At 40.1% G+C, this 137,524-nt stretch overlaps 12 protein-coding genes across 17 annotated transcripts in view; 5 read left to right on the top strand and 7 right to left on the bottom strand.

Moving 5' to 3' along the window:
• Positions 1-9,348: 9,348 nt before the first annotated feature.
• LOC111228992 (cysteine/serine-rich nuclear protein 2-like) lies at positions 9,349-16,385 on the bottom strand. The gene is made up of 5 exons (XM_022755126.1): positions 16,299-16,385; positions 13,673-13,884; positions 12,242-12,504; positions 11,855-12,157; positions 9,349-10,900 (listed from the first exon to the last, which is right to left on the bottom strand). The coding sequence occupies exons 2-5, from the start codon at positions 13,881-13,883 to the stop codon at positions 9,923-9,925; spliced, it is 1,755 nt and encodes a 584-aa protein (XP_022610847.1). The 5' UTR covers position 13,884; positions 16,299-16,385; the 3' UTR covers positions 9,349-9,922.
• Positions 16,386-23,625: 7,240 nt separating this feature from the next.
• On the top strand, positions 23,626-37,785 carry LOC111228774 (xin actin-binding repeat-containing protein 1-like). The gene is made up of 8 exons (XM_022754803.1): positions 23,626-23,664; positions 24,176-24,320; positions 24,609-24,663; positions 24,773-25,078; positions 25,606-25,684; positions 29,186-29,337; positions 29,559-29,600; positions 30,497-37,785. The coding sequence occupies exons 2-8, from the start codon at positions 24,196-24,198 to the stop codon at positions 37,433-37,435; spliced, it is 7,698 nt and encodes a 2,565-aa protein (XP_022610524.1). The 5' UTR covers positions 23,626-23,664; positions 24,176-24,195; the 3' UTR covers positions 37,436-37,785.
• Positions 37,786-38,852: 1,067 nt separating this feature from the next.
• LOC111228764 (histone acetyltransferase KAT6B-like) lies at positions 38,853-42,296 on the top strand (the record flags this gene model as incomplete). The annotated part of the gene is made up of 1 exon (XM_022754789.1): positions 38,853-42,296. A coding segment is annotated over one exon (2,961 nt), but the record flags the coding sequence as incomplete, so codon positions are not given.
• An 891-nt stretch (positions 42,297-43,187) lies between these two features.
• LOC111229148 (solute carrier family 22 member 13-like) lies at positions 43,188-48,152 on the bottom strand. Of its 3 annotated transcripts, XM_022755343.1 has the most exons (9): positions 47,773-48,152; positions 47,584-47,687; positions 46,706-46,860; positions 45,706-45,874; positions 45,510-45,630; positions 44,585-44,679; positions 43,869-44,275; positions 43,560-43,766; positions 43,188-43,460 (listed from the first exon to the last, which is right to left on the bottom strand). In XM_022755343.1, the coding sequence occupies exons 1-7, from the start codon at positions 48,145-48,147 to the stop codon at positions 44,047-44,049; spliced, it is 1,248 nt and encodes a 415-aa protein (XP_022611064.1). In that variant the 5' UTR covers positions 48,148-48,152; the 3' UTR covers positions 43,188-43,460; positions 43,560-43,766; positions 43,869-44,046. The 3 variants fall into 3 exon arrangements, with proteins under 3 accessions (XP_022611064.1, XP_022611066.1, XP_022611065.1); XM_022755345.1 differs by lacking the exon at positions 44,585-44,679 and having other exon boundaries at positions 43,869-43,977; XM_022755344.1 differs by lacking the exons at positions 43,188-43,460; positions 43,560-43,766; positions 44,585-44,679 and having other exon boundaries at positions 44,106-44,275.
• Positions 48,153-49,136: 984 nt separating this feature from the next.
• Positions 49,137-55,116, bottom strand: LOC111229147 (solute carrier family 22 member 13-like). The gene is made up of 10 exons (XM_022755342.1): positions 54,735-55,116; positions 54,532-54,635; positions 54,269-54,423; positions 52,967-53,135; positions 52,757-52,877; positions 52,235-52,329; positions 51,929-52,143; positions 51,012-51,120; positions 50,618-50,824; positions 49,137-50,419 (listed from the first exon to the last, which is right to left on the bottom strand). The coding sequence occupies exons 1-10, from the start codon at positions 55,107-55,109 to the stop codon at positions 50,350-50,352; spliced, it is 1,620 nt and encodes a 539-aa protein (XP_022611063.1). The 5' UTR covers positions 55,110-55,116; the 3' UTR covers positions 49,137-50,349.
• A 1,722-nt stretch (positions 55,117-56,838) lies between these two features.
• LOC111229160 (solute carrier family 22 member 13-like) lies at positions 56,839-62,117 on the bottom strand. Its single transcript, XM_022755368.1, has 10 exons — positions 61,704-62,117; positions 61,519-61,622; positions 61,276-61,430; positions 60,967-61,135; positions 60,572-60,692; positions 59,636-59,730; positions 59,340-59,554; positions 59,150-59,258; positions 58,844-59,050; positions 56,839-58,083 (listed from the first exon to the last, which is right to left on the bottom strand). The coding sequence occupies exons 1-10, from the start codon at positions 62,076-62,078 to the stop codon at positions 58,014-58,016; spliced, it is 1,620 nt and encodes a 539-aa protein (XP_022611089.1). The 5' UTR covers positions 62,079-62,117; the 3' UTR covers positions 56,839-58,013.
• Positions 62,118-64,276: 2,159 nt separating this feature from the next.
• LOC111228852 (serine/threonine-protein kinase OSR1-like) lies at positions 64,277-74,320 on the bottom strand. The gene is made up of 17 exons (XM_022754943.1): positions 74,135-74,320; positions 73,370-73,482; positions 71,950-72,058; positions 70,347-70,488; positions 69,476-69,531; positions 69,081-69,190; positions 68,841-68,942; positions 68,521-68,654; positions 68,338-68,386; positions 68,168-68,233; positions 67,819-67,941; positions 67,086-67,121; positions 66,770-66,919; positions 66,554-66,659; positions 66,384-66,452; positions 65,969-66,033; positions 64,277-65,862 (listed from the first exon to the last, which is right to left on the bottom strand). Exons 1-17 carry the CDS (start codon positions 74,202-74,204, stop codon positions 65,788-65,790), a joined length of 1,575 nt encoding a protein of 524 aa, XP_022610664.1. The 5' UTR covers positions 74,205-74,320; the 3' UTR covers positions 64,277-65,787.
• Positions 74,321-76,557: 2,237 nt separating this feature from the next.
• LOC111228795 (1-phosphatidylinositol 4,5-bisphosphate phosphodiesterase delta-1-like) lies at positions 76,558-85,488 on the top strand. 2 transcript variants are annotated; one of them, XM_022754860.1, is made up of 15 exons: positions 76,558-76,851; positions 78,365-78,523; positions 79,314-79,542; positions 79,721-79,850; positions 80,238-80,466; positions 81,403-81,604; positions 81,905-82,049; positions 82,148-82,300; positions 82,391-82,543; positions 82,649-82,805; positions 83,131-83,247; positions 83,373-83,551; positions 83,704-83,836; positions 84,407-84,556; positions 84,798-85,488. In XM_022754860.1, the coding sequence occupies exons 1-15, from the start codon at positions 76,818-76,820 to the stop codon at positions 84,887-84,889; spliced, it is 2,262 nt and encodes a 753-aa protein (XP_022610581.1). In that variant the 5' UTR covers positions 76,558-76,817; the 3' UTR covers positions 84,890-85,488. The 2 variants fall into 2 exon arrangements, with proteins under 2 accessions (XP_022610581.1, XP_022610580.1); XM_022754859.1 differs by lacking the exon at positions 76,558-76,851 and adding an exon at positions 77,682-78,069.
• Positions 85,489-87,822: 2,334 nt separating this feature from the next.
• Positions 87,823-102,866, bottom strand: LOC111228964 (CTD small phosphatase-like protein). 2 transcript variants are annotated; one of them, XM_022755096.1, is made up of 8 exons: positions 102,212-102,866; positions 94,355-94,512; positions 94,085-94,117; positions 92,915-93,016; positions 91,995-92,051; positions 91,442-91,534; positions 90,216-90,401; positions 87,823-89,910 (listed from the first exon to the last, which is right to left on the bottom strand). In XM_022755096.1, the coding sequence occupies exons 1-8, from the start codon at positions 102,285-102,287 to the stop codon at positions 89,785-89,787; spliced, it is 831 nt and encodes a 276-aa protein (XP_022610817.1). In that variant the 5' UTR covers positions 102,288-102,866; the 3' UTR covers positions 87,823-89,784. The 2 variants fall into 2 exon arrangements, with proteins under 2 accessions (XP_022610817.1, XP_022610818.1); XM_022755097.1 differs by lacking the exon at positions 94,085-94,117.
• Positions 102,867-103,896: 1,030 nt separating this feature from the next.
• On the top strand, positions 103,897-111,495 carry LOC111229022 (protein-cysteine N-palmitoyltransferase HHAT-like protein). Of its 2 annotated transcripts, XM_022755172.1 has the most exons (13): positions 103,897-104,038; positions 105,162-105,289; positions 106,714-106,781; positions 106,953-107,066; positions 107,526-107,546; positions 107,797-107,991; positions 108,951-109,160; positions 109,662-109,833; positions 110,093-110,237; positions 110,356-110,391; positions 110,495-110,696; positions 110,819-110,960; positions 111,323-111,495. In XM_022755172.1, exons 2-13 carry the CDS (start codon positions 105,184-105,186, stop codon positions 111,463-111,465), a joined length of 1,554 nt encoding a protein of 517 aa, XP_022610893.1. In that variant the 5' UTR covers positions 103,897-104,038; positions 105,162-105,183; the 3' UTR covers positions 111,466-111,495. The 2 variants fall into 2 exon arrangements, with proteins under 2 accessions (XP_022610893.1, XP_022610894.1); XM_022755173.1 differs by lacking the exon at positions 107,526-107,546.
• Positions 111,496-114,270: 2,775 nt separating this feature from the next.
• LOC111229008 (kelch-like protein 40a) lies at positions 114,271-119,813 on the top strand. Its single transcript, XM_022755156.1, has 6 exons — positions 114,271-115,704; positions 115,866-116,026; positions 116,436-116,543; positions 118,254-118,439; positions 118,653-118,802; positions 119,406-119,813. The coding sequence occupies exons 1-6, from the start codon at positions 114,580-114,582 to the stop codon at positions 119,515-119,517; spliced, it is 1,842 nt and encodes a 613-aa protein (XP_022610877.1). The 5' UTR covers positions 114,271-114,579; the 3' UTR covers positions 119,518-119,813.
• Positions 119,814-121,898: 2,085 nt separating this feature from the next.
• LOC111228877 (vasoactive intestinal polypeptide receptor-like) overlaps positions 121,899-137,524 on the bottom strand; it is a 16,932-nt gene continuing 1,306 nt past the window's right edge. Inside the window, exons 2-12 of the mRNA XM_022754981.1 lie at positions 137,488-137,524; positions 129,935-130,047; positions 129,717-129,814; positions 128,349-128,478; positions 126,043-126,196; positions 124,886-124,946; positions 123,449-123,515; positions 123,270-123,361; positions 122,932-123,061; positions 122,268-122,309; positions 121,899-122,090 (exon numbers count right to left, since the gene is read on the bottom strand). The exon at positions 137,488-137,524 is cut by the window's right edge and continues 77 nt beyond it. Of these exons, the coding sequence (XP_022610702.1) occupies positions 121,899-122,090; positions 122,268-122,309; positions 122,932-123,061; positions 123,270-123,361; positions 123,449-123,515; positions 124,886-124,946; positions 126,043-126,196; positions 128,349-128,478; positions 129,717-129,814; positions 129,935-130,047; positions 137,488-137,524 (1,116 nt within the window). The remainder of the gene's footprint in view (positions 122,091-122,267; positions 122,310-122,931; positions 123,062-123,269; positions 123,362-123,448; positions 123,516-124,885; positions 124,947-126,042; positions 126,197-128,348; positions 128,479-129,716; positions 129,815-129,934; positions 130,048-137,487) is intronic.

Here is a 137,524-nt window from a genome sequence, read left to right as displayed (position 1 = left end):
TTATGCCTTACTATACTGTGTTGTTTATATGAGTTTTTATGCTTTAATATACTATGACTTTTTATGCCTTACTATACTGTGTTGTTTTTATGAGTTTATATGCTTTAATATACTACGACTTTTTATGACTTTTTATGACTTACTATACTATGATGTTTGTATGACTTTTTATGCTTTATTGTACTATTATATTTTTATGACTTTTTATGCCTTACTATACTATGACTTTTTATGCCTTGCTATACTATGATGTTTTTATGACTTTTTTTTAACTTACTATACTATGACTTTTTATGCCTTAATATACTATGTTGTTTTTATGACTTTTTATGCCTCACGATACGATGTCATTTTTATGCCTTGCTATACTATGATGTTTTTATGACTTTTTATGCCTTATTATACTACATTTTTATGACTTTTTATGCCTTAATATACTATCCTTTTTTTATGACTTTTTATGCCTTACTATACATTTTTATGACTTTTTATGCCTTACTATTTTATGACATTTTTATGACTTTTTATGCCTTAATATACTATTTCGTCTTTATAACATTCAGTGCCTCACTATACTATGTTGTTTTTATGCCTTACAATAATATGAAATTGTTATTCCTTACTATACTATGATGTTGTCATGACTTTTTATGCCTTAATAGACTATGTTGTTTTTATGAATTTTGATGTCTATACAATGTCGTTTTCATGCCTTGTTATATTATGACTTTTTTATGACTTTTTATGCTTTATGATACTATGTCGTTTTTATGACTTTTTACACCTCTGACTACTTATGCCTTACTATTGTGGTGGAAATCTGAAAATAAAGAGTTGACACAATGACCAAGTTGTCTGTGTATTTTAATAAGAACAAAGGATCATTGTACTGTCACAACAGAGTGTGATGACAAAGAAGACTGATGTCAGACAAAGAAGGTACATGCACTTTATAAAGAAAGGATTTGGAGGAGGCTGAGTCAGGATGTGTGTGCACGATTCTGAGTAACACCAAAACTGTCAAACAGAAGCAGCTGCATCTTTAAGGACAAGAAACTCCTTAATTCGTACCAGACAGCACCAGATAAGAAGCACACGTGTGAGGACAGATTTAGGTCCTAAGTCATACAAAGCCAGGTCATACAAAGTAAAATATGTGATTTTTCTCTTACACTATACTATGACTATTTTAAAGATTTTTATGCTTTACTATACAATGTCGTATTAATGACTTTTTATGCCTTAATACACTTAATCGTTTTTATACCTTACTTTATTATGACACTTTTTTTTACTTTTTATGTCTTCATATACAATGTTATTTTTATGCCTTACTATAATATAACCTTGTTATACCTAGCTATACTATGACGTTTTTATGACTTTTTATGCCTTACTATACTATGACTATTTTATGACTTTTTATGCCTTAATATACTATGTTGTTTTTATGCGCTTTATGCCTTACTATACAATGTCATTTTTATGCCTTACTATACTATGACATTTTTAGGACTTTTTATGCCTTACTATACTATGTCGTTTTTACTACTTTTTATGCCTTAATAAACTGACGCTTTTATGCCATCCTATACTATGACTTTTTATGCCTTACTGTACTATGCCTTTTTTCTGCCATACTATACTATGACATTTTTAGGACTTTTTATGCCTTACTATACTATGTCGTTTTTACTACTTTTTATGCCTTAATAAACTGACGCTTTTATGCCATCCTATACTATGACTTTTTATGCCTTACTGTACTATGCCTTTTTTCTGCCATACTATACTATGACATTTTTAGGACTTTTTATGCCTTACTATACTATGTCGTTTTTACTACTTTTTATGCCTTAATAAACTGACGCTTTTATGCCATCCTATACTATGACTTTTTATGCCTTACTGTACTATGCCTTTTTTCTGCCATACTATACTATGACATTTTTAGGACTTTTTATGCCTTACTATACTATGTCGTTTTTACTACTTTTTATGCCTTAATAAACTGACGCTTTTATGCCATCCTATACTATGACTTTTTATGCCTTACTGTACTATGCCTTTTTTCTGCCATACTATACTATGACATTTTTAGGACTTTTTATGCCTTACTATACTATGTCGTTTTTACTACTTTTTATGCCTTAATAAACTGACGCTTTTATGCCATCCTATACTATGACTTTTTATGCCTTACTGTACTATGCCTTTTTTCTGCCATACTATACTATGACATTTTTAGGACTTTTTATGCCTTACTATACTATGTCGTTTTTACTACTTTTTATGCCTTAATAAACTGACGCTTTTATGCCATCCTATACTATGACTTTTTATGCCTTACTGTACTATGCCTTTTTTCTGCCATACTATACTATGACATTTTTAGGACTTTTTATGCCTTACTATACTATGTCGTTTTTACTACTTTTTATGCCTTAATAAACTGACGCTTTTATGCCATCCTATACTATGACTTTTTATGCCTTACTGTACTATGCCTTTTTTCTGCCATACTATACTATGACATTTTTAGGACTTTTTATGCCTTACTATACTATGTCGTTTTTACTACTTTTTATGCCTTAATAAACTGACGCTTTTATGCCATCCTATACTATGACTTTTTATGCCTTACTGTACTATGCCTTTTTTCTGCCATACTATACTATGACATTTTTAGGACTTTTTATGCCTTACTATACTATGTCGTTTTTACTACTTTTTATGCCTTAATAAACTGACGCTTTTATGCCATCCTATACTATGACTTTTTATGCCTTACTGTACTATGCCTTTTTTCTGCCATACTATACTATGACATTTTTAGGACTTTTTATGCCTTACTATACTATGTCGTTTTTACTACTTTTTATGCCTTAATAAACTGACGCTTTTATGCCATCCTATACTATGACTTTTTATGCCTTACTGTACTATGCCTTTTTTCTGCCATACTATACTATGACATTTTTAGGACTTTTTATGCCTTACTATACTATGTCGTTTTTACTACTTTTTATGCCTTAATAAACTGACGCTTTTATGCCATCCTATACTATGACTTTTTATGCCTTACTGTACTATGCCTTTTTTCTGCCATACTATACTATGACATTTTTAGGACTTTTTATGCCTTACTATACTATGTCGTTTTTATTACTTTTTATGCCTTAATAAACTGACGCTTTTATGCCATACTATACTATGACTTTTTATGCCTTACTATACTATGTCGTTTTTACTACTTTTTATGCCTTAATAAACTGACGCTTTTATGCCATCCTATACTATGACTTTTTATGCCTTACTGTACTATGCCTTTTTTCTGCCATACTATACTATGACATTTTTAGGACTTTTTATGCCTTACTATACTATGTCGTTTTTACTACTTTTTATGCCTTAATAAACTGACGCTTTTATGCCATCCTATACTATGACTTTTTATGCCTTACTGTACTATGCCTTTTTTCTGCCATACTATACTATGACATTTTTAGGACTTTTTATGCCTTACTATACTATGTCGTTTTTACTACTTTTTATGCCTTAATAAACTGACGCTTTTATGCCATCCTATACTATGACTTTTTATGCCTTACTGTACTATGCCTTTTTTCTGCCATACTATACTATGACATTTTTAGGACTTTTTATGCCTTACTATACTATGTCGTTTTTACTACTTTTTATGCCTTAATAAACTGACGCTTTTATGCCATCCTATACTATGACTTTTTATGCCTTACTGTACTATGCCTTTTTTCTGCCATACTATACTATGACATTTTTAGGACTTTTTATGCCTTACTATACTATGTCGTTTTTACTACTTTTTATGCCTTAATAAACTGACGCTTTTATGCCATCCTATACTATGACTTTTTATGCCTTACTGTACTATGCCTTTTTTCTGCCATACTATACTATGACATTTTTAGGACTTTTTATGCCTTACTATACTATGTCGTTTTTACTACTTTTTATGCCTTAATAAACTGACGCTTTTATGCCATCCTATACTATGACTTTTTATGCCTTACTGTACTATGCCTTTTTTCTGCCATACTATACTATGACATTTTTAGGACTTTTTATGCCTTACTATACTATGTCGTTTTTACTACTTTTTATGCCTTAATAAACTGACGCTTTTATGCCATCCTATACTATGACTTTTTATGCCTTACTGTACTATGCCTTTTTTCTGCCATACTATACTATGACATTTTTAGGACTTTTTATGCCTTACTATACTATGTCGTTTTTACTACTTTTTATGCCTTAATAAACTGACGCTTTTATGCCATCCTATACTATGACTTTTTATGCCTTACTGTACTATGCCTTTTTTCTGCCATACTATACTATGACATTTTTAGGACTTTTTATGCCTTACTATACTATGTCGTTTTTACTACTTTTTATGCCTTAATAAACTGACGCTTTTATGCCATCCTATACTATGACTTTTTATGCCTTACTGTACTATGCCTTTTTTCTGCCATACTATACTATGACATTTTTAGGACTTTTTATGCCTTACTATACTATGTCGTTTTTACTACTTTTTATGCCTTAATAAACTGACGCTTTTATGCCATCCTATACTATGACTTTTTATGCCTTACTGTACTATGCCTTTTTTCTGCCATACTATACTATGACATTTTTAGGACTTTTTATGCCTTACTATACTATGTCGTTTTTACTACTTTTTATGCCTTAATAAACTGACGCTTTTATGCCATCCTATACTATGACTTTTTATGCCTTACTGTACTATGCCTTTTTTCTGCCATACTATACTATGACATTTTTAGGACTTTTTATGCCTTACTATACTATGTCGTTTTTACTACTTTTTATGCCTTAATAAACTGACGCTTTTATGCCATCCTATACTATGACTTTTTATGCCTTACTGTACTATGCCTTTTTTCTGCCATACTATACTATGACATTTTTAGGACTTTTTATGCCTTACTATACTATGTCGTTTTTACTACTTTTTATGCCTTAATAAACTGACGCTTTTATGCCATCCTATACTATGACTTTTTATGCCTTACTGTACTATGCCTTTTTTCTGCCATACTATACTATGACATTTTTAGGACTTTTTATGCCTTACTATACTATGTCGTTTTTACTACTTTTTATGCCTTAATAAACTGACGCTTTTATGCCATCCTATACTATGACTTTTTATGCCTTACTGTACTATGCCTTTTTTCTGCCATACTATACTATGACATTTTTAGGACTTTTTATGCCTTACTATACTATGTCGTTTTTACTACTTTTTATGCCTTAATAAACTGACGCTTTTATGCCATCCTATACTATGACTTTTTATGCCTTACTGTACTATGCCTTTTTTCTGCCATACTATACTATGACATTTTTAGGACTTTTTATGCCTTACTATACTATGTCGTTTTTACTACTTTTTATGCCTTAATAAACTGACGCTTTTATGCCATCCTATACTATGACTTTTTATGCCTTACTGTACTATGCCTTTTTTCTGCCATACTATACTATGACATTTTTAGGACTTTTTATGCCTTACTATACTATGTCGTTTTTACTACTTTTTATGCCTTAATAAACTGACGCTTTTATGCCATCCTATACTATGACTTTTTATGCCTTACTGTACTATGCCTTTTTTCTGCCATACTATACTATGACATTTTTAGGACTTTTTATGCCTTACTATACTATGTCGTTTTTACTACTTTTTATGCCTTAATAAACTGACGCTTTTATGCCATCCTATACTATGACTTTTTATGCCTTACTGTACTATGCCTTTTTTCTGCCATACTATACTATGACATTTTTAGGACTTTTTATGCCTTACTATACTATGTCGTTTTTACTACTTTTTATGCCTTAATAAACTGACGCTTTTATGCCATCCTATACTATGACTTTTTATGCCTTACTGTACTATGCCTTTTTTCTGCCATACTATACTATGACATTTTTAGGACTTTTTATGCCTTACTATACTATGTCGTTTTTACTACTTTTTATGCCTTAATAAACTGACGCTTTTATGCCATCCTATACTATGACTTTTTATGCCTTACTGTACTATGCCTTTTTTCTGCCATACTATACTATGACATTTTTAGGACTTTTTATGCCTTACTATACTATGTCGTTTTTACTACTTTTTATGCCTTAATAAACTGACGCTTTTATGCCATCCTATACTATGACTTTTTATGCCTTACTGTACTATGCCTTTTTTCTGCCATACTATACTATGACATTTTTAGGACTTTTTATGCCTTACTATACTATGTCGTTTTTACTACTTTTTATGCCTTAATAAACTGACGCTTTTATGCCATCCTATACTATGACTTTTTATGCCTTACTGTACTATGCCTTTTTTCTGCCATACTATACTATGACATTTTTAGGACTTTTTATGCCTTACTATACTATGTCGTTTTTACTACTTTTTATGCCTTAATAAACTGACGCTTTTATGCCATCCTATACTATGACTTTTTATGCCTTACTGTACTATGCCTTTTTTCTGCCATACTATACTATGACATTTTTAGGACTTTTTATGCCTTACTATACTATGTCGTTTTTACTACTTTTTATGCCTTAATAAACTGACGCTTTTATGCCATCCTATACTATGACTTTTTATGCCTTACTGTACTATGCCTTTTTTCTGCCATACTATACTATGACATTTTTAGGACTTTTTATGCCTTACTATACTATGTCGTTTTTACTACTTTTTATGCCTTAATAAACTGACGCTTTTATGCCATCCTATACTATGACTTTTTATGCCTTACTGTACTATGCCTTTTTTCTGCCATACTATACTATGACATTTTTAGGACTTTTTATGCCTTACTATACTATGTCGTTTTTACTACTTTTTATGCCTTAATAAACTGACGCTTTTATGCCATCCTATACTATGACTTTTTATGCCTTACTGTACTATGCCTTTTTTCTGCCATACTATACTATGACATTTTTAGGACTTTTTATGCCTTACTATACTATGTCGTTTTTACTACTTTTTATGCCTTAATAAACTGACGCTTTTATGCCATCCTATACTATGACTTTTTATGCCTTACTGTACTATGCCTTTTTTCTGCCATACTATACTATGACATTTTTAGGACTTTTTATGCCTTACTATACTATGTCGTTTTTATACCTTACTATTGTATGTCATTTTTATGACTTTTTACGCCTTAATATGCTATGACTTTTTTATGACTTTTTATGCCATACTATACTATGACGTTTTTATGACTTTTCATGCCTTACTATACTATGTCGTTTTTATACCTTACTATTGTATGTCATTTTTATGACTTTTTACGCCTTAATATACTATGACTTTTTATGACTTTTTATGCCTTACTATGCTAGGACTTTTTTATGACGTTTTATGCCATACTATACTATGACGTTTTTATGACTTTTCAGGCCTTACTATACTATGACATTTTTATGCGCTTTATGCCTTACTATACTATGTCGTTTTTATACCTTACTATACTATGATGTTTTTTGCCATACTATACTATGACGTTTTTATGACTTTTCGTGCCTTACTATACTATGATGTTTTTATGACTTTTTATGCCTTACTATACTATGACGTTTTTAGGACTTTTCATGCCTTACTATACTATGACGTTTTTATGCGTTTCATGCCTTACTATACTATGTCGTTTTCATGCCTTATTATACTATGACGTTTTTTATGCCTTACTATACTATGACATTTTTATGACTTTTTATGCCTTACTATACTATGACTTTTTTATGCCATACTATACTATGACGTTTTTATGTATTTTTATTCCTTACTATACTATGACGTTTTTATGACTTTTTATGCCTTAATATACTATGTCGTTTTTATGCGTTTTATGCCTTTCTATACTTTTACGTTTTTATGCTTTTCATGCCTTATTATACTGTGACGCTTTCATGTCTTTTTATGCCTTACTATACTATGACATTTTTATGACTTTTTATGCCTTACTATACTATGACTTTTTTATGCCATACTATACTATGACATTTTTAGGACTTGTTATGCCTTACTATACTATATCGTTTTTATTACTTTTTATGCCTTAATATATTATGATGCTTTTATGCCATACTATACTATGTCGTTTTTATTACTTTTTATGCCTTAATATACTATGATGCTTTCATGCCATACTATACTATGACGTTTTTATGACTTTTCAGGCCTTACTATACTATGACATTTTTAGGACTTGTTATGCCTTACTATACTTTTACGTTTTTATGCCTTTGATGCTTTATTATACTGTGACACTTTTATGTCTTTTCAGGCCTTACTATACTATGACATTTTTAGGACTTGTTATGCCTTACTATACTTTTACGTTTTTATGCCTTTGATGCTTTATTATACTGTGACGCTTTCATGTCTTTTTATGCCTTACTATACTATGCTGTTTTTATGCCATATTATACTATGACACTTTTATGTCTTTTCATGCCTTACTATACTATGCTGTGTTTATGCCATATTATACTATGACACTTTTATGGCTTTTCATGCCTTACTATACTATGCTGTGTTTATGCCATATTATACTATGACACTTTTATGGCTTTTCATGCCTTACTATACTATGTTGTTTTTATACCTTACTATACTATGTCGTTTTTTATGAATNCTATGACTTTTTTATGACTTTTTTGCCTTACTATACTATGCTGTGTTTATGCCATATTATGCCATGTCGTTTTTTACTTTTTATGCCTTATGATAATGACTTTCCGTACTTTAATATACTATGCTTTTTATGACTTTTTATGCCTTTCTATAATATCACGCTTTCGTGACTTTAATTGCCTTACTATACTATGTTGTTGTTATTACTTTTCATGCCTTACTATTTTTTGTTTTCTTGACTTTTTATGCCTTACTATACAATGACCTTTTTATGCCTTACTATACTATGACTTTTTATGCCTAAATATACTATGATTTATTCATTAGGGGGCACGGTGGTGTAGCTGTTAAAACTTTCACTTCCCAGTGAGAAGGTTCTGGGTTTGAATCCCGTTTCCGGGGCCTTTCTCTGTAGCGTTTTCATGTCTTCCCTGTGCCAATGTGGGTTCTCTCCAAGTGCTCCGGCTTTTTCCCGCAGTCCAAAGACATTCACATTAGTTTTATTGGCGACTTCTAATGCCTTATGATACTATGACCTTTTATTGTGATGTCCTCTTTTCTTCACGACTCCTAAGAACCACTGATTGATACTAAATTACCACTCATCAAACAGATTTGATAACAATAAATAAAAATTCTTTCTTTTATTACTCCAATACGGACATTCTACACATACTGCATATTGAAGCATATAAGGGATAATCCACAATGAGCCAGGCAGTTATTAAAACTAATTCACAAAATGAAGGCTCTTACCATGAGTCAAAGTGGATTATCCTGCTTACACCACAGCCAGCTACCAGCAAAACATAGCTGCTTTTATTGATATCTTGGGGAAATATGGCCATGAAATATTAACATTACTCAAAATTATTCAAAGCCTCCATTGATCAGTTTCCAATATTCTCAGTGGCTGTGGTACAAGAAGAAATTAAATAACATGTCATTATATAGAGTCAAAAAATAAAATAAAAAAAACATAACATATATTAGATTACTCAGGTGTGGTTTCTCTGACATAAAGTCAAATAATTCTTAGGCGATAGAAAAAATATCCAGCTTGGAAAAATATTTCATCAATCATTCTTTGTACACTGAAATATTCTTACAAATATATAAAAGCAGTGCTCTTTACATGTAATTCTCTTATATGATATTATATATAGCGTTTTGTAATCCTTGAATCATCTATAAAAACTGATTATCTGTGACTGAATAACCCTGCTCTGGGCCCGGCTCAGTCAGGCCGATCAGAGACTCCAGGAGGTAGGTGCTCGACTCGTACTGTGGCAGGTTAACAGAGCTGAACAGCTGGAGATGGGAAAAGCTGTCTGGATGCCTGTGTCCTTTAAAAGAGCTGTGCAGTGGTCCAGAGGGGTAGTCGCTGTCGAAGAACTCCAGGTCGGAGTCAGAGGACAGACTCAGGTCCATGTACATGCCTGATGAATAGTCCACGGTAGGGGAGGGGGTGTTTGGGAAGTCCTCGAGCGAGTCGTTGTCAAAGAAGTCTCTGGCCTGGTTTGCATTCTCATCGAGATAATCTGTCAGCGAGGTCCTACTTATATTGTCTGTGAATGTGTTGGCTGTGGGTGGTCCCATACTGTCAGTAGTTGTGCTGTGTGTGGCAGAGTTGCCGCTGTGCTGTGTCGGCGGTTCTCCCATGTGCCTCAGTTGGCTACACATAGAGTAGTCATTATTTTCACAGATACTAAGAGAACAGGGCAACCCTCCGTCAACTTCATGGAGAGTCTGACTCCCAGTGAGGCATCCTCCTGCATCAGAGTCAGAGGAGGAGCAGGAGGACTCAGTCATGTCGCTGCTGCAGCTGTTCTCCTCCACTACTAACCGCTCTGGGATGAAATGGAAGGAAGGAGTGGCAGGCAGGGTGAGAGAAAGACCGTCTTCCTCCATGGTGAATGCAAACGGGCAGCTCTTGTCCTGTGTATTCTGAACTGCATGAGCCTCATCCTGGTCCTCATGGTCCTCTGGAAGCGCTGTCTGGTCCTCTCGGCTCACTGTTTCATCTTGCAGTTGTTTCTCCAGCTCGAGTCTCATGACGGTGTGGATGTAATGGGTCTGCACTCGTCTGGAGTCGAACTCAATACGTCCATGAGTGTTTCCACAACCGTCTTTAGTGCAGCCACATGGGAAGTTGGAGCGGTCAACCTATGTGTGTCAAAGAAAGAGAGAGTTGTGGGTACTCAAATACAACACAGCGTAATGACAACATGATCTCAAGTTAATCTCTGAAAGACAAATGCAGCTAAAATGTGTTTTGGCTGCTAAATCATAAGGTTAGATAATGTTAGGTAAGACAACAGTAACATTTGTTGTCTTAAAAAAAAAGTTCTATATTGGCTATTTATTACAGATATGTCATTTTGTTTTGTAAGAAAAAAACAAAAGCACTAAGTGGGGTGGGGTGGGTGATATGAATGAAATCTTCAATACAGTATATGCAATATTATACCACAACACAGATATATATTAAGAGAATCAATTGAGAAATTGTTGTAAAATAACAAAGTAAACGTAATGGATAAATGAAACACTAACAGTAGTTGTAACTTGGCCAAACTGACTTTGACAGTTCAATTGTATAAAAAAAAATATTGTGACATATGCTTTTATATAATCAATAGTGTTAAATAATATCCTGTTTCAAAATCAATTGAAATGGAACTTGATGGGTGGCGTCAATGAAGGGGATGTAGGCGTATGTGAGACAGAAGCACTGCTCTAATACACCCATATCCAATATGTCACAATAAAGTGACAGCTACCACAGTGTAAAGGTACAATAAAATCTGGATTGGACAATTGGACAGATTGATATTGTTTTACAGTAGATTATATATTGAATTCCACTAAGCACCGAGGATAACTACTACTTTCCTTTCTTCATTAAACAAGCCTTCAACATGTGACTGATACATGAGATGCTTAACTTGTAAATTGTAGTTAAAGGAGCTTTAACTACAATTTCACATTCAAATCTGTTCAACTTTCAGATGCAGAAAATGAAACATCAAACCTCCTCACTGTAAGATTTGCCTCAGTGACTTGTCATGGGCAAATCAAGTATATAATAAGCTTGTTATGTTGTGTTCAGTGTCATACCTGGCACTTGATGCCCGCCAGACTGCATGCACAGGTCTCTGGCTCACAGAAGCCTTGGCAGTCGCATCCACATGCCTCTCTGGAGAGACGCAGGGCGTGAAGCTGCCTCTTCTCCTCCCGGTCAATGCGCTTCACCCCCGCCGCCTGCAGGAGCGCTTGCCGCTGTTTGGAGCTGTACGGCGGAAGGAGGCCTCCATCCTTCAGCTCAGCATCACTGACGTGGATATCACTGTCGTCATCTGGGATTTGATCCACAGTGAACCTGTCTGCTTCTCGTTGGTCTATGGCCCCGCTGATGATGAGCTGGAATCAGAAGAACAGGTACAGTAAGAAGACTGCTGCATGGACAAACAATGCAAACTAATGTAAAAATTTAAGCGCACTTACTTTGTTTTTCAGTGCGTTGAACCTCTCTTCTCTCAGTCTTTCTCTGAGCTTCTCTCTGCGTCTTTGCCGTTGCTCCAGTGCATGCTCTGCCACTGTGTACCTTTGGAGGGTGCTGTGCCTCTGCACCATGCCCAGGGTGGCACCTCCACGTCTGGGCACGCTGGTGAAGCCCTGGCAGCGTGGGAAACTGAACACCGTCACCTGGTCGAAGCGCACATTGCTCTGTACGCCTCCAAGCCTGGGCCTCTTCAGAATGGACCGATCTGGTTGGGTTTGAAAGAGACACACAAAACATCAGAAAAAGTGAGGCACTGCCCGGTCCAGCTTTAGAGTGATCATCTGGTGCTTTAAAAAGTAAGAACATAACAATTACATTATCAGAAAACTAAAACATGTCATGATTACTTCTACTTTGCAGCGCTAAATGTTGTACAGTATTATTGTCCTTGCTGAAAGTCAGTGTAGGAAGCTTCACAAACAACTCTCAAGTCCTACTCTGAGGTACTGTGAGGGGGATTTCAGTCCTAAGTTAACTTTCAGCACAACCCTAGATGTGATTCTTAGATATTTGCTAAATACAGGCCCATAACTTTGACACAGGCTTTGGTTTCTGTAGGTCTCTGAATGGCCACTAGGGGACACACTGGGTGCTTCACTTGAGTGACTTTGGTCATTAGTTCAACATAAGCGAGGAGAGGAAATACCAAGACAGGGGTCTTCTGGACAGACCAACGGCAGAGAGAGAACAGAGGTGAACCAGGGTCTAACTGCTGGAGGTTTACCAGAATGTAATTAGACTCTTTCTGCCAGTTTAGTCGTTAGTATCCATCAGGTTACTGTTTGGTTTGACAGTTTGGCTTCAACAAATTGTCTTGACCTTCACACATAACTGAGGCTGAACTCTGGCTGCAGTAAACAACAGAGACCAGTTGACTAAGCTTTGTCTCAGCTGCTCTGTCCGTCTCAGCAGCTCCACACTGGGGCACTGTTTGAACCAGTTGTGAGACCTGGTAACAGACTCACATGAACAAGTGTAATACATGAGGTTTTACAGTGTGCAACAATAAACTGCAGAATATATTGTCATTGCAAGCCTTGTGTGCAGCTTTGTGATCCCTGGGGAAGGACATTTGATAAGACTTGTTTAAAGGGACCTTGAAATTCAAATTGATTCCACACTGTGCTATTGCTCAGGCAAATGAGCTTCCACACAACCGGACAGAAAGTCCAGAGGCGAGTCATTCTCGGTGCATTATCTAGAATGGCCCTAAGGTTAGCATTTTCATATCAGCAAGTTATAACAGTGCTGCTGCAGGGTGATAAGAGACACTCCTATAAAACACTGAAGGGAAAACGGACAGATAAGGAAGAGGTTTGCATTATTTGAAAGACAGGGAAAAGAAAACAGTGGTTGCTGGTTTGGAGACTCACTGGGTAAACTGGTGGGTGAAGAAAGGCTCCTATGGGTGAAATCCTGGTTGTCGGAGGAGCTGCTCTCACTGTCGGACTCCCACTCCGAGGAGGCGGGGGAGGAGAGGGAGGACGGAGGAGAGGAGGAGGAGTAGCGGGGATTGTCTTCTACCTCGGCAAACTTTCTCTTAAGGATGTCTCTCATTGTTTGGCTGTGGTGGTTGATATACATTCTGCATGAACACAAATACAAAAGGCACATTGGTTTAAATATTTATCAATGCACAGATCAACACTCTAAAGACGCAAAAACAAAAAAAAGAGTCAGTGTTGGCTTCGTCTTAACAGCATTTGAGCCTTCCTAACCCAGGAACATGAAATGAGACATTATATAAGTCAATGAATTAATAATGGAATAACAAGTGAGCAACACAGCAACGATGTTTCTGCTCTTGTTTGACAGACCCAATGTACACAGTCAAATAAAACATCTTTAGAAAGTGACAACTGCAGGAATGAGAGGATCTTTCCTGCTGAAAGCTGCTGCTCTGCTGGTTGAGTCAGTGTCAGGCAAAGAGTTTGTTTAGGCTAATCACATCTTTGATAGTGGTTATCCTAAAAGCTGAAGTGTGCAGATGTGGGCTGAAATCCAACTTTCGCTTACAACCAGCTGAGCACTTGAGAGAGAGTAAAAAAAAAAATCAGCAGCTCTTTTTTCCTTTCCCTGCAGAGTAATTAACATTCCACTGATGCCTCAAGTTTTTTGTGAAGAATACATGGAAACGGACCATCCAATGGCTGTATGCTAAGGGGTGGAGGGGGGGTGTAATAGTTCAAGTGCCTGTTATTTTTGGATGTGAACATGGAAAATAAATCCAAACATGAGTAATTTCAGGGTTACAAACCTTAGCAGGGCTGCTGAAAGCTACTAAGTAAAGGAGAGTATGTTGTAAAAGAGAGTGATGAAAGAAAAGAAAAGTTGTTATTAGACTAGTCCAACCTAGTGTGTTACACAAGTCAAGCCGTGTGTGTGTAGAAGCTGTTAATTCATTTTTTGAAACAATGGAGCCTGCTGCATGCAAGACCAACTGCTAACATTTGGTTTGAGGCTTCCTTGATTAAGTGGCTCGGTCACGTAAATGTCAGAAAATAGAGAAGATCACATCATAATTTCCCTAAAGCCCAAATGTGTTGTTTTGTCCAAGCAACAATCCAAAACATAAAGATATTCTGCTAATATCTGCTAACTTGAACTCTTCTTTCCCAACAATCAGAGCTATTTGACCTCAGGATGTTTAATCTCCATTATGATCCAATAGGCAACAGTACTACAAGCAGCTGACCAGGATTCAGAGTGACCTCCCCTCAAGTCCCAGAGAGGAAGGGAAGGGACCGTTCAGCCTGGCACGAGTCACTGAAAACAGCACAGCATGTGCATTTTCTAAAAGACAGAGTACACCAGGTAAAACAATGACATTGCTTCTGGTCAGAAAAAAGCAGAAGGAACCGCTGACTCAAAAAACAAGGGGTTTCTGATTGTCTGTATTAAGCAAATACTCAAAAACCAATGAGGCTGCGTGTGTGTGCGTGTGTGTGTGTGTGTGTGTGTGTGTGTGTGTGTGTGTGTGTGTGTGTGTGTGTGTGTGTGTGCACTCAGAGCAAAAAAACTTCCTGGATCCATCAGCAAATAAGAGGTGAAACAAGAGACAGCTTATTGTGCCATTCCACTGTTTACACAGTAGAAGCCTCTGCTCCATAGACAGCGAGGTGTAGAGGGATTTATCTGTACTGAAAACACATGTGCACGTCTGTTCAAAGTACCTAAAGTTAAAATGACAGTGTTTCTAATTAAATCAGCATTGCAGTATCTCCCTCTTGTCCCGATTATATCACATGTATTACATTTAATATCTGACAGAGTAAAAGACTTTACAGTACATGTAGGTATCCACTGAGACCACATCAATAATTTAAAGGTTCAAAGCAGAAGCAGCACAGGGTGCGTGTGCGCGTTCACGAGGAGCTATACTGCATAAATGTACAAAAGTAGTTCAGACTAAGCGTCTTTATAGTGACACTATTGGGAAAAACCTACTAAGACGCACAATAGGTTTACAGTAATTTCACTACTGTGTTCAGGCAACTCGCTTTAAATCCCTACAGGAATGTAACGTGGATGTCACACCGAGGTTTCATTGGAGATGAGTCGTTTCCTGTTTGGCATAATACCAGTCATTAGGCGGCTGACCTCTTAACCCCTCGTGGAGACACACGGCGACCACGTCAAGCTACAATGATAACACTGACTGACCCCGCCGCCCCCCCCCCCCTGTCTGCCAGCTTTCTGTACAGGCAGCTACAGTCTCATTTACAGCAGAGCAAACTTCCTCTGCCGCTAAAGTTTGTCTTAACATTGGTACTAATTTTCATAAAAGTATTAATGTGAAATATTAACAGTAACATTTTGAGTATTTGTCCAATAAATGCCTAAATTCCACAGTAATATAGGTAATTTTTTTTCTAGATAAACATATACTAAGTTATAACCATAAAAGATGATAAGGTGATTATATAAACTAATTACTAACAAACATTATACACCAACATAGGACCAGTACGGTGACTTTACGTTATTTAGTCTACTTACCACGAAGTAAAAGGCTGCATAATAACAACGAAGGCTGAAATTTACACGAAGTTATGGGTTTTGTCCACAGTCCAGCCAGCTGAGCATTGTGAGTCCCTCTGTGTTTATGTGAAGCTACACAGTAGTACTAGTGTGAACATGAGAGGACTGGCTGGGAGCTGCCAAAGAGTCAACGTGTAGAGGCAAGATAGTTCACCCCTCGGGAACCGCCACAGACGTCACACATGCGCCCAACGGTCGGTATAGCTAGCTATATAGCTAGCTATATTTCCTGAAGTTATTTATGTTGGAAAAAGTCAGACCTACGCTAGGTTGTTTGTATAAAAGATAGGCTACATTATAGTACAACTCATGAAAGAGCAACAACGTTTTTGACTGACATCAAAAGGCTATCATTAAACCTAGCTACAGGCAGTGACCACGGCATTGTCTGGTCAAATCATCCGAACCTCGTCCGGATCAAACAACCAAACTTAACACATTATAGCTTCAAAAATCAAACATATTATCAACTGCTATTTAAAATACCGTAGCTAACATCTGCCAATGACAAATGCTCTAGTTAGCTGGCTAATCTGCCCAAAGAAACCGCGAGTACTTGGGATGGGGCGGTGATTCATCTAGCTTCGCATCCTCTCTGCAGCTCCCCTGTCTGTCTTGACGCAGGCGGTGACACAATCAGAGGCAGGAGACGCTCATGACTGACGCCGCTGCCCACAGATTCCTGAGTACTGCGCTCACACTGCGTCGTTATAACAATGATGTGATGGTAAATAAATCACATGTAGAGTTCCAGCAGGTGATTATCATCAGAGGGTAATCAGGCTCCATTATAAACGTGTAAGGCCACATGTACTGGCATGGGAGGGGTTGTTTGTTTTATTGTTTGAGTGGCATGTAACTTGGGACATTTCATTTTTATCCAGTCAAACAAAATAAACTCTAGAGGGTGGACAAAATGATGAGAACACCCACTGTAAGATAGAATAAAATTCAGTGGTATTTCAATTTCAACATTAGCGGTTACATTTCACAATATATTCAGTTGTCTGCAGGTTTCCGGTTTTTATGGCCTTTCTTTGTTTCCATAGACTGTATGCTCTTTTCTGTCTGTGGAAATTGTCTTCAAACCTCTTCAAATGGTGACCAGACCTCCATTACAGGTGACACATACTCCTTGGTATTTATCTTACCGTAATATGACTCAGAGGTGTTCCTCAGTAATTATGATTTTATTCTGACACTCCTAAACTGCAGGAACTCCCTGAGGCGTAGAGGAGCTGTATATGGGCAGGATTATAGACTTTGGTATAAAGCCTTTGCCTCTCCTGCTCAAGGAAAAAATCCTCCTCCTTGCTTCCACGCTGTACTCCATTTCTTATAAACAGATGTTGTCATAAATTAAAGTTTGTCCATGCACACACTCATTTTGAAGTTTTTTTGAAGTCTACAGAGTGAGAAAAAGCAAAGTGAGAAAAAGCAAAGGGACGGGATTAACATTCCAGTGTCTCTGCTTTTAAAGATAATCATAGGCTACTCTGTGTCCCCGACTGGGAGGAAAATGAAGCTCTGCGCACACAGAGAGGCAGACAAACAGAGCATCAGATCAACAGATGGACAGACAGATGAACGGAGAGACAGACAAGTCCAAAATACTCTTGAGATTAAGCTTTGACCCCTGTGTTGATACACATCAGCGCATCAGTGAGGAGTCAAACAAAAACTGCACTAATACCGAAATACCTGTTGGTACAAATGCTCTGGCCGGAGGTAGCACTGCCTGTCCCGAACTCAGCGCTCAGTGGAAGTGTGTTACGAGGACTGTGACCCACTTTGACCCACTTTGGCACGGATCACTATAGTGCATGTGTGTTTCCTATTCCACTGATCCGGGTGGGTAGTAAACACCAGGGAGAGTGTACAGCAGGAAAGGAAAGAATTAATACACAGTAAACAGTACATAAATAAATAATTCATAATAATAATCTTTTATTTGAGGCTCAAACTTGGACTGCTTATAAATAAGTATAATGATCTTATTGAGAGTATTTCATGTGAGGTAGATTTTGCAGCTTGAGGGTACATTCAGTCTGTGTCTCGTCTCTGAGATCTCAGAGCGACTTACTCATAACACATGATCAAAGTGCTCCGTGAGGCTACGGGCTATTTATAGAACAATCACACTGCGTGGACAAAAATACATTTGTGCAATACAGTTGGAGTTTCCTGTTCCCTTTGCTGGCTGTTACCACGCACAGTGTGACTTTGTTGTGTGTAGTGTGTCCGGAGGTTGGTCCAGGACTCTGCCAGTCCACACTAACGGAGAAGGAGATGAGTCATGGATGGATCATTTATATTTCACTTGAAGAGCACTGCAATGGTCATTTTTAGTTTAGCACAATAATTCTCTCTTAATTTACTCTGTTTATTCACCGTATCAGTCTGACTGACCCACTTTCCCAACCTGATTCCTTTATATATTTTTTTCCAGTTTGAATTCCATTCACGTCACGCAAATAATAATGGAGAAACGACATATTGCGCCACAGTGCCCATTATGTCAGAGCTGCTTTCCGCAATGTTGTCACCCACTCATATTCTGTGTCTGACAGATGATCCTGTCTCACATCTGCCTCGCAACTGTCAGAGAACAGTGAGAGTAAACTATCGCTGCGCTTTCAGTCCAGAGTCCATGTTACACAACTTATGGTTAACCTACATTCTGGCAGACTCTCAGGTTGCTGCCACTGGCTTTTGTGGCCCCGTTTTCTCAGTCAAGCTGTGCCAGCAATGGCCCACATACAGCAATATACTGACAGAGTTTAACAAAGCTTCAGGCATGTGAAACTGTGCCCCAGTTTCTCCTTTCTTCCTGTGGATTCTATCTCAGGGATTTACCCCCCCCCCCTTTTAAAGACCTCTCTCAGTTTTCCTGGGCATGACAGGAAGTATCAGGTATTGTTGTTCCTTTCCAGTCAGGTAGTAATGTAAGGTGCCAACTGGAGCCACATGCTACCTGGGGATTGTGTTGTTTTCCTGATACATACTTCCTTGATGGATATGATAGATAGCAGTGACAGAAGAAGTACACATACTAAATTATTACCATCAAAATATACTTAAAAGTATAAGTAAAAGTATTTATTTTGCAGAATGGTTTCAGAACAATATATATGTATTATTGGATTGTGGTTATAGTTTCATAAATGTGCTGCAGCTGGTGTGTTAAAGGTGGATGGATCATGGATCATGGATCATTAAAGGTTTATGGTATCTAATAGAAACATCATAATTTATTTGAAATTTCATCTTGTATTATTAATCTGAATCTGTGCATAGATAGATAGATAGATAGATAGATAGATAGATAGATAGATAGATAGATAGATAGATAGATAGATAGATAGATAGATAGATAGATAGATAGATATGATTCACTTCCTCATGATATAAAGAAATGGAGAACTTAATCCTACGTCATGTTTGCCTCGTTCTCGCAGTCGTTGATGTCTTCCTCCACAGCCCCTCTCAGGGAGATGTCACATCAACACGTTTCCTCCTTCATCCTTCACACTGCCTCTGATGTCATATATTGACGGTCACCATGGTCACAAGGGTAAATAAAGCCCAGCCGATTCTATTTCAGAGGGTGGAAAGGCAGTGAATCATTATGTTTGTCTTCATCATTATCATTATCATCATCTTTGCATTCATCATTTTTTACGTCAGTGGTGTCAGCTTTCTTTTCTGATTGCAGGTTTACTCGTCTATTTAAATGATGATATCTATGTCTGAGGCAGTCACGTCAGGTTTCTAGTTTTAAATTGTTGAATGCTGGTTTTCTATAAATATTCAGGGTTTGACATTTAAGCCCTACGACGAGCTACAAGCAGATCACTTGCTTCATTAGATCATTGTAGGTAGTTTGATCAGTTTGATTGACTGTGCTGTAATATAAACACATAACCCCACAATACAGGTGTGTATCTCTCTGATACAAAAACAGGATACAGCTATTCAAACAGGCATATTAATGTTTTTTCTTTTTTCAAATTTCATACAGAATTCAGGTCTTTAGTTGTTTATCAGTGCAGGCAAACTCTTCACTCTCACGTTGTTTTTCCGATATCTAATGGTTAATCTTTGAACAAATGCCCTGCAACTATTATTGCATTGAAATTCTAATGTTACTGAATCCCTCATTGGTGCAAAAATATGTGATGTCCCCTTCCCTCCGTCCCAAATGAGATCCACTGCCAGTTGGCAGCACTGTGAGAAGAGTACAGATAAAACAGCACAGACAGCAATCTGGTAAAATACCCAAAAATGTTCGAACATTGGCAAAAAATGTTGTGTTCATGAAGGAACCCATTGTTCGTGGTTAAAAGCTCATATCAAAATAAGGTTTCCAGGGGCTTTAAACCGAACTGTGTGCCAAACCTATCAAAGAGATACCAATCTCACTTTCCCCACTGAGGAAATGCCATCAAATAAAGACTTTAGATAAAATTTCACGACAGTGACACCTTAAGTGATTATGTCAACTGCCATCCTTTTGTATTAATTCAGTGGGTGACACCAGAGAACTTCCAGTGACACCCTAATGGCAAGTCCTGGCCTTACGCCAGTTGTACATCTGACTAATCCTGGGCTTCGTCCAGGGGAAATATCGTATCTCTGTAGAAGAGCTTGTCAGGCTACAACAACCTGGAGTCCAAGGCGCTGCTCTCTGTGCAACATGTAGCCTGAAAAATTGATATGAAAGAGATCTATGCTATAATGGCAAGTAACCTGCATACAGTGTGCATGAACTGCAGTACTGTATAATTCAAATGCCTTCACTTAACTGCCTTGTCATTGCTAGAAACAGTAAGGCTCAAAGCTGCTACACTCATATTTTAAGGCAATGTACTGTAGATGTGCCATTTTATTAACTAATATAATTCTATTTTTTATATTTTCATAATATATGGACAATTATACCCATTAAATCCTTGTAAAACATCCTCCATGTGTGATCACTTTTACAGTATTCTTGCAAAAGCGAGTCAAGCTGCAGCCCAAAGAGCAAAGTAGGTTACACAACTACAGTTTTCAACAGAAGTGATCTTATCTGACTCTGCATGTGAGCAGTGCAAGCTGTAACAGCAAAGCAGCTGTGTGATTGGGTTTGACATTCCCCCTTCAACAATGAGCCTGTTGTCAACATCAGCCAGAGAGCTGTGGTGACCTTTCTTACAAACTCACAAACTGGCCTGTGTGATGCAATGTGGACTTAAAAGACATTTCCCCCTGAAGCAACATAGTAAAATGTATCAGTGGGCAGAGATGTATATCTGTTTATGTCTCTGCTTTGGCAGTTTTATTATGCATTCACAACTACAGACTAACAAAACTGTGAGTGTGCACAATGTGTGTTCCTGTTGTCATTGTGCCACTGATTGCGTTTGGCTGTCAGCCCTGCAGTGGGAGCTCCTGTGCTCTCTGAGCTCCAGCACAGTGTACTCTGCTGTTGGTGTTGGCTGTCACATGTGGCTCCATGTGAGGCTTTCACAGGAGCACGCAGCAGCAGCAGCAGCAGCAGGAGGAGGAAGGAGACCTGCTCTGTTCTCAGCTGTTCAGGCCAGTACTGACTGTTCTGTGGAGCCGTGTGGGTGAGACTGTCCGACTCCCCCGTCCCTCCCCTTCACACTCAATCCCTCACTGATTGCCTCTCTTCCATTGCAGCTGGCAAAACACATGCATTAAAGGGTGACGATACAACAGTAACAGATTTCTGAATCTGAAAGCAGTAATGTGTATTGTGATACTTTAAAGTTGCATTGCATGTATATGAACACATGCAATCCAACAATCCTTTGGTATTGCAAATAGCTGCCATATATACATGTGCGCTCACCTGATATATAACTATAACAGCATGTTCTGTCAACATGCTGGCAGCTATGATGCCCTTTGACCACATTTTTGTAGATGGGAGGAGGCGTGTTGCTCTGGTGCCATCTCCTGGCTCTTAAATGATATTGAGAAGAAAATCAATACTGTTTTTTCTTTTTACATGAGGGAATGAATGAACCATTTTCTCCACTGGAGGTCGACATGACAAAAGCTCATGAGAAACAATGTGAATGATGACAATGCCAATGTTTCTAAGAATTTTAAAAGGAGCTTTAATACAAAACATAAAAGTGGCAGCTAAGTCACCAGCAAAAAACAGCCTATAGAAACTGATAGCACTTGCATTAACTGATTTTTTTTTTTTTGGCCACTTGGGGACAGCAGAAACAATAAACACAACATTGATTACTTATCAGCATATAGTTTGATATGGCTAATTTGTTAGCAAATCGTCTATGTACACAGATACAGAGCAACAAGAACATTAATTTGGAGTCCGATTTGTGACTATTGCGCATTAAGACAGCTGCTACAGTCATCTAATGGTAAAAACTCACCCTAGAGTTGCTTTTTGTGAACTTAGGTGAGCTCTCAATTTTAATTTTAATTTCATTCTTTAATTGTCATTTTATCCTGAATTAAAGGAATTTTAATTGTCAGATTTTAGAGTGTAATATATGCATTGTAAAATGTTGTATGCTAGTGAATCTTCAAGACAGTTAATGGTTACCTCATGTTTCCTGTGTCAAAGAAAAGTAAAAAGTAAAATATAAAGTTCCCTTTGATTTATTGGTGTATAAACTTCATGTGGCAACAGTCTGGCAGAATTATAACTTCACTGTTTGAGCACTGACAGGCTGTAATCATCAACAGGAATGAGCGCCACATGCAGCATCAGCTTTTTCTGTCCCGTATCGGCAGAATAGAAGCAGCAACCTAACACATTATCGTCTAAGCACATTAAGGAATAATGGCATGTGAGGTGAATGAACGTGACTCCTGCTGCGGTAATAAAATGGCTATGGTAAGCATGTGAGGTGCAGATAAAATGCTGCTGCTCTGAGTTTTGGCATGAGATACAGTAACAGAGTATGCCAGGCATTTCAACACTGACATCTGACTGGACCAGCTGTCATTGTACACACAGGTCTGCTCTTTGGTTCCTCTGCATTTTCTTTTATCCCCCACACTGTCATCGCTGTCATTAGTACTTATATATAAAAACACAAAACAACATATTTAATATAATTTTTAAAAAAAATCTTGTGTAGTCTTGTGTTTTATTGATCTATCAGAGAAATTTATCAGAGGAAGTTAAGGGACCAAGTCCTCATGTCCGGAAGCCTCGAATCACAAGGTGTTAAAGGACTTTGGTCGCTGGAAATTACTGTGTCTTGTGAGAGATGCTCCTAAACCACAAGTCAGTCAGAAAGACAGATATGCACAGGTGACTTCTTCTTCTCTTCAGGTATGGAGCTGAATATTATTTTGATTTTGCAAAAACAGAACAGCATCAGCCTATTTGCAATGATAATATTGTAACTGTGTTATTATGTAACTTATTGATTTATTAACCCACATGAATTTATGGAATATGAGAATATACATTTCTATGTTCAAAATTTAAATCTTGTACCTTTTTTCTTCTTTGGACATGTCTTTTAGAAACAATATAACCATACATTTATTATACAGTAGCACACAGTGATACTGAGGTGTAGATATGGGTTTGCTGTTTGAGTGCAGAAGTTCAGAAACATTAACAGAGTCATATGACTGTCAGTGTGACAATCTGTTATTCAATAACTCAAATGAAGTTCAGCTGTATGCTTTCATTCTCGTATGAAAGATGATTGAATTAAGAGCTTAATTAACTTCATCTTTTCTCCCGTACATATAATAATTTGCAGTTGTGTGCTCTATGATCGGAGAACAGAAACATGTTTGCGATAAAGTGATTTAGCGCTTCCTTATCTTAGCTGCCATTAGAGGGACTACTATGGAGACATTTGGCCTGAGGAGGACTCAGTCCCTGAGGAGTCTCTCCGGGCTTCAGGAGAGGTCATGGGTCATGCCAGCTCCAAGCCGCTGGGACAGGAAGTCTGTGTCTCAGTTGGTGCAACAGTAAGTTCTACACAATATAAAACAATATGTGTGCACATTCATGATGTTTATATTTACCTTTACAAGCAAAGGTTGTTTGAGGTTTTCTTGCCTCATCCTGCCTCATGTTCGTTCATTTCACGTACACAGGGAGCTTCCCAGGACAGTCCTCTTCTGGTAGCCACATTAGTGCCTTGCTCTAGGACACATAGACAATTTCATTCACTTTTACTTCTCACAAATTCCCAAATGATGCTTGGGTTCAACCTACAAGGTTAATTGCTAATTCATCTTTCCAATAAATAACAGTTACCAAAGCTGCGCTGACTTAAGGAGTGTTGAAAAAGCGGAGCATAAACTCCAGGTAGTGCATCTTTTTCTTTTCTTTATTTCATCATGAGTGATAATACGTCATCTCTTAAAACAACAACACTGCCCAAAAACTCACTTGAAAATCAAACGCTGCCCTCCAGGTGTCAGAAAGCTGTGTGGACGGTCGATGGAGGAGGCCGGAGAGCAGGGAGAACGTGGCCCTCTGCGGATCAGGAAGAAGCTCTAATCTGTTCAGGAGTCGCTCCATGGACCTCCTCCCTCAGAAGGAGTCCTCAGGCACCAGAGCTCTGTGCGCCCTGTTTGAGTCCAAGGCCACCCTGCAGGAGAGCTTCCACAGCAGCCCTGGGCTCAACTTGAGGTCTGCTGCTGGCAGTAACACAAAGAGAGACTGCCCCCTGCAGGACTGGAGATGTCACAACACTCCATTAAAGGATACCACTATTCAGGTGTGTAAGACACACACATGAATGTTGTTTTATACACGAAAAAACACAGCGTATATCCCACATTTCACTGCACTGATGGTACTCAGTGATCTTTCACAGTAGCCAAGCAAGAGACAAACTAGCTACAGATAATATTAACAACATTACATAACGTAACATTGCTCAGCCAGATGCTTGCAAGACTTTAGCAATCGTGTTCTGCTGAAGTGTTAGACCTACATCTGAGCCTGATGCTGGTCCTGGTACTGAAGCAACCGTTTAGGTCCCAAACACAGTTAACAGGTAATGGGAACAGACAGTAACCACCTCCTGACAAAAACACATTGTCCTGAAATCTGAAGCATGCATCTTTAAAGGGGTAGTTCAAACCTTTAAGGAGTTAGATGATTAATAGCACTCCCAGCAGGTGGTTAGCTTAGGTCAGCATAAAGACTACAACCAGCCTGGCTCTGTCCATGAGAAACACTAAATCTGATGTAACTGACTAACTCTAACTCTTCATGACACTATATGTTGTTGATCCACAGGGGAGCTCCCCGGCAGGAGGAGGAAAGGCCATGAATGGGCCCCGAGAGTCTTACAACAGAACGTCCAGATACTCACACGGTGAGCAGTGGTGCTAAATTTCATGTTTATAGTCACTGAGATCTGATAGGGCAGGTGGGGTTAGTGCCAGGACTCCCTCAAAGCCATGAGCTAACCGCTGTAGTTTAGTGCCATATTTCATAATCAGTAGTGCTCACTATTGGAAACTTGTGAAATCAAACCCATCCAGCCATTTGATGTTTGTATTTCTGCCAGTTCTTTGTTTCTGATGGACTTCTGAGAAGTTGCACAGATATTCTGAGATATGAATGTTGATTTATTCGCCAGCATATGTCAAAAAACTGAGCATGAGCCTCCACCACACATCCAGTATATCAGATGAATCTGTTAAAACCCTGACAGAGATGGGTAAACAGTAATCACTGTGTTCTTTGGCGCTGGGAGTTGAAAGGAAACAGCTAAATAAAGACAAGGATGTAGCGGTGTAGATACATAACTATGTGTTTGGTACACATGCTTAAGATAGGAGTGAGGCCGTCACTGACGGCTCTGACCGTGACACAGACCTTGGCCCTCTGAGCTGTGCCTGTCTGCGTCGAGGAACTGATATCACTCCAGCATAGTGACGCTTTGACCCTGTGATGCGTCTGATACGAGTAAGACACAGGCAGGAATGTGAGTGGACATCTACAGTGTCTCCTATTGAGTTTCTGAGGCTTACTGACAACATTCATAGCATATTTTCCAAAAAGAAGGTTGAAAACTTTATGATATTTTTTAAAATAAATTATATTTCAAACACTAAAAATAAAGATCTTATGGTCTACAGCAGATTGCATGACAATTATGACGTTACTAATATGAAATTAGCAGCAGCAGTAGCTTTAGCAGACTCATCATTGTACTATCTTTACCAAAATAGGATTGTGTGTGTTCCTGTTTGTGTTTTGCCCACTGAACACCCACTGACACAGATACCGTCCCACCCAGTGCCCGTTATAGTGGGTGACAATGTAGCTATGGGAATGGGAGGTGGAGGGGTGCCCCAGTCCCTCAGTGACTAACAGAGGTGATTGACTCAGCCGAGCAGCAGCAGCAGCCGCCAGCCCACCCTCCCAAAATAGCCAAAGTCTTCCACTGGGGCAGCGGTCTCTGATAAAAATCAGCTGCCACCGAGGCCACAGGACTAGAAAGAGATCAGTCACAGAGAACTGAAAGGCAGAGAGGAGACAGGCTGTGTCACACATCACAGAGGCCTTGAGAGTCAGTTACCCGGCACAGCGGAGACACACAGGGAAGGGAGTGAGAGCGACGCCGGATGGTGTTTTAGTGAGTATCACGAGTGTTAACTGTGTGGAAATGGAGTAAAGTTTAGTGTTATAGTAGTACGCTTTAACCAATGTGATGTGATTCTTTAAATAAGCAGGATGAACGTGGAGTGGAGTAGATACTGTTTAATGTCGTCAAAATAAAATAAAATTTCAAAATGAATTAGATTAAAGAACCTAAGTCAACTAATGATTACTTTAATGATGAAATAATCATTTGGTCTGATACCCAAAGTGACCGAGGTGACGATATATGACAAAGTTATATGACATCCTGCCATTTACGATGCTGGAACCAGAAAATATTTGACATTTTTCACACGTTTTGCTTGAAAAATGACTGAAACGAATTGATTATAGACGTACTTGTCAATTTTTTTTTTTTTGTCAATTGACTAATGGATTAATCATATAATTGTAATACCTCTAAAATGATCTAAAAATTAAATTACTGACTTTGTCCAACACATGAATCAGAGATGATCCAGGTGCTTTCCATTCTGCCTGCATGTCCTTATGAGTGATGTGACGATATCGCTGGCATCTTCATTAAGTCTTAAGTGGTCTCAGCTTTCAGCCCCCGTCATAGACATGTCTGAAATGAGAGAGAGAACAGCACTACTCAGTTATTGGCTGTCCTTCTTTCCATCATCAGAAAATGTGACTAGTATGTAAGAAGCAGCCAATAGGTTATAAAAACAAGAAGAAAAGAATTATATATTGTCTGTTGGTGTGTGCTGTTTTGGGGGTGGGGGGGTGGGGGGGGGTGTGTGAGCTACCTTTTGGCATGCAGATTTTCATTACAGTCTGTGAATGTGGCTACAATCGGCAACAGCTGGTGGCGGCGAAGGTGGTGGTGGTGGTGAAGAACAAATACCATCTGCATTTCACCATCATTTGTACAGCTGCCAGCAGCCCAAAACACCCTCACATTACTGAGCCGCTAATAGCTCCTCTTCATTCCTGGAGAATTAACTCAGATCAAAGAGCTGTCAGAAAGCAAAAGTAAATGTCTTTGATTCACTTTTGATTTGGTGGCAACAGGATTTTTACCTATCCAGTCACCGGCTACTGATACTGTTGTGTGGTGAATGTATGGACGATCAGAGATGAAGTTGACCTCTCAGTTTGGACGCGCATGGCACCCGGTTGCCTCATTCTGTCTGCTCACCCATCTATGCAAAATGCTTTAAGTCCGGACTCGTGAGAGGCGCCAGTTTGTTGGTCCATCCTTTTGTCCTGTGAGGGCTTAGTGTGTGAAAAGGGGAGGTGTGCTCAAATCTGGCCATTAGTTACAGCTGGATGGCCTGTGCAACACACAGGGCTGTTGACCTCTACCCATATTGTTCACTGTGCTGTTGTTGTTGAAATACTCTCTGAATTTATCATTGCTACCATATTCTTGACTAATATAACTCCACACACATGTTTGTTTTAGCAGATTTTTACCACGGACATTTGCTTTAAAAAAAATAAATAAATAAATAAAAAATAAAAAAAGACTGACTTCATTGTAGTAGCAACGTTCAGCTGCAGGTTTAAAGCTGCGATCATTTCCATGTTTTTCACGGGGTCAGGCAGTCGCATTCCTTTGGTGAGGGGTTGATGGTTTGATGGCTCGCATAAACAATGTGCAAACAATCTGTGTCACTCCAGCTGAGCTAGCAGTTGCTGTTTTTTTTTTCTCTCTCTTCTTGGGCGTCATGGTCAGTCCATGGCATGCAGTTTGGTGTGCGTCCCAGGCAGACTGTGTGGGCCTATTTGTCTTGTCAGCCCCCCCCCCACCCCCCCCGGGATCAAAGCCTTCGTAAACTGATTTGTTTGTTACATTGTTTTCTGTTTAGCAGAATAAATCATACGTCCACCGAGCCGCTCAAAATCACTGTTAGCAATACTGAGGCCGTTGACATTGTTTCCACAAGTTAACAAGGAGCTACAACAGTGATAAGAAAGTTTCCAGCATCACTATAAATACACACACTATGAACATCACTATAAATACACACACCCACGCACACACAGTGTTATCATTAAACTTGTTGCTGACACTAGACACTGCTTTGTGCTTATTTTGGGACACAGTAATATCAGAGTCCTGCTTTCAATGTGTGTCAGTGAATCTACATGAGCAATCAAAATGTCATTTTACTGCAGTTATTGTTCTCTCATCTGGAAAACTATTTGTGATCTGGTGATATATTTTATCGGATTTACATTGCCTTTTCTATTACAGGTGATAAAATTAGTCCATCGCTGACTAAGGGGGTCTCCCCACCCACACTGCCCAGAGACAGGACATCGGCATCCTCCTCAGTGAGAGACAGATCGGCTCTCTATCTGTCAAGAGCAGCAGCTATCGACTCCACAGGAGGCTCAACACAGCCAGTGAGTTCCTGAAATGCCTCTCATTCCTCCCCACACACCGAGGTCAAGGGCTTCGGTGGGGAATGACCACTATGCTCTGCGACAATAGGAGCAACTCAACATTTTACACTTAATTTATTGCATTCTTTAAATGTATAGCACATGTGCAAATATATATACTGTATATATATATATATAAGTAATATAATATGATATATATTTCTGCTATTTCTGTTCAACAGGAATTCATTGGTACCACACCAACAAGATCCAAAAACAGTAAGGTACTGTATTGTTTTGTCTCCATCCCTTACAAAAGTGTGTGTGCTGTGGTAGTTTTACTTTGCTTGCATGACCAAAGACAGTTAACCTTTGACCTAGAACTCAAGAAGCAACATAGAAGTCACATAAAATGACATTTACATTTAGATAAAAGAAGTTCAGAACAACTTAGCTGCTTCATGTTCTCATACGTACAGTTACTCATGATATTCTGTATATAAATCTCACATTAAACGTCAGAAGATTACAGAAACAAACACATGAAGATGTCTTTTAAAACCTGAAAATGAAAATTTAAATGATTCCTATCATTATATTACATTCATCAGGTTGACCAACACCAAATAAATGCTGATGTTATTTTGTATCTTGTCTGTCTTTAAATAACAACGTGATAATGTGTCAGTGTTGTGTTTTCTGCCACCAAGTAACTTAAAAAATAACTTAATGCAGGTTTCAAATTAATGATTAAATGAGTCCAAACGTTTCCCTCAAAGTCCTTGTTTCTGTTGTCCCAGAGTCCAAATAGTAAAAAAAAAACATATTAACTCGCCAAATACTAAAAAATGGAACGATATGTACCATAAGATTTACATTTCCAGGTGTTTCTGTGGAGAAAAAAAAGAGAAGAAGAGGTTGAGCTTAAGTTATTAAAGTCACTACACTCTCAGTCTGGGTTGGGTGTCTGGTTGATGTCTGCCTACTAACAGCTATGAAGTGTTTTGTTAACCCCGGTGTGACGGACGATGGTTTGCGGTGAAAAACATCAAGCGAGCATAGAGAAAGGTAAAGTATGGCTTCACTGCATGCCGTTATATTATTCGCATGTACCTTTACTAATACTGTTTCTGACGACTGAATCCTAACAATATTACTCCCATCTGTTTTTCATTTCAAGATGGCTGACGCAGCCAGGAAAATCACAGTTTCACAATCCTCTCATGGTGAAGAAGACCTGCCTCTCCCTCCACCTCCTCCCGTACCACCTAGACCCCTGGACTATGAAGGCAGCCTCCCTTTGCCTCCACCCAAAGAAACCTTCTCCACGTTCTACCAGCAACGGCAGAAGAGTGAGCTGAAAAGGCTCTTTAAACACATCCACCCAGACCTACGGGCAAGTCTCGATGACGTCGTGGATGATGATATAATGAAAGCAGTGCAGTCAGAAAACACAGCAGACGCAGCGTATCAGGGTGAAGTGCAGTCCATGAGGTGGATTTTTGAGAACTGGACTCTGGACAATATTGGAGATCCTCACGCAACCAAGAAGCTGCTGGACGATGAGGAGTTAAAAGGTGGAGACGTCAGAGGCACGTCCTCTATGTTTGAGCACACCGACGGCACCCAGCAAATGTCTGCTAAAAGACAGACTTCTGTCAGAGGTGATGTGAGAACATCAACATGGCTGTTTGAGACTCAGCCCTTAGATTCTCTGAATGAATCAAAAAGAGAGGAGGGCGAACTGGTCGAGGCAGTGCTGAAAGAACCCATCCAGCCAGGAGACGTGAGAGGGACACGGCTGCTTTTTGAGTCTCAATCACTGAGCAACTTGGGCCGCTGCAACTCCGTAGAAGATCACAGCTTCCTGAAACTGAGATCTGAGCTCCAGGAGCAGAAAGGAGAAGTCCAGAAGACTGTGAAACTCTTCCAGGCAGAACCTTGCTGTGCCATCAGAGACAACAGCGGCAATATCCATGAAATCAAATCCATCTGCAGGGAAGAGATCAACAGCAACAACATCAGCACTGCCCGTTGGCTTTTCGAAACCCAACCTTTGGACTTGATTAATAAGGGAACTGACGGAGTGAAAATAATTCGGGGCATCTCACTGGAAGAGGGGCACAGAGGAGGAGTTGATCAAAAGAGGTGGATGTTTGAAACTCAGCCATTTGACACTATACAAGAGGTTGTGGGAGTGGACAAATTTGAAGGAACTGTGGCTGAATGTGAAGGAGAGGCTGACGTCGTCAACAAAAGGAAGTTTTTTGAGATGAAACCTCTGGAAGCGCTGAAAGGAGATTCAGCAGAAAAGCAGGAAATAATTGGAGGGGATGTCAAAACGTCTCTGTGGCTGTTTGAAACTCAGCCTATGGAGACTCTTAGTGATACCTATGAAGTTGGGCGTCTGAAGAAAATTACCCTCTCAGCTGACGAACAGGGAGAGGTAAAAGGCAGAAAGCAAATGTTTGAGAGCTGCAGTATTAAAAAGGACGTCTCATTCAAAGAACAAGAGATTGAAAAGGGTGACGTTAAGGGATTCAAACATCTCTTTGAAACAATTCCTTTGAGCAAACTTGCTCATTCTGACGAGGAGATTGTTGAGAAGGAAAATGCCATTACAGCAGGAAACGTAAAGGGTAACACAGCGATGTTTGAGACAACTCCTTTATATGCGATAAAAGACAGCTCTGGAAACCTCCATAAGGTCACAACAGTCAGCCGAGAAGAATTCATCAAAGGGAAGGTCCAAAACTATAAGTGGATGTTTGAGACCAAGCCTTTAGATGAGCTTGCAGAGGGAAAAGGAAATGTTGAGGTGATCAAAGGCATCACCAGACAGGAGGATACAATGGGAGATGTGAAGACGGCAAAGTGGCTCTTTGAAACCCAGACAATAGATGGGATCCATTCCAAGTTCAACAAGACAGAGCAAAACGCCTCTGCAGCAGAGGAGCCCAGTAAGGGTGACGTCAAGACTTGCAAATGGTTATTTGAGACGCAACCGATGGACATTTTGTATGACAAATCAGAAAAAGTGAAAGATAAAGAAGCCATCGACAACGCCGATGTCAAGTCCATTACTTGGCTTTTTGAATCACAGCCTCTCGACAGCATCAAAGATGGTGAGGAGTACAACTTGAAGCTCTGCAGTACCATACAGGACTCTGTCAAATCAGAGGTCGGTGTTCAAACAGTCAAACATCTTTTTGAAACAGAAACTTTGGATAGAATAAGAAAAGATACAAATTCAGAACAGGACATGAGATGTGTGAGCCAGGTCAACTTTCAGTCAGGAGATGTCTCACGAGTCAAAGAACTTTTTGAATCCCAGTCCCTCGATGAAATAGGATCCGAAATTGTGAGAACATCTGATGAACAGACCCAAGATGAACAAATTGAAAAAGGTTCGGTACATAAGTTTACTTGGATGTTTGAGAACTGCCCCATGAACCTGATCAATAAGGACAACGATGCAGACAGTCAGGGAGTGAGCGGTGCGGAGAGTGGTGACGTCCAGAACAAGAGGTTTGTATTTGAAACCTCCTCACTGGACAAAATCCAACACGAACCCCTCGAGCAGAAGTTGGTCGATGAGGAGCAGCCTGCGAGCAATGTAGACGTGAAATCAAGTACCATGATGTTTGAGTCCCTGCCGCTGTATGCCATCAGAGACAAAGAGGGGCAGTTTCACGAGGTGACAACTGTGAAAAAAGAGGAGGTAATGAGCGGTGACGTGAGAGGAGCAAGGTGGATGTTTGAAACTAAACCACTCGATGCTATCAAGGCAGAGAATGAGGTTTATGTGATCCGAGCTGTCACCCAAGAAGATGTCGAAAAAGGAGACGTCAAATCAGCCAGATGGAAGTTTGAGACGCAACCTTTGGACTCCCTCACCAGCCGGGAGGAGCCCTCCGTCAGGGTCATTGAAGACTTTGGGAGCAGCAGTGTGCAGCTCAATAAGCAGATATTTGAATCTGAGCAGAAGCAGAAGTTCGTGCGAATGGTTAGTGTCACTGATGTCCAGCAAGGGGATGTCAGGACCTCTACCTGGCTCTTTGAGAATCAAACGATGGATAGTCTGAGAGGGGAACCTCAGGAGCAAGGTGAAGTAAAAACAGTCCACAGGGAAGACAGCCAGAAAGGAGATGTGAAACGCTGCACCTGGCTGTTTGAATCTCAGCCGCTGGACAAAATCAAGGAGCCAGAGGATGCCTCAAACGAAGGTGTTGAGGAAGAGATACCAAAAGCTGATGTGAAGTGCACTACCTGGCTCTTTGAGACCACCCCATTGGACAAAATCACTGCCAACAGTGTTGCTGACACCCTGTCATATCTATACCAAATGTCTTTTGTTCACTCAAGTGGCATCATAATAGAGGCAAACGAGAGTAGTAATGTTAACATGGCTAAATATGTGCTCGAGGGCAATGACGGCGTGCAAATCCAGAACGAAGAGGTGGTTGGGGGTAACATCAGGAACATCATGTTACAGCTCTTACTGAAACCAACCCTAAAGCCCCAGGTTACTCTTCTCAGAGAGGTGGAGCAGGGCAAAGTGAACACCACAGTAGTAGAACTTCCAGTCTACCAGTCGGCCACAACAATCAACCTCGAGAAAGATCAAAGAATACAAAACATTGTCCAGATGATTGATGAATTGCTCGTTCAAGATAAGGTTTTGAAAAAAGGAATCATAATGCAAGAGACTGCAGGGGGACAAGCAGAGATGTCAGTTTATTCACTCATTTGTGACACAAAAATCGAGGGTCACATTATAGAGAGGGGAGATGTAAAGTCGACGATTGGAAATCTGTTAGCCACCGCCAATAGTCAGAGGACTGCAGCGTCGTGTAGAGTGGATGAAATTGAAAAGGGAAACGTGAACTTGTACAAAAGTTGCATTGAGAAAGGAGGTCTGCACAACCTGAAGAGTCTTCATACTGAGTTGTCAGGAGATGAAGCTGATGACAGTCTTCTTGCTAAAGAACAGACTGAAATAGTTCACGGGGATGTGAAAGAAGCAAAGAGAAGCCTCTGCCAGCAGAAAGACCAGGTAGAGCGAACCATTTCCGACGTTTTGCCAGGAGATGTACGAAATACCAAAAAGGTTTTTTCGTCAGAGTGCTCGTTCAGCATTGACACCTGTGTTCCAAAGGAGGAAATAATCCCCGGGGACGTCTCATCAGCAAAGCAACAACTTGCAGTAAAGCAACCTGTCATGGTAGAAAAAGAGGAGATTGTGGCTGGGGACATCAAGGCAACATTGCAGTCATTAGAACGAGCAAAGCAGCAGAGCATGTGCGTGGAGCGGGAGATCATTCAACCTGGAACTATCTATGACATGGATTTGTCAGCCCAGTGTCCTGACATAGAAGGAAGCCCAGCACAAAAAGAGGTTATTATATCCGGAGATGTCAAAGCAGCTAAAAAGTCCCTTGAAATGGCTAAGCAGCAAAGCATGAACATGGAGCGTGAAGTCATTGTTCCTGGAAAAATATACAACCTTAATGTGTCAGCACAAGAGGGAAGCTCATCAGCAGCGATGCAATCCACGTGTTCGTCTTCCACCGGATGCCAGCAAATCAGGACTTGTCCAAAGGTCAGTGATGCCGTGAAAGATCAGGGAAGCCATGTTTCCTTTGAGGCTTGTCAACAAAGAGCAGTTATAGTCAGTAATTGTGCAGCAGGATCACTGCCACCTTTTGAAAATTATGAGTGTAATGGCCAGACAACAGAAGATGAGACAGAAGAAGTTATCAGAGGAGATGTGAAGGCAGCTATTAGGTCTCTGCAGAGCGCAGCAACAGAACAGAAGCTCCTAGATAAAGAAGATATTGTTAGAGGTAATGTTCAGTTGGCTCTGCAATCTCTTGAGAAATCTAGTGTAAATGTATCCAAAGGAGACTATAAAGCTGCAATGATATACAGAAACTCAGGTAGGGCTTGTTCAGGGAGGAGCGAGACTGTTCACAAGCAGTGTGTTGTGGTGTCTGTGCCTCCATCTGACACAAAATTGTCTCCTTCAATTTCAGTAACCTGTGAAGGACAACCACCCATTACAACACAGAATTCAACACCCAACCCTGTAGCAAATGGAAACTCAAAATCATCCTGCTCTGAGACTGTAAATCCACCTCCACTCCCTCAAAAGACTAGTGAGAAACCGCGGGAGCAGAAGCCGGCTTTACCTCCAAAGCCACAATGGACGAAATCAGTAGTTGTGGAGGGGCCGAATATTCCACTTCCTCCTGCTCCTGAAGTTGCTTGCCCCATCGAAGACAATGGAAAAAGTGTAGGGATTCCTCCAAAACAAAACAAACAGTTTCCTATGCCCTTCACAGATAACCTACAAGCAAACAAAACCAATAAAGAAACCTTACATGAAACATACTACCAAAAATGTGTTGATGAAACGGTGCAAGATTCAAGTCAGTCAAAAGAACATTTACAGATGAACTCAAAGACCCAGGAAATTAAGAAGAAACAGAAAACAACACCACTTAAAAAATCAGAGTGCCAAGTAACGAACAACACTGTGGAAATGGAGAGAAATGTAATACAGAAAATCAATGCAGCTGAGGAGATTCAGATGTGTATGAAGAATTACGCAGAAGATGGACAACAAGAAATGAGCATGAGCTTGCAGGCTGCTCTACAGAACTTTGAAAGAAAGGAAAGTGAGTCTCTGGACAGAAGAGTCCCTTTGTTATCCAAAAAGGTAAAAGTAATAAATGATAGTGACAATAAATATACCAACAAAACCACAATTCAACAACACAAATCAAATCCTGAACCTGTCAAAAAACAACACAGCGAGACTGAAGTGCAGATGTCGGACACCAACAGTCGGATCGATGCCCGTCATTTACAGCAGAATGACCTCAATGGACAGCATCAAAAGGTTGAGGATAGAGTTGTTCTTAGAGAGAAGAAAGTAAAAGAGACAGAAGACGAGCGGCGGCAGAGGCTTTCTGTCCACAAGGAGGAGATCATGAAAGGAAATGTGAAGGCAGCCATGGAAATTTTTGAAAATTTGAGAAAACGAGAGGAACTCAAAGGAATCCTGTGTCAGGTCCAAGAGATAGAGGGAGAAACCAGCAGTGTTGACGTCAGCTCCTTGAAGACATTATACCAGAATGTCCCTGCTTGGATGGTTACACCAAGCAGAAATGCTAAGCAAAGTAAAACACAGGAAAAGAAAGTTGAAGTAGAGACACAGGACGATGATTTAGAAAGTATCTCCTCAGTTGAGACTGCGTTTGAAGATCTGGAGAAGGCAAGTAAAGAAATAATGAATCTGAAGGAAGAGACTTTAGCAAAACTTCTTGACATTGAAGAGGCAATTAAAAAGGCTTTGTACTCCGTCTCCAATCTAAAATCCGAGGCTGACATTGCAGGCTTGTCAGGACTCTTTGATGAATCTCTTGAATCTGAGCGAAACCTTCAACCCGCCAACAACATCAGGAAAATAAGTATCGTGTCAAGCAAAGCCAAATCAGGCCAAACCAAAGAGACGACTGACGTGAATCTGCAAACAGTTTCAGATTCATGTCCTTCCAGACAAGAAGTTCCCAGACAAGTGCCCCATAAGCCTCTCGTCAGACAGTCCTCTTCCCAGTCCTCCCCGTCATTCATCTCCATTCACTCAGCTGCCAGAAAACCTGCCGAACAACCAAAGTCGCCCATGTCAACATTTAAGCCAAAAGCGGAGTGTAGTTCTCAAAGTTGCCATGATGCAAATAGTGACCTGGGACAGGAGTCTGCTGCAGAGTCCTCAAAAAATGTGTACAGTCCTGCGCAACGCAAAGTCAGCGTGCTCGAGGTGAAAACTGTTCCAGAGAAACCTGCAGGAATAATCGGCACAAAGACTGTCAGTGAAACATACGAAGAGACTGATGGCTTTGGCAACGTATTTGTTTCCTCCATGACTTCGACATTTGTCACCAAACAATCCGACGCTAAATCATCTGCTCTGTTCGAAGTAGTTGGGAGTCCAACCAGATATGAAGTCATGACATCTCCATTAATGCGAAGATCTGGTCGCCCTTTTGAAGATAACGCCAAGGAGGAAGGGACGGTGTTTGTAACATTTAGTCAACCAAAGGAAAAGCACTAAATAAGCCACTTATCAGACGGTGCATTTCCCAGTCCTTTAATTTTAGGAAAGCAATTATTCCATTTGTATATTTATCACATTATGTTTCAATGAAAAGGTTTTGTTAGTCATAAAGCTGATGATCTAAAATCATAAAAAAAAATGTTGACTTTTAATTGAAAAAAAATGTGTCTTATAGATTTTATACTGTAACCACATGATAAAGTGTTAACTTCTTTTATTAAAGCTTAGCATATAGTTGATATTGTATGTTCTGTTGTGTAAATGGTGAAATAAATGAAAGTTGAAACGATGAGATTTTAAAAAGTGATTTCTATCCTCTACACCGGTGCCTCATTATTATTCCTCTACTAAACGATTATCGTGGATCAACCACATCAATAACCAGTGATTTCACCTATAAGTGTGTTACAGGCAGGTGAGCTCACAGTCACAGAATTTACTAAATGTTCATCCTCTCTTAAACATATTTTCAAAGTGTTTCTAGCAATAAGAATAAGTGAGTGTGCTGACAGGAATAGTTTAGGAAATCAGGTGCAGTATTTCCATAAATACATCTAGTCCCTTTACATCAGAAGATCGACACCAACGTCTGTCCACTAAATATAAGCCAGCAGCCGATTGGCTCAGTTTAGTACAAGGACTCGAAACAGAGGGAAACAGGAAGCCTGGCTCAGGCCAAAGATAAAAAAGAGACTTCCTCTCTCCTTTGCAGCTGATCCAGATTCACCGCCGCTAACCTGGAATTTAACACTGCCGCATTTATTTAGAAGTCGAAACAAGTACCTGCATTTTCAGTGCCCGTGGTACAATATAAGAACATTAGTGATATACTGGACAATGTGATGCTGAAGGAAAATTGCAAAAACAATATTGCTAAAAGCTATATTGTAGAAATGTAACTGTCTCCTACTGTGTACCACAACTTGGAAAACAAAGGAAAATCATAACAAACTCTCCTCTAATGCAGAAAGACAGGTCAAGGAATAAAAATATGAGAGAAAGGTCTTGTAATGTCAATGTCTCGTCAACATAAAATCCTGTTCACCTTAAACTGAATTTGTTTTCATCATCATAGTTCCAGTCACCTGCCAAGGAAATGTGTTCAGCCTGTTTGACACCTGTCTATCCAATGGAAAAAATGGTGGCCAATAAACTTATCCTGCACAACAACTGTTTCTGTTGTAAACACTGTCAGAAGAAGCTCAGGTGAGGTTTCTTCACAATATGACGAAATAATTCAAATCATCGTATTTATCCACTGATTATACGCTGATTTAATGTTGTATTAGCATTCGTGAGTTACAACATTGTAGTGGAGGATTTTATAATAATAATACACTGAAATGAGTCACCAAAACTGATCTAGTACAAATAACAAATCAAATGACAAATTCAACAATATCTGATTTAAAATTTTAAAAGTTTAATATCACAAAAAGACTTTGTTTTGTTGTATTTCAGCATTCACAACTATGCATCTCTTTACGGCGAGTTCTACTGCATTTCTCACTACCAGCAGCTTTTTAAAAGAAAAGGAAATTATGATGAGGGATTTGGGCACACGCAACATAAAGATCGCTGGCTTCAGAGAAATAAAGGAACAGATGAGCCAGACGTCTTGTCCACTCCCAAAACTACAAAACCCAAGTTAAACACCTCCGATGGCCCGAGAGAGTTCTCTGCTGGTGTGTTTGTTACGAAGTCATCTGTGAGAGAGCTGGGATGTGACAAAGCTGCTGATGTCAAGGGCAAACTGAAAATGAGCTGGCCACCAGAGAAGAAGAACACAGGTGTTAATTCATTGCCGAGGACACATGCACCAGCTCTGAAAAACAAGACACCTGGTATTGATAAAGCAGCTACTAACGCCATGAGTGTCACAGAGTATTGGAAAAGTGACAGGAACAAATCAAAGATCAACCACGCAGGAGAAATGAAAGATAAAGAGGTCAAGGATCAATCAAAGACAACAGGATTTAACTCTGATGAGTTACGTTCAAAGGAACCAAAACCGTGGAGTGATTCAACCAAAGCTGGAGGCGTCCGAGACACCATCTCTCCGAGGGTGCTCAGCTTTACTTCGCCCTCGGCAGAAAAGGGTTTTATTGTCACAAACCAAAAAAAAGAGCAGAAGAATGTGGCTCCCACCTCGAGAGCAAACTATAATCCGACAGTTAACAGGCGGGATGTATTTCCAAATAAAGCTAAAAAGTTTGTGCGGTTTTCTCCCAACGTTGACGTGGCTCAGTATGACGAGTCCTCTCAGCTGATCTTGGAGGTCTCAGATCAGTCTGAACACAATCAACTGAATAAATCCAAGGATATGAAAGATGAGAAAAATCATCTGACATCTGAGCTGAGTGAAAAACAGAGTGAAAGTGAGGTGAACCTTGAAATCCCTGAACATGAATGCCATGGAGAAACAACCAGCACGTCGAACCAAGAGCCTGATGTTGAAGTGAAGAGAAGTCAAGAGAGTCCTCAAGCCGATATCGCAATTCTGAATGGAGTTGCAGAGAAGGTTGAGGAATCACATGATACTCAAAGTCTCACTGAAACTTTCAATTCAACTCAAGATGTTACAGCACATCAAAAGCCACCTGATCAGTCGGACGTCGCTCCAGAAAACTCGGTCGATCCATGTGAATCACAGGATCCAAGTGCCCTGCACAGTTCTGCTGGACAAATGACCAAAGAAGAGGACGGCCATGAGAGCAATAAAAATCTAATTGAAAAGACGGACTCAACCAATGATCAAGAAAATGGTGGTAACCAGAAGAAACCCGTTGTGAGGACAAATTCTCTGAAGGGTTCTGCTAAACCGGCTGAAAAGACAAAGGCCAAACTGGGCTCCTGGTCCAAAGGAAAGAGTCCTTTGTCGAAGCTCTTCACATCAGGCGGGAATGAGAGAACGAACAAGGCTGAACCGAAAGATGCCAAGAAACCAGAAGCCAAACCTAGCGGCGGACTGTTAGGAAGACTGTTTCAGTCATCTTCAGAGAAGCCCGAGGATGTCACGAAGTTGGCTGCACAAGGTGAAAGACAAGAAGAAGAAAAGGACAAAACACACAATGACAATAAGACAGAGGAGGTAAAGGAAGCTATTACCGAAGAAATTGAAAAGGAAGACGACGTGCCTCAAGTCCCACCTGTGGAACAAGAGCATGTGAAGACAAATTCTGCCGACGCCAACACACCGGACAGTAACGAATATGGGGATATAAGCAAATCTACAGAGCAATCCAACCTGCTCAAAGGTTCAGCTAGTGGGACAGGTGAGGTTCATACGGCTCCAAATCCTACTGATGAGGAAGAACCAGATCTCCAGAGCAGTGAGACTGAAGGCCTGTCTGTCTCTGATCCTGGAATAGCTGAGTCCGCTGTCCAATCAGTGAACCGATCATCTGAGGAGTCAGTCGGTCCGTTAACAGCTGAGAGAAGTGGTGATGAAGTTTTGAGTGATCCATTTAATGGTGATATTTTCGGCGACAGTGTCAGCTCTGTCCCGACTGACACACTGTCCAGTCAGATGAACACTGACGAATCTGTTCAAAGGCCGGACGAATCGTTTGATGCACCAGACGAAGGAGGAAGAAACGTTGTGGATGGAGCGCTTTTTGATCTGAACCATGAACCTCCTCAAGATTCCTCCAGTCTTCTTGCTCCGTCTGAATCTCAGGGGATTTTTGGAAACGCACCTGGTGATGTATTTTCATCTTCTGTGAGCGACATGCCTTTGTCTGCAGGTGCGTCTTCCGAAAGTTTTACCCTGCTCGACTCCCAGCCAATATCAGCTGAGAATGAAGTAACGCTCAGCATGACAGATCAGCTGATTGCCCCGGACCCAGCACCTCTAAACCAAGATACGAGTCAAACCTCAGATCTTTTTGGTGCAAACAGCCAAACAAGTGAGCAGGGCACTGGCTTTGACATATTCAGCCTGAATGATGATCTGTTCACTCAGCCTCCTGCTGTTAGTGTGTCTGGTCTGGGCGATCTGGGAAATCAGGGAGAAGCTGAAGCTGTCACAACCCAGGCGTCTCCCTTCGCCGATGATACCTTTGGAGTCAGTGACATCTCCAACAGTGCAGATGTGTTTGCACTGCTACCAGGCAGCCCTGCCGCTTCTAATTCACTGAATGATTTACTCAGTTCAGATGCGTCCTCTGCTGCTGCTGCTGCTGCTCCTTCAGCTCAGATAGATCTCTTTGCTGACGACATCTTTGCATCAGGACCAAAGTTGCTGCCACTGTCTGACGCCGGTGATGCTGATTCATTTATGGACAATCTTTTAGTGTCTGGAAGCAACAACACAGAGCAAGCAGCACAAAATACTGTCACGAACAGCAGCTGGATGGACGATCTGCTCGGGTGATAGCAGGGCTGTGATTTCATGACATAATACACAAGGTTTGAATGTACAAGAATGAAAGGAATCGTATTAACATGGTTAAAAAGAGGAATTTGTAAGTGCATGGGCATCATAAACCACTACCAGATAATTAGTTAATAAAAACAGCCACTATTGTTTTCATTTGCAATTGCATTTTATTTGGAAATACTTGACAAACACAATCTGTAACATTAATGTAATTTAAAATTTTTGTGGTAAATGTGTCTTTACATTACAATGTTTATTACATGAACATGAAGAAAAGCAAAGGATGTAACTTTTGCTGAACGACTCTACATTTTAAACTCATTTTCAACTCATTTTCCGTCAATACAAAGGTAATAAACAGTAAGAATCAAGAGTAAATAGGTGTAATTTGATTGTGAAATGTCTAAATATAATCATATGAAAATTGCTTGCTTGAATGCATTGATCTGTAATAAAGTCACACCGTTAAAGTCCCACTCCACTGGGTGTTTTTGTTTATTGTTACTCTTGTATGTTCGACCTTTGCTGTGCAGAGGGATTTATGTGCACAGTTTGACACAAACAAGGATGTTTTCAAATTCATCTGCTAAAGGTGCTGAAAGTTTCTGTGCTCACATAAAATCTGAGAGTGAGGTGTATAGTTTGGAAATCAATCCTGGACCAGAAGCATTGTGTAAACATTGACAATGTGTCAACAAGTGACGTAGGAGACATTTTGGGTCGAGCAGTTTCACTTTTGAAATGAGAAATATTTGCATATTCATAGATTCTGGATCTTTTAACGAGGGAGGAGGCGTAGATGTTATTTCATGGGTTTATGGTACAGGTACTTGAATGTTCTTTAATGGAAAACCCACTTCAGACACATTTATTATTCCCAAAGTATTAGTTTAGCAAGAGAGCATTTTCTATATATCTTTCTGAGGCAATTTGTGGTTTTTACACTTCAGTTTTTGTACAGATTAAACAAACAAGATAAAATATGTTTATTAGTGACTTTTAAAGTACACTGTTACATTCTGACAGAGCTACGCTAGCTGTTTCCCCCTGTTTCCAGTCTTTGTGCTAAGCTAAACTAGCTTCATATTTACCATATGAACATAAGAGTGGTATTGATTTTTGCTTATTGCTTATTCTTAGTAGATTTTCTGGAAAAAGGCTATATGTATGTTTGTTTGTTGCAATAATTAAAAGGGAAATGGAGAAAATGCTTTGTTTGCATATTTAGTTGTGACTTGTTATAGCTGAATGGTTCTAGTAGCTTCTCAGGCTCCTAAATATTATTCGCAGAAACAAAGAAACCACGTTCAGCAGCAGAGAAACCTACAAATAACCCTTTAAAAGAAAATTTGGTTGATTTTTTTTTTTTGTTTGATGCTTTTTTATTGTCAACATTTAATTTTATCATGTTTACATACAGAATAAATCGTACTGTCTAAAAAAAAACACATAATTAATTTGTTCATTATTGACAACTTGATGAAAAGTCAGTTAATGACAAATGGAACAGCTTTAGTAAACAAAAGCACTTTCCACTGTTGACTTCTACGGCTGCTTTTGGTGTGTTTAGATGATGTTAAGTGTTACAGCTTGGTTGCATTTGGATATGGACGACTTGCTGTGTTTGTGGAGGTTGAATTTCTGAAAACACAGAGGACAGATGAGCGATATCAGGGAGTAAACGGTGAAATGTAAGAGACACTTGTCTAATGTGATGATGAACATGTCTGCCTCAGTTACCTGTTGTTCTCAGCCTCATCGGCCGTCTCAGGAAGCTCTTTTCTCCTGGTCTCGGGAAGCAGGAAGCCGAGAGCTCCGCTGACCAGTGTGAGGCTGCTGAACACTGTGATGGGTATGACCCAGTGGTACATGGCCAAGATGTTTAACAGTGGAGCCAGTAATCCACCTGTTCTTCCTGAGATGGCTCCTAAAGCTGTGGCTGTTTGTCTGGAAGAGCGTGAAGGTCAGATGGGTCAAAAAGCACAATTGCTAAATTCTGTGTAGGTTTAAATACACACTGGAGAAATATACTATATATATATACACTACCTGACAGATGTTGGGGTCAATTCCTGCATAAAGACACTACATACAGAACCAGCCCAGATCAAGAAAAAACGACTGGCAGCAGCTAAAGATGTAACAGCAACAGCATATCCTGAAATAAAAAAGATAAAACTTGAGACACGGACAAACAGGATTAAAACATGAAACTGTCATTTGGCTACTAAATGGTTCGACCTTGGGGAACGGCTAAGATGAGTACGCAAGAGAGTCCTCCAGCCAGTAGTGTTGCTATGAATAATACTCTTCTCCCAAAAACCTCCAACAGCCACATGGAAAATAGATTAGCTGGTATTTCAATGGCACCAAACAGGAGCTGTGTCACGAAGATGCTCAAGCCGAAGTTTCCCATGTTCAAGTAAAGGCAGTAGAGGGCAAGGTTCAACGAAAACCTTAAAAACAGGAAGAACATAGAGAGTGTCCTGCATTATATTATATAACATCTATAACAATACACAGCGTTTATTGGAGTTGCTTCACTGTCATAGATTTTGTGATTGGTCATTTCATCGGCAGCATCGATTTACCACCAAACTAACCTTCAGGAGTTGTTTCAACATTAAGTCAGCGTTTAAGTGCAATGAAGATATTATAGGAATGTCTGCCGCCATAAAATGACGATAAATGACGGGTTATAATAATATACTATAATACACATTCTTTGATTAACTTAGGAGAGACTTTTGGAAATCGTAGCTCACCACGCAAAAGCCACAGTGAAGAAGTATCTGGTCAGAAGAGATGATCTGAATATAATTTTTATGCCTCCTGTGTTCAAAGTGTCTTTCACTGCAATCTGTGGCAGAAATATTATTAACATAACACTACAAACATCCTGTACGATTTCTGATCTCATGTAATTCATATTTCCCTAAAAACTGAAAACGTAACCTCAGAGCAACAGTAATAGATCTTTTCAGTATTAGTTATTTGTTTTGAAGACAACAGAAGAATCGACAGGTCAAAACTATGTTAATAGAATAGACAAATAAATTAATAAATGGACAATTACTAAATACTAAATTTAATTTAATAAGAAGAATAAATATGAAATGAAAGCAATGAAATAATTATCCAAATAAAAATTCTATTCTATTAGATTTCATGAAGTGTCTATTTACAGGCTGGATTTTTTATTCATCACCGTCTGCTGTTTTTTCTCCTGCAAAGGTATTTTTTATTTATTTCTTTCATGGCTGGATGACACCTCTTCTGTTGAGGAACTCTCCAGAAACACTGGAGATGCCTCTGTTCACCATGTCACTGCAAAACAGTGCACGCAACCATAGTGCAATAAACACAAGCAAGACATGAAAGTGGCCTTATAGTGCTATGGGTCTGTATTTTTTTTTTTTTTTCTGAATGTAAAAGCAAATGTCATAAACACATCATGAAATAAACAAAAGAAGCTTTTAAAGGGAAATTAAATTTTTAAAAAAAAACTTAGTGAGATAAATAAAATAAAGCAGCCTGCACACAGACACGAACTTTAAGAGGAGAGGATGAATGTTAGATTTCACCAGGGATTTCATTTGTTTTCTGTTATTATCCTGCACATGTGTCATCGACAACCTGGTGGAAAGGTGATAATTAAAATGCTGTATGTGGCAGTTTAAGTTTCAGTACCTTTTCCAGCAGAGAGTCTGGAACACTACGTTTGTTGATGGCTGCCGCTTTGACAATCAGCTGTTTAGCCTCTTCTGTCCTTCCTCTGTTTAACAACCACCTGGCTGACTCTGGAATAAACCTGATAGGAACAAGGAAGGTGACAGTTCGAACAGTCTACAATGTACAAATACAACAAACGACAGGCAATACACACCATATGTAGATAACTACCACTCCGAGCGGAGCAGCTGTGATTAGTTGAGCCAGCCTCCAGTCTCTGATCGCGTAGATCATCCCAGCGAGGACGCACTGCCCGAGTGCACCAAACAGCTGAGTCACACACACTCCCCATGATCTTTTGGACATCCCGATCCACTCTGTAGCTGCAGTGAGAAAAATATAATATTTGTCATTTTTGGCTGGATCGGCCACAGTCCAGTCCAGAGTGAGTGAGTGAGTGAGTGAGTGATAAAGTTAAACCATTGATCAGCTGAGTGTTAGACTTTCCTCACTGGCAATTTCTCTTTGGAAATGATTTTTTTGCGAACATTTTCTGTTACGTCATGTGGGGCAGATCCACAACAGTTTTAATTTTCTGACCTATTTAGCAGCTTAGCAGACCTAGCAACTACTCTGGCGACTTTATGAAGAAATCTTGGCTGGTTTCCATAGAGGACAGTTGGCATTATTTCCCTGCAAGCGAGAGGCCCACCTCTCCCTGTGTGTACTCTGTTCAGTGACAGGCGGAGCAGCAGTTTGTTACCCAGATAGAAGCTGTGAGCTGTTCGATGCGGACGCTTTACGCTTGTCTTTAATCAGTTCTCCTGCCTTTGAAAATCCCAAAGCATCTGATTTATAAACTGTTTACTAAGTCTGGTATATACTGCTGCTGCTCATGAAGCTTCACACACAGTGATGACGGTTGTGATAACAGATTTACCACTCATGTTTTAATATCATTTTTTAAAAAGTGTCCTTGATTTCAGACATAAAAGATTTCTCATTTTTAGGTTGCAACTATCAATTTCGCTGAAAACTGAACATGAGTGGAAAAATGTTATTGATATTTTCATGTTTTAAATAAATCAAATTGGACTGTTCAATTGAGAGAAAATTAGTAATTCATTGAGAAAATAATTGTCAGATTAACCTATTATTAAAACAGTCATTAGATGCAACTTTATCCTAAACCTGTATAAACTCAGTAAACATACACAGTATTATACAGTTGACTCGATATCCTCCAGCCCCGAATCCGGACGAGAACTGCAGTACTAGATATAAGTAGATATTGGGGCATAGTGCTGTTGACACAGTGAATATGAACATTATAACCAGTGGAATTTGAGTCGCTCGTTTGCGTCCAAACCTGCAAGAGAAAGAGAGGACACGAAATGAACAGGCAGTAAAAACCAAGAGCAGCTTCCATTATGCTAAGCACACTCAATTTAAAATAGCTGCTGGTTGTGTGAGTGCTCAGTGCAGATGGACAGGACACTTGCTTTATGTGCACAATATCAACTCAATTCAGCACAACAGCCAGTGTAACAATGCTGCATTTGTGTTTATGCAGTGTAGTATTCATTATGTTGTGGGGACTTGTGTCTGGGAATCAAAGAGCAAACGGCCACAAGGTTCACAGTTATTTTAGAATTAATGCTAAAATACAAGAGAGAATAGTTTGTCAGAATGGGACATATACAATTGATGAACATGTTTTGTTTGTTTGTTTAATCTGTACAAGAGCCAAAGTATAAGAAGACAAGAGGTGTTACAGAGGGGTTGTATTAAGGACCCAGGAGCAGCAGTTATAAAATCAGGATTTTAGCAGCAGCTTGGAAATGACTGCTGGTTAACATGTAATCTCAATGAGCCAAACAGAGACAGAAAAACATGATAATGACAACAGCTTTAGTGTGAATTTGACTGTAATAATACTGTATATGTGAGCATATCTAGTTTTGTTTTTCTAAATTAGAACTTTGAAAAATATATCAAACTACAAATATTACTATTTATATAGTGGAGATGTGTGTGGTTATATTTTTCATCATCAGACTAAAAATACAGTAACCGCATGAAATAAACTTACGATTCAGCAAAAGGTCCAAAGGTTAAAGAACCAATAAGAATCCCGGCCAAGAACACAGTTTGTGCCACTTCCACCAGGTTAGCCTTGTCACAGACGAGATCAAACTGTCAAAACAAAAAGTAGAATTGTTTAATGAAGTAGTTTCATGAAGGTGAACGACGACGTGTCCACGCTCATCACATCACTTACATCAGTGACTATGGTGGCCTCATACAGAGTGTTGTAGTACAGCCATCCACTCTGGCAGCCTGTGGTCTCATTGAGTCCGTACTCCCTGATGGAGCCGATGTCCCGGTCCACAGGGACAAACATCCGACACCTGCTGAAGGTCCCGTCCTCCTCCCGGGGCAGAGTCAGGTTCAGCTGCTCGTCTGTGGTCAGGTTAGGATCAGCTCTGAGGATCCAGTCCGTGTTACAGTGTCGCTCTGGATCTGACTCGATAAAAATAAAGCTTGCAAACATAAAAGACAAGAATAGATTCGGAAAGCAAAGTGCGATCAGAGTGAGCTTCTGAAATAATCCAAACTCTCCGATGTTCCTAAGGATCTCTCCGAAGTCAGCCATGTTGATGTCAGTTGTCTTACTTTGTGTTAGTTTGAAAAGACTGGAACCACAGGTTTGAACAATAATCATTAATGTTTAACCTTACTATAAAATCTTCAAGCACACAGGTGCATGATTTTATTTAACTGGGTTACATCTGAAGTGCAGTAAAACTTTATTATTCTCTGAAGAATCAGCTGCTGTTTTTTTATTCTCACCTGAGTTGAACTTCAGGGCGTCTTGACATCTTGACTCTGTGCCGGTATATCTATATAAGAAAGCTCATTCATGTGGTTATCACTATGTGTACGTCCATTCACATACACAGCACAGATCCAAATTTCAGTTGCTTACAAGGACACTTTGCTATGTTTAGGCTGCAGGATATCCATTTCACCAGCAGACATTAACCTGTGAGCACGGTACACATTTACAATCCAATTAAAATCAATACAACCGCTGTGTAACAAATCCTACTTTTATGATCCTTATAATCTTCATTTGTTGGTAACACAGAGAGAGGTGTTCATCGCACATGTTTATTGTGAGTCACATAGACGTTTGGCAGTTTGAGGCTGTTCATGTGTTTATCACGGCCACAGCCTGAGTTGCACCGTGAGTCATCGGCATTAAGTCATTGGCTTTAGGTAAAACACTTTGCAACGACAACTATAAACACTCGTAAATCTCCCATAAAGGCACTAGACAGTTCACCGCCACTGCCCCAAAAACCCCCTGACGACGTGTGGTTACAGGAGATGTTCTCTTGGTTCTGTATTAACATGTTACTTCTGTTTGATGTTACATATTTACATGTTGCCAATTACTCAAATTACGAGATGAACTTGCTTCAGATACGTCGCCTAATTCACCAGTGAAATGCAGCTCCAAGCAGAGACTGTTTTGCTTCTTACATCAGAGAAATGTAAAAAACAGTATGTTTTGAACAGTTTTTATTGTGAACTTTGACACTCAAACGTCAGTGGAAAAAAAGATCTCCAAAAATAGTAAACAGTTAATAATTTATTTAACACAACTATATTAGTTCAAGGTAAAAAGTAAGCATGAGATGACATTACCTCAAATATTTAGGCTGAAACAACAAAAGATGTTAGATTGCACTTTGGTGTATGACGCAAACAGGTGAAAGAGCCTCATCTGGGACTTTGAATTTGTATAAATGACGTGTATGCACAAAAATCATATCCCGCACGAAAACTGGTATTTGTGAAAACAGCATGGTGAGAATGCACAACCGCTGCAAAGACAAACTGACCGACCGACCGAACAGTGGAGGCATCGAAATCAGTGGTTAAATCGTTAGTTAATTTGATCAATCTGTCACTGTTTTACAGCGTTGTGAGTGAGCCTTGTTGGCGTGGAGTCGCTAGTGTCCCAGTAAGCCATGACTATATGACAGAGAGCCAGCGTGCACAGTACCAGGACTCTTAAACTGAAGCAGCTAAAAGCAATTCAGCAATTATTACTTTTAATATTCAATATGTCTTAAAGCTATTAAATACTTTTGTTGGTTGAGACTGTTCATCTCTTGGGTATTTAAGAAGTTTGTCCAGACGGTGGCACAAGAGGTAAAGACATGGAGTCACTAAAATTAAATGGGTTTTTTACCTTGTGGGTTTGAATGTGCTCAGTATCTTCCAGAGCTATCAGCTCATTAGATTTGGAGATACCTTTGTGTTTGTAAAGCTCACATGGCTGGAGTGTGGCACAACAAGAAAACGACTGAAGTGTCCTAAATTAAATGAATGAAAATCTTAAGTAAATTTCATGTCAGCCTTCTAATTATAATTATAATTCAATATTTCTTGCATGACTACATATCTCATGTGGAACTGGGAACACCTCAGGGTCCCCGAGGAGGAACTGCAAAGCGTCGCTGGGGAGAGGGATGTCTGGACTACCTTGCTTAACCTACTGCTACCACAGGCTGCACTCAGGTAAACAACAGAAAATGGATGGATGGATGGATGGATGGATGGATGGATGGATGGATGGATGGATGGAGGGATGGATGGATGGATGATGGATGGATGGATGGTCTTGTGTACGAATTGAAATTATTATCTGAATTTATCATCTGAGGTCAATGAATATCAACAGCAAATTACATACAAAAGTAGTGGCAGTAGCTGTTTGACTATGGACCAAAGTGGAAGGACAGAGCAACAACACACAGTAAAGTAAGTAACAGATATATTCAGACTACAGTTTGGTTGATTTGTTTTGTGTAGGTATACTTGATGCACTTTGGGTCTTCATGGCCGCCTTATTTCTGTGGAAGAAAGGAAAACAAAGAAGTGTCATTTTGTGTGTAATGTGTAATCTTTGTTAAAACACCTTTTCTGCATTATACTTTGAAGACTTTTGTCAACAAAACTACAGAAACAGAATTAGTGCTGTTTGGCAGTCCTTCTTGATCCCAAGAAAAAGAGGTTATTTGATCCATTAAAATTCAACTCATCTCGCTTACCTGTTGCCCTCCGCCTCATCGGTTGAATCAGGAAGCTCTTTTCTCCTGGTCTCAGGAAGCAGGAAGCCAAGCGCTCCACTGACCAGCGTAAGACTGCTGAAGACTATGGTGGGTATGGACCAGTGGTATACGGTCAACATGTTGAGCAACGGAGACAGCAAGCCACCAGCTCTGCTTGCAATGGAGCCCAAACCAGAAGCTGTTTGTCTGAAACAGGAGCGAACAGATCTCAGACGTGCTTGTTACCTTGAAGTATTTCTTGTTTGTCTTTGAATCATAACACAGATGAGTGTTAGGAACACACATAAACCAACATTATGGCTGATGTAATTTAAACAAGACTACATATGCTACACTATTAACCATATTCATTACAGTGAGATGGAAAGCTTACCTGAAAGATGTTGGAAACAGCTCCTGAACGTACACGTTGCAGATGGATCCTGCCCAATTGGTGAAAAAACGTCCAGCAGTTGCTAATGTAGTAACAGCAATAGCATTACCTTAAACAGAATAATAGAGCGTTAGGAAAAATTAAAAACCAGACTGTAGAACAAAAGTATGAGCTAAATGCTAACGGCAGCAAGCTAACATGTACACACGTTTAGTCACGCTTATCATGTTCATCCTCCTAGTTTAGCGTGTTAGCATGCTAACATTGGCTAATTAGCACTAAACACAAAGTGCAGATGATGGGAATGTGATTAGTTTTGCAGATATTTGGTCATAAACCAAAATATCTATTTATATGACAGGTCACGGGGTCGCATGAGTTACCAATAATAAGTTAAGTGGATTCTGATTCTGATGCTAAAGGTGTCAGTACACTTTAAGTGCCTGTGGGATTATCAAACAGTAGTTACCAACAATTTATTTAACTTTCCAAAAAGAAAGTTACATAAAGAAAATATGCAGGGTTTCAACTTTGCTCTAAAACTCTTTGTTCAGTTCAGACAAAGTCAATAGCATACATCGTCTGGGAACCATGGATGTCTGTACCAAATTTTGTGCCAATGCTTGTAGATGTTTAGATATTTCTAATAATTAACTGAAAGCTCTGACCTGATTACAGCACTAGTCAAGAAGTCAAGGAATCACCAAAGTTATTAGGATGCATCCTCTGGGGATCTTGAATGTCTGTACTTATTTCTTATGGCAATCCATCTATTAGCTGCAGAGATATTTCCCCTTGGACCAAAGAGGTGGGCAGACCGAATGACCAACTGACATTACCATTCCTAAACCCCCGTCATTCGTGTTTCTAAAACTGTACAAACATCATCTGTAAGAGTACGTCTGAAATGCTTTTACTTTGAGGAACAGCCAGGATTAAGATGCACAAGAATCCTCCGATCAGAAGTGTTGACATAAGTGACACTTTTCTCCCCAGTGCTTCCAGCAGCCAGATGCAAAGTATATGAGCTGGTAGTTCAGTCAGACCGAACATGGCCTGTGTCAGGAAGATGTCCAAGCCAAAGTTTCCCACATTGAATGAAAGGCAGTAGTAGGTAACGTTCAGTGAGAACCTGAGGAAAACAAGAATAGGTCTCACAGAGAGAAAGAACTGGATGTTAAATACAAATTGTAGAGTTATTTATATTGTAAAATGTAACTTACCATCCCAATATTAAGGTAAAGAAATACTTCCTAAGCACAGGTGATTGGATAAGAATTATTATGCCTCCTTTTTTCTCATTTTCTCTCACAACAATCTGTAATGCACAGGAGGTGGACACAACATCATGCTAACATTTGCTTATGTTAGCAAATCATGTAATCCAACAGCCTTGCAAAAGGTATTAAGTGTTTGTTCACACTGTCAGAGAGGTGATGAACACTGTTGTATTATTAAAGACGTACATGTATGTGTCATCCATAAATAACTTGCTGTAATCCAGTACAGTCCAATAAACTGTAGTACAATTACAAGCCAATACAATTTTTGCCTTAAAAGTTATAGGTAGTAGCATGTCTAGCATATTGTCTTGGTTTTCATTACGCAGTAGTGGTGTTCATTATGTTTTATTTTTATGAAAGAGTTTTTTCACCATAAATATAAACTGCATGTTCGCTGTTATCAGTCATACTTGATATAATGGCAACAAAAAAAAAAAACAGTTTCATGTGAAGGGTCAGTACCTTTTCCAGCAGAGAGTCTGGGACAGTGCGTTTGTTGATGGCCGCCACTTTGGTAATCAGCTGTTTAGCCTCTTCTATCCTTCCTCTGTCCAACAACCACCTGGCTGACTCTGGAATAAACCTGATAGGAACAAGGACAGTGCCACCTATAAATAAATGTATGTGTAATTTACTTTTGAAACACTAGTAATAAAAAGAGCTAATACACACCATATGTAAATAGCAATCACGGCGAGTGGAGCTGCTGTGATAAGTTGAGCCAGTCTCCAGTCCCTGATGAAGTAGATCATAGCAGCGAGGAGACACTGTCCGACTGCGCCGAACAGCTGAGTCACACATGCTCCCCATGATCGTCTGGCCACCCCGATCCACTCAGTGGCTTAAAACAGGAAATCAACAACTTTAAGTACCGTTTGGAGTAATATGGAGCCCCAAACTAATGTTGTAAAAAGTTATCAGAAAAATAAAAAAAAAATAACTGAACACAGCTTAAAAATGAATTGTTGTATTGTTTTATTATTTTTCTAATAAGTTAAGGAGAAAAAGACAAGAAACCTGTACTTGAAGAGGAACATAATGTTATGAGGATAGAAGTGGGGCGTCTGTGAACCTAGCTAGCTAAATTTATTACCGTTCAATTGTTAGCTAAAATGCTCTAGCTACTGTTACATGAGTTTATACAGTGATTCTCCAGCAGTGCAGTATTTAAATAGTTAAAATTATCATTATTATGTACCGGCTGGTGTAGTTTTATGATGAGAGTTATCTTTAAGTGTGTAGCTAAACGAAAAGGTGGATGCTCAGTGTGTTTAGCTACTCATGTTCTCAGCTAAGCTAGCTTGAAACGGTCCTCTGAATAACTCCCCTCATGAGGAGAATCCACTACATGGGGAAAACAGGGAATAGATTAACAACAAAAAAGTAAAACATTATTAGAAAAGTAAAGTTTTAATTAATTTTATCAACTGACTACACCTAGATAACACTGAGGCAGTCATACAGCAGTCCAACAATAAATCCTATCATCATGAAGGTTATAATGTTCAGTGTTTGTCAAAACTGTTTTAGAGAGGCGTTAATTCAACATTATGGTCATTCAGGAGGATGAGGTTTGTAGTGCTATTGAATTGTATTGAGTTGTATTGAGTTATACCGGGAGGTGTTTCTAATATTTTGTCTACTCTCATTGATATAAACATGGTGGGCAAAATATTAAAAACACATCTCAGTATAACCTCCCAAAGTACCATAACATTAATCAGCACTTTAAAACTGAACACCGACCTTCGTGAAGGTAGAATTTATTGGAAGGTGATTGTATTATGCTGCATTAATTTTATCTAGGTGTACCTAATAAACTGGTAACTGTGTGTATTTTACTACTTTGGGTCTGCATAAAGAATACCTCTGCTGAAAGTAAGAATGTATAAAAGAAAAGAATCAAATAATTGGCTCATCAACAACTGACCAAATCCCTGTGTTTACAAATGTAAGATGATGAGTATTCTGTACCCAATATAACGCCGTTAAGTCGATAACCTCCGTAGCCGATTCCCACCATGAACTGGGACGCCAAATATAAGTAGAAGTTGGGACATAATCCAGTTGTTATGGTAAATATGAGCATGACAACGACTGGAATCTGAGCTGCTCGTTTACGACCAAACCTGAAAAAGATAAAACAAAATATGTGATATAAGTTTCTCTGTTTTGTGAGTGACTTTCACTTAACATGCATATTTTTTTATTTTTTTTACAATTTAATACACACTTACGATTCAGCAAAGGGTCCAAATAAGAGACAGCCAACAAGAATGCCAGCCATCAGCACTGCTTGTGCCACTTCCAACAAATTAGCCTGGTCACACACTAGATCAAACTGTAGAAAAATTAAACAAAATTGTCAACAAGGGAGAATATAATTAAGATAATATAATATTTGTATGATAAATTAACATGAGGAAGACCTATCACTTACATCAGTGACTATGGTGGCCTCATACAGTGTGTTGTAGTACAGCCATCCACTCTGGCAGCCTGTGGTCTCATTGAGTCCGTACTCCCTGATGGAGCCGATGTCCCGGTCCACAGGGACAAACATCCGACACCTGCTGAAGGTCCCGTCCTCCTCCCGGGGCAGAGTCAGGTTCAGCTGCTCGTCTGTGGTCAGGTTAGGATCAGCTCTGAGGATCCAGTCCGTGTTACAGTGTCGCTCTGGATCTGACTGGATAAAAAATAGGCTGGCAAAGTGAAAAGGAAGAATAACATTTGGAAAGCAAAGAGCAAAAAGGGTGATCTTCTGAAATAATCCAAAGTCTCCGATGTTCCGGAGGATCTCTCCAAAATCAGCCATGTTCAGGGAGCCGACTTTCAGTTTAGAGATGCTGCTGGGTGATGACCTTTAAACAATGCCCATTAATGTTTAAACCCCGGACTGTACCGTTCCGGAAGGATGAGACAGCATTTTAAGTGTAATTGCTTTTTTGCAGAAAGAACTAGTCTTATGATTATTTAACCAGAAAAGTCACTGTTGTACCTTTCTCTGTGTAACACCTTCACAGCCTCTTCGTGCTTTGGCTTGATGCCCAGACAGATAAACTTATCTCAGTATTTACTGATCAACAGCTTTCACCAACTTCTCTTTTTGCAAAATGGTCATATTACACAACAACAACAATAACAGTGTGCTGTTTAACTGACACTGTAGTACAACATGTCTTATCTTCCACAGAAAGAACTGTTGATCTTTTACCAACTTTTACAATATGCTGACTTTTTGCCTGTACTCTTACATGAAAGGTGAGCCTGTTACACAATATGGAGCCATGGTAACTGTAGTGACGCAGTTCACAGAGATTAACTGTTTGCTGTAAAGGATATTAATTCAATTTTGTCAGATTCAAGTCAGCAGAAGACTTCACAAACTGCTGCCTTGACCCTGACACAGCGTAACTTGTCTGGCCACAAGCTGAAATGCTTGGTTGATCTTACAGTGAGGTTATTTATACCACATGTGCAGCTGGAGTTTTGACCTCTTTGACCCATTTTCTATGCACCTTGGCAGTGAAAACAACAAACTAATTTCCATTCCTCATTCCCCCCATGTCAGGTTCACCTGATGATTACCGCCACGATATGGTCCGATGTCTGTTAAATGCGAAACCCAACAGCACTGTTAGCTCACATGTAAATTTGTAACTTCCACAGTAAGTGGAAAGTCAAGGCCAGACAGACTGACACTTAGCCAATCATAAAGCAATACCTGCTTGTTTTCAGACCGATAAGAAGTTGTTTAGGTGCAACTGGAGTTCACAAATCATACTTTTAGAAATGTCTTTTGCATGCGAGCTTGTCAAATGCAGATGTTTATGGTTGAATTTTGAATTATTTATTTAGTCTACATGTGGTTTGGTTTGGCGTCATATTTTTGTTTCTAGATGTAGATAATTGACGAAAACTGAACTGATGAGATGATGGTGCAACATCCTCTTGTACACTCTCCTCACAGCTGAAAACATCCACATTTCCAGACTAGTTTGTGAATTTCAGCTCGTGCATTCGTCCTCCACTATCATTATTTTGCTCTGACGCTGTTGCTATGCATGCTCAACTTGTCTGGGTCCCTCATTACCTCCTGCAAAGCCAACAACTGTCATTTTTTAATAAGACTCACTTGTGCTGAGTCTGGCTTCGTAGGGTGTAAATCCTCACTGCTGTTTGCCTAATATACCATGTCTCATGTATTCCTTCTCGGGACCAGTACATGGTGCTGGATGAATCATCCCTAATGCATTGAAGAGTTTACTGCTGAGCTGAGCTGACTGCGTTATCAGTTCAAGAGATTACACTTTCTCACTAACAAGCTAGAACTACATTCATTCTCTATTAGTATTTTATTTTTCCAACAGAGCAGCACTGACAGCAGGAAAGACAGACCATAAGTCTGATGCAAACACGCTGAGTCACTGGGCATTATCAAAAGGCAGAACACAGTCCAAATACAAACATTCTGCTAAAAAATATACAGCTACTGTTACACACAACAAAGACATGTATAAATACTGTACGGCCACGAGCAGGACTGACTGTGGTCCAAGCAAACTGGGAGCATTTGGATGCTTGTTTTTTATTCAGTAGCTAATGAAATGTGGTTTTCATTACATTTACGGTACATTACATTTTCTAAGGCCCATTTAGTTTTGACACACAGGCTAAATAATAAGATAATTTCATTTTACAGCATTGGTACTTAGTTTAAATGTATTTGTTTCGTGCAATTTCATGCAAATTAGAGATTGGAGATTTGGCATTGGAAAGCGGTGATTTAGATTTGTAGCACTGACTTGAGTAACTGCCGATTTTTTAATATATCAATAGCAAAAGCTGGCTGCGGGAATGTGACTGTCGCAGCAGTTTGGATTACCTTTCACCAGTCGCTCAGGAGGCCGAGTCTATATCAGGAGGCTAACCCCCCAGATCCACGGATCACGGATCTACTACAGATAATTCACACTCAGTTTCAGAAGAATCTGACAAACCGTCACGGATGAGTTGATGAATTATAAAAGTGGAGACACAAGCTTAAACGTAAACATCTTTGTTGCAGCACCACATTGAGACCGTTTGGTCCAATGTTTTGTACATTCCCTCTTCATGACATCATAAACCTGCATACCAGTTTTCATGTTGATTGGACATTCATGGTGGGAATTTAAAGCTGCTGAATTGAGTTACGAAAGCAATACTTTGAGGAAAGTTAGAAAAAGGTTACTATGAGTCACTGTGCCAAATGTGAACTTTTGTCATTGTCTATGGAAAACAAGCAAACTTCAATTATATTATATTATATTGTATGAAACATATTGGATGTTTCATAAAAATCAGACAATGCATTGGTGAGACATCTACTACACTTAGACATTTTGATGAATATTGATTGGCTTGTAAAATCAGAACGTATTGAAAATTCTTGTGTATATGATCTTGGTTAAGTTTTGTAATGATTGGTTCGGTGCTTGCTGACGAGGTTTTAAGGAAAATGGATGAATTTTTACATTTTACAGTATATTTTTAGAGCAGAAGACCAGTGGAGCAAAGGCACAGATGAATGGAGATATTGACATGAAGAAAGAATTTGGACCCTCAGCCACACCACCTGGGTACAGCACCTCATGGTTTGGGTTTCGTGTTTCTAGAGCTTAAAAAAACACTAAAAAAAAAATAATCAGAACTAAAACAAAAGGTTTCAGTCTGCCAACTAGAGTTTGGTGCATTTCCTGCCCTTGTTGTCGGTCATGTTGGAGTCACTCCTCTTGGTGGTAATTTTCCTATAATGAAATGGAATATTTAGATTACATAATTGACTTGGAATTGGCAACTGACCATTACCTTTTTGACTTTATTATATATAGTTTTATCTTAATTACTCCTAGTTTCAATAAAACTGGAAGACCACCCCAAAATGCTGATTACCATAAAACCTACAATAAGCATAAAGAATAGTGGTTGGACTCCTGAACTCATGGCTATTGTTTGTTTCCAGACAGGCTCAATGGCTAACATACCTCCTTTACCATTACAAAAGATTCAGTTAATCTAAAATAAATAATGATGAACTTAAATTAATATTTTTTACAATGTATTTATTTCCATTTCCACAAATGTAAACTGAAGTTTGATGCTTTTCATTGTTTTAGATTTTTAAGACTAAACAAAGACAGTGTTGTTATTTTTTCTCCTATTTATCGTGTGTATATTTGTTAACAGGTGACCAAGTGCTGCATACAATCGCCTTTGCAGGGTTAAATAAAGTTATACTGAAAGAAGGTTAATCAAATTTCCATTATATGTAACAGACAATACAGCTTTAGTGTCTCAGTTAATGTGTGTGACTTCTAGTGTTGTGCAAAGCAGTTGTTTCCAGTGTCCCGTAGCACTAGAATCAGTTCATTAAAAAGATTTGTTCAAAATGGGGATGGATGTCCCTGATGGTTGGCCTGTAACTGACCCCAAATAAAAGCAAATGTTGCCACAATTCTTCAGTAAATCACCACAGTAATTTTAGTCTTTTCCATCCAGTTTGCTTACCTGCTGCCCTTGACCTCATCGATTGAATCAGGAAGCTCTTTTCTGCTGGTCTCTGGAAGGAGGAGGACAAGAGCTCCACTGACCACCGCAAGGCTGCTGAAGACTATGATGGGTATGGACTGGTGGTATATGGCCAACGTGTTGACCAACGGAGACAGCAACCCTGCTACTCTGAACGCTATGGACCCCAAGCCAACGGCCGTTTGCCTGAAGGAGTGGAACAAGGAGTTAATTTTCAAATATATAAAGTGTATATGTTCTATATAATCTATAATTATATATTTTGTATACTTTGATTATGCGTACCTGAGAGAAGTGGGAAACAGCTCCTGGATATAGACCATACATACTGAACCAGCCCAGTTCAAAAAGAACTTTCCTGTGGTTACAAGCGCCGTGATAACAACGGCGCTGTCTGAAATGTAGAATATGTTAAACCACCGACAGTCAAATGAATGTATCCTCATCTACTGAATGTGAAGGACATGTACTTCACCTTGAGGGAAAACCAGAGTCAAGAGGCAAAACAATCCTCCTGCCAGGAGGGTTGATATGAGGGATTTTTTTCTCCCCACCAGCTCCAGAGCCCAGATGCAGAGGAGATGAGCTGGAATCTCAGAGATCCCAAACAGGAACTGAACCAGGAAGATGCTCAGACCAAACTTACCCACATTCAAGATGAGGCAGAAGTAGCCTAGATTTAATGAAAACCTTAATACCACAGAACACAACAATTAAATAAATTAAAGTAAATAAAATTTAAAAATGCATTAAAAAATGTGCTTCACATACCAGGCAAAAGATATAATGACTAAATGTTTCATCAGGACTGTTGAGGTAAAAATTCTTTTGATTCCGCCTTTCTGGACTTTTCGTTCCTCAGTTACCTGAAAGGTAAATGTATTATTATTAAACGCATCAACACTACTACAAAACTATAGCTGCTAGCAATGGTTTTGACAGACCCCAGAGGATTGATATTACTGACTTTATTTATCCCCTTACTTTCCCTATTGCACCACCATGAGTTTGTGTTTTTAACTGATATATCTTGACTATTGGACGGATTGTTGTGATTGACTTGATATAGGTATTCATGATCCCCCTCAGGATTAAGTGAAATAATTTCAATCTATGACTTTTCATCTACATTAATCAGCAAACAAATACTGTTGTTTATGAGCTAATATCATGGATGTATAGGAACTGGATGCCAAACTCAAAGATGGCTGCCACTTGCTATAATGAAAATTGCTAGCATGGATCATAGTGCAAGAGCAAGTGGAGCAAGTGCTGTCACTGTAGCCAGCTCTCTTAATACATCCATGTCTAACATCTGCAAAACCGATGACATCCCCATTAGCCTCGGCTGTACTTTGTGTTTATGCTAATTAGCAAATATTAGCATGCTAAACTAAGATGAAGAACATAGTAAACATTGAACCTACTAAAAAGCCGGGGCTAGCTGTTTAGCGTGCTAACTTCAGTAGAAGAAAAGACGTGATAGAGACTAGAGTTAACATTGACGATGCTTTCCACTGCTGGAGACGGGTTGTTGGCGCGTAAAGGAATGAGGTTTGATGCCGAACCCACAATGTTTCCTCTAGACTGGTACACTCAGAGCTGGTAATGTTAACATCGGGTATGTGGCAATAGCAAAACTTACAAATGGCTCCATTTGAGTCTCATTTGATTAAATGTAATCCAAATTCTGGAAATCTGACTTGCCATGTTGAGCAGATTCTCTGGGAGTTTCTTTTTATTGATTGCTGCAACTCTTCGTATCAACTTCATAGCTTCTTCGTTTCTTCCGTTTCCCAGCAACCATCTTGCAGATTCTGGAATCCACCTTAAAAGATTACAAATTAAAAATGTCAAACTAACAAACTATTATTAGTTTCTAAAGAGTCTAAATCACAAACTGAGCCACCAATCAGGCAGATTACAACTTTCCTGAGCACACTGTAAGCAAACTGGTTTTGCATGATCTCATTATGTGAGGTAACACAAGAGCAATGAAGCCAGATAGACGTGGGTAAACAGGATTTGGCCCGTTAGGTATGACATGGGAGTGTGTCAATAACTGAACACAGCACTGTGTAAAAAGTATATACAACACTTACCATATGTACAGGATTACAAAGGCCTGTCCTCCTGATATCACATACTGTGCTGTTCTCCAGTCACGAACAGCATAGACCAGACCAGCCATGGCACACTGTCCAAGACCTCCAAACATCTGGCTCACACAGGAGGCAAAGGACCTTTTCTTGACCCCGATCCATTCGGTGGCTACACACAGAATTTAAACACCAAGTCACTGCAGAGCTAGGACGAGAAAAGTTTTTACAGGACAGGACAATTCCCTGCTTGCAATACAAAATCAGCAAAAAATAAAAAAATACATATAGTATATTACGAAGAAGTCATACCTAATACAGTAGAGTTCATTCTGTATCCTCCAAGTGCAGCTCCAACTATGAACTGTAACACTATGTAAACATAGAAATTTGGAGACACACCAGCAACTAAGGCGAACACCATCAGGAGGACAGCTGGTATCTGGGTGGTTCTCCTGCGGCCGTACCTGAGGTTGAGCGAGCGAGTGACCATTGAAGGTTTATGTTTCCCAACATTTTGCAAACAACCTCATATATCGTTTTCTAATCACTTACGTATCAGCTGATGGCCCAAAGATGAATGAACCAGCAAGTAAACCAGTCATGATGACCGTCTGCGCGACTGCAGTCATGTAAGAATTGTCGCAGACGAGATCAAACTGAAAAAAAACCCAATATGGCTGTCAGCACAGATGATACCAAAGAAATCAATCACAAATCATACATCATGCTTAACTTACATCAGTGACTATGGTGGCCTCATACAGAGTGTTGTAGTACAGCCATCCACTCTGGCAGCCTGTGGTCTCATTGAGTCCGTACTCCCTGATGGAGCCGATGTCCCGGTCCACAGGGACAAACATCCGACACCTGCTGAAGGTCCCGTCCTCCTCCCGGGGCAGAGTCAGGTTCAGCTGCTCGTCTGTGGTCAGGTTAGGATCAGCTCTGAGGATCCAGTCTGTGTTACAGTGTCGCTCTGGATCTGACTGGATAAAAAGAAAACTACAAAGGAAAACTGGCAGTAAGAAATGTGGGAAGGCTAACCCGAGAACGACCACCTTCTGGAATAAACCAAACTCTCCGATGGTGCCCAGGATCTCTCCAAAATCCGTCATTTTCACAGAGCAGACGATGTGTCAAACTAACTGGTAGACCTTAGTCTTATTGAGGCAGGGGTCATAGTCAAAATAAATGTTTAACCACTTCACTTTAGCCAGTAACTAAATGGGTGAGCACATTCAATTTAAACTGTGTTTGCTAAAGGTTAAAAAAAAAAAAGAACAGTGACATCTTAAACAAACATTGTCTGCCCTCATTGAATTCCATCATGTGACTTTATTCAGCTACTAAAAATCATTTTGCATGTGTTGACATTTTCCAACAATGTATATAATTTGTCAAGGAATCTCTTTTGTATTATTTATACAAATATTCCACTTCAAATTATGCATTTGTAGGTGTAGACATTTTATGATTAAGCATATTTAAAAATATATGTAATGATTTGTAAAAAAAAAAAAAAGTTTAAAAAAGAAAAATGTACTTGCCAAATCATCTGATTAAATTAACACTAATCATTCAGTGCTACCACAAAGAGGCAGAATTATGGTTTTCTGATGAGTAAAGGATGGAAGGGAAATAAATTTAGGAAATCTATGTGACAGCTCAAAGCCTCCGATAATCTTTTTTTTTTCCACCAAAATCACACACGTACACACACACTGGGGGAGAGGAGAGTTTAACCTCCATGGACAGGTTTCAGTGAGAAAAACCGAATATCATGACGTCAAAACACAGTGTGTGTGTGATTACAAGCAAAAAAAAAAAAAAATAGGCATGTTAACATATCAATAAGGTGCCAATTGAACAAATAATTTGTGCATGATTAGTGATGCTCTAACAAAAGGCCAACAGTGGAAAACACTACAAAACAAATTAAACTATGTGCTGAACATGATGAGTCTCGGTCTGTTTGCCTTAATCAATATTTACAAGTAAAATGTTCCTTTTATCCGACATGTACATTTAGACAGTCAATGAATCTACATCGTTACATACAAACCTGTTGGTGTGACAGTGCATGGAGTTGCCATCAAACGTACATTTACAACTTCTTTACATACACCATTTACATCAGTACCTGAACTAGGAGCCGTATCGCAGCTCTTCGTACGTGGTACAAAACAACCATACAGCTACACTGGGAGTGACGACAGTGATTCGTTGTTGAGTGTTTATAAAGAAAAGTGACTACAGTACTGTGTGTGAAAACAACATGACTAATGACAAAAAAAATAATAATAATCTAAAGTAATTTCTGGCTTCTGGAAAAGTTTAAATGGTTACTTCACCCAATATATGAAAAAGTTACCACTAGTGGTATCCAGCCATGCAGTCAGTTTTGATTTTATTTACTTTTATTCGCTGAGATTCCTGCAGCCCTTCATTATATAAGATACAGGGAGTTTTGTTCGTGGTGTTCAAGGAAACTTACATTTAAATAAGACTACAGCCACGCTAGCTGCTCTCAAACTGCTGTAACTAAATGCCAATGGCAGCATGCTGAGCTGCTCACAGTGGCAACACTAACATGCTAATGTTTAGTAGGTGTAACAGTGTTCATCATCTTAGTTTAGTCTTTCAGCATATTAATACTTGCTCATTCGCACTAAGCACAAAGTTCACCTGAGGCTGAGTTTCGCAAAGATGTTGTCACTAGGTTAGAAGTGACAGGGAGTCCTGCACCACATTCATGGCATGAAATATTTCACAAAAAATAAAAATCTCAACCTCATGGTGGCGCTACATCCGGGGATTATCATCCATAGAGCCGTGCTGCTAGCAGTAACACTCCTCTCCAAACAGTGTCTACTTTATTTTGAATAATCAACATAACACACTCATTTTTTTATATAAGGAACTACTTTTTTCCAAATTTCAGTGCATGCTAATATCCTCACTGTGACAACTTTAGGGTGTTGACTTCAGCAGGTTATATTCACCATATTTTTTTGTGTGTGTTTTAGCATTAGATAATTAGCACTAAACAGGTTACAGCTGAGGCTGATGGGAAAGTCATTAGTTTTGCAGAATTGGTCATTAATCAATGAAATGAACAAACTCAAATTTTGACCTGATTGTGGAGGAAGACGAGAAGACAGAATCACCAAAGTCAAGAGGATTCATCCTTCAGAGACACTGAATATATGTAGAAAATTTCATTATAAATCATCAGTTAGATTTGGAGTCACTTGAGGACCACAATGGTGACCACGCTGCCTGACTGGCAGCACCATAGCACAGAGCCATGATGCTAGCATGGCTAAAAACAAACTTTCATCTACCTCTATTTTATTGAGATACAGGCAGAAATCTCAGAGACTAATACCTCAAACCTTTCGACCAAAGCTATCTGCATGACTAAATGCCACTGAGGCAAGTTACAACATCGATTTTTGCAATATGGGTGAACTGCCCTTTAAAGTTTTATTTCACGTTGGTGGAACAGTCTCAGTTTTTGAGCGTGCACACCTCCACAGAAGTTCATCAGCAGTCAGCCTCTAACACAAGCTTGTCTCGGGGCTCAACCCTCATCGCCAGCATTCAGGATTCTTCCCAGCTGTTTTTATCAATAACTGTAAATGGGGTCAATTACATCTTAACGGGGACTATAAAAAAGCAATTACCTGTGTCCGTCTGTTGGTTTGTTAAGTTTGAATTTTATCGACATGCATGTAAAAATGAAAGTAAATCCTCACTGCAGGATCTTAAAGCTGCTCGTTTTGCTGGTTGACTCTTTATGAACTCCTTTTGAGGTACAAGCACAAAAAGCGGTTTTATTCAAGCCAAGAGAAATATTATTTGCAACTAGTGGTCACATATGGTGAAAAGAAAATAACTATTGCATAGTACAAGAATATTAGGAACGTGTCAATCTGTGTGTCATTAATACCTCAGGGAAACGCCATCTGACCAGATATTGTAACTACAGCTGGGGGACAGAGCCGTTACAGCTGATTCGTGTTTCGTTGAATAATTTCAGCAGTGCAGTCAGAGCATAAACACTGGTTATGCTTTAACAAAGCCACTGCACACTGATAGTGTGGAGGTGAGAATTCATCGCACTGTGTTAGGCTGCCTTATAGTTATCTGGTCATTAAAAACTAAACTACGCTGCAGTGAATTTATAAGATATTTGTATCAGTGTTGAGGGGGATTTTATTTTTTGTAGATTTAATAGATAGGCGTACAAAGAATACGCCAAATAATCACACAATCTTAATTTTTCACCAATCACACTGGTAAAATCTATATTTTGACGAACTAAGGCTGAATTTACACATTTCAATTTTAGTGTAGCATAAAGTGCCATGTAAAGGTGGCACGACTCTCTTGTGAGTTTTGTGGCACAGATGATTTTTTTTTTTTTTTTTTTTAAAAAGGAGAAAAAAAAAAGGCAATCACTTCCAGTACTGGCAGGAGATGGTTTGGATTGTGCTTATGTATGAAGAGGAAGAAAAACAAAGAAAAAGAAATTAGGAGTTCATATAGTTGATTGCATCTGTTCTCCCATTTACTGTATAAGCGCACTGTAAACGTTTCAAGTGTGATTCCTGTGATGAACTGAGCCTCCTCTCAATGTGGTCCTCATGCATCCTGCAGTAGTGTCACACTCCTGCCAGCTTCATGTCTCATCATCACCATCACCATCATCATCATCATCTTCTCCCTCCTCTCTTTGGCAGTAGTGGTTTCTTGGAATTGACTACAATGCAGCTGTGCAATACCATTAGTTTCTGTCCTTTGTTTCTGGCTCTGCTTGACTTAACTGATGCTGAGCTGAGCAAATCCAATGAGTTTAACGTCATCGGGGATTTCAGACTCCTCCACACCAGATGCCTGGAAGACAGGGAGCAAGAACAAATAAATACATCTATGATCGAACAAACCCGTAAAACATATTTTACACATCAGTGGACAGAATCCATTGCGTCTGTGTACTCACCAGTTTAAAGGTCAAGTTTTTGTTACTGTGAGGATCATCAACAATCTTTTGCAAATTGGCAGCAACTAGACAGAAGATACAAGGAAGTGAGAGGGCGACATCAGATGACTGACTAATGTGAGGAGAGAATCTAAGAGATTACAAGACTTTTCCCTCATGCCCAGTGTTGAAAACAGGAAATAACTGGTTCTGGAGCCACGTGCATATTACACACTCATAAACAGGAGGTATTTAGAGAATACATACCAGAGATTTTGCAAGCGTTATCACATTCACTACAAATCACATAGATTTAACAGCTTTTTAGTTTTTAGGTGTGAAAAAATAAATCTAGTGACAAAGCAAGAAGACAACACTGAGTTATCTCAATGCTACTGTATTTATCCCACCCTGCAGTGCTTTTTCTCCAACTTACCAATGACTAAGTCCCTCCCGTCCACCAGCCCGGCTGAAACCAACTCCTGAGAAACTCCGTCAGCTGAGTCTGAAGGGAGACGACGAGAGGAAAATCCAAAAATAAAGACATGAGACTGGAGTGTAATAGCACAAATGCGAATGAAGAAAAAGCTAGGTGGTCTTTCCTACCTCTGCCTTGCATGAACTCAAATCGGATGTCATTGAGTTCCTTCTTGGGATTCCTCAGTCTCAGGACGAGGCTGATGGGAACACTAGCATTGGCTGCAGCCGGATCCTGCAACAGCATCAGCAACAGTAAGCTGTAACCTGTTTATCAATTCTGGTTGTCGAGAACACATTCGCAATTGCCTGTGCTAACTAAGCATTCTCCATGTTTGTTTTCACCTGAGCAGTGGGTGCATGGGAGGGGCTCGCTGCGTGAGCGGGAGCCTGTGGTGGAGCCTCCTCTCCCGTCTGGCCCACGCTCGCGGGGCCCTCGTGTGCTGCACCAGGTGCTTGCAGATGTCCTGTGGAGCCGTCTGCTGGTGGGAAAAGCTGAGAGGCAACGAATTTGCAAATAAATCAGCAGGTGTTTTCAGTTTTACATGAATGAATATAACAAAAAGAAGTGGACACACATGAGACAGTCATGCAGATCGCTCTGACAACGCATTACAGTAAATCAAGATTTTCAGGTCATGTCCATCACAAATAGACTCACCTCCATATTCTGGGACCCGTCCTTCACCCTGGGTGACTGCAGAATGGACATGACAGATTGTCAGGATTAAAAACATGCAATTCTCCTTTTATCCCCAGAATGTATGGACTGATGGAGTATTGTAGGATTGAAAGAATTTGACACAAGGTAGGTGACATTAAACACAGGACTTAACCGAAATCACAGTTAAGATAACAGACAGTAAAATCCCACAGCCAGACATGAATTGAGTGTGAACACACACAGGAAAAGTATTTGAACAGGGAACCTGAGCAGGCGGTTTAGGCCCTTTGACAGCTTCCTTCCTTAGGATTGAGCTAATTTAAATTTGCACGCCATGATGCTTATTTAATAATTGTTCCTCTTATGTTTAATACTCACATTTGCTCTGTTTCTATTTAAATATTGCAGAATTTTCCCTATTTAAAAAAACATTTATTTGACCTCAACAACACATCAGAATTATTCAAATTTTGTTGTTTCTCGGTCAGAACAAGAACAAGTTTGAGAAGCAGGTGTTTCTTAGTTGAGTAGTAACCTAAACTTGGAACTACACTAACAATGAGACAGGTGGCCTCAACAAAAACAAACTCCAGCTTGGCCACAAACCAGTTGTCCAACAGCACCATCTGCTGGTCAAACGGACACTGTGCGCATTGAGAATATACAGTACAGTGGCCCTCTAAAGTAAAGTGGATTGACTCTTGGAAGACACAGACATGCAGAGTCTCACCCGCAGAGCTGCCACAGCAGCTTTGCCCTCCTCACTCTCCTCGTCCAGCTCGTCATCGCTCCACTCCCAACCGCCGTCCTCCGTCTTGTGGAGACGGCCACTCGAGCCGGGCACACGACGCACCTACACAACGCATTGTGTAAGAAAACAAAAACAACACACATTGAGAGATATGCAACACTTAATAATTACTTGTTCATTAATTCTTCCTTTTAAATCTTTTGCAGAGTTGCATAGGTGTATCCCAGCATGCATTAGGCAGAAACCGGGACATACACCATGGACAAAGACAACACACCACCGTACAGTAACACAATGTGGTATATTGAGTGCTTTGTTCAAGGCAGACCTTTTTTGATCGCTCTGTTATTGTTGGACCTTTCTGTAGAAGCCTCTCCTGTAAGTACTCGTTGTTCTGTGACGGAAAGAAAAACATTTCTTACAGGATCTTCAATGGATCATTCAAACATGCTGAAATATTCAGTCAGTTTATTTTTCCAATGGTGATGCAGGGCTCACCTTGGCTTTTGTGAAGAATTTGTGCTTCAGCAACTCAGCAGCAGTTGGCCTAAATAGGAAAGAGACACAGAGCTCCTGATTATAGTTATTACACAACTGTGGAATCTAACGGAAAGCAAAAGCAAAACAAGCACAACTTTAATCTGGCATTAGGCTAAAAAAAGGGTTTAGGGACTAACTGACCTTTTTTCCGGATCTTTCTGTAAACACAGAGAGAGCATCTTCCTGAAGGACTTGCCGTACTTCTTCACCATTTCCTTATCTGTGATGCCTGTCTCCAGACAGGGAGGGTCATTCTGCAAAGTCAACATCAGCACCTACAGGCATGCAAAGATCAGCCTTAGTCAGTCAACAGATACAAAAGAAACTGTAGAATAGAAACAGAGGGTATCTTTATCAAAGCCAGGAGACCGGCTGGACAAACCAGTATTTGTTTTGTTCAAGCTATTTTAAGTGTTTTTCTCTAGTGAAATAAAGAAAATAGATACAGTAAGGGCAGTTACCTTCATCGGTGGGTATTTGTGATATGGTGCTGCCCCCGTGGCAAGTTCAATGGCTGTTATCCCAAAACTCCAGATGTCTGCTTTGAAGTCATAGCCACGGACCTGTGGATTAAATACAGAACCCTGTGAACAGAGCTCTCCAGGTGTTTTATATTTCCTTTTATATAAATGTAGTTATGAGGCATTAGAGAGAGAAAGCAGAGGCAGAGAAAGAAGCCATCTGCAAAACAAGCTTCCCACCTGCTCCATGACCTCTGGGGCCATCCAGCACGGCGTCCCCACAAACGTCTTCCGAACCTTGTTCCTAGTCATGTCTCCTCCTGCTGCTAGAAAGGCACTCACACCGAAGTCTGGTGTGTGTGTGTGTGTGTGTGTGTGTGTGTGTGTGTGTGTGTGTGTGTGTGTGTGTGTGTGTGTGAGATTGTGAGTGTATGAAACAGAAAAAAAAAAAATCAGATTAAATTAGATTCAAAATAAACAGACAAACCATTTTTTGTTGTGCAATGGGCCCCCGCTGATCATTTGGATAATGTATGATAATATAAAAATAGATCAGCACAGGAGCAGTCTACAGAGCGTAACTATAAATCATCTCAAGTTGTACAGCTGTGGTAGACGTAGAGAAAACACTGTACCAGCAATTTGCACAGAGCCATCGTCCCCAAGAAGAATATTTCCAGCCTTCAGATCCCTGTGCATGAAGAGAAGAAGGATTAAATCATCATGTGCAATTAAAATATCACAAGTCAGTGACTGCATCAACAGAGGAGCGGCTAGGCTGTGCATACTGACTCTTCAAACGAACAAACACTCTTTTATATTGCACACAAACCAGTTAAAACTGAACCTTTGATCCGCTTCATCTTTCTCCACCTAATTTCTGTTTGCATACATTCAGTGCAAACTATGCACATAAAACCAGAGTGGACTAACCTGCTCCCAACCTTCCCCGCCCCTCCCTTTCCTGATTAGGTGTAAGTGAGTTAGCCGCAGCATCTGAGCTCAATCAGCAGCTGCTCTCTCTACCTACTGAAATACTGCCCACAAACTGTGACAAACACCAGACACATTTCATTTTCTCTTAAAATATGATAATCCATCTTTCAAAGTAAATACATTTTAAAGTCACAATAATGAGACAATAATGAGACATGAGTGTGAGTGGATAGTCGTTTCATTTGAAACAATTACACACAACAAGACACAGAGGACACAGACAGGCCTTTCTTCTCAGCGGTGGTTCTCCGGCTTCCTGAGAGGAACTTTTATGTAAAACAAAACTCCTCAATTATACATTGTCAGTGTATTAAATATTGAAGGAGCGAGGTCTAGTTCAAACTGCACACTCGTACGCAGAGATGAAGGACCCCGTGTCTAAGTGACCTGAGACTGAGTGAGAGTATGTGGTGCAACATGGAGGCGACCATGAGTCAAAGTGCCTCAGCACAGTGTTCAGTGACAGCGAGGCATTGCCCCGTGGCCTGGTCACACATCATCACAACTCACCGATGAATCTGTCCGTTTTTGTGAAGGTACTCCAGCCCCTCCAAGACTTCTCTAAGGATGGTGGCGATACTGGCCTCATCCAACACGCCAGTCTTGTGCTCGCCACGAGAGATGATATGTTTGATGATGTCCAACACAGAGCCTGAGAGACAGGCGGAGACTTGTCACAATACATGCTGACAGTACATGGAGGGAATCTCCCGTTTGGCAAGTAGTTAAAGGCACATTGACTCCCATTTATCTGGAAGTGGTTTGTACTATAAACAAAACCGGCAGAGCCATATCCTGCTTTTAAAACCACAAAACCCAGCCTGCCATAACTCTGTGCGGTGCACCAACAGCAGCACCTGACCTCCTGAGTTTCTTCTTCTGGAAGAATGCATGTGAGCTGACAAATAACCTGCTGCTTAAGTACTGCTTTTATGTTGCTTCTGTTGTTTGTCTAGAAATGGAGAAGTTCACTGTTGGTGAAATGACAAAGTGCCACCTCAAAGGATCCTGCCTTCACAAGTTGCAAAAAAAGAAGTGTCAAAAGGTTGGTGCTCAGAAATGTCTCAAACATTATGAAATAATACTAAAAAATAATAGTACTAAGAACTATGCCATTGAAGTGGGAGCATTTTCATAGCACTATAAATTCTCACATATCATTGTCAAACACTATGTTACCAATTTTGAAATGGCTTCCCACAAACTACATTTATAAACAGCTGTAAGACAGAGGAAGTATCACTGTTACGGTTGACATCCAATCTGCAGAGACTTAAGGAAGTTACTGCGTACAGGATTGTTCAGTACGTGTTATAGTCTGGCATCCTGTAGAACCACATTACGCCATTTTTACACTTTGTTTTTGTATGGATTAAAGTAACCAAGTGTAATGTGTTAATTAGTGACCGTTGGTGCAAGGATGTAGTTTGTGTTTCCTTTCAGACAGACTAACTGCAGACTAGCTAAGGTCACCAGCTGCTGACTGTAGCTTTATACTAAGCTTACAGAGTGGTATCAATCCTTTCATCTAACACGCAGCAAGAGAGCAAATGAGCTTATTTCCAAAATGTCAAACTATTACTTTAATGCTTATCCAGAAAAAACATTTTACACAAAAATGCTTAAAATAAAATAAGTTTACCAGCCACATCTAATGGCTTATTAAAGAATGTCTATTGATTACAACCGACTTTAGATCAGTTCTAATACTGTAGTCCAACACCTGAATTTAGACTGAGGTGTTTGAATTTGCGACATTGGCACAGTTGTTTTTTTCATCATTTCCCACTCGTTTTAAATTTCCCTCCCACTTTGAACTAATCACGTAGCATGTACAGCCTTACTGCTCAGAGTTAAATAGGTACAAAAAAATATATAAAACAAAAACTCTGACCCAGAATTGTAAGGCACATTAAAAAAAACACAAACTACTACTTGGCCAAATGGCCTGGTTAATCCAAATACTCAGCTCATGTTCAAACCTGAGCTTATTTGAGATAAAAGAAGGGAGGTAGGACAAAGAAAGTCAGTTAAAAGTCAAGGTGAATATAAGAGTGAGCCAAGTGCAAGTAAAGTCAGAGGAAAAGTTCATTTCAGCATTAGAGGGACTTACCACCACTGAGCAGCTTCATCACCAGCCACAGCTCATCCTTCACCACAAAGGAAGTGTAGTAAGACACAATGTTTGGATGGTGGCATTGGCTCATAGCCTGGATCTCTTTCTGCACAGAGAAGAAACATGTCGGATAAAAGGTCATACAAGGTTTTGATCTTTTAAACTGAACTTCCATTTAATAAAACCTTACTCAAAGTGTGGCTTGAATCAAACAACCCACTCCCTGCTATTACTCATTGCTCATAGTCAAAACGTCCCTGTTAAAATTGCCAAAACGCAAATCAGAAGTACACAGGGCCTCTGACTCCAGGCAGTGGAGTAACCTGGGTTACATCACCACTGGGTCACCAAGCCAAGATATTTTTAACCTGGACAACAGACACAGGTGAATTCAGGACCATAATACATTATATAAGCAATGGGCAGGTGCAAATCTTGGAAGACAGAAAGACTGGACAATCTAATAAAATATTCACATCAGATAGTACAAATTGCTGTGTTGATATATGGATATGTGGAAAGGACTGATACAGAGCCAAGTCATCCATCTGATGTTCTGCCTGAGCAATTTATGACAATTATTCTTTCTCTTAAACGGGTAAAAAAACAAACAAATAATTTGCACAAAAACTGCACAAAAAGTCGAGATGATAGAAAAATGACAACCAGTAGAGATACTGCTATGCTGATTGTACAATAGTAATAAGTAAGTATGTCTTTAATACTTAAGGTAGACCTGTGTAGGAAACAATAAGAAGGACTACTTTATGGCAAAGTTAGATTTACAAGACTTTTGCAACAACGCGATTAAGTAACTTGACTTGTCAAATGTGTAATTAACTACTAATCTGAAGAGCACCACCCACCCCAACAGAGTGTGTCAAAATTTTCTTTGTCAACCATCGCAAGGGTGAATCACACATTACCATTATATGAATCACCAAGTTTTTTCAACATATCAATGAGTGATTCAAGTACAATACAGCCAAATTCTGCTTATCCACTGTGTACAGACATCATGCAAAGCTTTTCTGCAACTTTTCACTGCACTTGTGTTTACAGTACATCATAGGCAGAGGCTTTCTAAAGCTTAAAGACTTAACATCTTGAATATCTAATATCAATATTTTAAATATCTATCCACATTATTTTTAGCAATGTTTAGTGTAGAACCCTCTAGTTACTGTTGTTCCGGCAGAGTGTTGTTGACATGCTATTTATTCCCATTTAATGTGTCTTTATTAGTGTCTTATTGATTTTACCCAGCTCTACTACTTAGTGGTGGTTGTTGTATCAGGCTTTTTATCTGTCTTTGACTGACCTGACCCCACCAACCCAAACCACTGCCAGGAAACAGACACATGCTTAAAAACATCTGGACTGCAGATGCAGCCCACATTGTATCTCAGTTTATTACCAGGAGCTCATCCATGCTGGTCTGACACTTTTCCAGGTTGATACGTTTGATGGCCACCTTCTCTTTTCTTGGCTTGCAGTACGCTGCCTGGACAACTGCAGTGGCTCCGCTCCCTGAGGAAAACAGCATTAGGGGTGAAACCATCACATTGCAGTAAAGCCTTGAACTTTTGAAGACAGCTTTTGCAACAGGACAGCTCATAAATTTTTTGTGCGTAATGTGAGAGGGTGGTATATTTGAGCAGAAACTAGTTTCTGACGCTGGGGACAATGGTCACTGACAGAATTAAACAGTTCTGTAAATTTGCAGCATCCATCTACATTTAACTGAATAATAGAAAACTGCAGTTAGATACTTCATCAGACCAACTCTCTTGATCAAAGTCATTAGTCATGTTACCTAAACCAGTACGAGTAGTTCACTATATGCTATATCATACCTTTTGCAATAACCACCTCCCACTTCAGCAACTGACTTATCTTCACGCTCTGTGGGCTAACGTGCCTTAGCTAGCCGTTTAGCTTCGTGCTTACTTACTAAGAAGCTATCTTACTTTAGCTCGCCAACTATCAGAAGCAGTTAATTAATTTGGCTTAGCCTGAAGGAAACCCTGCTGAGCTGTTAACCGTCCTGCAATGTAGCAACGGGTTGTAACTGGCCTGCTGTTAGCTAGACATGCGATGCTAGTTGGCTAGTGGCAGTTGGCAGCCAACACCGCTGTCAAGACAGGCTCGGCTGCTAGCATTAGCAAGCTAAGCTACTCACCTATCACCTCATTGAGTTCGTAGTCATCCCTATCGATTGACCAGGATTGAGAGGACTGGTCGTCTGCCATGGCGTCGCTGTTTAAAAGGTGTAAACAATGCTTCTGAATAAGACGCTGTCTGGTGTAATATCTTTGTGATTACTCCATTCGGCTCCGATGATGCTGGCTGCTGCTGTTCCGCTGACAACTCCTACCGCTCCTGTCAACACAACTTTACGCGCGACTGACGCAGCAATTTACGTACGAACCCAGGAAGAAGTACGAAGTTTCCGCCATCTTGAGTGTGGCAAAGTCTGCTAAACATCTGTAAAATCTCAAAACCTCGGAAACAGACAACATACTGTTACAAGTTATAGTGGAAGGACTATAGCATTAAATGAAATATGTTAGTATTTACAACAGAGATATGTTATTCTTACATTACCTGTAAAATTGTGTTCAGTACACCCAGTAGGGGGCGCTACTGCCTCTACTAAGAGTGTGTGTTTGGGGTTTTTCTTGCAGTTGAAAAGGGAAATTGGAGAAGTCTATCAAGAAAATAACACGAGCAGCATTCAGACCATTTTTTCATATAAAAGTAGCAATACTGCACAATAAAATGACTCAGAATTCTGTAAGTAACAAATGTAATGATTATGCAGAATGGTCCCTTAGTGTTGTAATATTCAAGTTTTGTACCATTATTATCAATGCATTAACATGCAAGCAGCCCTTAAATGCTGTAGTTGGTTGAGGTGGCACCAATTTAACTTATTCATAATGTTGTTTAATCTATAACAAGATATTATTTTAGAAACTGAAATGTTTTGTATGCAAAATCTTGAAAATTAGCCATTTAACAATAGCTATTGAGTATGTGGAGTAAAATAAACAAAATCCACTCTTATATGTAGTGGAATAGAGGTATAAAGTACTTTAAAATTGTACTTCAGTACAGTATATGTACAGTACATGTTTATGATTTATTTGTAAGATGCTTTGAGATCTCTGGTCAAATAATATCCATGTCATAATGTTTTATGTTAACACCAGTCCACTCTGCCAATAAGTTTCATGAGAAACAGATGGAGTGTGCTAAAACTCAACACACTGTAGTATCATAACTAAACTTAATTTTAAAAAAATGTAGACCTTTGTATTTGTGACAGATTCACACTAGGCAGTGGTTACATTGATTTGTATTTTTGGGACATGTCCTTTGGTAACCATGGGAATTTGTATAATGTATGACACTGAAACTGTGCCCTGAGACATGAGGATGTTTTGGGGAAAACCTGCAAAACTATGGCTGGTATCAATGGTATGTGAGGAAACAGCGGGGCCTGTTCTTGCTTGTTCTGAAGGCACAGACAGCGGGCAAAGACACAGACTTCATCAGCAAGAGAAATCGCTCACGATATTTCGAATAGAAGAAAAGTCACTCTTAATCGATTGGTCCCAAAGTTCTTTGATGACAACTTGCTCTATACCTTAGATAACCCTTATCTGGACTAACTGACAGTTGACAGGTGTGCAAGTATATGAAAAGTGAAGCTGAGATAAAGATCATATTTTCTTGTCTCTCTGAAAAGTAATAAAATACACATCTGACAGTTTCTTGTGCATTTAAGAAAATAACCTATGTCTTGTGATCTCAAACATGCCATGTCATGGAAACAAATCTAAAGATCATACTGCAGTCTGTTTTCCTGCCCGTTTCCCTGAACTTCGTGGATTTTGGACGTGGTCGACCCTTGCCAGGAAGCTCTGCCCCTGATGCTACATTAAAGCTCACTCATCCTGATGCTGACAGTGCGCTGAGGGTAAGCCAGGCCTGAAAGGGAAGTGCTGAGAGCCACAGGAGCCCCAGCGCCCCAGTGATTGCAGTGCTATTATCCTGCCAAGGCTAAGCTGCACATGAAAAGGAAATGAAAACACTTCATCTTCTCCATTCAGTGTAACCAATATTCTCAAAGTCACTGTCAACTATGTGGACTGGCAGCAGGCCAACACTGCTATTCATTTTGTTGTTTACATTTTGGTCAAATGAGGAACAGGTGTCCACATGAAAATACAATTACCAAAGGCTTTACCAGAAGTTGACTATAGACATGTGATGAGAGGAAATTTCCACACTGTATAAGAGTGTCTTTAGGCTTATGTGTGCTTTTCAGGTGATCGCCCCCTCCCTGTTTTTTCTCATCTAGAGTTTCTTTGTGTACAGACAACAGGATTATAAAAGACATGGATTTAAGACACATTGCTCCTTTTGGCTTGCAGGTGCCAAGGTGACCAGCTACTAATGTGTCATGCTTTAAATGCTGCATATAAAGTAACAAAAAAAAAGTAAGTTAACTACACCCATACCTGATGGCAAACGCTGGTGTTATGGTGTAACCTACCTACCTACCCTGTTGTGACATCAGCAGTGCAGCTTGCATGGCAGGCTTGTCAAACCGGTGTTGGAGCCTGCAGAAGTGCTGACACCATTCAGACTGCCAGGAGAAACCCACTTGTGTCGCCGCCTTTGCTGGGTTGTCGTCGTACTCGATTCAACAATCCCGGACCCAAGTTTTCTGGTCTACTTGCGCTCATGGAAAGAAAGAGCAGCTGCAGGTGAAACGGTGCATCAAGGTAAACGAGGAAAAACAAAAACTGACTACATAAAAAAAAAAGAAAAAAAAGACAACAAATTCAGAGAGGATGGAAACGAATGGGACGGAGAGGAAAAAAAACGGTAGGATACATTTTGGATTTCTGTTTATTGTGCGAGTTTGCAATTCACTGAATATTTCCTGGGCCACAATGACAGGTGAGCAAATTGGATCAGAGTGGCTTTTACTCGTTTTTTGTTTACAATTGTTGCCAACAAACGTTTTTCTTCACAAACTGTGAATATTTTTGTTGGAATAAGAGCACCTGTAGAGTTAAATGCATTTATAGCCAGCCAAAAGGTGTGGCCCCAGTCATCCAGTCCAGTTTCACCTTGTTGCAAACAAACAAGTGTTGTCAAACCAAAACCAGCGCACAGCCTGAAAAACAAACTCCTACTGCAGGCAACGTTACAGAAATATTTATCTGTTTTCAGCATTCAATGTGTCTGTTCACCTGTCCGCCAGCACCTTCAGCCTAAGATTTAAAAAAAAAAAAAAGGGAAAACCTGGTCGGGTTGATTTAAATCACAGATCTTGGTAGTATCGCGATATCACCACTAGGTGGAGCTCGTGAAGCAACAACTTCACAACTGGACACTAGTCTCTAACGTTATATCTTACATCGTTAGATTAAACGTATTGTTTAATGTAGTTATTCTTTTTCCCACTTTATGTGAATTAAATAGATTCACCTAGCCACATTTTAAATTAAATTGTACTTTCCTCTGACTTTAAGACAACTTTAACGTCTGCAAACTGTGATTCTGTGATATAGCAATCTGGCATTTAAGATTATTAGCTAGCTATTAGCCGGCTAGCAGCTAAAGGAAGCTAACACCTGTTTATTAGCTTAACTGTGTGGTTTATTTAAAGTTAAATACTTAGTATTTTGGTGTCTTAAAATGGTGTTACTGCTTTCTAAACTGCTCTTTTCCCAGAGACATCCGATGAAATGACTTTAAAATACCAGCATGTAGCATAAACCTGACAGAAGTTTTGAACCAGCCCCTCTTGCCGCTGCATGCACACATGTTGAGTAAGTACGTGGTTGGCTGTCAGCTGACCGCCTTGAGAGGAGTCCTGACAAATATGAGAAGTGAACTTTGAGTGCGGCAGTAACACGCCCTCTCACACAACTGGTCGGTCCCGGCGCCTTGTGAACAGTCTGGTAGCGTTTCAGCTCCGGGGTCCTGAAGGCATCATGCAATGCTTGAAAAGAGAAGCAAAACTCACCAGATCTGAGGAATTAGTCCGCAATGCCAGGAGCCAGAAGGCGATACAATTGAGCTCAAAGCTCCTAGGTAGGCTGCACTGCATTGAACGAAAGCAGATGGGTCAGACCACAGTACACACTTCGTTGTGAAAGTGAAGATCTCAACTTGTCTTTAATGAGTTGAGCTGTGAGGCTTTACATGGTAAAGGGCTTTTTAATTCATCCTGCCATGGTTACCTGCTTGCATTCACACTGTGAGTTGAATGCGGGTCAGAAGGACGCAGCAGAACTGAGTTTAAGGTTCTTCAGAAATTAAAAGTTTAAGTCTTCAGCAATGCATCGTGTTATCTTTTGGATTTTACCCTCTGCTTCCTCTTTCTCAGGTTTGGAGGGCGATCTGGACCTCCAGTTCCTCCTGCAGGGGGGAGATCTTCTCAAGGTCCGTTCCCCATCCTGGAAGAAGACCCGCTACTTCAGACTCCAGGAAGACTGCAAGACCATATGGCACGAATCCAAGAAATACTTCATGAGGAACCAGACCTGTGAGTGCTGTCCCAGCGTCCGACCTGCATGTGTGTGAGACCCCCCCCAGCAACACTCTTGCACACATCTGTCTGGTGTTGTGTTGGGCACGTCTCACACCTCTTCTTTACTTTTTTACTTATAGTTAGTGTCTAATAACATCAAACACATACAGCAGGGTTCAAATGTCCGAGACCACTTTCCCATCTGAAAGTGGTCTCAGACTTTATGTTTTCAGTGCTCATACAACCAAAACCATCAATGATCTCTTTTCTCGGGTCAGATGAATGTTTCCTTTATGGCTTATAAAAGTGGAGGACTGATCTCACAGCAATAAAATATCAGTTCTGTCTGAAAGACCTTGTGTTATCATGCACAACTGGGTCGCTCGTGGGATGTGTTTTGTGGGTGTGTTTGTAGAGATAGTGATTATTTTTATAGTGTGTGGAGGAGTGGTCTGTAATAACATCCATAAACTGTTCTCATGTAGTCACTATCTGATAACTGTATTATACTGATGTTTTTATTGCGGTTGCTATGTGTGATAACATGCAACCCTTAAAGCTGCATCTGAGCCCCTCTGCACATTGGTGACTTCAGACATCAGTTCCTACATACTTGTAAACTGCAAACAGTGGCTCATGTTTACCAAGCAGGCTGGTCAGTGATGCCTGAAGATACCAAGATTACAAAGGAGCAGGTTTCTGAGCAGAACCAGACACACTATATCAGTCCTACAGCGAGGAAAATCCTTCACTAAATAAAATACTGGAAGCATAATATAACATGCAGCTTTTCTCCCGTCATCAGTCACACTTGACGATATCTCTGCGGTGAGAATCGGCCGCCAGTCGGAAGGTTTGAGGAAGTACACAGAGGAGCAGGTGGAGGGCCGCTGCTTCTCCATCATGTTCAAGGGCCGCCGCAAGAACCTGGACCTCATCGCCAGCTCGGAGGAGGAGGCCAAGCAGTGGGTCAGCAGCCTGGAGAAATTGATCTCCAAACTAAACAACCTCAGCTGCCAGAAGAAGACAGAGCAGTATCCTTGTCATGATAGTATAAGTTATACTGTGAACATGACGAAGCCCTGCCACACCTGCTGCACACCCTGATGTCATTTGATATCAGTCCACAACCACCACAAGGCCCCGTATGATATGAGTGATAGTGTATTTGAAAATGAATATATCCAATTCCTTACATGAAAAACTTTTCAGCTGGATCCTCAGCTGCCTGAGGAAAGCAGACAAGAACAAAGATGAGAAGCTGAGTCATTCAGAGGTCAAGAACTTCCTCCGTCTGATCAACATCGAAGTCGACGACGACTACGCAGATATGCTGTTCAAGGTGATGCCCTCAGAGCTTTTTAATGCTTCCTAATGATGAACATCCCTAATGATGAACATCCCGTAGAAAACACCGCTGCAGGTTAATGTTTTGATTAAAGGGAAAGAAACACCAAATTATGTTTTGAGGCGTTTCACCTAAACTGAAGTAATCCATGGATGTAGAGACGGAGTTCTCATTATAAGAAAACATTAAGAGGAAAACAGTGTTAACTTGATATTTTAGGCCAGTTGTGATGTTAATTAAATACAGTTCTCTTCCACAATGATGTGTGTGTGTGTGTGTGTGTGTGTGTGTGTGTGTGTGTGTGTGTGTGTGTGTGTGTGTGGTAAAGTTGGTTGAATGTTAATTGTGCACTAACCACCATCTTACATTTCCATCATATAGGAATGTGACAAATCAAACTCTGGATACCTGACTGGAGAGGAGATCGAACATCTGTATGAGCTGTTGACCCATCGGGAGGAAATCGACGTTATCTACGGAGAGTACGCTAAAACCACCGGCTTCATGAGTCCTGAAAACCTAGTGGACTTCCTGATGAAGGAACAGAGGGAGAAACTTACGCTGACAGACGCAAACAACATTATCGAGAAGTACGAGCCGGATGAAAATGGTCAGTACCTTATCTGAGATGACATGCTTTTGTTTTGGGTTGTTACTCCATTGTGTGGTTAGCAACCCTGGTGATTCAGCTCCGCTGGGGTGTCCACACAAATGCTCCAAAGAAGCTGGGAGGACTGGAAACCAGCAGGGCTGTATAACTCTGGTATCATTCATCACTTTTAGGGAATGATGTAGGGTTGATTCTGTGTTTCTTTCACATTTTAAACATTTTAGAGTTTTGTTATTTAAGAATGAACCTTCAGAATCCATTTCTGGATGCAGCATTTAAATGAGGTGAGATCCAAACCACAGGGCAATAGCTCGGCTCCCTCCGTGTATTCATAACATAAGCTTTGCAGCATCGATCTGTGTGCAAAACTCAAAAAGTAGCAGGAAACATTTGACCAAGAGTTACTGCTCTGTGGGTGGGACCGGGATTAATGCCAGTGTACCGCTCTGGTGAGTAATTGTAGATTAAACAGACATGAGTTTTCAGTGTAGACAAAACAAAAAGCGATAATGTGTTATTTCCAGTGCGCTGATGCTACTGCGAAACTGGCTGTAAGGAGTGAGTCATAAGGACAGATCGAAAACATTAGCAGATTGCATGCTGGGAAGCTAAGCAGTGAGACAGGCCTCTCACACAGCAGCTGGAGCCTATTAATATTAACCTACAAGATAAAACTAAATACATGCAGTCTGCAGTGATAACCACTCATTCAGTGATGGTAGTGCTCATAGGAATAAGTGATATATTACATGACTGTTTTGCAGACATACACCTCTTGCACTTCAGCAGGAGAACAGAAACCTGATCGTCTGAAGGGGAGATGGCATGACATGACATTCACACACTTTGTCCATCGATTAAAAACTGATCCGCAGGTTGTTGTTGCTCTGATGCACCACTGTCTCATCAGCTGACTTTGCTCTTGTGTTCTTTCAGTCAAGCAGAAGAAGCTGCTGTCCAAAGATGGCTTCCTCAGGTACATGCATCAGCCAGAGGCCCTGATCCTCAATTCAGATCACAAGGAGCTGCACCAGGACATGAGCCAGCCCCTCAATCACTACTTCATCTCCTCCTCACACAACACCTACCTCATGGAGGACCAGCTCAAAGGGCCCAGCAGCACAGAGGCTTATGTCAGGTAACTTTCCTCCAACCTCTAAGGCTCGAGTCATTTCAGCTGCTGTAGCTGTAAATTATTGTATTACATGATATTTTCATCATATTTTATTGGATTTTACACATTTCTTGGTTGATATATGTTGGATATGACACTGGGAATTATATGTGTCACTGTATGTGTTTATCTAAAATCTTTTCCCGTGATTTGCTGCACAAATTCATTTATCTCAATCATCTGTCGCCATAGTTACACTGACAGTGACGGAGCGGTTTGTTAGTGCAGATATTCAGTCACTAACAGTGGCTGTGACTCTCTCAGGGCTCTGCTGAAGGGCTGCCGCTGCGTAGAGCTGGACTGCTGGGACGGATCGGACGACGAGCCGGTGATCTACCACGGCTACACACTCACCTCGAAGATCCTCTTCAAAGACGCCATCAAAGCCATCAAGGAGTACGCTTTCAAGGTGTGTGTCATCGTGCGGCGTCCAGTGGTATCCAGTATATTGTTGCGTAGTTGTATAGTTTAATGTGTAAAAACTCGTCTGTTCTGCGTCACACCCAGACGTCCGACTTCCCGGTGATCCTCTCCCTGGAGAACCACTGCAGCGTGGAGCAGCAGCAAGTCATGGCCCACCACATGAGCTCCATCCTGGGCAGTGCACTCGTCACCTCTCCCCTGGGGGAGGGCATGCCCACAGAGTTCCCCTCTCCTGAGGTCGGTATTCACTCTTACCTCTAGATAGACTTTATTTTTGTCCTTTGATGAAAGCTGAAGACTGTTTTATATTTTTTTTTTTTTTTCTAGGAATTAAAGGGGAAGTTCCTCGTCAAAGGGAAGAGGTTAAACAAACTGGAAACCATCTTTGCGTCTGAGGCAGCAGCGGCTGATGACACCGACGTGACGGAGGAGGATGAGTCAAATGATGAGGACGAACAGAAGGAGGAAGAGAAAAGCAAGGTGGGAGTTAGATCAAGGGAGAGCAATGAACGGATCAATTAAAACAAACTCATTAGCAGATATGTGATTTTTACTTACCTTTAAATTCCATTTAATGTGTTGAAGAAAAAGAAGCTGAAGCTGGCGAAGGAGCTGTCGGACATGGTGATCTACTGTAAGAGCGTCCACTTCCACGGCTTTGAGGACGCCAGAACAAACCAGAGCTTCTACGAGATGTCGTCCTTCAAGGAGGGAAAGGCCGTGGAGCTGGCAGAGGAGTCGGGTGAGGAAGACCATGGGCTGAATTCACTAAAGTGTTTTGAGTGATGAGATTTGTATTCAATAAACATTTCTCATCTAATTTCCTTTCTTTAAAAGACTTGGTGAAATCAGGTCTCATGTTTGCATGTTCGTGTCAGCTCATCCTGTGTCGACATATCCTGTTGTGTCTCATTATACTTGAGAGGGAGACACTGTTGAACAGCAGCCGTCACAATCAAGTGCACATCACATGTACTGTATCTTGTGCCGCTAGATGATACTCTCTCCTGTGTGATGACACGAAATGATGCTATTTTGACCCTTTGGTCTTGATGTGCTTTCTGCAGCGAATGCCTACGTCCGTCATAATGTGGACAAGCTGAGCCGCATCTACCCAGCAGGCTCCAGGACCGACTCATCCAACTACAACCCAGTGCCCCTGTGGAACGCCGGCTGCCAAATCGGTACCTATTGATGACACCGGCGGGGAATCACAAACTATGTCCCCCGAGGGAAAATCCTAAAGCTGAACTAATGAGAAACAGTTTATAGATCACTGTCCTCAGTCATCTTAATATTTCCTTTTCAGTGGCCCTGAACTTCCAGACGACCTGCACAGACATGGATGTGAACCAGGGAAGATTCCTGGTGAACGGGAAGAGCGGCTACATCCTGAAACCAGCCTACATGAGAGACACAGCCACAGACTTTGACCCCATCACTCTGACGCGAGGAAACTGGCTGAAGCACAAAACGCTCCATATCATGGTGAGGATTGTGAACACACACACACACACACACACACACACACACTGGCATTACTCCAATGCATTTGCTGTTGCACCCTGTTCAAAGTCCTGAGTTCATATTGTGAAGGATATTTTTTTTATCTGGCGTGATGTGTCTCCACCTGTCACCAGATTATATCGGCCCAGCAGCTCCCCAAAGTGAACAAGAAGAAATCCTCCATAGTGGACCCGCTGGTTAAAGTGCAGATATTCGGAGTCCCGGCTGATGTCGCTGAGAAAGAAACCAGTCCTGTTGAAAACAATGGTATTATTCTTTCAACACTGCGTTTTATAATGTACTTTTATATCTCAATACAGTTTACGAAAGGCAGATATTTGTTATATTCATATTATTTTGTATTTTTGGGGATATAATTTCCTAATTCTAGCAGATTATAAGATCAACACAGCCAGTGTAATATAGTTACATTGTGTTTGACATTTTTTCAGTATCTGGGGTGACTTCAGGAATATCTAGAGGCATGGTAAAAACTGTCTCTACCAATAAAAGCCTCAATCAACCAGAATGCATTGCTGCCACAACACTTCAGTCGGTTGTAAGACGGTTGCTTTTTGTTGACTGGGGGAAAACTCTGCTCTGCTTACACCATGTGTTTGTCTATCAACACTTTAAAACCACTGCTGCACACAACTAATGTATTCACAGCCTCTGGGGGTTTCCAAAATGCATTCTGGGAAATGTTGGAACCCTTTGAAGTAGACGAAGCAGGTTAAAAGATCACAAAATAGCTCTGGGAATGTGCTGAGCATCAGAAATTAATGATGCGGCACAACCGTGGAACATCAGCATATATTTCTCCATGTCTTGTTTCAGGGTTCAACCCTGCGTGGAATGAAAACTTCCAGTTCGATGTGTATGTGCCAGATCTGGCACTACTGCGCTTCTTGGTGGAAGACTACGACTCGACGTCCGATAACGAGTTTGTTGGACAGTTCACACTTCCATTCAACAGCTTAAAAATGGGTGAGTTCAGCATCTGTCTGAAGATGTTTGTTATATTAATCAGGTCCATTTTTCCTCACTGTAACCCAATGATTTAAAACCACTGATAGTTCTTTGTCTTCACACTTCATAAATGAACAGACAGGAACCCCCCCCCCCCTCTGGTGCAGCATAGAGAACTCAATTCACACGCTGCACAAAGAGCTTTTCATATTCTCCCTTTTCTCATCACTGACTGCAGCCACTTTGTGTCTCCACACAGGATACAGACATGTGCCTCTGCTCAGTAAGAACGGAGACCGTCTCCCCTCAGCCGGACTCTTTGTGCACGTCATGGTCCTCGATGCTGAGTGAGACGTCACTGCCTGACATACGGACACTAGGACCTCCATTACACACTCTTGTCTTAGCTATTTTTTAATTAGATTTTATATTGTTTTTCTTTTTTTTTTGTGCTCTGTAGTTTTAGTTCATGATTAACTTATTGGCTTCATTCCAGAAGTTTGACCAGCTAGTGTAAAAGTTAGACTACATTCTTCTCAAAAGTGAGACAAAAGTGCCACTTAAAACTAAAGGTCTCCAACTGCACGTGGAGCTGGGTGTCAACACGCCGACACTGCACAAACACACTAGGTTTACTGGATTTTATAAGACTCTTGATGATGATGTGACATTATACAAACTGTTTTAATTGGTTTGTATTTGTTGCACTAGTGTTGAACCACAGCTTGTGTCCCTCATCTTTGGTCAGTTAATGTATTGTCTATTTAAATCTTTTTATTCAAATGTCCATTTTATGAATTCTGGAGAAACATAAGCCAATATAAAAACTATGTGCTTCGTCTTCATCAGTAATTGTAGTCATCAAGTATGATTATTTTACATGTAACATCATCATGACAGCTTCTTTTTGCTATCTTTTTATAATCAAGATGAAGATAAAAAATTTAAACATTTAACATCTGTCTCCATCTTTTTCTTCAGCACTTTGAATAAAACCGTGTTTCCACATGGATTAACTTTGAACCTGTATTCATGTAAAACTGTTAATATAAACCTTATTAATGAAATAACACAGCTTTATACTTGACAACCCGTCAATGGTGTTCAATAATAATGACAGTAACAAAGCTCAGTAGGAGCCTGCAGTGCATACAAAACCAAGTAGCTACCTTTTTTTTGCCTCTGTATTTTATGCAAACACCAATAGAAGGAAACCTGTTTGAGGTTGAGCTACTTGAGCCCTTCCACAGATTAAAACTGTTACCTAGTGAACTTTGAATGGACACACCTTCGGTACACAGAGCGCCAGTCAAGAGGTCAGGGAGTTGCTGCATATAAATTGCTCATGGGTTAATTCACTGTTGAACGGCAGGAAAGCCTTCGACTAACGTAAGGTGACTTCATGTCTTCAGCTCTTAGAGTGACTGTAAGAAATATTGTATATGAGCAATGGATCACATGACTACTTAAATGTGAAGGAGTTTGTTCTTACTGATTATAACATAAATATTACCCATGTTGCAGTTCAGCTCTAAGGAGCGAATGTCGCTGACTGAGTGAGTGATCGTAAATAAAAACCAGCCGAACGCCACGTGACTGAGTTGGAGTCTCAATGAGACCTCCCTCTCCAGGTGATGCAATTCACTTCACCTGTATATTATTAATTCATTGTTGATCCAGGATCAGGACGCCAGACACACAACTTGAAACGAATACTAACATTGCTCTTTATTTGCTGAATTTGTAAACAGGCAACTGTTTAACAAGTTTGCCATATCAACATAAAACGTTTACCAGTTTTGTTTACCGCTTGTTCACACAGCACTCAAGTGACCAGAAAAATATTATTGTAAGAGATCAAATAAGCTTATAGTAGTGAAAAAAAGGCTGAGAAAAAATGAGTCTGTTTGCCATTAGTCTGCTGACAGAAGACGAGCAACATTTCTCCATAAAAATGTGCTTTATTGTGACATATCTGTAAGGAAATTAATGGCAAAATAAATACGTTGACTGTAAAATACAGTAATAGGACACAGTAACATTCTCTCTCATGACTTTGAGTTTCATATGAAGTCAGAGAAAACAGTGGAAACCTCAATCACACCAGACTAAAGATGATCTTTGGCCTTAATTCATGTATCAGACATTTGAAGATAAGGAAAAAAAATAAATAAAAAATAGACATGACCGAATTGTTTCAATGAAGCTTTTTATTATGGAAAGAAAGAAAAAGAAACTGATGCTCAGGATGACAACACGCTGCCAACACTCAAAGTAAGCCAACAAGAACAAAAAGTGAAGAACCTGATGCAAAAAAAAAAAAGAAAAAAGAAAAAAGAAAACAAACAGTGACTTGAACTCAAGTGTTGTAGAACTTTGGTGTTAAATCAATACAAAATGATCAATGTGTGATTACGAGTGAGGTGATACACACACACACAAAAAGAAAAAATGTAAGGACGCACGCACGCACACCCACAACACACACACACAACACACACTCACACTCACACACACACACACACACACGTCCCCTGATAGGAAAGACGAGACCTGACTGAGAATTCTTACCAAAAGGCAAGAGAAAGGGACATTACAGATATGAAAGAAAGACAAACAAAAAGCTGGATACAATGGGTAATATGCAATTTTTCAAACCAAATACTGACAAAAGGTAGGTAGAAAAATATCACAATGATACAAACAACATTTTCAGAGAAAGTTAATCATTGAGAGGTTGTGAAGAGTGGACCAAACACTTCTTAGAAAACAACATTGCACTGAAACCATCATCATGAGCAGAGCACTCATCACCAACACAAATGCTTATGCAAAAGAAAGAAAATGGTTTAATACGCCTGTAGGAGCAGCAGCCTTTGAACTGGAAAAAAATATGGTGGAAATTATGAAGTAGTGTAGGTCTTTTTACTATAACATCATGACCCATAAACCGAGCAATAGAGCAAGTAAGGTTTGTTGGGGGGGTTACAATCCCTAGATGGCACGACGGAGCTTGTTCATGCTTCATTGCTGAATTTAATGTTTCACAACGTTAATTCACCTGACCACATGTGGCCGAGCCGTTCTCACACTCCATAAGAACATACTAATGAGACGATGCTGAACTGTGTGGATGTAGCCTTGGAATTAATGAAGAAACATTGCTTTGTGCCTCCACGGGCAGTAAGGCATTAATGCCATGGTGAGGTTCTTCACAGTCCTTTTGCAGTGGCCCAGTATTTTCATCTGGAGCTGCCCCACCCCTCTAACATGTAGAGGCCAGGACTGAGCACCCATCTGTAGGTTTGGAAGGCGTCCTCTTTCACTTCCTTCCACAACAAAAGCTGACAGCTATGGCAATGTAGTTCACTATACAAGGTTGTTTGGCTGCTGTTGCTGAAGTAGACCAAGCAACATTCAAGTTGTTTCAGTATTTTAGTTTCAGAAATAATAATGAGATAAATCAAAATGTTATTTATAACATGACTAAAAAGGACTATGGGTTATGTGTACGTCCAGTTTTTGGATCAAAATGTGAAAAATGGTTCACATGAACACTGAAAGTCACTGTGATGACCAGGCCGGCGTTACTGTTAACAAACCTTTCCTGGCCGGTCTCGTCAAGTGCTCTAGACACCCAAACCAAACACTTGGGATGGAAACGCCCCCCCAAAAAGGTTTATTGCCATGGTAGCTAATGTTGCAGCATTCGGTTTGCGTGGCTCCTTCTCAAAAAGGTAGGCACTGAGGTGAAGAGCAGTTAAAAAGAGTCTGGGAAGGTAAACACCACACGTTGTCTTCCACTGGTTTTACACCGGGGCTGGGCGGAGCCACGCCTTCACCGTGTGTAAATCAGGCGAGAACGGTGTGATTTCAACACTGTCCAGACTCAATCTGACACGATCCTATATTCCCTAAAGACACTAACCTCATGAAAAACATAAAAACATGGCACTCGACCCATTTACTGTGAGATCCCGGACCATTTGAAGCAACAAAAGGGATACCTTCGCAACTGTGTACAATTCTGGAGAAAGATCACCCCCTAAGGGTGGAGCTGCACCACTTAAATGTGCCCAAAAAAAATAAAAAATGTGGGCTAAAAGCTAGCTGTCTGATAAGCATAACATGACAAACAAGGACCTCATAACAATAAAAATATACAGATGAATTTGACATCTATTTGTCAAAAAGAATAAAACCTATAATACTATACTAATGGTTTAACAGTTACAGTTGAACCCCAGTTAAAGATATGAAGCCTGTTAAAAAATAATTTCCTTATTTGGCAAATAATAAAATGAGATAAGGGGGGAGGGGGGGGGAGTAATGTGGGAGACAGAAAAACAAATGGCACAATTTTTATCTGAGTTTTCAGATCAAAACTATCAAACGCAAATTGCAAACATACTCCATCGTCTAAAACAAAGTAACTATTTCTACGTATAATGAAAGCAGAAAGAAACAAAGTCACATCTATATAATGGCACAAGCATACTGGGAAAAAAAATAAAATAATATGGAGACATTTACCCAGCGTTTGATGATCAAAAACTAAAGTCAAAACTTTTGTATAAAGATACTTCTGTGTCCACTTTAAAGCATATTGTGTGTGAAAAGACTGAAGTACTCTGGAAATATGCCGTGTACAAAATATCTCCCCATATAAACAACATTCACACAAGGCACTTCATTCGGTAAGAAAAGAGAATCACAGTCCTTTCTACTACCAGAAACTGCCTGCATAGCAACAATACGAGGACAAAATCTTTTCAGACTTTTGTGTGGTACCACAAAAGAAGGTTCAGACAAAAAGATGTTTTTTTTTCTTTTTTTTTTTGGTTTTAAAATAAGCACTTCACCAAATAGTAAAACTTTGTTGGTTTGAAAATAAAGACCAGAGTTCATACCTCTTAGCATTTTGTCCCCCCATATCACCAACGTAGGACGCTCTGTACACTTTCTGGTGTGGTTTTTGTGAGACACAGTGCTCCTGGGATATTGAGTGTGTTTTTTTTTTGTTTTTTTTCTGATGGCACACAGAAGGCAGCCAGTCACCAGGAGATGAGAGCAGAGACAGGATTAAGGTTTCCACAGTGAGACTCCAAAGCGTCCCCTTGGGGCAGAGACAAGAGGGGCGCGTGTGGGAAGATCTGCCTGAGTCTGAGAGATGTGGTTGTAGAAAGGGGCAGAGATCGACAGAGAGAGGAGCATGGAGAGCACAGGCGGCGCCGCGATGTGTCCTGCTACCTGCTTCTCAGATTCTGCAGGACTCCGTAAACCTCTTCTTCTTTGCTGAGTCCTTCAAAGAAAGGCAGCAGGTCCAGCAGCTCTGTGTCATTCATGTCGTCAAACCAGGACTGGACTGGGACCTGGGGAGACGAGGGAAACCACCTCCAGTTACCGTCTGTTTAAGATCTACTCAGATTTTGTTGCTAAAAAGCGACCAGAAGTAAATTGTAGTATTAACTATAAATGTTTTTCTTATTGTCTGAAGTATTTTTTTAATGCATTATTGTGTAGAATTGTGACATGTTACGAAAAATACAATATTATGGAAGATAATATATATTATATTAAGGTAGCACACAACGGGAGCCCGGGACTCTTGGTTATGGGGCAAATTCACAGGATAACAAGAGTCTTCTAACTGTTTTGTTAATGGTTTATGACTCACAGCATTTTCTGGGTGGAAAATGTAAGAGGCAGGTGAATTGTCAATGATGATGACATTGTTGAGCTCTCGTCCCAGCCGGCTGAGGTCTTTGACGTAGTTTCCTCTGTGAAAAACACAGGATTCTCTGAAGAGTCGCTCTCGAAACACACCCCACTGGTCCAGCAGGTCTGCCACAGGGTCTGCATACTGCAAAACAAATATCAGCCACATCCTGAATATTCCAGCCAACTGCAACAATGCATTCAGAAAGTACTCAGACCCCCTTCTTCCATATGCTATGGTATTCCCTCACCCATCTACACTAAATACCTCATAATGACAGCTTCTCCTCAGTGAATGACACATGAAAGCTGCTTGGAGTTTGAAACGAAGCTCCTAAAGGACTCAGACTGTGATAAAACAAGATTCTCTGGTCTGATCAAACCAAGTTTGAATCATTTGGCCTCAATTTCTGTGTCATGTCCAGAGGAAACCAGGCACCGTTTATCACCTGCCCAATACCAACCCCTAAGGTGAAGCATGGTGGTGCTGGTGCTGGTGGCATCATGCTGGGGGGGGGTGTTGTTCAGCGTTAGGGAGACTGGTCAAGGCTGAGGGAAATCTAAACAGAGCAAAGCTAAAATTCTGTTTTCGCTTGTCGTTATGGCGCGTTGAATGTGGATCACAGAGGGAAAACATTTATCAATAAATAATGATTTAGCATAAGGCTGCAACAAAAATGTGAAAAGGTGAGGGGGTACTTAATACTTTCTGAATGCTCTTTATTGTAAAGCACATCTTTGCAGTCAAAGGCCTCAAGTAGAAAACTATGAGAACAATTTGCAAAATCTAAATGCTACCACTGTTATCCCAAAAGAAAGCAGAGCAGGTTATCCTTCACAGCTGTGTTTACCTGGCAGGGAAGATGCCTCAGGAAACACTACTCTATGACACAACAAGCACCACTGACACTTAGCTCAGCTGCTTAACTCAACATGAGGAATATTTGATACTACAGAAAAATCCCTGAACATGATTATATCTGTCTCATTAAACTTACCCATGCTGTATTGGCTAAGATGCAAAAAATGCAGATGGACAGGAAATTAGAGTGTGAAGCAAGAGCAGATGAAAAGCACAGACCAAAACAAGGAAATAGAAGATGTTCAGAGACCCGTGGGCGGGCGTCACTGACTTGTTACCAAATTAAATGTCAGAACAGAAAGCATGTCTGTGTCTAAACGCACCTTGGCAAGACTGGCTGTAAACAGCACACATTCAAATAGCTCTCCCATCTTTTGAAGAAACTCATCCACGTGGGGTCGTTTCAGCACATACACCTGCAAGACACACACACAGATTTTAGGCAACATACATGGTGTGGGAGGAGTGTCAGACAAACATTGGAAGCACTAATTCTGCGAGGAGCACAAGTTACTATAATTTTCCACAGTGTAATTTATAGCAGTATTAAGACTGTGTGATGTTATTTACAACAACAGCTTGTGAGGACGGCTAAAGAAAAAAAAAAAACCCCAAAAAAACCCTGCTACACACGAATACACCTACTAACCACCATCTTTAAAAGACATCACTCTCATGTGTCCCCTTCACCAGTCCAGCAGCTGCCACCAAGTGCAAGTAATCATGAATAGGCCAACCAGGATACACACAGCCTATCCTGGATTACTTGAACTGGATCACAGCCAGTCTCTCTTCAGGATCTTCACACAGGAACAAAATGTTGCTCTTGCCCCTAATAAAGAGGTAAAAAATGTTTTTCTGTTGTGTGCACAGTACCTGATGAACGGTACCATCGATCTCCACTGGAACAATAAAATCAGCATTGCTGATGGGCTGCGAGAAGAAACACAACACAATAGCACATTATTTTTCGTCAAACTGTGGATGTAGTACCCCCACTGTCCAGCAGAGGTCCCACCAATTACACTTAAAAAAAACTGCAATTCACAGTTTGCCAGGAAGAAGATAATTGGTCTCTTTTTTTTCTGCCAAAACAAATCCCTCCTGGTTGTTCTTCTCACTGTAACCTCTCTAGTAATCTAACACAACAGACAGAGGTGGCGTTCCTCAATCAGGAACTGCACACACAGAGGGTGAGTTGAGGAAAAAAAAAAGAGGGGGGGGGGCTTGTAAACAGGAACCACACACAACATATTCTGGAGTTTAACAGTCCCTCTAGGTTACTATTGCTGCACTTCTTCATACAGCTTTGTACATGGTGCAATGAAGAAATTCTGTAACCTGCAGCTGGTTGTCAACATCAGTTGGCCTTCAGTCTTTCCTATCATTATGCTGCTTCTATCCTAAAGGCACAATCAGGGCTGTAATATGGCCCTTGTTCTTGCTACAGCACAGACTTTGCCACCTGCTTCTCTCCTGGCTTGTTTACACAGTGACCTAATGGATTTAACACAACTGGAACTTCCTGCGTGTTATTGGCTGAAGCCTGATGAAGATAATGTCAACGACGCTGTAGGAGTAAAATGCCTGTATGTTTTCAGGGTAGTGACAGCTGTGATTCTTTTTTTCTATTTACAAGTTGCATAAGTAAAGATTTAGACGTTCGAGCCAACAGGTGATTGTATCTTTCTAACATAGAAGCAGCTCATACTCACACATTGACAAGTGACAATGTACAACAGTGCAGAAGATCAATAGTATAGTAAACCTCAATTTGAGCTTTGGCCTCTTCTTACCTTGAATGAACTATGGACGAGCGTTTCATCCAAGTCGATCACCACACACTTTTTGCCATAGTCAGATATTTTCATCTCTGGCAGGAGGTATTTGGCTGGTGGCTGTGGGGAGGACAAGGCGGATTGTGTCAGATATATGGACAGAGAGTGATTATGTTAGAGAGAGAAAGAGAGACTGAGAAAACGAGCTTGATACAAGACATATATTTGCATAAATTAATGTGTGAGGCTGAGCAGAAAAGCCAACGCTGCGTTAGGAAGAGCATCTCCATGGGTAACGATGCAGCTGAGATAAAGCCGTGTCTGAAACGATGCGTTTAATGGACCCACAGCTTTACAATGACAACATATTGGATTCTTCATCACCAGACATTCTCCTGCTTCAGCGACCATCAAAGTAAAGATGTCTGAAATCGCCTTAGATCTTTCTCAAATCTATGGAGATTAAATAAAGTTTTACACATTCTCCCAGACAAGGGCCATGCAAAGGTTAGCTGCTGCTGCAGTCCAGCAGCTGTAGTTTCATTGAAATCACTCAAAAAGAAAATGGCAATAAACTGAAGTCATGTGGGAATTTTGCCTCAATGCAGGAACAGTGCTGTGTTAAACATCAATTCACATTTGATGGATCTGAAGAGTTGAGCTTCATATGGTCAGTGATAGGTGATTTGACTGGTTTGTTGGCCGGACCACTAGATAAACAGATCACAACTAATTCCTTCTATGAGTGACAGCATCAATTAGTTTTACCTCTTAGCTGAGGGTGAAAACGGACTAGGAGCTACTGTGGAGCTTAACTCTCACTCACATTATTCAATTGCATGGATAAGTAGCATAATAAATGGATTTATTTCTTGCAGGGAAGCTCCTGAGGCGATTAATAGAAACTCTTTTACACTTAACTTGTTAGACAGTTAGTGTCACAGTATTTCTGAAAGCATACAAACCACCAAGTGTCACTCATGCAGATGAGGCACTGAGGCACCATTTAAACCCATAGGTGCATATACACCTTCCACACAGCCAGTGCTACGACGGGCTGAAAATGAACTGCAGGGTGGTAGCAGAGCTAAAGCCCTCTGAGGAGCACTGGAGCCCACACAGACAGGATGTGCCAGCACCAGCCCACTCAGCCTGCATGCAAAGGAAAAGAAAAAAGGCAATACATACACTAGGGACAGGGATGACCTCGACCTGGTCACACTACAACACATGAGAGATAGACACGCACATACAAAACAGGGTGAGGGGTAGGAAGGAGAACAAAAGAAAGAGATAAAAAAAACAAAAGGACGATGGATATGAAGAAAAAAAGAGAAAACACTATTCACAAAAAGACATTTTACAACTGATTAAAACAGTTCAAAACATATGCAGATGGGAATATTCTTGTTTCAGTCCAAAATAGGACGTTTGGCACGTAGTGGTGCAGCAGCTCACCTTAGGAGGTGATCCATTCTCCTCAACAGGTGGAGGCAGCGAGCTGGTGTTGGTGTTGGAGGCTGGTGGCTCCACATTGTAGTTGCGGAAGCAGCAGAAGAATGTGCTGAAGATGCTCCGGCTCCTCTGCTTCTTTAGGCTGCTGTTCGACTGGGACGCTGTCAGAACAACAGGAGGGGGTGGGAGAGTGAGGGGTGAACAAGTGGATATGCAAATCAATGTTCTGTTGTAAAAATGGAGCAGGCTGAAGCTGGGACGCATTTATGTTTGGTTATTTGCATGCTGAGTTGTGGGTGCTGCTTGAATAACTGGCAACAAACTTATGTGTTCATTACAATTCTCCTTGTGGCCCCAGTTGTGTGAGCTGCACTGAATCACAACAAAAGGTGAGACCTTGACGGTATGATTAAATGGCATTAGTGCTGGATTTGTTGACCAGGCCTGGCAGAAGCACCGATCAGAAAATAACTTCGCTGGCCGGGTGACTTCATCAGTCACACATAGCGACAGTTCAGAGCGTGCTCTGCTCTGATTGCAAATCGCCTCTCATTCCAGGACTACGGAGCAGGGCCTAAATCAGACACTGAGCTTTTATTAATAGTGACAAGTTGGAAGCTGCACACTCCTCCCTCCTCCTTTTTGCCCTGCTGTGACTCCTGTCTCCTGATTGGCCCATTTTGAACGCTTGCTTATGTTTCCCTCCCATGTTTCAGCTGGCAGGTGAGTGACTGAAGCAGCCTGGACATGCACAAGAGAGGGGAGGGAGGAGGTGGGAGGCCCTCAGACCCCGCAGAGCCTATACAAGGCTGCATTCCTCTCCACCCATTAGTCCCCACTGCTTACCCCCTCGGCTCACACAACCAGAATGCTTTTGCAACTGAAGACCAGTGAAGAGCAAATAGCATTATGTCATATGTTTTGGCATCTTGATATTATGCCACTTTGTTCTCCTGGCCTTAAACAAATACCCAGCAGGTATTCGTCATAGGAAACACTGTGCTTGAAGAAAATACATCATATAACTTTTCTTAAAAACAAGCTTGTATCACTTAGAACAACAAAACCTCATAAATACCAAAATTATTTTTTACATCACTCAAGCTTTGTCAAGTGTTACTCTGACAAAACATTCCAACATATCATCGTATCTTGAGGCCACAAAAGCAGTCGGAGCCTCATATCATGTCATGCAAGGGGCATAATATGGAGTTACCACACTGTTTGGTTTAAGATTACTTAAATTCTATATTCTACAGCTATAAATACTCACAAGTGTAGTCAGAAGTATCAGACACTGCCAGAGTCACGACATGTCACGGCTGCATGAAACGCTTTCAACATGCACTACTTCATCTCTCCATCACTTCCCTCTATCACTGGCATTAATTATTGTCTTGCGAGTGAGGGCATGCTGTGCTGACTACATCTTATCAGCGACACAAGCTCCTTCACCCCAAGACAAGTTAAGCATAATATGCATCCATCAACAAGGAAATAACATTAAAACATTCAGCGACTATTTTAAGTAACTGTAACCTGACCACACGTCAAGGCTCAGTCAAGCAGTGATAATATAGTAATGCGCTAGAAACCGTATCTGGCTATTAGTTATTATTATAAATAATGTTTTATGTTACAGTTTATTTAATTGCAATATTTAACAATAATATTTTGCAGCGATTGTGTAAAACCCAAAACTTAAAAAAAATAAAAAATAAAAAACTCTCCCCTTCTGTTCCTGAGTTATGTGTTGAATAATCGCAAGAGAAGTATTTCTGCTGAACATTATGGTGTCACAGTGAAGTTGACCTTTGACCTTCTAGATATAAAATGTCATCACTTCATAATTTTACTCAATTAGACATTTCTGTGAAGTTGTGGCATAATCGGCGCATGACTTCTTGAGTTACGGCCAAAAATGTGCTTTAAGAGACGATAGTGACCTTGACCTTTGACCATCAATTTCTAATCAGTTCATCTTTAAGTCCAAGTGGGGGTTTGTACCAGATGTTATGAAATTCCCTTAAGGAGTTCCTGATATATCAAGTTCACAAGCCTCTGGCCATGCTGGGGCAAAAAAAACAACTAAAGAATTAGCCAAATAAACAGTTTTTATGGAATGAAATTGACTAGACACTGCTCTTCAGTTTATTTTGTAAGTAATCCAAAAGAAATCCCTCAGCAAAGTCCTATCTGATCTTCTTAGTGTCCAAAACAAAGAGGGCGTTCTGCAGGTGCCAACAGGCAAGAGGAATGAAACAGCAGGATGCATTAAAAATTCCAGCTACTGCCCAGTTTTTCCAGAGTATAAAAGGCCACCATCTGACCAAATGCAATGAAAAATACCAAATGCTGCAACAACCACCACATACCAAAGTAATAAACTGATTTAGAGATTTGTTTAGAGATATCACAGAGCATTTTTCAGGAATTCTGAAAAAGGAAAATTTACCAAACTGTTCTCTGTGATCCCCTAGCTTCAGTTATACGGTAACACTATGAGATGATCATATCTGCTGCAGTAAGCTTGGTTTACGTCTAAAAATAACCTAATTGGCACCGCACGACTTCTTATTTATTAAACTGGACTTGGTCTCGTCATTTCAGCTCTGTATTACTGTAAAACTGGGACACTGAGGCAGTTGTCAGCTTCCTGTGACTCATCACTACAACCGGCTGCTGTATATATTTCCTGCACAAAGACCCTCAGAGAACTCCCAAGACTACCGAGTCATGCACAGAACGGAACTGGGCCTCAAATGCACCACTCAGCTCGAGTGGATGGAGGGTAGTAATTCACTAATGAGAGGTTTAAATGAACAAAGCTGCAAGTCAAATTCCAGTACCTTTATTCATATCTTTCCCTCGACACATTACAACTCCTACTCCTCAGACCCAAAAACAAGACTAGGTCAAAACCTAGTAAATGGCTGGACTGTGTATTATCAATGATTGAGGACATAGCTGAAAACTGTTGTGGAACCGCTGTAAACAACTGACGTCAAAGTGTCGTATTTGCATTCTGCCCAGTGTCAGCGGGGTTCAGCCCTTTATCTGTTTGCTTCTCTCCTAGTCTCTGTGCTCACATATACAGTATTTTAATACAACTAAATGTACAATAAAGCTCATTAACATGTTTTTCTGTTTCTGTTGTCAGACAACGGGATAAGTATGAAACAGTGACTGATATTCAGCTCATTGAGAATACATGTTAACTGCTATAATCCTGATTTTATAAACACAACATCATCTGAAAAAATTCAGCACACACATAAGTTAAAGACGGCTGGGCTGTGATTTCAGCTATATTTACTTGTAAAATGATGACTCAGAGAGAAAGCCAGACGCGGCAGAATATCTCTTATTTTATCTCTGAGACAGCGCAGAGCCTCCGTCTGGGTAACAAACTGCTGCTCCGCCCCTCTCTGCCACTCACTGAACAGAGAAGATAGAGTGATGTGCCTCGCATTCGCCAGGCAGTACTGGCCACGCTTTTTTAATGGAACTTAACAAAGCTTTGTCCAAAAAGTCACTATATTTGTCGCTAGGTGCTTTTTTTTTGGAAAAAATAAAAAAATAAAAAAATAATTTTTTCAAATCACCATATTCACCAAATTGTTGTTTGCGCCAAATAATTTTGAAAGAGCAATGACCACTGGGGTAAACTCCAACCCTTGGCAGGCCGACCAATGGTGTAATTTCATGACGCAAGTCACGCTGCATTTGGCTGACCAATGGTGTAACTTGATCACTCAGTCAGTCATGTACATTTGCATTCATAGGGCAGGCTCTACTGTTGCAGTACAGCCAAAAATGACCCATTTACTGGACACCCTGTGTTGTTCCTCTTGGTCTTAGGCCTTTGAGGTACCAGTAAGTCCACATACAAATAAATAAACTAAAAATTATTAATCAGCAGGCTTGATAACAACTTTCAGCAGGGGTCTGAAAAAGAAGTGCCCAGAGGCTCAGTCACTTTTCTCTCGGGCCGAGAAGTGTATGTTGTGTCCTAGATACATGGGAGGCTTTTTGGTTGTTGACACAACATATAGCTTTGGACTTAGTCCAGTACAGTGAGAAGCTTAATCACTCCCACGCTCTCAGTGCAGTGCAATCTTAAAACTTTCTGTTTGATCTAGGTTGTGCACTGAGCATCATACGTGCTATGACTATTTGTCAACAGTAAATATGTTAATCTAATGGAGTCTAGTGTCTTTATTCTTTTAATCTATAGAAAAAAAGGGAAGGGAGTTAAGCCTCCCACAAACATTAAAAAGGCATATCTGTATACTATGGTAAAGTGTATGAAGAAAAGGAGACAATGGCACAGGATCAAATGATTGAGACATTGTTTGTTTTGATTGGTTGCTTTCAGTCTGTAGCCTATCTATACTTCCACTGATTAATTTTCTATAATTGCTTACCCTGTGCAGGTGCCAAGAAACTATCCCAGCACACACTGAGCAAGAGGTAAGGTATACCGGTGACATGTTGCCTGTTTAACAAGTCTAACACTGATAGAGAACCATTTACACTCATGTTCGTATGGACACTAATAACCAATTGACTTAACCTACATGTACAAGGTGAAGATGTAAACTCCACATAGAAAGGCCCCTGCTGACCTGAATTCAGGTAACCACTTATCAAAAGAGAAACTAGCCTTTTAATGACAAAATAAGTGAATTGTATATTATTCCAGCAATGTTTTATCATCTCATTTCCTTGGTAATAAGTGAAATTGTAGATCGGAACTTTTTAAAAATGTATATGCTTAACACGTTTAAGAAGTAAATAAATAAATAAATACTGACAAAACCTGTCTGGTTGAAATAACTGTGACGGTCATTGAACAACTGCAGTGGTCAATGCATACCACCACACATAAATCAATCTTCAGGAACGTCTTGGATTCCATGACTGAAGAAGAGTATTTATCAAAAGGGTAAATGGATCATGTAAGAGGCACCCATTCATCTCATAGATACATTAAGGTCCTAGTGCAACAGTCTCAGTGAGTGGCGACTTTAAATAGTTGAAACCACCCTTTATCAACACCGTCCAAAATTTCTACAGGAAAGTAGACCGACAAAGCCCACAGCCACAACAATCTTATTTAGAATGGTTTTTCATTTTTTTCCAAACTAAAACCTTGTATGACTGCAAGAATGAAGAAAATTATCATTGTCATCTTCGCATGTAGTTATACTTGGCCTCGAGGTCAGTGGTGCCATGGCCAACAGGGCAGCAAGTCTATATTTAGGCTGCTGCTTGGCAGCCAAACCAGTGTGAAAGGCAGGCACATGTCGTAAGACAGCCAGTAAAGGAACACTGAGAGCAAAGGTGGTCAATTTTTGTCCAGACAGTTTGGAGCCTGTTCAAGCAACAGAAGACTACCTGTTAAATTCCTCTAGGACAGCTGCTGGAATGGGCTACATGCTATGTGATTTGCAATAGATGAGAGACAGTCTGTGTATTAAACCCAAATAATAAAGCTAGGAATCATGCCTTGTTGAGACAGAGTAGGCTGAAATATTATAGCTGTTAAATTGTTAAATACAAAATAAATACACGATCTTTTCAAATTCCTGGTCATAATCACAGCCCACGACTATGCCCATCACACTCAAACTTTGTTGTTTTCTAAATGTTAAGAACAAATAGAAGAAAGAACATAGCCAAACAATTCATATAATGATGGTAATATTAGACCCAAGGGGAGAATTCTGTATGACTCATTCTTAAGAGAAAATGGAAGAGGTAGGAATCAAACAGCAGCATCACTGCTCTACTTTGTCCTGCACAACAGACAAACATAGGCATTATTTTCATGCAGCAGCTTCTGTGTGTCTGTGTGTGGTGCCACTCTAATTGTCCTGTTGGTAAACAATTTAAGATCATATTAAACAATACCAGAGTGAAATGAATACCAGGTACCCCAGTAACATAACTTGACAATTTAACTAGACAACAGAACCTAAGCTCAAGATGATACAAACATTTCACTACACATTTACTTGCTGAATAAAACTATCAATTAATTTGTCCATTTTTCAATTCACCATTTATACTATAAACAGACTGTAGACACCACAAGCCCAACATGATGCCTCACATTTACTGACTTTCTCTGACAAACAGCGAAAAGACTGAAGGCCAAAAATTTAACTTACAAAGAAACAAAAAGGAAAGCAAAAACAATTCTGCTTTCATGAAGTCATAGCCCACGCTATCTAGTATTTGTACTGGGAAAGTTACTTGAATCATTAGCACAGGAATTTTCCTGAGAACTTACCACTAAATTGACTAGACATTTCAACACTACTCTTACCAAGTGACCCTAAATGACTTTGAAACTACACTTTTTCCCCAGCACAATAACACAAACACCAAAGCGCCAAATTATGGTTTATAGAATACAAACAAGCCTTTGAAAAATACCTTTCAAGACATTGATAATATTTTTACTGAAACAAACCAAGGTGTTAGTAAAGTGTGTATGGCTACTGTGGAATCTGCATATTTCTACTGCCATACACTGCAATGATACCCTCCCATAACTCCCACATACCTGCAATGATAATCTCCCGTGACGCCCACATATGTTCAAGTCACACAGAATCTATAGTACTTGATGAGGGATACTTTACCACCCTCAGAGGAGAATGCATTGTTATGCTTGAAAGACTTAAGTTCTCACATTACTAATGGACTGACAAGTGAGGTTTGAGATGTGATACTGATACACATCCCATGGGCCTGGGTGACCCGGAAAGCGTCAGAGCAGCCAGAGGAATGGGATTGAATGAATATTAGCTGCTATGGTCTTGGAAGAATAGATTTGACCTCCACTGAGGATCATGCTTAAGTGTGAGTGGGGAAATAAATAGGGAGCAATGACAGATGGAGTACAAGTGAAAATGAAGGCACACACTTAAATCTGACCCTGAGATTCCCATATAATGGTGATGATTATGAACTGAAACTCAAAATAATGATTGTACCAGAGGTAGCAATCGATTTCTGGTGGTGATAAAAAACTGTAAACTGGTAGTTAATTTCACTTGATAATCCACAAGACACATAATCATCAAACAGTCTTCATCTGACAGAGGGCAGTTGCACTGTATACAACAAAGGCAAAAGCTGATGAACTAATTTCACTGTAAATCTCTCCATCCTACAAAATGATCAAAGTCGTGATAGCTTTGCCACATCAAAGATTCGCGTCTAAAGCAAAAGTCCGTGTTGATTCACTTGACATTATATAGCCACACAATACTGGAAGCATATAGCTCTCCTCTGTCTGCATACTTGCGTTGCCCCTGAGAACACTTTACAAGCCCTCACACCAAACAACGGTCAACTTTTTGGCTTCTTGTGGTCGTGATTCATAAAGTGAATCACCTGTCAAATAATTAAGTACAGTTACGTAGCCAAACAAAACAAACACAAGCATTAAATACACATGTTGGGAAAGCGAAGATTTGACATGAAAATGGTTTAGTATCGACGACTACTGTTTGACAACAATTATGTTCGTTTTAATTCAAGAAACGTTAACGGGGTAAAAACCACACGTCTTGAGACTGGAGCGCTCTTCATGTTGAAGGCGCAGTAAACAAATGTTAAGCTAGTTCGATAACTTATTCTGGCCTCTAATTAACTTGTTGCTTACTAAGAGTTGGTTAACTAATGCTAGTCATATTTCCATGTTTTATACGACAGTGGCAACAGGCAACCGGTGTCTTCAACTGCGAGAGCAGCTAGCAAGCGCGAGCTAACTGCTAACGTCAGTCGAGAAAAGTAGTTAGCTAGCTAGCATTAGTTCTCTACCTATAACTGACTTCTTCTTACCTTTTTCCTGGTTAAAAGATATTATTTCCTCCTCCTTCGGGTTGGAAACTTGGGTTATTATGGACATGTGGTCCATTTAGACGGGTGGTTGTTCCTGCTTTGTTTCCCACAATGTTATTCGTACTAGCGCGCTTGCTTCGTTAGCTAGCTACTGTTAGCTAGCTGTTTAAAATGAGGATGACCAGCTAGCCCACAAAGCCAGGCAACCGTCCGTGGCGAAGTGTTTGGGCAGCGGGGATAGCCAGCCAGCTAGCACGGTGGTGAATGGAAGCCAGTGAATGGCTGTCATTTATGGCTCTCCGCAAAATATCATCGCTGCAAACAAGTATTTTGTGGGCAACACCGACAGCATGTGTGGTTTAAAAAAACAAAAACAACCGACGCTGAATTGCTAACTAGCTGAAGTTAGCAAGTAGCCTGGGTTAGCGAGTTAGCTACGAAGCTCCGATCATCCAAAATGTGAGGCCGTGTCTGGAACAACGTTGAAAACCCTGGGAAGCCCGTCGGAGAATTGTTCTTGTCCAAAAACATGCATCAAACGCGGAGTTGCTCAACGTTAAAGTTAGCTAACACTTCTAGGCAAACAGTTCATATCTGCTGGCCCTACATTCCCTGTGCAACATGGAGGCTTTATGTATTTTGAGTTGCATCTGAAGCGGGGGCACTCGGAGTGGGAGGGGGCGGTTTGTTTCTGTGATGGATTCTCTCAGGCAGGCAGCACAAACTCGCCGCACTACATTGCTCAACCCATGCAGCTGGCTGGACGCGGCTTTCTCAAGCTGCTTTTGCTCTGTAATTACTGTTGGTCGCACGCAACAAATTATAGCTCTTTATTATTAGCATAAAAAGAATACATTCAAACATAATACACTTTATGTAATTGTATATGACGGGGCCTATCTATAGCTTTGACATGGTCTCGAGCAGACAACGGCTCATTTAACAATCCAAGCAAATACTTTATGTTAATCCAAAACCCTTGGTGCGTGTTCTTTCGCCGTTGGTTAGGGGACAATTTCTAAAAAAGTCGAGAGCGCCACCTAGTGTTCAAATTAGGAAATTGCTTTAAGGATGATCTGTATTTATAATGATAAAATAAAGTACAGCACCTGCATTTATGTTCAGTCACATCATTCGCAGTTTTGGAGTGGATGGTGTCTACTATACTACTTTGTCACAGAGCTGCTTCTAATAAACTCAAATATGGGAAACATTAAAAATTATGTAAAATGATCAAATATCTTAGATATATTGATGTCTGCATAAGATGGTAGCATATTCTGATATCACAGAGTATTAAAGATATATAGTAGGCTACATAAAAAAAAATGGTAGTTTGGTTGCAGCAGCAAAGTCATATTTCATTTAGTACATTGTGTATTATTTGATGCCTAACCCATTTTATTTTCAAGTTGAATCTATGATAGTTTTGACTGGAGAGTCATCAGAGGGAGGCTCTGGTGTTTCACTCTGATATTGATTTGATGCACTTGTTTTCCTCCTCATTATTAACCGTTGTCTCCGAGTGGGTTTGTGCTCCAGGAAGGTCTGATGGGCTCGGTGTGGACCACCCCTCACTGCGGTGCAGTAGTGAAGGATAAATATATCCCCCTCCTCCTCCTCCTCCTTTCGTTGAGTCCGCAACATCCTGACTGGCCGAGGCTGGGGATCGCAGGCAGCGGCAGCGGCAAGCCCCCTCAAGACGGATGAATTAGAAAAACCTGCTGTAACCACCACCACCCCCTTTTCTTTTATTTATTGTCTGTATTGAAGAGTCGGGCTTTAAACACTGCTGCCCTCCTCTTGACAGTGTGAAGCGGATACAAGGTTAGTAAAAACAAGTCTCTTTCATTTGTGCATAGGGTTAAATATAAGAGTAAAAATCGATGCAAAGGGCCTGTGTGTTTTCGGCTCTATGTTCATGGAGCAGTGGATTTGTATGCAGGACGCTTTGCTGAAGTCCTGCTCAGCCATGGTTACATCTTGGCATGGAAAAGACTTGATAGTCCAACTCCTTTAACTTCAACCCAGAGTGCGCGACATGAGTCTGACACACACACACACACACATACACACACACACACACACACACACACACACACACACACACACACACACACACACACACACTCAACTAGGCACAAGTGTGTTACTCTCCACGGGAAAGTAACACTGTTTGTTTTCTTACTCGGATGCACCATTCTTGGTCATTCCAGCCAGTGCTAATTATTCTGTGAGGTGAGTCCCCAGCGCCTCTCAGATCACATAGCACTGCAGCTGCCCCGCTGTACAGCAGACCAACTGCAAGAGCTATAATAGGAAGGAGAGGTAGGGTTGCGCAGCTGACGGTGCTGATTCCGAGGAGCCAGAGCTCTGCAGTCCTATTTAAGTCACCGGCCTGTCGATCTTAAAGGCTTATTAGTAAAATGTCGCCTCTTTAAAACACCTTGGTCTGTATCTGACATGAAGAACCTGTGTTGATGTGTGTTGGCACAAAGAGCATCACATTTATTCACCTTAATGTTTTTTTTTTTTTTTTAAATAAAGGCACTAGGCTGTTTTTCCACTGGGCTATAATGTAAATAGTTAATCATTGTCAAGGTAATGGTGGTATGAACTGTGCTGATGACTAAACTGAACAATCAACTGTCAATATATTCAAAACCTTTTGTGTTCTGTCTTCTTATTAGACACATTTTTAATTGTTAACCCTCAGAGTCAGTATAAAACAACATACATGCTTTCATACTGATGCCTCAGGCCTAACTGAAACTTAACATTTCCCTTCAGAATAAACACTGGTTCAATAAACCTTGTTAAACTCCCTGCGCATATTTTTTTTTAAATGTTCTGTTACCAGCTTTTAATCTGTCTATTTCCATTCATGCTCATACTGTTTGCCTTCAGTCAGGTCTAATATTGTGTGGCTGATTGCTTTTCAACCCGTTAGGCTCCCTGTGTACTGATTCACCATGGGGATCAAGGCTGCCCTCCCCAGATATGAGCTGTATCTCTACACAGCTGTACTCGCCGTGGCCTTGATATGGGCAGGCAGTTGGATATTTGAAGCTTCAAGTGGTGAGTGCATGACGTGTCAAGAGATGTCCAAAGCAGATACACACTGTCGATGCAGACTAACTCAAAAAAAATCAATAACACAATGTAGGAGGTTTAGTGAAGTTCACTGAAATCCATTCATATCTATTGAAGAAACAGCGAATGGACACTTTTAGGAGTTGCTCCAGAGCTGAACCGACTTTACAAGTAGAAAAAAACACACTCCAGTCAACACTTTTAATTCAATATAATCACTTACGTGTAACAATGTGAATTTATTATTAAAATCTGCATCTAAATAATGAGATCCCGTCTTAAAACACTGCTCTAGTTGCCCTAAAGCTTTGGGGAACTAAGTCCATTCAGCAGATTAACAGGGAGCCTTCTCCCCTGAGGAATTCCTGCAGGTTCCTATTAATATGAAGACAATTTTAAGATGGTCCAGTTACTTTCTAATTATTTTCCTGATGGAGATATTTTAGTTTAAGAATCAGTTACACTGAGACAACTAATCCCCAAACCCTTTATCCTGAAATAATACCAAATATTTGCATGCATTCAGACTCTAAAATGCTAAAACTAGCCTCCTCACACACGGATCTGAATGGACTCAGTGTAATCTGGTGAACGGTACAGTCTGCCACAGTCTGTGCTGTCAGATCGGCCAGGGCAGAGTCATGCCATTCATCATTTTGTCCCGATTCTTACAAGTATTTACACTCTGTGTCTTGAAATGGTCATTTACGGCTGCTCTGTCTGTGGGTATTCACACTGCACAGGTCTGCACGCTACAGCAGCACTGTATACTGGCAATACAAGTCTGGCTGTGTTCCCAGACATAAGAGGCTTTCCCTGACTGACCCTCACATTTTGATATCCTTTTTCATGGCCATTAGTGTAATCAGGCAAAGCTGGCGGAGCTGCTGTGGGGGCGCGTGCCAATCACATTTGTTTCTGTGTACTGAATGTTTCAACAGCATTGCCACAATTCTGATTATTATCACGCTTATTTTTTCCTCTTATTGTAATTTCAATAATTTCTGTGACGGAGTTTCGTTCAGGTTGTGCGGCGAATTAATCTCCCACAACCAGATTATGACCGTACGAAGGAAGATGTCAGATTCAAAAATAGAAAGCTTCGCAATGAGGGCATTATGTAAGATTTGATATTATCAAATGTACTCAGTGTGCTCTCACACCTTAAATTCACTATGAATAATCCAACAATTGCACCAAAGCTGTTCAAATTTTGAAACCTACAGGACCTTTTTCTCTGGAAGATTATTTTTAAAATGTTCAGTGTATACATAGAACCCCAAAATAACTCTCCTCAGCACTCCTCATCCTAGAAGCTTCACTGTAGGTTGAAATCTTAATACTTTATTCATTAAACACTATTTCTAATGCCCCCTTACATAATCCTTTATTTTTCCTCCTTTATTCAGAGAATGTAAACAGGAAGGCCTTCAAAGAAAGTGTGAAACCAGGATGGCATTACTTTGGCAGGAAAATGGTAAGTTACATATATATATATATATACACATATAGCCTATATATATATCTATATAGTTTCATATATAACCCTTATATGTATCACATTGTGTTCTGTAATTGGATGAACTGATGCAAAATGTCAAAAGAGAGCGGTTGCCACGTGTTAGTGATGCAGCGTCCTTTTCCGCAGGATGTTGCCGACTTCGAATGGATGATGTGGTTCTCTACATTCCGCAATCATATCCTTTTTGCTCTCACCGGTCACGTGATCTTTGCCAAGATATTCACCCTGGTAGCTCCAAAGGTGCGTGCATGTGTGTGGTGTAGTGTGAACATCCATGACATAGCACTGTATTCTGCCTTCATACAGGTATAACTGCATGTCTCTTTTATATATATGTATATATGTATATATATATGTGTGTGTGTTTGTACACGTGTGTTTGCACATATCAAGGCTAAACACCAGATTTAATTTGAGATGTGCTATAAACACATGAAACTCAAAGCTACCTTGGATGTGAACAATATGCCACTCTCTATTCTCTATTCTATTCTACTAAATAAAAATATTTTGTAATATTTGTACCTCAAGGTCTAACACATGATTAACCTGATGCATGAGCACGAGCTGCATCTGTTAGACTGTGATGGTGTATGTTGATTATACCCATGATTATTTCCTGTGAATATTTTGACATATTTAAAACAGTTCAATATGTTTTAAACATGTTTTCTATCTTGTTTCATGCTTACACTGAAGATTGGTATAGATGGATGTAAGGTAACATTAATAAACGTGTGAATTTCATAACGTTTGTCATGTGTTTCATTTAAACCATTTGATGTCTGGACAGTGTGTTCGTTTTTTTCCCCTCACAACTTAATCTTTCCATCCCAAAGTATATTCATTGTTGTCGACACAACAGTGTAATTGTACTAACACCACTCTCCGTGTGTGCTGCATTAAATTATGAGTTGTACGAAACTGTTGTCATTGCATCACACTGATGCTGGCCCCTCTTTACCCACAGCACAGATCCTTGATCTTTGGTGTGTACGGTGGTTTGGCCGTCCTGGTGACGATGGGCTGGACCTTCGTGGCTCTGATTCTGTCTCACTGCATCATACTCTACAGTGTTGCACTGGTCAAGATGAAGTGGATGTGCTTTGCAGCTGGTCTCGCCACACTGGCCTCCATCAAGCTGGAACCCTATAACTCCTGGCAGGTGAGTGGGTGGTTCCAGGTTCACACCTCAGATCAGCAGTAAGGCTGCTCCACAGAAATCCCAGTCGCTTGATTTAGAATGAGCGGCAGAAGTTTGAAGGAGATGTTCATCTTGTGAACTTTATAGACCAGAAGAAGGATCTTAATGAAAAAGGTAGCCAGTGGAAATGTCAGAGAGCTGAAGTGATATGATTTAATTTCCTGCATATTGAAAGAGCAGAAGGTGTTGTATGGCTTCTACAGGAAGAAAAGGACAATGCAGTGTGGTGCAAAGGATTGTTCAGAGTCGCTTTCAGTGACAGTCTGAATTGTAGAAAAATTACATAGAGATCCTAATGATTAAATCTTGGTAAACAAAGACATTAGAGAGCATGAAGGTGATAAGAATGAGCCACAGGGAAAATCACGTTACAACAACACGAGACGCGCAGAGAGGAAAGAGAACAGATAAAGACCTATTTGAATAAAATCAATAAAAATAAAATTTTAAGTTAAAGAAAACAGAGATTACATTAAAAGCTATATACACAACAATACCTTAGACTATATAAATACATTAGTAAATATTTGTGCATAAGACAAAATAATCCTTATATAAATAAGCCTCGATGTGTCTCCTATACATCATATAAATATGGATATGTATGTGTAAGTTTGAATAATAAATACAATATACATAAAAATATTTTAGTGTGGTGTTTTATATAATATGTGCAGTAATTACACACTGTACAGTAATAATACAATACTATGAAATATAAATGAATATAATTCAATATTATCAGATGTTAGATAGGTTCCTACTGATCTTCTATTAGTCCTATTGTGATAGTAATAGTAATATATAATTGAGAACGAGGTGTTTTTGTGTTAATGTTCTTGTTTCAATACTGTCTAATCTGAGGTGTTGTCCATATGAAAATGTTTGAGGCTCAGAATAAATCCGACTCCTCCTTTCAGGAAACCTTGGTGACCGGCTCCTTCGACCTGCAAGACATCCTGTTCTACGGAGGCTGCGGCTTCAGCATCATGCGCTGCATGAGCTTCGCTTTAGAGAACTGTGAAAAGAAGGACGGCAACTACACATTCTCTGACCTGCTGAAATACAACTTCTACCTCCCCTTCTTCTTCTTTGGACCTATCATGACCTTCGACCAGTATCATGCCCAGGTGAGGATTTTAACATTAAACTAAGTGTGGGGCGAGGACACATATGTGAAAGTGAAAAGCGAGCAGATTTGCCAGTAGTTATAAAACCATCACTCATGATTGAACATTGTGAGATAAAGCTGCTGTAACACCCACATGCAGCGTCTTTGTAGGGCAGCTGATGCAAATATGCAAGATGCTGATGTGTTTATGTAACTCAAGTTGAAAGTCATGGACAGAGAATGAAAACGATTCTGTCTCACTGCATATGAAAACAAATGAAGATAAAAATGTTATGAGCACAATCTATTAAACTAGTGTCAATGCCCATTTTAAATCATTTCACCTGGTTAAAAATAAGTATTATTACTAGTTACTGCTGCTGTTAATACTTCAAGAATATCATTTTGCATACGTCAGTTACTGGAGAATATCGCTCCAACTATAATAAATAACTATGATTACTATGGTCCTATAATTCTGCAAAACAAAAATGGCTTGTTCACGTTTTTCATTCCACAGGCGAACAACACCAAGCTGACCCGCAAAGAGAGGGAGATGTGGAACATCACCACCAAGGCTTTGTTGCACCTGGGAGTTATTATGGTGGTGGACGTCTTCTTCCACTATCTTTACATCTTGACAATCCCCAGTGACATGAAGCTGGTCACCAAGCTGTCTGACTGGTGTCTGGGTGAGTTATGGGTAATACTAACGGGTCTGGTACAGCTGGTACTGACGCTTGTATTTTTCACTTTTTTTTGGATATTATAGATATTAAAAGATATAAATAGATAAATAAAATTGCATATTGCACATAATATTCACTCCATGCATCACTTTTACTCTGCTTTCTGTGTAATTGTACAGTATGTGCTTTATAAAACATGAAATTCTACCACCATTAGAACTTGATAGGTAAACTTGCCTGGCCTCCACATGTGCCTTTGCAGCTGGCCTGGCTTATTCCAACCTGGTGTACGACTGGGTGAAAGCAGCCGTGATGTTTGGCGTCATCAACACTGTGGCTACACTGGACCACCTGGACCCTCCTCAGCCCCCCAAGTGTATCACCATGCTCTATGTCTTCGCTGAGACGTACGTGTGACCTGCACTAGTTGTGTGCGATCCTCATGAATCAGTGTGTAGTTTCTTTGTCGACCTTGTTAAACAATGTGTGAAAATATTTACGTGGAACATTTCTGTCTTTTTTCAGGCACTTTGACAGAGGCATCAATGACTGGCTGTGCAAGTGAGTGTTTAAATTGACATGTGTGAGTTTAAATGACAGAACCCATCATTTAAAAGATGATTTAGAGTCTTCGTTGCATTAAATGTGAGTTGTAATATCGCAGGTATGTTTATGACTACATCGGCGGGGATCATGATAAAATCTTCAAAGAACTCTTGGCAACCATATGCACCTTCGCTATCACCACCTTGTGGCTGGGTCCGTGTGAACTGGTTTACATCTGGTCCTTTTTCAACTGCTTTGGCCTCAACTTTGAGCTGTGGGTGGCCAAGTTATTCTCCTTTCCACCGTTTTCTACCATTGAGGTGAGGGACACGATAAACTGAATCGTTTTCAAATGGATATTCAAGCAGGAAACAAGTAGACACATGGTAGATTTCATTTTATACCCGATCCCTGAGTGTGTTCCTGTGTGCTCTGTTTCTAGGGTGTTATGGGTGAAGCTATGTCGCGCAGGATCCGTGGCGTGTTCAACGCTGCCAACTTCTGGGCCATCATCCTCTACAACGTTCTCTCCCTCAACAGTTTGGAGTTTGCCAAACTTGTGGGCAGGAGGCTGATTTTCAAAGGTGGGGAACAACAAGGGTATATTACATAAAGTAAAGGCTTTCCTGTCACTTCCAGTCAAAGCGGGAACAACTCAGACAGACATCAAAAGCAGCAGAATCTCAAGGGGCACCATCCTCCGCAGATCACATGACTTTAGCATCGTCTTTGTTGCTTTCTTTCAAATAGAAGGAAAGACTCTTTACAGCCGAGCATTGGGAATCAGAGAGGTTATTCACAGGATTATCTGCAGCTGAACATCTACTCACAGCGCAGCACAAAGACAGCTGCATTCCTTTACAGTCATACCTTTCACTTCTGATCTCTTCTCGCTTCTCCTCTCCATTTCCTCCGTCTTTCCCTCCTCTTGTCTTTTATCTTCCAGGTTTCCCTCTGTCCACCCTCTCTGTGTTGCTTGTGACCTACTGTGGTGTGCAGCTGGTGAAGGAGAGGGAGCGACAACAAGCTCTGCTGGACGACCCGGAGCCGCTGAAGCCGGTCGATGGCGGCAAAGAAAAAGCTGAATAAACAGACAAAAAAAAAAACAAAAAAAAAAAACACAAGAGTTACACAGACTTCATGGCCGACAGCCCCCTCACATTGTTCCATCCTTGGCCTTGCGAACTGTAACTGAAACAGACTGTAACAGCCAGTCAGCACCTGCATTGTTCAGAAGCCCGTGTTTTTTTTGTTTGCTTTTGTTTGTCAGAAGCGAGGCAATGTTTTGAACTGTGAAATATCCTCAAGTGCACTTGCTGTAGATAATCGCCACGTCCTCTGGCACAAACCCACCGATGGTGCATTTTGTATTTTATCCGAACACAAGATTGTTTAGCAAATTATAGGCCTGCCGAACATTTTAGGACACTATACTGAATAGTATATACAAGGACATACAGTAAAGGAAACACTACTGTGCTCTGTGTAGTTGTCTCTTGTCCATTTTTTGACTTTTCTCAAATTTGGACTTTCTTTCTTTTTAAAAAAATAATCAACATGATTATTTTTAGTCAGACGGTGTCTCAATTTTACTTTAGGTGTCTTTCATTCTAATCATATCTAACCACACTGAAAGGGTTAAAAACTTGAGAAAACTTGAAATAAGGGTGTCACGAATGAAGTGCAATGAAGCAAATAAAGAAAGGGTGCTGAGGTTGCTGCACGTTGCTCGCAGCTAATTTTAAAGTATATTTGCTCCTATGTCAAATACAAGTCAGGATGTATAGGATAGTCTATTATAATGTTGACTGAGAATGTATTCAATCTCTCATAGTGTTGAAAACTGAATGTAGTTCAGCTATCTGGAGAATGAGAGCTAACTCCACTACCATCCGTCCACAGGAGATTACAGTAGGTGTGACATTTCAGGATATCTTTCTCCTCTCGCTCTCTCTCTTTCTCTCTCTCTCTCTCACGATCCAGGTCCTCAGTTCGCTATGAAAGGCAACAGGCCCAGCAGGGAAAATGGGTCAGTCACATCCTGCCTGTCACTAAAGCAAAGCCTGCTGTGTGTCTTCACTGCAGCAGATAGTCAGGAATAAGTTTGTGCAGGTTTTAATGCCTTTTCTCACTGAAGGGTTTTTATTCAAAACTGTTTAATTCAAAAAATTTGACTTGAAATAAAGTTTTGTTTTTAATCCGGAAGTGTCGCGTCTCCTATGAGTTTGTTTTGTTGTTGTGTGGAGGAAATTAAAATCTGTGTATTGTTGTTTGCTTTCAAGGTTAAACGTGGTCTCCTTTAAAACATTTAACAATTTCATTTTGTTTAAATAGATGGAAATCTATTTGTTGGATGCAGTTAATTATGACTGTCGATCCGTCTTGTGGTGAGACATCGTCATCTGTCGCCACAAGATGGCCCAGTTTGACTAAAACTGATCAATGACTGCTATCTACCCATGCCACTACTTTAAGATATTAAAAAAGACATTTAAGGCCCAACATCCCATAGGCAGATAATAATTTACAATTTGACATGTCCCTGTTTTGACTGGCCTCATCACATCCCTCAAAAATAAACCAAGGAGCAGGGACATCTATTTAAATTAAATGAACCTTTTACTTTACAATATTCCCTGTGTGCATGATGGAAGGAGAAGATTTAATCTTCCACAAATGAGTTTCCTTCACTCCTTCATGTCAGATAATCAGTTTGGTTTTCATTTTCATTTCAGATGAGGGATAAAAACTTTCCCCAAAGTTTCTCTTCAGTCATCCCTCCCTCCTTTTATAATACGTCTGTGGTTTGTCACCTTACACACTCAGTGACACTTGCCATTTTCAGCCAGAAGGTGCCAGTGTTAGTTTATCTCTGGATCTATGAGTAGGCTACAAGTTATGTATCAGACTGTTCTAGATGCATTTAGTATGTCAGTCATATTTGATCTATCTAGTATAATGATTCCATTTATGAGTCAATGTTGAATTATTTACTTTGCCTTTACATTACATACTTTACATTACATGCATTATGTGCTTTTTAAACATGCGGGGACCACTGTGGTGACCTGATATAGAAGGAACGATTAATGTAATGTTCATTAATAATTGGGAACATGTGCCAAGTGATGTGGTGTATATACTGTATACATTATATACTGCATATACTTCTGTTATTTAACCTGAGGAAGGTTTCTTCTTTTCTAACTGATAAACAAATGTAATATATCCACATATATTGAATTTCCCATGTATGAAATATATATACATATAAAATAAAAACACATAAAAAATTATATAAAAAACACAATTTCATATATTCACGTCTAGCCCATACAAAAATGTATGTTTATGTATGTATGCTTATATTATAGACACATGTTACATATACATATATAATAAATATATAAATATATATCGATCCCAAAGCCTGTCAATATATGTTGATGTTTTATAGAGTAGGGTCCAAAGTCTGAGACCACTTCCCCAGAATGGGAAGACTTAATTAATAAGAAAAACATATATGTGTGTTGTTTTAATAAACTTGCATATATATATAAATAAATATATATCGTTAACATATTTGGTCACAACAAAATCCATCATTTATATATTTTTAATAAATACAAATTTTACAATAGGTATTCATATATCCAGAGGATGTAAATATGTATATCAGGGGAGGTCTATTATGTAACATGCTGGTCTCCCTAGAACCACTGTTGCCTATACAGTGTGCAGCACACACTGCACCACTACTGATGTCCACACACCAGCAGAGACACGGGTCAAGCCAGTGTTAGATTACATAGAAAAAACAACTTGATAAAAGTGTGTCATAATATCAAAGTAATGAGATCCAGTCATGCTGCCTGGTGAGTTGTTCTACTGGACTGAACATGCCGTCACCCCCGCGCCTAGTCACTCAGCTGTTTGTGGGGGTCTGTGTGGTGCAGGAGTGGATAGGTCCTGTTTCCTGTCCACCAAAATGGATTCCTCAGCTTTGTGAGGGTCCTGTCTATAAATACCCGTGACTTACAGAGTGACTGACAGTCACAGACAGCTGCAGCCAGCAGCCGACCAACCCGTGGAGACGATCCACAGCCATCTGAGCAGCCCTGTGAGAGGCTGACAGTCCTGCTCTGTCGTGGGGAGTAAGTAGGGTGCCCACCAAACCCAACCAGGACCAGGCGACAGAACAAAATGGCTGCCCTGACTATAGACCCGGTGGAGCAGCCTCGGATGTACCAACAGACCCTCCTTCAGGACGGACTGTGCGACCTGTTGGAGAATGACAAGTTTGTGGATTGCGTCCTTAAAATCCAGGACAAGGAGTTCCCATGTCACCGCTTGGTTCTGGCAGCCAGCAGTCCTTTCTTCAAGGCCATGTTCCTGTCTGACCTGGAAGAGAGCAAGAGGCGTGAGATTGTCCTCAAAGATGTGGATCCAAGTGTTATGGGGATGATCCTGCGCTACTTATACACCTCTGAAATTAATCTGACGGAGCAGAACGTCCAGGATATCTTCATGGTTGCTAACATGTACCAGATCCCCTCCATCTTCTCCGTGTGCGTGTCCTACCTCCAAGAGAAGCTGGTGCTGGGAAACTGCCTGGCTATCTTCAGACTCGGGCTGCTGCTGGATTGTCCCAGGCTCACGCTGGCTGCTAGAGAGTTCATCTGCGAACGCTACCAGGTTGTTGTCAGGGACCAGGACTTCCTGCAGCTGGGCCCAAGTGAGCTGGCCATTATCATCACGTCAGATTCCCTCAATGTTGAGCAGGAGCAGTTGGTGTTTGAATCCCTGATGGACTGGGTCAGACATGACGAGAAAAACCGGGTTAAGGACCTGCCAGAACTTTTGCACTGCATCCGCTTTAGGCTGATACCTTTGGATTACTTCAAAGAAAAAGTGGAGCGGCACCAGTACATCCGGTTCAGCCAGGAGCTCAAGAAGGAGCTGGAACTCGTCAAGGATGCTCACAGAGGGCGTCTCCCAAAGCCCAAGAAGCCCAGCAGCGACGGGGCAAAGGGAGGCGAAGGAAGTGAAGACGAGGAGGATGATGATGAGGAATTGTACCTGCCGGGTATACTCAACAACAACCCGCGCTTTGGGATGTTTGAGATGGACCTGATACTTATGATCAGTGACACGGGGACTGTGGCCTACGAGCCAGCAGGAAACGAATGCTTTGTGGTGTCAGAATCCACAGAAATTCCCAAAAACCACTGCAGCCTGGTCACCAAGCAGAACCAGGTGTTTGTTGTCGGAGGACTTCTCTACAACGAGGAGGATAAAGACGAGCCATTCAGTTCCTACTTCCTACAGGTACCACGAAGACCACCATTAGCTCTGTGTGATTAGACAACAAATTGCTTTTCTTATAATTTCTTCTTAGAAATCCTGTAAAAACCCAGTTTAAAATGGATGTACAAAATGCAGATTTCTTGTTTTTATTTTTACTCACGTGTCATGTTCTTCATCTCCAGTTTGACCCAGTCAGCTCAGAGTGGTTAGGGATGCCCGCACAGCCCACCCCTCGCTGTCTGTTTGGGCTGGCAGACGTCGAGAACTCCATCTTTGTTGTGGGAGGGAAGGAACTGAAGGAAGGCGAGCACGCCCTGGATTCAGTCATGATCTACGACAGACAGTAAGTACAGACACTAAACTTAATATGGACCTTTAATACTGACAGTCTACTTTCACCTTAGTGCATTCAAACAGTCAGTAATGCCCATTCAAAGCAAGTATATAGTATAAAACCATCACTCTCATGGTCACAGTAAAGGCACTACATATATCATCCATAGATACAGCAATTGTTACAGTGCATTTATGGTAAATTCAATGGATTTTTATGTGGTTTATTTGTCATAAGATTTCTATACCGATAAGGGAATACTTGGAGAATGTGGCTTCAATGTAGCTTCTTAATTCATGAGCATTTCCATTAATTATATTAGAATTATCATGTGAATCACCTTTATTACCTGCAGAGCCACTGCTAATATGTTATATGTATATATTTCAATGCCTTTGCTGTGTGTTTTTGTACACAGGTCATTCAAATGGGGGGAATCGGACCCTCTGCCTTATGAAGTATATGGCCACGGGACTGTATCACACAAAGGTCTCGTCTATGTTATCGGAGGAAAGTCTGGGAGCAAGTACGTACTCCACATAGTCGTTAATCTAAAACCTGATCATTTACAGTTTCATTATGCATCAGAAGTGTATTTTTACACTGTGGGTTCATTTGGTAAAAAGAACATTGTTTGAAGTTCCACATTCGATACGTCTACCTGTGAAATATATAATCTTTAAGTTGTGGATCGACCAATATGGTTTTTTCAGGGTTGATACCAATACCGATTATCGGTAATCAAGGAGACCGATAACCAATATTTGGAACCGATAAGCCAACACAAAACTACTGATGAGTAAGGACACTCACCGTGGCGTCCAGGTGTTTCCATTATTTAGTCCACCCCATTTATATCAGTGAAAGTGAAACAGCTCTGTATAATGTAATACAGCTCCACACACTACATCCTCCATAACGATCATACAGTTGAACATTATAACCTTCATGAAGGAGGATTTACTTCAGGACTGTTGTATTATTCTACATCAGTTTTAGCCACATGTTCCTAACAAACAGACAACTGAGTGTATATCAATAGGTGTATGCACAGACTGCAAAGAGCCTGACTGGAATTACTTGGTTAATTTCGGTGCTGTTCTTCACCTGTTAACTGATACACCTGGTAGCCTAAAGATGCTCTTTAATTTAATAGTTTTATCATAAATTATCATTACTTTTATTTCTTTTTATCACAAAATAAGAGAAATAAATAAATAAATAAGATGTTTTCCCCTTTTAAAACGTAACATGTTTACATTTTAACTGACTTTCTTTGTACTTTTATCTGAGAACATTTTGACATATTTTACTTCTAATGTAGTAAAATGTCTTTTCAGTAACAGTTGTTAGTCACGTGCTGCAGTCAGTGTAGTGTCTCATCTGCAGTTGCAGGAGTTTCTCATAAAAGTGTTTATTGCTACTCTATTTTATCACAAGTGATGCTTCCCCTTTTTTCATCACAGTGACTGACTACCTCCTGTACATTTAAACTCACACTAGTTCTGCTCCAGCACCCGGAGCTCTCTGCTCCTTTAAGCGACTTTCACTAATTCAGCAGTTGTTTACATGCTGTTCATATCAGCTAGTTACATTAGCTTAGCAGTTAGCGCTAGCTTCTCTCTCTCTCTCTCTCTTGCTCGGTGTGTCTCGGATCAACAGAGGAACTTGTTCATCAGAGTGTGGTGTTGTTGTAACTTCAGTGTAGACGACTGTGATGTTTGTCTTTAGTGTTGTCTGCTGTCTTACCTTCGACACAAAGCTCCGCTCGTTAACTGGAGCCGCTCTAGTCCGTGTCCGTCCCACAGCAGCCTTCAGCGTGATAGGCTGTTACTCGTGACGTGTAACCAATCAGATGGCGCAGTGGGCGGGACATTGCTTCAGACTTCTGAGTGCTGGCTGCTGACCAGAGACATGCAGCTGCATCACTGCAAAGTAGCACATTTTTAAATTAATTTATTTTATCAGTTATTGGTTTAAAAAAAAACAACTTTGAGGTACCATAGTTCGCTCTAATCTTCATTTTGTAACAGCAAAAAATAAAAAGAGTAGAATGGTAAAAATCAAAGCAGCAGAACAGATATCCTGACAGACTTTTATCCTGATATCATCATTTAAAAAAAAACTTACATTTAAGCAATACACAGCTGACAGTCTGAGTAGTATTGACAGGTCAACTGAACTTGAAATCAGCGGAGTGCCCCTTTAACACACTGTATTACATGTTTTTATGCAGGAAATGCATGAGAAGAGTCTGCGTCTATAATCCTACTAAGTTTGAGTGGAAGGACCTGGCTCCTCTGAAGACGGCCCGCTCCCTGTTTGGTGTCACCGTTCACAAAGACCAGATTTACGTGGTGACGGGGGTCACAGACGAAGGCCTCACCAGCTCTGTTGAGGTCTATGACATTGCCACCAACAAGTGAGACAACTGTGTTTTTTTTTTTTATATGATCCACTTTATCTAACCGTTATGAGGTGAAGCATCTGTCCACATAAGTGAAATGACTCACCAAGCATGAATAGCAGATCATTAGGTCATAAAACAGCACTCATTGTACTGATGTGGGTGTCATACAGTAATATAGTAGCTTGTTTAACACCATCATCACTTCCCTGTCCTGTTGTGCTCCAGGTGGTCGGAGTTCACAGAGTTCCCTCAGGAGCGCAGCTCCCTTAATCTCCTCTCTTTGGGAGGCTTCCTGTACGCTGTGGGGGGCTTTGCCATGATGCCCAGTGAGACCAGTGAAGAGCCAGTCCCAACAGAGATGACTGACATCTGGAGGTAACAGTCCACTAAATTACCTGGGTTACACTGTAATTTAAGTCCTCCAACTGAACACTTCCAAACAGTATACGAACATTTAATGAAGAACACATTATAACAAAGTTGTAAGCAGATGTAAGGGCATTTTTGTGTAGCGTTACTATTTTTTTTTAGAATATAAAGAAAAATTATTGTGACCTGTTTTTAAAGATCTATATTTTTAGGGGGAACAACTGAGTTCAAGTGCCAAAGACTGGGTGAAGTCCTGGGAGACAGACAATGTTTTGTTGGTTTTGGCCTTTTCACAGGGATTGTTGACAATAAGGAATATATAATAAAACGAGACTTATGACACATTACAATTATGGCTGTATGTCAGTTAACGTTGGTATTAATGTGCTTTTCCTTTGACAAGTCCAAATTTCTGCAGTGGAAAAAAGATCTATACAACTTCTATACGTAAACATATATACCAAAAATTAGTTTGGGTCTAAAAAAAATTCTTTTCATATGAAATCATTCTCTGTACACGAAAGGCATTGAGGTTACATTTATTATTACTGCATGCTATCTTATCATGCCACATGGCACCAAACACTAACACATGTATCTTTCCCACAGGTATGAGGAGGCAGAGAAATGCTGGAACGGGATTTTGCGAGAGATCAGCTATGCAGAGGGATCCACTGTTCTCCCAGTGCGTCTCAACACTCTGCGTCTCACCAAGTTATAACTGAGTTGAACTGCCACGTGGTTACTGATGGAACATTAGCATTGAAGTGAATGAGTGTACTCATTATGGACATCGGCCCAAAATCAGCTAAGGGTCCATAATGTTAGGGTAACAATTGAATTTGATTTTGTGTTATGAAATCAGCATTAAATTGTTTTATCTAGTGTTTTACAGCAGGGGGAGACAGATACATGCTAAGGCTAAATAGGGCTGCAGGAAATGGGCAAATTATCATATCACACCAAATTTCTTTTATAAAAAGCTGAAATGTTGATTTGTACATCTGTTTTTATTATATTGTTTCATAAATTTTCTTTACTACCCGTTTGCTTTATTTAAACAGAAATAAAGATGAAGGTTGATTCTGTTCACTTCCATTTGTAACGACACAAAAGGCCACTTCACAGTGCAAATGGTTTTATTCATTTTCATCGGACATTTTCACCAATAACATATTTACAGCTGATTCCACATACTATACAGTACACAATATTTACACAAAATTTACATGGCAACAAATGAGACACACTGCATCACCATCATTAACATTAGGCAAATAACATGAGGGAGAGATACATTTTAAATGTAAACATCGATTTCCAGTTGACACCTGAGCACTGTAAGTCATCACCATAAAATACATTTCATAAACCAATTCATTAGCCATATTTACAGTTTCACATTATATACAATAGCTGTGTGCGACATTTAGTCTGAGGTACTTTCAGTTAGTTTCAGTTCAGTTTTACACACTGAGAACAACAAGAACAAAAGGGGGAAGTAAACACCGAACTCCAGCATGACTCTGACATGAAATATGAAACTGTCGCTTTTCTGATGAAAAGGTGGCTTCAAATAAATGTTTGGCCAGCATCTCTGAGGCTGTGCTTTGAGTCGAATGCTAAAGGCAATATATATAAACAGATATAATGTATGCTTAAAGCGGTATTGTTGCTATGTTTGCACTGTTCACCTTCTTAGTTTAGTGTGTTAACATGCTAGCGTTTTCTAATTAGCACTAAACACTAAGTACAGCTAAGGGTGATGGGGATGTTTTCAACGTGTTTATTAAGACAATTCTGGATAAAATAAGATTTTTACCTGATAATTGTTACAGTTCATCCAGGTTTGGAACATGAATGAACTAAATTTCATGGCAATCCATCCAGTAGATGTGTGACTTTTTACTCAAACAAACCACAGATGTGAAGCTCATCGAGCGCTAGAGGAAAAGTCAGGGGTTCACCAAAGTCCTTAGGATTCATCTACTAGGAATCATGAATGTCTGTACAAAATATCATGGTAATCTATAAAACAGATGTTCAGAAATTTCAGTCTGGACCTATGTGATGTACCAGCCAACTTACAATACCATCCATAAAAATAAAGGTGCTAGTATGGCTAAAAACAATACGATATAACATATATATTTAACCTGTCAATATAGAATAGAATAGAATAGAATAGAATAGAATACTGAAACTCAATCTAATGAAATGAATTGTTCATGCAGTCCAGTTAATGGAAGTTAATTGTTATTGCCACATATCAATTCACAATGTTGTGTATAGTGGACTAATAACAGAATACATCTGGTCCATTAGTTTCAGAAACAGTAAAAAGGAATGTCTGTTAAGCGACTGTGCACTCAAATGAAACTAAAAGCCTTTTGTAATCTGAGATAAATTTCACAAGCGGGAGTTTTATTCTCTCCTCTGGAATGTTATCCGGCAGTAATTCAGCAGAGTGTGTGTCCTGTGTAAAACTGTCATACACCAGATAGGAACGTCCAGGACCTTGGTTATTCTATAGATTCCTCCACTGTGACTGTTGCTCATGACAGCCTGACACTCTCACTACTGTTGTTACCACTGGTCCCTTAAGCAACACAGCCATTAGTTTAAGTGCTTGTGTAACCTACCCTTCTCATAAACATGTTGTTTCTTATAGGACGCAGCTCGTCTCCAGCTCTGTCCATCTATTGCTTAACATCAGATGGGAAATGCTGGCCAGGAGTCCCATTTCCTTTTAACTCATATTGTCATCTTGAAGATCTTTTTCCCCTGCTGCATTCAGGGACATGTGACGATCTATTTTTAACAACTTGTAAATATTAACTTCAGGTTGACTCACCAAAGTGTTACACTGCAGCACGTCAGCGTGATCAGAGCTACTGAAACTGAAACTGTTCAGTTTTTTTTGGGCTATTAATTCTTCATGCAAAGGCAATTGATAAAATCACAATGAACAAATATCAGTGTCAATACTAAAATGTTATATTAACCTTCAGTAACTAATATCATTTGCATTGCACCAGTGCATGTGAGCCACACATTCAGAACATAATGATAAAAAGAGAGAGAGGAGCATTAACTTGGCTTTCAGATGGCAGAGAGGTGCTCCTGACACTCGGACGCCCGGCGTGTAGTTGGGCTGCATTTGGTCAACATGGTGATCTGGGTGCTGAAGTTGTTGCCGTTGCTGCCTATGGAGGGCTGCTGGTACTTAGTGTCAGCACCCAGGAACCTCTGCAGCATCCATCTGCGCCACTTACGCTTAATCTCTGACTGCACCTGTAGGAGAGACGAGGAGGTTGACAAACAGGATGAAGAGGGGGAGTTAAGAGGGTATGACACACCAGGGGTGGGGGTGGGGTATGAATTGAGATTTAATGACTTAAAAAGGACAGTAAACATCTTAAAAAAGTAAACTTCTTGAAAAACTGTTTTTTTTTTTTTTATCTCACTCACCTCTCCGTTCAAAAAGCAGTACAGAACTGCAACAACAAAACCCTGTTGACGAGAGAAGCAGATAAATGTACCGTCCGATAAGAGCTCTTATAAAGAAATACCAGTGTGATAGTACAGCTGGGGAAAAACTCCAAGTGTTTGTGTATGAATAATGATGGTAAGAGTATGACCAACTTCAGGCTCAGACAGGGAGGTTCATCATTTAAATCTCTGGGAAATTCTCCCAGGAGATATCATTCTGAGCTACAACGGCTATAAATTAAGATTACTTTCCATTGCTAGGTTTCCATAATTTCACTTGGCTCTCAGCGTTTACATACACTTTAATACTCAGCAAGTCAGCAACCTCATTATTCAACCATGCAAAATTAAACATCTTAGCTATACAAACCATTCATTCGCTTAATCAGACAACCTGATTCTGTGATACCAAGCTGTTTTCATGTAACTTTACTGAAGCAAAGGACTTTCACTTTTGCTGTCTATCTGCTGCCATACTTATGTCACTGGTTTTGCCTAAGACACAAGATGACAATCCTGTAAAAGTCAAAAGACGGATTAGGTACATCAAATCCCATAATTCATCACTAAGTAGTACAGCTTCTGACATTTGGAAAGGGCTGACAGGCTGCCTCACACTTTGTATGCTGTCATGCAGTGTTACCTGAAATGACCCCAGAATAAGATCGAACACCATCCTGACTTGTGGGTGGATATGGTCAGGAATGAATGCAAAAATGATGTAGTTGATACCAAAGAGAGGTATCAACAACAGGGTGGATTTCGCCAGTCTCCTAGAAAAGTGGAAAAAAGAATAAGTGAAGAGAAGGCTTGATCATCCTTCTTAAACCCCCCCAAAGCTAGAGTCACTATGCAATAGCTATCATTGCTCATCACCAAGAATATAATGGCAGAAAAACAATTTATTACTTATCACCTGATATGAAATGTCTGTAACCCATGCTAAGATGGAGATGTTGACATTTTGCAGCGAAAACCTACGAGTACTGATTGGATTCCTTTCTTCCGATGTCGGGGCAGTTCATCTTCTGTCGCAAAATCCGGATTATACAAATGAAAAGGAAGAAGTTCACCTGCCGAGAGATGTAACAGACGGGTCAATGTGATTGCATTGCACAGAGCTGCAGAAATGGTTCTCATGAGGAGGCACCGTGACTCACAAGTATGGTGACTAAAATAGGTGTTTTGATGATCCACCATGGACCGTAATCAATTGTCTCCCAGCATCTGTCAGAAGAGATAAAAAAATCTGAATGAATAATCTCGCTTTAAATGTGAGTAGTGAGTACATTAACTACAGAAACAATCGAGAAAGACGTTGAGAAAAAGGTTTTAAAAGTTTTAATAACTTAAAGAAAACATGAATCCTAACAAAGCTTTCTTAAAAGCTTGTGCATTTGAATTAATGAACTAGTATAAAAAATGTATTTATAATGTAATACATTTAAACATGTTATTTTAAAAGTAGCTTAACCACGCTATATTATATGAATTCTACTAGAATCAGAGGCTAAGGTGATAATCTGCTAAAATAAAATTAGGCTAGCCAGTTTTAGCAGGATGAGTTGCACTTGTGTTTTTCTTTACTCCATGATGAGATTTAGCTACTGCCTAATTTTTTTGGGATACCATACTGAATTACTAACACCGATCCCTGAAATAAGGTAGGTAAAAAGTATGTAAATTTTGCTCAGCCTAGCTGTGGCTATCTCACTAACTAGCTCACACTTAATTAGCGCTCTGTCTTTAGCTGTTTGGTAGGGTCTAGAGCTCAGAGACTTTCAAGCCAGTGTTTTTTTTTTAAGGAAATAACACATTATTAACACATACTGTAATATTTTTCATCCACACACATTTAAATGTGATTTTAAAGTAGCTTAACTACATTAAATTACATACTAGTTTCACTGTAGTCAGAAGCTGAGGAGCTAATCTGCTAAACTAACGTTAGGCTAGTTAAGTTTTAGTAGGACTAGTTTCACTGTATTTTTTTTTTACTCCATGATGAGGTTTAGCTACTGCCTGATTCATGTGGGGTACATACCTAATTACAAACATCAATCACAGAAAAACAGGTAGGAAGAAGTGTGTAAATTGCCTGGCTGTTGCTATCTTGCTAGCTAGCTCCATCCTAGTTAGCTCTTTTGCTTTAGCTGTCTGGAACGGTCTAGAGCCCACACACACTTTCAAACCAGTGCTTTTTTCTTTCTTTTTCACACATTACATATGTATACTGTAATATTTTTTACATAGTGCAACACTACATAGTTTTTAAAAAAGTCTGGCCTTTACTAATTTTAAACAAATATGGATTTTGGCTTTGTAGGGTAATATCATGAAACACTCAGGCTCTTGTCTGAGGTCATTTCTTTGCATGTTGCTGATTAATTATGAGCCAAAGACCTCCACTGAGACCAGCTATTAATCATCACACTAACCAAGATATTATTCCTTTGAGTAAACGTGCATTTGCAGTCGTATGTCTTCCTGTCAGGGGAAAACCCTGAAATTAACCCCTCCTAATCTAAATTAAAGATGGTAAGGGTGATCACTTCACTTCACAACAAGATTTAATCAAAGACAAATGATTAACTCACCCATGATCATTTAAATAAACCTTTGCAATCACCCAGGATGAGATAAAGATGGTTGGAGCCCCTACAAAGAACATCCAAACAGAATTTGTAAGTCATTTCAACATTAAAATAATCTTGATGTCACAGATATCAGTGATGTCCACTGTGCTTTAACACAACCAAATATGACAGTGAGCGTGTGTACACTGTTAATCTTTTGGATGATTTTATAGCTAAAGTAATATTACATTTTGGCTATGCTTATCATTTTTAACAGGACTCACTGATATATTTGCTCTGTGCCAATATTGGCTCATCCAGGGTATCTGCAGGAAAGTCACACGCTTGTTTCCATTTTTTCTGCTGGCAGACACAACATCTCAGGCCTATTTTTAGATTTACTTTATTGGTGTGATGGAAAAAGGAACATCAGACTTTTGGGGAGAGGTTGCTGGATTTTAGGACCAAGAGGCCAAAAGAAGTAATTGAACAAATAAAGTATTGGGCAAAAATAGTTTTAAGATTAATTCTGTATGAATATATGTACACAAACGTTTTTGGTGGCAAACCCTTACAAATATGATGAAAGCCAGCAGTAATGAGGTGTATGGAGTGGCAGAGAAATGACTAGCCCCAATCAAGGAGCAATGAAAGCTCAAAAGAGCATCCTCGCTGCCAAATGGAAACATCTATCCATTAGGAAAATATTTACAGTTCAAGTCTTCATTGTCCCATCTCAGGAATTCATTTAATTCACAAACTATGTTAGCTATTGATGCAGGAATTTGTTAAATGAGCTTTTTTCTTTATCAAAAGCATCAAAAGCATGACAGGGTTCTGAGGCTGAATTGTAGACACAAGCTTAGAGTGGCAGCTGCCTGCTGCTGCTAATCTAAAACTGGCAGCAGGACCTCTCATTCATATGCAGATGGGAAGGCACAGCTTTTTCCCATAGCTACTGCACGTATGAAACCTCACTTCTAAATTAATTTACATATGATCATGTATGTTGTGGCTGTTGTAGTAAAGACAAAACAGAGATTCAGGTAGCCCCCATGATTGTATTTGATGATTTCTGGCTTCCACTTCAGACAAATGGACGGATCAAATGTCCTTGAAAATGAGCGTGTGTGAGCTATCTGTATTCATCAACATATGGCACAGTAGCCAGCACGTACCCCAACCAATCAGGATGTACCACCAGAAGTACTTCCTCTCAGAGAAGAAGGAGACGGCTAACAGAGCGTGGAGATAGAGGCCCTCCACCAGCAGCCAGAAGTAACTCGCCATGATCCCATACTGGAAGAAGACCACCACTGCCTTGCAGCCCACCTACAGAACGACCAGAAAGTTAGTGGCACCGCCGGTGAATGTAGATAAATGCATTTCTATCACAAGTCAAATTGATTACGACGAATCTTGTTGCCAGTGGACGAGGCTACACTAGAATGTTTTTAGTAAATTACTCTGAAATTAGTACTGATGACTGACTTATAAGAAAACTGTTCTATTGGCAAGTCTCCCATCAAAAGCGGCAGTGAGGAGAGTCATAGAGTCATTAGCACATAAGATAATTAGAGAAAACTATGCATGGGGTATGATCATGCTGATCACACTAATGCGCTCCTCGACTAATTAAATCTTCAGCCAAAATATATTTGAGATTCAAGATCCCCACAGTAGGGGCGGCTCTGCATGTGTAACATCACAGACACACGGTGAGTAGCAGACTGATGCATCACAATGTCTGCTCCGCAAACGTTACTGAGTAGCTCTAAGTTTACTCTTTTTAACAATAGTTAATATTTGCCACGGCAAAGGCGTGTCTTTTACTTCTCATGAATTTAACATTTGTAGGAGGAAAATGGTTTTATTTCTTCTTTCAAAAGTTAGATAGTCTGAGTTAGTGTTACGCTTCCGTAAATATGAGGCACTCATTGTAGATCAGTATTATAAAATGTTTTAAAACAAAATGATCTTGAAAAACTCGTTTTGTTTTTTTTCGTATTAAGGCCTGTCACTGTGATAAGCCAATGATAGGAACTTTTATGCCGTCGCTTTACTGCCAGACCACATTGTATAGTTGTTTGCTATCTCAGTTTGATTGTGCAGTAAAAGATTATATCCATGGTAAAAACTGCAGAATCAAGACGGATAGCTGGGTAACAACAGCAAGAATTAAAAGGAAAGGAATCGACACGTGATCTCTACCAATCAAACAAAAAGGAAAATTTTAGCTTCTCCTGCTTTCAGTTCAGTACTAATGTTCAATTGTTATTGAAATAAAAAATGCTCTAAGAACGTATCATGTGGCCTCCATATTGTTTTATTGTATGAAGTGGGTCACGAGTTGGACAAGGTTGAAAACCACTGGTCTCGAGCACTTGATCTTAACAAAGCTAATAAAAAAAAAACTACAGTTCACCAGCATTGAAGCAAACACTCTACTCGCATCAGTGTAACTTGATTTCTTGCATATCCACTAACACTGTCCTCTCATGCAATTTATAACGTTTTAGTTGTAATCTCTGCAATCGAAACGTGTCTACACACAACAAAATAAATGGACCACACAGAGTAAGATTTTGTTCCAAGTTGGAGAATCAGGAATTTACATTCTTGCAAAAGTTTTTAAATGAGGTTTTCAAGTTTCACTACAGCTCTCTATAAAACCACTCGCCTGTTACGTGTTGCTTTCTACAAGAGCTTATTTTTCGTCTTCTAAATTGACTTTAAAAACAGTTGAGAGAGTTAGCAGCTGTGTTTGGACCCGGGCAATCTGTGTACCCTGAAGAGGAGACATTTAAGGGAAGCCATTAACAGTCAGCACTTAGAGATAGTAAAGGTGATTTACAGTCTGCTGATCTAATCCTCTCTGGTGATAAAACAGTGGATTCAGCTGGAGCAAGATCTGAGAGAAAACACCAACAAACACTGGCGACTTGATCGATCAAATAAAAACAAAATAGCCTCATTATATGAAACTGTACTAAATCTAGAAGTTTATCTAACTCCTTATCTTACATTAGCACTTATGATGTTGTCGCTACGATCATGTCGTTGAACCAAAGTGATTAAAAGTAGTTACCAAATTTCTGAATGTGATTTATCGACAAAGCTGTCTGTAGTTCAGCTTTACGTTCAGCAAACAGGATCTCTCACAACATCCTGCTGGACACATGAATGGGGAAACGTCGATTTAGGAGTGGAAGGGACCTGGCAAACACCGCCACACCCAGAGGCACGATAAGTAAACCCTGAGACAAAGCTTTAAAGTCAGTAAAGTCTGCGTGAGTAATTAAACATATGCAGTTTGGGGGCAGAAACTTAGAGCCGACTACTGCTTGTACATCAGATGGAAGAGTTAACTTGATCTACGATTGCAGGAGTTTTGATTAAGCAGAAGAAGAGAATCAATAAATTATGCGACTTGTGGGTGAGTGAGACGGCAGCACAGAGAGGGGAGAGTGTACGGCTCACTCACAGATGACTGGCAACTTTCTGTCTCCACATCATCGTACAGAACCATGTCCTTGATGAAAACAGCCAGAGCTTTCAGTATGAAAGACACAAAGAGATGCATGTGGATGTAGTTTCTCGTGCAGTGAAGCTTCCTGCAAAAAAAAAACAAAAAAACAGACAAATAAACCGTAAGATGATTTAAATCAAAAAGGAAACGCATCACGCATAATTCTCTTAATGAATTCCCCCTGATTAAAGACCTTCAATGTCCTGTTTACGTGACCTACCCTGAAAATCATCTGATAAAGTGAGTGTTTATGGCACCAAAGCATAAAATTGGAATAAATATCAAGAAAACATTCACCAGAAACTTCACTGGCTTAATTTACGGGAGCAAACAGTCACAGAAAGAATGTGAATTTTAGCTGAGGAGAGTAGTCATCATACGCACTTAATGCACATGACTATTGCCCTGTAATGTGCTCCTACTGTACTGTGCTGTGCTGTTATCTAAATGTCAGGCTATCTATATCTGTTCCATACTTTATATGGTTATCTGTCAGTGGAACATATATTTATAAGGCAGAGACAAAAAATGTAAAAAAAAAAAAAAACTCTGACTTGACATTCAGCACAGAGGTAAACAAGAACAAATCAGGGGGTTTCGCTGAGAAAATGTCACTAATGTAAATTTTCTCTTCTGGGTGTTTTCAAACAAATGCTTTCCCGGTGAGCTTATGATCGGGGGTGAATTGTGTAAACCCATCAGGCGAGTCATCCCAGAAGGACGGGTGCGATGACACACAACATCAACCAGCTGCCTGAACACCGTCTCTGCAGCTGAACATAAACAGCAAACGTTGTTCACATCCTGTGTCTCTTCTGCAGAGTTCAATCCATTGGCATTTCATAAGCCCGAGGAGTAAACACATCCCTTGTTGTTTAGCTCGTAACACAAAAACAGTCCACATGCAAACACACCCAACTGAACAGAGTGGGTTGTTTGTGAGAAGTTGCACACACCAGCCACTTACAATAATGATCAGTGCCGTGTCACGTGCACACACACACACACACACACTTTCTCTGTGCAACCTCAGGACTGAAGGTCAGAGGAGAACAAGCGGTGAACGACAGCAGCCCGTCTTGAGTGGTTTCACTTTATGGCTGTTTGCAGTTGACCGCTTTGTTTGAGAAAAGATAATGTCAAATTTGGATGTCCCACAAAATCTGGCAGAGTCACATTACTGTGTGGAAACACTGAAATATCTCTATAAAATGCAGGAAGTATGGTGTGAAATGAGAGATTTTATTGTTCTAAATGATGAGGAAAGGTGTTTGATCATCTTTACGCAGACACATTAAGTGGTATTTTGATGGATCTCCTTACCGAAAGAGACACAATATGATGATGGCGATCGTCAGAGAAATGAGCGACACGCTGTGACCGATGGTGTAACCCACTTTGATGGCGTTGAAGAATTCTCCCTGCGAAAAACACCTTGAGTTACACCAACAGAAAACATTTCATTTGGACAGAGTTTGACATTTAACGTGGAGCCACCACAGCAGCAGTAACGTGGGGCTGAAGGGGTTTCAAAATGCCGCACTGACCGTATCATCATCCATGGTGCTGTTGGGATTGTATCCACAGTCCATTATGTAGGAGTCGATGCTGACTGGAGTCCAGCCATCCTCAGCGCAGGTCTTTGACAGGTTACCTAATGAGCAGAGGAAATAATCAACATTACTCTTATAAGAATACAATTCATTGCTGTGGCAGCTTTAATGTGTTTTCATTTAAAATATGCACTGCAACATTGTGTGTATGTGTGTTGGGAGGGAAACTGCATGAGCTGCAAGGCAAAACTTCCTCTTCATTTACTCACACTTAATTATATCACACTGAGATGAATGTGTCTCGCTGGAATACTCCCAAATACTAAAAGGAAATGGAAGGAATGACTGAAGGGGATCAGTCGTCCCACCGGCTCAGAGATGCCGGGACGTTCCCATGTGTATTTGCCTCCATCTGTTTCCTAATTACTGTCAGGCTGCACACACGCACGCACGCACACACACACAGACACAAGGAGGGCAGCAGTTGAGCAGAGAGATATTTTTACTGTGGCCTGCCCATGGGGGCAGAAGTGAAAGGTCCAAGTGCATTAGACTGACCATCTGAGAGGAGATTAGAGGGGCAGAGTAGAGCTCTGTATAGTAGAGTACAGCAGACTAGAGCTCTCTAGAGTGCAGTGCAGCACAGTACAGTAGACTTGAGCTCAGCAGAGAAGAGTAGAGTTTGGTAAAGTACAGTAGAGCTCAGTACAGCAGACTAGAGCTCTGCAGAGCTTAGGTTACTACAGTAGAGCTCAGTACAGCAAGGTAGAGCCCGATAGAGTAGAGTAGAACAGACCCAAGTAGAGTTTTGCAGAGTATGGTTAAACTTTCTAGAGCTCAGATTGTAGCTCTGTAGAGTAGAGTAGAGTAGAGTAGAGTAGAGTAGAGTAGACTTGCCCTCACTAGAGTGGAGAAGAACAAATGGCACAGATTAAATGAATAAATTCAAAAACAGAAAAGTGAATAAATAAGTGAATGGATTTGTATTATTCTTCCTTGAATTATATTAAATACAGTTACATCTCAGTAAATGGCAGCAGCACAATCACCACATTTTACAATAACAGAAATTATTATTGTTCGGATTATTTAACATTTTATAGTTTATATTTAATTGGCTCACTGGTATTTTTTGTACTCTGTTGCACGCTTTTTAAGAATTTTTTTAAGAAACTGGCTGGAATAAACCGCACTGTGTGGCGAGAACTATTTCAGTAGAAGTATATCAGTTGAACCACTGATATACAATAATCTAAGATGCGTATCATTAAACAAAAATGTCCCTGATGAGTGTCAGTCTCAGACCTTTGCTGAATGTCACACCACTCTCTCTGCCCATGTTTCTTGTCTGTGTCTAATACCTGTCAATAAATGCAAAAATGAGTGAATGAAGGATTCGGGCGTGAAATTGACTTGAGTGCACACAAATACTTAATTCATCCAAATCAAATCCTTTCAAAATGCATTAAATATTTAGGTCATGTTTACTTACTTCAGAAGTGTTACATATGCAGATGTTGGGCAAGATTTAGAGTGACATAAGAGTTTTCAGGCTTTTATACAAAGGCAGAATTTTCCTAAACGACAATGAATGCATCACTATTCAGACGAGGCACTAATCATTAATTAGACTGAAAACCCGAGAGTGATATTTCTCTGATTTTGTGCAATCACGTATTGTGTAATATTTATTTGTAGTGTTTCTTCATCTCCTTTTCTGTAAATATAAGAAAGGACGCTGCGTGTGTTGGCGACAAATTAATCCGTGTGCTGAATGCTGCTGTAGAAATATAAATGTAGGACATTCCTCACATTTCCCAACCATATCGCTCCGCAGCACTATCAAATCAAGCCTGTGTTGGGAAATGACCAACAATCCAAAGTCTTAGAATGTGTTTGGCATTAAAATATGGTCAGCTCACAAATACCTGAGTGGCGTATTGCAGAGAAGACGGAGGCTTAGCCACCTCAAACAACATGACAAGACACAAAGGCGCTGATAAGCCGCTGCTGTTTCAGCCCATGCCACCACTGGATTTGGCTTGTTTGAGGGATTGCCAGAAGAATGCTTTCATCATCCCCCAAAACATGACTGCAAGGATTTTCAGTGTCATGCACGACAACGAGGAGAGCTCAAACGAGTTAATCACCCCATCATCGTTTTGATTTCCAGGCTTTTTTTATCTTGGCTTTTCTGTCAGTGTTGTACAGTCAAATGCTTTATCCTGCCTAATTATATCTCGGAGGAAGATTCATATTAGCGTGCGATGAATAGCCTCGGCTCAAATGAATATTATGGCATGTAGGTGAAGCCATTCACATGCAGGCACTCTGTCACTCTCAGCCTGCAGAGAGAGCGAGTCGCCTGTGTTATTAAAAGAGATGAATGACTGTGTTTGTGTTAGACCTACTAGGTAAAGAGTTCATGAGAATGGCAAACTCTATCTCAACTAAATTTATGACTTGGCTCTGAATCTCTGTGGCGCCATGTTTCGTAATGCTTGTTTTTTTGTGCATGAAGCTTATAAAATGAATGGCTCAAGATGTGTCAATAACCTGAGTCTTTCACAACTGTTACTGACAGTGAAGACATTTGAAAAGAAGCTCAATTTACTTTTTTGAAACTGAAATACTTTCACAAAAAAGGTTAACTTCTTGAAAAGTAAACATCATATTTCTCAACCCCTCTCAAAGTTCTGTAGCCTAAATAAAAATGAATAAACTGGAAAAAGCACAGCAGTCAAGCTGGTGCTCAAACAAGGTTGTTTTGCTCACATTAGGAGATAGAGGGTTCTTCCCCGTCCACAACAGTAATTTACAATGCACAGAATCCCAGACCGTTTATCATCCCTTAATTAAGTCCTCCTTACGTGACCTGAGAGCAGAGCAGGTTTAACCAGCTGAGGCCTGTACTGATTTGCTGATTTACTGCATAATTGATATCATGCACATCAGTGCAGGAGATCACTTATAATCCCCCCTCTTTCTGTTACGGCCACTTCGGTTCATACAAGGGGTCGAAGATCCTGTGAACCTTTGACATGTCAGTGAAATATACATCTTCTTCCTCTGGCCCAACAAATCTGATGATTCTTCATCTGTCTCTCTCTTTTCCCAGGAGAACTCTCTCCTCTCTCAGGTCACACTATCTCCCATCTGGGTCACATCACAGCTTCCAGGAAAACCCTTTTCTCCACATGGAGCCTTCACACACAGTTGATAAATCATTGGTTGAGTTACTCTAATGTCCTGAATATGATGGGGAAAACCCTGGCTGGATTACATTGGCAGGAACCCCTCCGCCAGGTCTGCAGAGGCCCACAGGTTGAACGTACTGGCAGGGTAATCACTTACAGGTGAAATCTGTAACTTTACACTTGTTCAAAGGACAGCAAAGGCTTGGGGACATCTGTTGGTTGAGATTGTGAAATTGTTATTATGCAGTGAAAATATTTACACATCAAGCTTACATAAAGCAACATTTACACCAAGTCCAATATTCACTTTCTTTTGGTCTCCAACAACCACTGACAAAATATATCTGTCTCTTCAGCCACTAAATGCCACATTGTGCTAGTCCTAAAGCACTACAGGAGCTAGTCACTAACCTTATCTGTCTGCCACTCAGTGCCGGGTAGGTAACATACACTCAGGTTAACATGGCGCACCATTGAGAGCTACAATTCTGCTGTTGATCACCTCCAGATTCAAGATACACCAGATGTGGAAAGAGTAAAGTTCAAGTCAGTATTCAATTCTTTGAAACACTTTCATGTTTGTAAAGCCAAGTCTGCATGTGTGACAGTTGACCCTGCAGCTGAAAGACATTGCGGATGTGCATGATATGTGCTCAAAACATCTCTGTGCCTCGGGCTGCATATCTGCCTTACTCTCTGCAAAAGACATGAGATGTTGCAGGCTTTTCATTCAGCAGGGTCAACAGGTCAAGCTGTTTTGCCCGTTAAAGGTGGTTCTCCATTTTACTCGGTGCTGTACAGTGGAGCCATTCAAGATGCGGTCAGACTTTTTTTTTTTTTAAAAAAAGGACACTGTTCATTTCCTGGTGTCAGTGTGTATGTGCATAATTACTTCCTCAGTACTATCTGTACTCAGTCCAAAAAATCAATGAAGATATGCAGTGTCTGAACATCGGTGGCTTGATTGATTGCCATCTTACATGAAATATGGATACCAAAGCGTTCCACTGTGTGTGGTCACACTACCGAATGCGTTGGGCTTCAGTCACTCTTTCATTCACAGAAATTGATGATGCAGAGCAAAGCCATTAGTAAGGTGCTGCCAGCCTCAATTCTAAGTATTGTAGGAGACACAACAATCACTCTGGGGATGGAGACCACTGAGGATTTTCTATTCATCCAGTTTTGATCTGTTTTCAGTGGTGAGACCAATCCTCTAAAAGAAAATATAAAGTAAATATATTTCAAAAGAATTTCTAAGCATAACCAAGGACAAAACATCAGCAAATGCAATGTTAATTTCATTAACTCTGTTTTAAAGTACAGAGCATTGAAATCCACAGGCATTAACCTCTCCAGCTACTCAGCTGATGCAGATCAGGTTGACAGCTTCCAGATTCAATGGGAGCAGTTTCCCCAAGCCTTGATGCAGTGTTGGGAGACGAGGGAAAAGGCCAAGCTCACAGTTATGGCGAGAAATGATTCCTTACATGATGATTGTTTCTCCCAGTAAACAGGCCTCCACAGATGCTGGCAAAAAAAAAAAATGGTTGCCAAGTATCCGTAGTCACTGCAAGATATCATAGAAGGTAATGTGGTGGGGCTAGGACATCACTCACTAGTCAAGCAGCTACAAGCCCGAATTGAAAATGAAATGCAAATGAGGCTCAGATGAGTTTGACACGGAGGAAATCTCAGGCAAACAAAGGGCAGCAGCTGTTCAGGACTCATGGCTGCATAAAGCGGGACACAAAATTCATGCGAGTGAGTGAGAAACCAGAAGGCAAACATTAGAAGAAAGACAAAATCAAGGTGCTCAGTGAACAAACTAACTTCAGCCCAGACAAGGTAAAAACGTCCTAACGTTAAGAAATAAACGAGGGAACAGATCTGCAACCTCTCATGGAGGAGTGGGCTTTTCTGTTCCAGGGGATTGGCATGACAGTCCACTCCCAACAGCTCACTGGGGTACCACAAAAAAATGATATATTATATTTTTCACGTCTGTGTCATATTCAGATTCAGCCTAGACGTTGAAACTGTAGTAAAAGGTGTCAGTTTTATGTAATGTTGCTGGTATGATGTCAGCGTGACTATCAACAGGTCTTATACCGTCTATTTTTGCTGGGAACCGCAAGCGCCACTTGAAAAATAGGCGAGACATCGAAATATATTTCACGTGAGGCAGCGTGTCCTCTCTAACCCGTTAACAGCAGCCAGAGTAATTTCCTTAAACTGAAGTTTATAATAAAATACCATAAAATATCAGAGTTGTAATGTGTTTGTCACTGACAGGTTTTCTGTTTTTTTTTAATTGTTTAGTGAAACAACAATAAACTGGTTCATTAATAGCTGTTATTTTGAAAATAAAATTAATAAAATACGTTTACAATACATGTTATTTCAAAGTAATTTGCCATAAATAAACAACAGTTCTCAAGTATGAATTTATGGTTGCCAGAAACAGAAATGTTTATACAATGTCACCATTTTTTTTTTTTAAAGGTGAAGTTCTGGCAACCTCAGGTGCCAACAGGGCCGCGGGAAGATGTTTTTAAATAGGGGGTGCTGTAGTGAGAGGAGCATTTCACCCCAACCCATACAAATACAACAAAGGCCTACAGCAATATTTCTGCAACACAGACCAAAAAAGCAGCAGCAGTAACAACAGCAGCAGTCAGGTCAAGACTCAGTGAAATGCTATTGCACAATAATAGTTCACAAGAATGTCGTAACGTTGCATTACACATATCCAAAAGCTCAGGTAAGGTAAGGTATATCAGTGTGATGTTAAAAATGATTGACAACTGAATCCTTCTGCTGCCTCTTCACACAAGCAAAACACACAACCTGACCACACTCCGCCACATAATGAAGCCACTTCCATTTAGAAAACCAAGCAGGTGCAGCTAAATAAACGGCTGACTATTTCTTTCCCTAAACGTCTGACCGGAAAATTGAAGCTGGGTGGCTGGAGATGCTCCTCAAATGCCGCCAACTCAGTCGTAGCCTGACACCTGTTAGCAACAGGCTCCTCAATAATGGCGGTGCTAACGGTTTTACACTGGCGCGCGGCGTCGGCGGCAGTCTCCGTCTCCGAGGAAAAATTACAACCAAACGAAAACGATATAATTCTGGTGGAGCTGCTCTCCTAGGAAGGCTGGACGTCACCTGTGCTCTCTTTAGCAGGTGGTTTGCCAAAAAAAATAAACAAATAGAAAAGACGTTTTTCCTCCATTGTCATTTTAACCTTCGATTAGCTATCGATGCTACAGCAGCCGGATGTAAACGACCCTTACCATAGAGTTGACATGACCCGCCCTACACTGCCTCTGATTGGCTAATGGTCGTTGCCTTCGCTGGTTTGATTGGTTAAATTGAGGCACGAGTGCATTAGGATGGTTAGGGTCAAGGTAGGAAGTAATTTTGAGGAAGAGTAGAACTGGTCATGTCAACATTATAAGAACACTATTGTCACGCGGCCATGGCTGCCAGGATTTACCATAAATTACACAGATCTTTTTTTATTTTTTTTATTTTTATTTTTTTTTTGTGTCTTTCAATCTGCTTCAACCTGTTTCTCATGTTGTTTCTCAAGTTATTTCTCAAGTCTCCAGTTTGATATTGAGGCGTCTCTCCCAGCTGAATACGGATACATAACATAACTCTTTCAGGATAATTACACTGAGGAGACTCAGTGTGGTTATTAATGAGAAATGGAGATATACGGGAAAGTCAGAGGGGAATAATCACAGGAAGTACTGTACAAACACACGGCAAATAAGCCAGTAAATTCTCAAGAGTGGTTTCCCTTACACATAATTAGTAAAGTAGTACTTCCCTGCAAGGCTTCTAATAGATTAAAGGAGAACAAATAAACAGAATGTGTCTTTAATGAGTGGATGTTCCAGCAATTGGGAAGTAGTAGTTTATCTTTTGTGACTCAGGTGTGCCATGTGTTTTGAGTTTTATTATATTCTTTGTGATATATGAAATGGGGTGTCAGGAAAAATGGAAACAACAGGTGGTCATGGCCGAGAATGACATCATGAGTACAAGCTCAGTGTATGTCATAATTCCGGTTTTTGGTCTGAACACAGACGTGTCTTATTAACCCATTTTTCACTCCACAAGTTTGTCACTGACCGTTAATTTACTTATTTTGTATTTTGCATAGGTGTAACTGTTTCAGTATATCTGATTGAGGGATTAATATGGACTTTTACATGCAACGTCTGAACTATTCTGCCCCACAAACTCAGTAGATTAGTGACAGTCACTTCCTTGCTTTCCTTTCCCTGTCTTTCACACATCCACAACCTACTATGTAAACTCGATTCTTACGTGTTAGGGCATCACTGGAGAAGTAGAAGAGAAATTT

The sequence above is a fragment of the Seriola dumerili genome, unplaced genomic scaffold, assembly GCF_002260705.1.
Source record: "Seriola dumerili isolate Sdu_G_001 unplaced genomic scaffold, Sdu_1.0 BDQW01000226.1, whole genome shotgun sequence".
In the NCBI taxonomy this organism is placed as follows: domain Eukaryota; kingdom Metazoa; phylum Chordata; class Actinopteri; order Carangiformes; family Carangidae; genus Seriola; species Seriola dumerili.
The sequence above is the reverse complement of the archived record's forward strand: the minus strand, read 5'-3'. Positions and strand labels throughout refer to the sequence as shown.

Excerpts from the sequence above, each read along its gene's own strand:
- LOC111228795 (XM_022754859.1), top strand. The coding sequence starts at position 77,970 with ATGCAATGCTTGAAAAGAGAAGCAAAACTCACCAGATCTGAGGAATTA. Across the intron at positions 83,552-83,703 it reads ACAAAACGCTCCATATCATG|ATTATATCGGCCCAGCAGCT; the intron begins GTGAGGATTGTG and ends ACCTGTCACCAG. Across the intron at positions 83,837-84,406 it reads CAGTCCTGTTGAAAACAATG|GGTTCAACCCTGCGTGGAAT; the intron begins GTATTATTCTTT and ends GTCTTGTTTCAG.
- LOC111228992 (XM_022755126.1), bottom strand. The coding sequence starts at position 13,883 with ATGTATATCAACCACCACAGCCAAACAATGAGAGACATCCTTAAGAGA. Across the intron at positions 12,505-13,672 it reads TTCACCCACCAGTTTACCCA|ATCGGTCCATTCTGAAGAGG; the intron begins GTGAGTCTCCAA and ends AAACCCAACCAG. Across the intron at positions 10,901-11,854 it reads TGGCGGGCATCAAGTGCCAG|GTTGACCGCTCCAACTTCCC; the intron begins GTATGACACTGA and ends TGACACACATAG.
- LOC111228852 (XM_022754943.1), bottom strand. The coding sequence starts at position 74,204 with ATGGCAGACGACCAGTCCTCTCAATCCTGGTCAATCGATAGGGATGAC. Across the intron at positions 69,191-69,475 it reads TGGCTCTGTGCAAATTGCTG|ACTTCGGTGTGAGTGCCTTT; the intron begins GTACAGTGTTTT and ends CACACACACCAG. Across the intron at positions 65,863-65,968 it reads AAAACTTGACCTTTAAACTG|GCATCTGGTGTGGAGGAGTC; the intron begins GTGAGTACACAG and ends CCTGTCTTCCAG.
- LOC111229022 (XM_022755172.1), top strand. The coding sequence starts at position 105,184 with ATGGGGATCAAGGCTGCCCTCCCCAGATATGAGCTGTATCTCTACACA. Across the intron at positions 105,290-106,713 it reads GATATTTGAAGCTTCAAGTG|AGAATGTAAACAGGAAGGCC; the intron begins GTGAGTGCATGA and ends TCCTTTATTCAG. Across the intron at positions 110,392-110,494 it reads ATCAATGACTGGCTGTGCAA|GTATGTTTATGACTACATCG; the intron begins GTGAGTGTTTAA and ends GTAATATCGCAG.
- LOC111228774 (XM_022754803.1), top strand. The coding sequence starts at position 24,196 with ATGGAGACATTTGGCCTGAGGAGGACTCAGTCCCTGAGGAGTCTCTCC. Across the intron at positions 29,338-29,558 it reads CAGGAGGCTCAACACAGCCA|GAATTCATTGGTACCACACC; the intron begins GTGAGTTCCTGA and ends TCTGTTCAACAG. Across the intron at positions 29,601-30,496 it reads CAAGATCCAAAAACAGTAAG|ATGGCTGACGCAGCCAGGAA; the intron begins GTACTGTATTGT and ends TTTCATTTCAAG.
- LOC111229148 (XM_022755343.1), bottom strand. The coding sequence starts at position 48,147 with ATGGCTGACTTCGGAGAGATCCTTAGGAACATCGGAGAGTTTGGATTA. Across the intron at positions 46,861-47,583 it reads TTTGGACCTTTTGCTGAATC|GTTTGGACGCAAACGAGCGA; the intron begins GTAAGTTTATTT and ends TTTCTCTTGCAG. Across the intron at positions 45,875-46,705 it reads AGTCAACTGTATAATACTGT|CTACAGAGTGGATCGGGATG; the intron begins GTATGTTTACTG and ends TTCTCACTGCAG.
- LOC111229160 (XM_022755368.1), bottom strand. The coding sequence starts at position 62,078 with ATGACGGATTTTGGAGAGATCCTGGGCACCATCGGAGAGTTTGGTTTA. Across the intron at positions 59,051-59,149 it reads CTGTTTCCCACTTCTCTCAG|GCAAACGGCCGTTGGCTTGG; the intron begins GTACGCATAATC and ends CCACTCCTTCAG. Across the intron at positions 58,084-58,843 it reads GATGAGGTCAAGGGCAGCAG|GAAAATTACCACCAAGAGGA; the intron begins GTAAGCAAACTG and ends ATTTCATTATAG.
- LOC111228964 (XM_022755096.1), bottom strand. The coding sequence starts at position 102,287 with ATGGACCACATGTCCATAATAACCCAAGTTTCCAACCCGAAGGAGGAG. Across the intron at positions 92,052-92,914 it reads TCGTCCATAGTTCATTCAAG|CCCATCAGCAATGCTGATTT; the intron begins GTAAGAAGAGGC and ends TTCTTCTCGCAG. Across the intron at positions 89,911-90,215 it reads TTTTCCACCCAGAAAATGCT|GTCCCAGTCCAGTCCTGGTT; the intron begins GTGAGTCATAAA and ends TCGTCTCCCCAG.
- LOC111229008 (XM_022755156.1), top strand. The coding sequence starts at position 114,580 with ATGGCTGCCCTGACTATAGACCCGGTGGAGCAGCCTCGGATGTACCAA. Across the intron at positions 116,027-116,435 it reads GTCATGATCTACGACAGACA|GTCATTCAAATGGGGGGAAT; the intron begins GTAAGTACAGAC and ends TTTTGTACACAG. Across the intron at positions 118,440-118,652 it reads TATGACATTGCCACCAACAA|GTGGTCGGAGTTCACAGAGT; the intron begins GTGAGACAACTG and ends GTTGTGCTCCAG.
- LOC111229147 (XM_022755342.1), bottom strand. The coding sequence starts at position 55,109 with ATGGCTGATTTTGGAGAGATCCTCCGGAACATCGGAGACTTTGGATTA. Across the intron at positions 53,136-54,268 it reads ACTTAACGGCGTTATATTGG|CCACTGAGTGGATCGGGGTG; the intron begins GTACAGAATACT and ends TCCTGTTTTAAG. Across the intron at positions 52,878-52,966 it reads GTGATTGCTATTTACATATG|GTTTATTCCAGAGTCAGCCA; the intron begins GTGTGTATTAGC and ends TGTTCCTATCAG.